The sequence below is a fragment of the Haliotis rufescens genome, unplaced genomic scaffold (assembly GCF_023055435.1).
Source record: "Haliotis rufescens isolate VD_foot unplaced genomic scaffold, xgHalRufe1.0.p SCAF_5, whole genome shotgun sequence".
NCBI lineage: Eukaryota > Metazoa > Mollusca > Gastropoda > Lepetellida > Haliotidae > Haliotis > Haliotis rufescens.
The window spans coordinates 18,214,332-18,358,510 of record NW_025964223.1 but is presented as its reverse complement, the minus strand read 5'-3'; the positions used below and the strand labels follow the sequence as shown (position 1 = coordinate 18,358,510).

The 144,179-nt window shown below is 40.3% G+C and overlaps 3 protein-coding genes across 3 annotated transcripts; 1 reads left to right on the top strand and 2 right to left on the bottom strand.

Annotated features, from left to right (window-relative positions):
- Positions 1 to 59: 59 nt before the first annotated feature.
- LOC124145167 (neuropeptide CCHamide-1 receptor-like) lies at positions 60 to 14,638 on the bottom strand. Its single transcript, XM_046514854.2, has 2 exons — positions 14,411 to 14,638; positions 60 to 1,343 (listed from the first exon to the last, which is right to left on the bottom strand). Exon 2 carries the CDS (start codon positions 1,307 to 1,309, stop codon positions 191 to 193), a length of 1,119 nt encoding a protein of 372 aa, XP_046370810.2. The 5' UTR covers positions 1,310 to 1,343; positions 14,411 to 14,638; the 3' UTR covers positions 60 to 190.
- Positions 14,639 to 48,068: 33,430 nt separating this feature from the next.
- Positions 48,069 to 114,099, top strand: LOC124145234. Its single transcript, XM_046514962.2, has 4 exons — positions 48,069 to 48,570; positions 80,918 to 80,959; positions 99,220 to 99,458; positions 112,400 to 114,099. Exons 1-4 carry the CDS (start codon positions 48,495 to 48,497, stop codon positions 112,442 to 112,444), a joined length of 402 nt encoding a protein of 133 aa, XP_046370918.1. The 5' UTR covers positions 48,069 to 48,494; the 3' UTR covers positions 112,445 to 114,099.
- Positions 114,100 to 132,179: 18,080 nt separating this feature from the next.
- Positions 132,180 to 141,414, bottom strand: LOC124145166. Its single transcript, XM_046514853.2, has 6 exons — positions 141,192 to 141,414; positions 136,326 to 136,407; positions 135,529 to 135,665; positions 134,657 to 134,732; positions 133,926 to 134,062; positions 132,180 to 132,706 (listed from the first exon to the last, which is right to left on the bottom strand). Exons 1-6 carry the CDS (start codon positions 141,220 to 141,222, stop codon positions 132,627 to 132,629), a joined length of 543 nt encoding a protein of 180 aa, XP_046370809.1. The 5' UTR covers positions 141,223 to 141,414; the 3' UTR covers positions 132,180 to 132,626.
- Positions 141,415 to 144,179: the final 2,765 nt, after the last annotated feature.

The following is a 144,179-nucleotide window of genomic DNA, read 5'->3' as shown; positions in this document are numbered from 1 at the left end:
ACAGACAGACACAGACAGACACAGACACACGCACACGCACACGCACACACACACACACACACACACACACACATATTGCGCCATATTTTTATCGTTTTTCGAGTAACAAGATTCTTTTGCGATAATATCTTTCAGAATGGTTCACATATTTAATGGAAGATTGCAGCTGTCAATATTTCATAATGTATGCCTACACGAAGTCAATCTGAGACACATTGCCACCTATATCAGCCATTACAATTGTCTGTTGCTCTTCCACCAAGGCTCGATCGTTTTTCAAAATACGAGATGTCGATCCTTTACAGGTGATAATGCGTTTTACAAATCGTTTATAGCGACTATCAAGCAGAAGGAAAATGAGAGGGTTGAGGGCAGAATTGGCAAAAACAAGACAGAATCCAATAATTTTGAAACCATGCCAAAATTCGTTGAAAAGGCCAGGATCAAAGTAATACCATATAAGGAATGTATGTCGAGGCAGCCAGCAGAGGATGAAAACCAAAACGAGGCAGAAGACAGTAATAGCAAATGATTTTCTCTTACGGAATTTTTTGTCCTCTTTTTCGACATTCAGTTGACGATTATCTCCCTTTAATGGTGTTGATGACGTAGGCTGGGTAAGGGTTGCCTTAGAGATGACACTACAGAATATGAGGACATAGAAAGGAAAAATTACAGCAAGTGGAACAACGAACAGCAAAACAAACCGCACTGCGGTGATGATCTTTGGGTAGACTTGCCCCCACGATGCTGTGTACGCGAGACAGTAGTACAGCTTGCCTGTATGAGACTTGGGTGATTCCACAACAGCTGAAATTAGGTCAGGAATCGAGATGTAGAGTGAAGTCATCCACACGAACGCCAGAATGACAGCGGGAGAGAAACGTCGCCTTGAGGACCGATGACGACCGGAAATGATGATGTACCTTTCAATGCTGAGAATTGTCAGTGTTAACACCGATACGGCTGTCCCAAGTGTTTCAGCAAAGTGACTGAGTTTACAAATCGCTTCACCATACGGCCACGAGAGAAGGTAGTACCAAGTAGCATTGAAAGGAAGTGACACGAACAAAATAACAAGGTCCCCAATCGCAAGGTTGATGACAAATACATTGTGAGGGGTGCCGAATGTCTTATGCTTTATGAAAGAACATAAGAGCAGAATGTTACCAAAGATACCAATGATAAAAATGAGGGTAAAAACAAGTGGGACTGCAACAGCTTCTGGTTGGAGTTCGTGATGATCGGAGTCGGAACAGTTGATGTTGCTGAGAGTCTTGTTGCATCCTTCCTCCACGCCGTCGTCCATCACAGCCTACATTCAGCAGCCTTGTCAGCACAACCTGAAATATTAAACACCATTTAACTTCAACTGATCATTGAAAGAGTTTCGGTCTGTACAATATTATAACAAAAGGATGGGAACGAGTGGCCAAGTCGTCTAAGGCGCCACAACTCTCTGTGCAGAAACCTATCATCGTGGCTGTAATGTTGTAAAGGCATTCATCACTTCGGGCATCACTGACACGCAGATATACAACTGCGATACTGTCATTCACTCACTCAAAGAAGGCAGCTGTGTGTGTGTGTGTGCGTGCGTGTGTGTGCGTGTGCGTGCGTGTGCGTGTGTGTGTCTGTGTGTGTGTGTCTGTATGTGTGTGTGTGTGCGTGCGTGTGCGTGTGCGTGCGTGTGTGTGTGTGTGTGTGTGTGTGTGTGTGTGTGTGTGTGTGTGTGTGTGTGTGTGTGTGTGTGTGTGTGATTACAGGTATATTTCCGTGCCCATGGTTCATCAAACCGGAAATTGTTACTCTGGTCTAATTCACTGGAAAGAGGCTGTCCTGTTACAACAGTTATCTCAAATATATTATATAGATCCATATAGTCATCAAAATAATGATCAAGAATTACAAATGTTTCAGACTGAAATGAGACTGACGATTCAATGGTTTGGTGTGTGTGTGTGTGTGTGTGTGTGTGTGTGTGTGTGTGTGTGTGTGTGTCTGTCTGTCTGTGTGTGCGTCTGTGTGTGTGTGTGCGTGCGTGTGTGCGTGTGTGTGTGATATATTACAGGTATATTTCCGTGCCCATGGTTCATCAAACCGGAAATTGTTACTCTGGTCTAATTCACTGGAAAGAGGCTGTCCTGTTACAACAGTTATCTCAAATATATTATATAGATCCATATAGTCATCAAAATAATGATCAAGAATTACAAATGTTTCAGACTGAAATGAGACTGACGATTCAATGGTTTGGTGTGTGTGTGTGTGTGTGTGTGTGTGTGTGTGTGTGTGTGTGTGTGTGTGTGTGTGTGTGTGTGTGTGTGTGTGTCTGTCTGTCCGTCTGTCTGTCTGTGTATGTCTGTCTGTGTTAGTGTGTGTCTGTGTCTGTCTGTGTGTGTTTGAGTGTGTGTGTGTATGTGTATCTTTGTGTGTGCTCTATACGACATGGTCGGCATACACACATTACTTGAGATAAATCTTTTCGTATAATTATCTCCAGCGGAATAACTTTACCAATGACTGCTGTTAATATTCTCGATTCCCTTTCGTCAGTATGTTTGTATCTGAGGTTTCCTTGAAATCATCTTCTTGTGAAAGGGATACACGATATTCCACAGATATTGGTGTGTTAATTAATTATCAACCACAAAACAGCAAACAAGTAATATCATTTAAGATATTTACTCGATCAGTAAACACATCGGGATTAAGATATACTGAACTCGTTCAGCTCATTTACACCTGAGGTAATTTAGAAGATAATGTTTAACTAAATTTAAATTAAATAACAAGACATGTATGAAACTGTCATGTGAAAATCGACAAAAAGAGGAAACATCTTGCAGGCAGATCTGCATATCCAACATTTTCAACGGCCAAAGAAGTTGAAAATGTCAACTCAGCGCAGTAAAGTTTCCAAGAAATATGATTATAGTTTCATTTGACTCAACTGTTTGTCTTTGTTTGTAGATTATCGATTGCCAGTTTTATTTGACAAAACACACTAACATATCTTATATCTGAACCTATTTAAAGCGTAGCGACCACCTGCCTTGCTATGTCTCACGTACTACACATCCTGTTATGGTGATGGCGGGGTAGCAGAGTTGTTACAGAGTTCGTTCGTCATGCGGAAGGCTTCGGTTCGATTCCCCGCATGGGTACAATGTGCCCTCCTCCATGATATTGCTTGAATATTGCAAAAAGCGGCGTAAAACCCATCTCACCTTTCTGACCCATGTAATGTGGTGTTAATTATATAGCACACGTAAATTGTTTCGAGCATCACCTCCTTTTGAGCCCCTAGACAATGCGTAACCATGCGCGTAGTGACGAAACCAAGGTAGGCGCTTCAAAGCTCACTGATGAGCGTCAAAGTGTTCGGCAAGTGTGAAAACATATCTCAAAACTTACTTTTTCACAAATGCACATTTTAATCAAACTTGATCTGATAATATTTTTTTCAGAACAATCGTATGCACCGATGATGTATCGGCCGCTCTTCGTAAACTTCATGTCTGTAATGTCATGTGTTTTATCATGTCGTGCAACCATTGAAACTTGACTGTAATAGAGTGCCTCGAAATCAGGTGACGGTAACAAGATGGCGCCTGATTTCTCGCCGCGCTTGGCGAGGCATTATGACGATCAAATTGACATGATGTTGGCATTTGACTATCCAATTGTAAACAGAAATAAATGTTCTAAAAGGTAAGGCTTTGTGTAATGTGATTGTTATTAGACGCGTAATGAGAAAAATACTTCTTAAGTACTCGAAACCACAGTACGCAAAGAGAGGCACTGAAACAAGAATACAAGTAGTGGTACTGACAACCTAGTACCCACTGCCTGAAGCTTCTGATCATCATTACAAGAGCGTACTAAAAAGATAAACCGTTCAGATGTTGGTTTTAATTCGAGATGCACGCAAATGTAACCATTTGCAGTCACCTGACTCCCAACCCTTACCCGGATTATAACCACGTGATCAGGACTCCAGGATTAGATGTTGTTGTTCATGCCTTAAGGGTTGATAGTTTTGAGATAAAAAAATCCATTTTAGTTCAATGGATCGGCGTTTAGCCGTGCTGTTGTCCGACTTAGGGTCCGTTTTGATTTGATAGTGTAGGTCTCTAGTTGAGTGTCCCATAGAGTTGAAATGTTTGGCGACGGGTTTGTCCCTTTGATGGTTGATGTGGGCAAAGTGGTTTTGAGTCTGACCAAAAGACGTTAAAAGATGGTCCTTGTTGTTACCCTGTCTGGCGCTCGGCTTTAAGGGGCTAAAACAAGGACTGGTCGGCTCGGAGTCAGTATACTGTGTCTGAGTGGGGTATTCATGTTAAACTGCGGCATGGTATCTCAGTGAGCTAGCACTATAAATCGGCATCAGTCCGGACTAGTACAAGCAGCCACACAAACACACACACACGTACATGCACGTCGCTATATAAGTGCAATAATCTTGGACGCGACGTTAAACCCCATTTCACCTCACCTCACCTCTTTGAGTCTGATGCAAAAGTGTCGTGTTGTTTCTCCTACAAGCTGTTTCCCACCATTTGGAGCAGTTTCGTAAGTAGATTATGTTTCTACTCTTACAGGTGAAGTGCATTTGGCATTTGGCCTATAAGTCTGTTGAGAGCCATTCAGCTCGAAACTAGTCACCAATACCAGAGGTTACTCTTGGGTTTTAGGCCAAAACATCTTCTTGAGACGTTCATACAGTTTGTCCCTACGTAGGTGCATACTCCAATGAACTCACACAAAGAGAAAGACAGTATCTGTACAACAAGCTGAACATACAAGATTAGAAATTCCTGTGTGGTGTGTTTGGAATATTTGTAAATCGAATGGAAGTGGGTGCTGCAATCTGACTGGTTGAGAACCGTTATTAAATGGAATTAAATTTGCACACATTTCATGTGTTGGTGCAGAGGTTGTAATGTATTGGGTATGATGTTACAGTGCATTCATGATTAGCAATGTTCGGTGGTGGGTTTGTGAGGCTTGTATGGCGATGCCGTTGTGGTGTTATCCATCAACCAGAATTTCAACAAAAACAGAAAGATTGAACTAGTGGCAAACAGCTTAATGTACCGGCAGAAATATTCCCGATCGAAATGGGATCACATGGAGAAAGCGATGGGATTTGTTACATAGCCTTTCATACTTCAAAGAATCCACAATCTGAACAGTAAAACGCATCAGCCATTGGTTCACGTCGACAAAAAGTCAATTGCAGAAGACATGGTTTAAAGTCACCTGCTGTCGGTATCTCAGACCTGTAATTGGATCAAAGACAGGCTGTTTGAGTGTAACAGATGAAAACAGATGGCTACTCATCCAATAACTGGAGATGCTTTACAAATTATTGCCAGATTATTTTAGGATAGTTTTATCTGATTTCACATTTCTTCCTTGGCACCATTGTATAGATTGTAAGTAGACTATTTTGTGTGAGGTTTCCATGTTAATCAAGTCATCTTAAGAGTGGAAGTTTGCAGGGGGGTTGGGGGGAGGGGGGTGGGGTTGGTGAGGTTGAGGTTGAGGTTGAGGTGAGGTTGGGGGTGAGGGTGGTGACGGATGTGTGGTTGTGCAGGATTGCTTAAATGTGCGTGACGGTGGTAGTGTAGTTGTGCATGTATTGCTGGAAGGAGTGTGACGGCGGTAGTGTAGTTGTGCATGTATTGCTGGAAGGAGTGTGACGGCGGTAGTGTAGTTGTGCAAGTATTGCTTGAAGGTGACTGGCGGGGGTAGTGTGGCTTTGCAGGTATTGCTTGAATGTGCGTGACGGTGGTAGTGTAGTTGTGCATGTATTGCTTGAAGGTGTGTGGCGACGGATGTGTGGTTGTGCAGGTATTGTGTGAATGTGTGTGATAGTGGTTGTGTTTGTGCAGGTATTGCTTGAAGGATTGTGGCAGCGGTAGTGTTGTTGTGCAGGTATTGCTTAAAGGTGGGTGGCGACGGATGTGTAGTTGTCTAGGTATTACTTAAAGGAGTGTGGCGACGGATGTGTGGTTGTGCAGGAATTCTTGAAGGTGTGTGACGGTGGTAGTGTCGTTATGCAGGTATTGTTTGAAGGAGTGTGGCAGTTGTAATGCGGCTGTGCAGGATTGCTTAAATGTGCGTGACGGTGGTAGTGTAGTTGTGCATGTATTGCTTGAAGGAGTGTGACGGCGGTAGTGTAGTTGGGCAGGTATTGCTTGAAGGTGTGTGACGGTGGTAGTGTAGTTGGGCAGGTATTGCTTGAAGGAGTGTGATGGCGGTAGTGTAGTTGTGCAAGTATTGCTTGAAGGTGACTGGCGGGGGTAGTGTGGCTTTGCAGGTATTGCTTGAATGTGCGTGACGGTAGTAGTGTAGTTGTGCATGTATTACTTGAAGGTGTGTGGCGACGGATGTGTGGTTGTGCAGGTATTGTGTGAATGTGTGTGATAGTGGTTGTGTTTGTGCAGGTATTGCTTGAAGGATTGTGGCAGCGGTAGTGTTGTTGTGCAGGTATTGCTTGAAGGTGGGTGGCGACGGATGTGTAGTTGTCTAGGTATTACTTAAAGGAGTGTGGCGACGGATGTGTGGTTGTGCACGAATTCTTGAAGGTGGGTGACGGTGGTAGTGTCGTTATGCAGGTATTGTTTAAAAGTAGTGTGGCAGTTGTAATGCGGCTGTGCAGGATTGCTTAAATGTGCGTGACGGTGGTAGTGTAGTTGTGCATGTATTGCTTGAAGGAGTGTGACGGCGGTAGTGTAGTTGTACAGGTATTGCTTGAAGGTGACTGGCGGGGGTAGTGTGGCTTTGCAGGTATTGCTTGAATGTGCGTGACGGTGGTAGTGTAGTTGTGCATGTATTGCCTGAAAGAGTGTGACGGCGGTAGTGTAGTTGTGCATGTATTGCTTGAAGGAGTGTGACGGCGGTAGTGTAGTTGTGCATGTATTGCCTGAAAGAGTGTGACGGCGGTAGTGTAGTTGTGCATGTATTGCTTGAAGGAGTGTGACGGCGGTAGTGTAGTTGTGCAGGTATTGCTTAAGGGTGTGTGGCGGCGGATGTGTAGTTTTGCAGGTATTGCGTGAATGTGTGTGCGATAGTGTTTGTGCAGGTATTGCTTGAAGGATTGTGGCAGCGGTAGTGTAGTTGTGCAGATATTACTTAAAGGAGTGTGGCGACGGATGTGTGGTCGTGCAGGTATTACTTGAAGGTGTGTGACGACGGTAGTGTTGGTGTGCAGGTATTGTTTGAAGGTGTGTGACGGTGGTAGTGTGGTTGTGCGGGTATTGCTTAAAGGTGTGTGGCGACGGATGTGCGGTCTTTCGGGTATTGCGTGAATGTGTGTGACAGCGGTAGTGTTTGTGCAGGTATTACTTAAAGGTGTGTGGCGACGGATGTATGGCTGTATAGGTATTGCTTGAAGCTGTGTGACAGCGGTAGTGTGGTTGTGCAGATGTTACTTGAAGGTGTGTGACGGTGGTAGTGTGATTGTGCAGGTATTGGATGAAGGTGTGTCTCTGTGTGTGTGCGTGTGTATGCGTGTGTATGCGTGTGTGTGACAGCGGAGGTTCGGACACATATTGTACGGATCCGTGGGTGAGCAGATCAACGACTTGCATGTTTATTTGGGTACAGTATTGCGGTTGGGTATTAGGGTACAGTATGTACATTTGGAAAGTACTGATCTATAGGTATACATGTCGGGATGTTAGAGGTGTTGTTCTACAGGTATGTTGGTCAGGTGCGCTTGTCACTGAAACAACATCTGATCAAATGCTTGACTTCCTCATTGATAACATACATGTACAATCCGGGTGGTAAGACATTTAGGTAAAAAGTAGGCATTCCCATGGGCACCAATAGTGTTCCCCTTCTTGCTGATCTGTTATGCATAGGAATGGGAATTTCTGCTCTGCTGGCAAAGTGCAACAAGGGAATTTGGCCCGGAAGTTTTACTAAAGCTTCAGGTATTAATGATATGTTATTCTTCAATAACCATCAAAACGCCAATTCCCTTCCACTGATTTTCCCACCTTAACTAGAAATAAAAGAGACCAGTCTGCCCACCTCGACTGGTTCATATTTGGATCTATGCATAAAGATTCAGCGTGACAATCAACTCTCCACAAGACACGAGGGATTACTTCAACTTTCCAGCAGTCGACTTTCCCTTTATGTCGAGCAAGATCCAGCAGCTCCACCCTTCGGTAAATCTACTTTTCACAACTTTTGAGGTACAAAAGAGCATGCTCTTTCTACAAAGATTTCAATACTCATACGACTACTGCTCATAAGTTGTTCAATCAAGGTTACAACATTCAAGGCATCAGTAAAGCTTTCAAAACGTTTTATGGTAGACATTGGGAGGATATTTCCAAATTTGACGCATCAGTGTCAAAGATGATGTCCCTATTTTGACATGCACCAAATGTTACCATTTGGAAAGATGGAATGCTTGTTGCAGAGAAATAATGAAGATCCATGACTTTGTACTTTGCTAATTACTGAATGTCAATCAAAACTTATTTATATAATTTCAACCAATCATACATCGCACGATGTCTACAGACTACAATATCTAAACCTATGCGAATGTGCCTCGATATAAGTCAGGTACACTCACCGACATGTCATAAAAGATAAAAAAATCGAAGTTTTTCATCGGGAAATGATGCCTGGCATTGTGGTAAGGATGTTGTATGTTTCTGAAGCGGTTGTCAGATTTGGACAACATGCTTTCAGATCGATCTGAGAGTTAAATTAACTATCAAATACGCATTAATGTCGCACTGGCTGAAGCGTCACCGTCTATTGTGATGAGACACTTTATGATTGACTTATCTTAATCCATTGTATTGACATCATGTGTCTGTTCGACCTTCGAACAAAAATAAACGACCAGTCCAGAAACTAGAAGAAGGTTAATGACGCATTATATCGCGTTCGGCTCATCCCTTAACACATTGTGTCAATTTCGTGACACTTTGGTACAAGGAATTGGATATTTTTGTTCGAAGTTCGTTTTCAAAAATAAGTATTTGACAGCTTCATTGTCACAGAAACGAGATGTTTATATAAAAAACAAAGTTACATCTCTATCCAAAGTCTATTCATCCATCGTTAATTGTAGTTTTCTGAGAGTGACCTAAATGTGTGCTCTTTGATGCATTTATTCTGAATATTTCCTTGGTAGGACATAAATATATCGACAAAACCCTTTCCATTTTCAATAGAAATATTTGGATAAGCAGGCTGAGTCGTTTGTACGATTCCGACTATATCATAAACATGTGTTTATGAATCACCATCACATAGTAATGATACAGGGGTTTGCGAAAAGGTGAGCATATCCTGCCTTACCAGTGGCACAAACACATGCAAAGCCAAATCAATTGTTCAACTGAAAAAAAACACGGGAACATATGGTACAAGTCAAAAATAGGGAATTGTATCGGATGTCGTTTTTGTCACTGATGTGTCAAATTTGGAAATGTCCTCCACATGTCTACCATAAAACGTTTTGAAAGCTTTGCTGAGGCCTTGAATGTTGTAACCTTGATCAAGCAAATTCTGAGCAAGAGTCGAATGAAGCTCTTTGAAATCTTGATAGAAAGAGCATGCTCGATTGTATCTCAAAAGTTGTGAAATGTGTTTTGTAACTCAATTTAATAAAAGCGAGTTTGGTTCACAAAATTATTGACAAAATGAATGACGTCATTTTACAAAGTCTTTAAGATAAGAAAAAGTGCGTATATACACACTTCCGTATATATACACCTCCGTATATACATACTTCCGTATATATACACTTCCCGTATAAACAGTATCCCTAATACCAATGAAAGTTTTGTGCGACATGACTGCCAAATATTTGTCACAAGTTTGACGCATTTAAATAACTTCTCTAGTTGTACATGTGTACTGGCTTTGACTCCGGAAACTTTGATCTGAATTAAAAATTGGCGCGGTGGACAAACAGTAATACAATTGCGCACCATATTTGAGAAGAATACAACTGTGTTGAATTTTTAAGTGCCCCCGACAGAAATTTTTTTTTTTTTTTACTACGAGCCTTCCACCCTCAACGGTCATAATGAATTATCAGTCCACTGTCCAGTCCCTCTGACATGCGTTAAGCATATAACGTAGAACTTAAAGTTTAAGTATTTGTATTATTCTATTCTATTATTTAGTTTATTACTGTTCAGTACCTTCACCATCAGGACATATTTGTCGTAACAAGTTTGGCTTCATCAAGTAACGACTGTGGTATAAAAGAGCTCCTAAATAAGCAAACTTCAACATTTGAACGCAACGTTGTTTTGGCATTAACTGTACCGCTACAATATTATTTTACTTTCAATAAAACTCCAAAGTAAAAATACAGGAGATTATATAAAATGGATATCCTGTTAACTAAGTGTTTTCTTAAGGCTGTAGCATGCTGACAATGGCACATGCGTTCGTGCTCCTGAAATAAATGATATCTTCATCCTTTTATTTACTAGAACTAACGTAACACGAGTCTAACCAAACCGAGTATATGATCTCCTCAGCCCACGATATGACAGACATTTCCACCAGCCATCTAGTGTGTCTAATGGCGTGTATGGTGACTGGTGAGGCGTTGGCTTACACGGTAAACCTGGAAGTGTCAGGGGCACACAGACACACGCACGCACGCACGCACACATACACGCACATACATACACGCACATACATACATACATACATACATACATACATACATACATACATACATACATACATACATACATACGTACGTACGTACGTACGTACATACACATAAACTATGTTTATAACGAACACGCTTATAACGAACTAACGGATAAAACGAACTGCTTTTTGTTCCCGTCCATTTGTTGTGTATATCCTTTCACGAACCACGGTTATAACGAACTAAAATTAAAGAAAAATAAAAAAAGATAATATATTAAACACGAATTGTTCTCCTACATGTTTAAGCATAATCTCCCTGAAGAAGCTGAAAAATGAAGACCGATCTGTGTCGTTTCATTATCTTTGCGAAATTCAATACAAATGTGCTATTGTACACTGGTCAATCTCACAAATATATATATTTACTGTGTCATGTAGGGGATTGTGGGAATCATCCAGACATATCTGATCTATATGATCATGTCTGCTGGGGTGAAGCCGATGAGGTGAAGTGAAATGGGGTTCAACGTGTGTGTGTGTGTGTGTGTGTGTGTGTGTGTGTGTGTTTGTCCGTGTGTGTGTGTGTGTGTGTGTGTGTGTGTGTGTGTGTGTGTGTGTGTGTGTGTGCTTGTACTTGTCCGGACTGATGCCGATTTATAGTGCCAGCCCACTGAGATACCATGCTGCAGGTTAACATGAATTCCCCACGCAGACATTGTATACTGACTCCGAGCCGACCAGTCCTTGTTTTAGCCCCTTTATGCCGAGCGCCAGACAGGGTAACAACAAGTACCATCTGTTAACGTGTTTTGGTATGACGTGGCCGGGGATCGAACCCCGGACCTTCCGCTCTCCGGGCGGACGCTCTACCACTTAACCACGGAGGCGGCTCGGGTGTAGCCGGTTGGATTATATGGTTCAAACAGTTGCTGTGATGGTGAGATGGTGACGTACTAGGCCGTTAAAGAAGTATGTTGGCCAGACATGCACGAATTCTTCGAGGCATGCTTCTCATGAGTCGACCAATGTCAGCTCGACTCATGTTGTTCCACTCATGAGTGAGAGCAACACCGGTGCATTGAAAGTTGTGGGTGGATTTTGACGTTGACGTACACGCCTGCCAATGACGTCCCACACGTGATCATTGCGGGAAAGGTCAGGACTGAGTGCTGGCCATGGCATGACATGGATGATTTGCTGTTGGAAGAATCGGGTCACAATCCTGGTACGTGGATTATCATCTTGAAAGATGAAACGTTTCCCAAATCGACGTGCAAATGAGACCACGAGTGGTGCCTTGATGTTGTCCCGATGGTTTTGGCCTGTGACTCTGTCATTTGGCGGTCGGGTAGCCTAGTGGTACGGTAAAAGCGTTTGCTCGTCACGCCGAAGACCCGGGTTCGATTCCCCACATGGGTAAATGTGTGAAGTGCATTTTCTGGTGTCCCCCGCCGTGATATTGCTGGAATATTGCTAAAAGCGGCGTTAAGCCATACTCACTCACTCACTCTTATTAAAACGCTTGTTCTGCCTGTCGCCTTTGTGCGCTGAAATAGTCATGCTTATTTTGTCACCCCAGGGAGGGGATCATTAACTCACAACGTGACAAGTACTGGCCACGTTACAGCGTCTCTGGTAGGCGAGACGTGACCAAGACCCGGAGATGCAATCAGAGACAGAGATATAAAGTAGACAGTAAAACAATCAAATACAGAAGCACTGTCTATAAACAGTGAAAAAGTGTACGCACCGATTACCTGATATTTTCATATAAAATAGCCTTACATACAATCATATTTTTTAATTTTGTGCTGAAACCCCATTGTCTTTGCTTACAAAGGGACATACACGTATTGAAAAACAAACGATTTCTGTATCGTGTATCTAATGACTGTTTGTTGCTGCTCCATGATCAAAGTTATTTGTCTACTATTTCAAAGAGATTCCTGGCATCATATCATATGTCAGTGTAGCAAAAGGTAAATATAGTAAAAAGGTTAAAATACCTGTGTGGAAATCTATCACTATCAAAAGTCTATCACTTTTCTCGAATGTTTTAATGATAATGCCATTTAAACTTCATTATATGACAATATTTTATCAGTTGGAGGTTATTCTTGATAACCTAATGTTATTATTTCATGTTCATTAAAACATACATCATCCAATTTAAGAGTGTGCAAAAATATATTATGTCAAGAAAGAGATTTTATTAACATTTAGACATATCGTATGTTACATTTCGTGTTTTTTTCCATTTACAATCCCACACCAAGTGACTATCTCATGGAAGAATCACACTTTAATCACGTTAATATTTTCAATATTTACACTTGTTCGCTGTCTGCATATATGTTCATGGAAAGGGCGTTGAAAGTTATCTTTTGCCCAATCCACTAAAACTTTTAATGTCAATAACATTTGTTTTAAGCTAATAAAAACTACCTTCTAGAAAGTTATAAAAAGTTATAAGATTCATGTAAAAAGTTCAGCAACTATTTATTCCAAAAGGATGCGTGTAAGTTCGGCACATGGTGTTTCGAGAGTGTGACACTAAACTTAGATCATGTTGTATGCTCAGCTACACTGTAGATTTGGAAACCCACGCTGTGTCTAACAGGGACCAATACATTAAGATGAATTATTTTCCAGTCTTCGTTTTTATGAACAATCAATGATTCAGTCTAGTGTCTACCATATGAATCATCTAATTCAATTATATGTCAAGGAACATAGCCCAAGCAGTACGTATTGACCATAAATACACAACACTATACGCTCAGAAGTATAAAAAGCGGCTAAAGGTATTTAATTTATTCTTGAAGAAGGTAAATAAAACCGATAAATAATATAAGAAATATATGAATATGAGACTTTATCCTTTGAACATTTTAAAAGTATGTTTTGCTGAAATCCATATAATAAAAAGGAACATGCATTCATTGTGACGGCCTTTGAAACTATTTTATAAACATGACTATGAATGGGATTACCATACACTACAATTGCGCACTGGCAGAAAAATATATACAAAACCCCAAGAAGCTGTTTAAGAATAGCGTGTGAGCGAGTGAGTGAGTATTGCAGTGTATCGTATGGATAAATTCAAATACTGAAAACTTCGCAAGTTCCCACAATTGAAAGTAGGGGTCAAGTAAGGGAAGGAATCTTAGTCATTACATGTAAATATTCTTTGATGATTAATGCTAATATGTTGTTTCTTAATACATAATTTTATCAATATGGAGTTTGTAGTGAACTGGGAAACATGTCTATTGAATAAAATGTGTTAACATCTATATGTGATTTTGTGATGTTTGATGATTAATATGAATGATATAATATACATAATATATGATATAATGATAACCGACCATTTGTACATGGTTATATATCATCATCATTTAAATCTTTGGTTATGACACACCTGCCTCCATGTGTTTGTGTAGTTTGATATTTATGTGTCTGTTTCGCTGTGATACATGTTCATGTGTTAACGATATTTCACATACAGTTCAGCATATATCAGTTGACAGAAAAACATTCGAAAATTCGAGACTATTACATTCGAGGACGAGTTAAAAATTCTCTTATCATTTCAGATATACAATATCATAAAACTCTCCTAAAACGAATCTAATTGGTTCATCAGGCAGAATCAGAATACCCGTACTTGGATGCTAGCTGAATCTGTATAAAAAGTGATTCTGCAGCCCTGGGCGATAGGTAGAAAAATAGCGTCACTCACCTGGTGTTATGTGCAGCCTTGACACGTGTGTAACAGTTACAGATGGTGAAGTCGTTCTGTGACAGAGGCCGATTCAACAGGCGACGAGCTTCATCGCCATCCCCTTTGAAAACATACACGCTTTCCTAAAATGCTTTACTTTTTATAGACGACAGAAAAGGTGGCTTAGATGGAAGACTATCTCACGTTGCTGCCACCGGGCGGTGCAGGTATTGCTGTGGACGTGCTCCTCGCGAGAACGCCAGCGGTATGGGTCACTCACAGCTTTGCAGCGTACCGCAGTCCACTGCCGCTGCAATTCTGCATTCAATATTGATGGCAAAAACAATTGTCACAGATACAATTGAGTTAGTTGGAAGCTACGGTTAATGTCAAACGATTAGCTCCTTTTCTAGCTCTATTAAATGTCGCTTCATATTGTTAATTAGTGTCCATGAAAGCATGCCAGATGTACTGTGATTGTATAACGTAGGATGATATCGGCAGATTGGTTTCATTTCCAGAACATAATAGTTGGTGATGAGGAAGAATAATTAGTTATGGTGATGCTTGCTATTCTTGTTGACAGCGTCCCCTTAGGAAACAGACATCTCGTCAAGCTTTCAGCTCAGATCTCATGCATGGAAAAGCAAGACTTATTTAACTCGTTTTGTTTTATTTGTTTAATTGTTGCACTCAGCAATTTCCCAGCTATGACGGCTGTCTGTAAATAATCGAGTCTGGAGTCGCCTCTTAAGACAAGCATTGTCGCCTTTTACGGCAAACATGGATTACCGAAGCCCTATTCTACCTCGGTTCTTCACGGGTCTGTTCAACTAGTAGTATAAGCGTAACGCTATTTTTCAGGGCATTATCATTTGCAGAAGACCGAGGTCTTCCATCAACTGACCGACGAAGGAGGGCATTTGAAAAGACCGAGGGCTTCTGCAATTGATAATGCCCTGAAAAATAGCGTTACCGTTATTATAGCTAAAATGGATGGAATTTGTTATCAAATAAAAAGAAACAACAATATCGGTTTTGAAAAATTTACTGCAATCAACACGAATGTCACTGACCCACTTTTACAAATATGGAAACGTCATAGAACAAACCAGATGACGTCACTATTCAACGACAGAAGGACGACTGGTTGAAATGACGCAGAGAAAAACAATTGATTTAGTTTTACATATTGATTATGTCAAGTTACTAAGAACGTTTCACTGTGAAATGAGAGATGTTCTTTACACCTACGTCTTGCTAGCAAGTAAGTTATTCCCATCTTACGAAATTTCTGGTCAAAGATGTGGAACATGTTACAGATTATGAAATACGTAAAAGTTTCTTAAGAAAGCACCATATTTAGTCTTTGCTACATTGATCTACACACAAACACCTGTGACAGACATACGAAAGTGAAACTTGAGGGCTTGATCTATTTTGGTGAAATATTATAGATTGCCTTACTTGAAGCAAGCTTTTACTGGCGTTTTTGTTCTTACCACTTATCTGATTATTATATTTAAAATAACATGTGTTTCCCTTTGAATGCATGTGATTGGTGAGTAAAGTGATAATCCATGAAACGTCCAAACTCTTAATATCATATTCGCATGTGTTTCAGGCCGTGACCTTAAAACTCGAAAGGTTAAAACATCTTTAAGAAGGTAAGGGGATTAAACTCACCATTCCGCTCTCTGTATTTGTACTTAACCCCAAAATATCTTATGGGTTGTGCTTGATTCGTGAGGATATTAAAACTAAACTCAACAAGTTGATATTTTGAGCAGTTTTGGATGATAGGCTCTGTTGACGGTGAGTTTGTTTGTTTGTTTGTTGTGTGTGTGTGTGTGTGTGTGTGTGTGTGTGTGTGTGTGTGTGTGTGTGTGTGTGTGTGTGTGTGTGTGTGTGTGTGTGTGTGTGTGTGTGTGTGTGTGTGCCTGGGCCTGGTTGTACTAGTCAGGACAAATGCCGATTTTATAGTACTAGCCCACTGATACACCGTGCCGCAGTTTAACATGCACACTCAACCCAGACACACTTTACCGACTCTGAGCCGACCAATCTTTGTTTTAACCCCTTAATGCCGAGCACCAGACAGTGTAACAACCGGTACCATCTTTCAACGTCTTTTTCGGTATGCCGCTCTACCACTAGACCACGGAGGCGGTCGGTTCCGTTTAACATTACAGATGATATCTTTTCCCATCAGTTCATTCCGGTCATAAATACAAATGTTAAAGGAATTTAATTGAAAGCGCTTCTTAGTGCCATATTTCACATTATCATATTATTTTAAGATCTACAAGGGCGGGGGGATAGCCAAGTGGTTTAAGCCGAATCACGCCGAAGATCCGGGTTCGATTCCTCATAGGGGTACAATGTGTGAAGCCCATTTCTGGTGGTACAGACTATGATACGGCTGTAATATTGGTAAAAGCGGCCTCAAACCATATTCACTCACTTCATACGGACTTTCTGTACATATGTCCTAACTGGAAGATATGCAAATGCTGGATTTGTGAGGCACGGGAATTCCATTCTGACGTATTTTGTCACGTGGTACTTCAGGTCTTCCAGCCTTTGAATATCGCTCGATGGTGTGCTTTTAGGCTAATATAACAACTATTCCCCCAACGCATCATGCAAATTCTAAATGTAACGGTGCAGGTGGGACTCAAGCTGCATTGATAAAGACATAAAGCAAGAGTGTTGTACCGCTGTGCCCAGTCACCTGTGGACTAGTGATTCCGGCCAGGGTGAGTGAGTGAGTGAGTTGGGTTTAACGCCGCTTTTAACAGTATTCCAGTCATATCGCGGCGTGTCAGCTAAATGTGGGAGGAAAGCCCGAAGTGATGCAGGTTTTAGACGTTTATAATTACCACTTCGGCGAAACCAAGAGCACGGGTATGGTGCTGACAAACCTAGAAACATAATTGGGGCGAACCGGGATTCGAACCCACAATCATAGGTTTCTGGCGTGCCAAAGGGACGCAACTCTGCACAGCGAATCGTGGCGCCTTAGACGACTGGGCCACCCGTGCCCCACCGGGCCAGGGAGATTTATATAGTCTAGCTAGTTACTAAGCTACCGAGTGAGTCCGCTTCCCTCTGGAATGTCTCCAATATGTTTTTGTATTTTATGTTAAACCTTTATGTTACATAACGACCGCTTTTACGCGAATCTGACTTATTTCAGATATATTACAACCTTTGTTTCACAACATTGCTGACCGCCTCCGTGGTCTAGTGGTAGAGCGTCCGCCCGGTGAGCGGAAGGTCCGGGGTTCGATCCCCAGCCGCGTCATAGCAAAAGACGTTAAGAGGTGGTACTTGTTGTTACCCTGTCTGGCGCTCGGCATTAAGGGGCTAAAACAAGGACTGGTCGACTCGGAGTCAGTATACTGTGTCTCAGTGGGATATTCATGTTAAAACTGCGGCATGGTATCTCAGTGAGCTAGCACTATAAATCGGCATCAGTCCGGACTAGCACAAGCAGCCACACAAACACACACACGTACATGCACATCGCTATATAAGTGCAATAATCTTGGACGCGACGTTAAATCCCATTTTCACCTCACCTCACAACATTGCTTACATTTAAGAAACCGTACCTCTGTGAGAATGTGCGTCTAAATTAAACCATGTAGATTCTTCCTCAATGACCCATGCCATTGGTATTGTGCCGGATTGGAAGGGGGTTGAATAACGTCGTGGTTAAAGCGTCCACTCGTCACTCGTCACTCGTCACTCGTCACGCCCTAAGCAATATTCAAGCTGCATGGTGGCAGTCTGTAAATAATCGAGTCTGGACCAGACAATCCAGTAATTGACATCATGAGCATCGATCTACGCAATTGGGATACGATGACACGCATCTACAAAGTCAGCGAGCCTGACCACCCTGACCACGACAAGCATAGTCGCCTCTTACGACAAGCATAGTCGCCTTTTACGGCAAGCATGGGTTGCCGAAGACCTATTCTACCCCGGATATTCACGGGTACGTCACACTGAAGGCCCGGGTTCAATTTCCCACGTAGGTTCATTGTGTGAAGCCTATCTGGTGTCTTCAGATGTAATATTGCTGGGATTTGGGTAAAATCGGCGTAAAACACTTTAACACTTCTACTGTGTACAAAGAATGGAGGTTGTGAAGAGTACTTGTGATGATAGAGATTGAAGATTGAATATTTCAGCCCAAAGGAAATAAAGGAAATAAATTTAAACATCCTCATTGACGATATTGTTAGTTAAACACCACTTAGCAGGGATGGAGGGGAACTTCAACCCCCTTCCCCTGCCCCATCCCCGGGACACCCGAGTCGCCAAAAAAGAGGTGCGCGACTCACACAGTGTTCTCAAAGTTGTGCATAGTGTACTTGAATATCTTTTTAAATTCTGTTCTCAAAACAAGGTTGTTTACGCATTTTAGGTGCTAGGCTAGGGTTCTTAGAACCATGATCTAAATTGGTTAGATTTTTCCGGAGCTCCGAGCCTATGGGTTTTAACTGATCATTTCAAAGATTCAACATCGGATTAGCTGCAACTCATTCTATGTTATTTTTCACCTGTATTGTCTATATAATTTGCTATTTACTTGTTTCACGGAAGCGGTATTCAGCAGCTGTCAACAATGAGTGCAGAATGACCGCAAAACTTTATTAAAGTGTTATAAAACTTATAACAAGCTTAGTAAGTGACCTATTGCAGTTAGTAATTTATGAGAAGAGCATTCTTCGAAAGATGATTAGTAATCTCTACTAACTGATTAGTAAATTGTACTTGTCTACGATAAGCCACTTATACGTGTCTAATAAGCAATTTTATTCTCACTGGTTCGTAATATCTCCTAAAATGTGAGTGTCTTAGTGGACAGTGAAGTTCAAACTATTTCTGTCTGTGCTAGTTCAGTTCAACTTCCTCCTTTTCGGGCAGAAAATGGCAGACCTCGGGCTTCTGCAAATGATAAAACCCTTGAAAATCGCGTTACCTTTATGCCATGAACCTCCGGAAAGTCTACTATAAAGAACAACATTATTTTTCACGAGCGATCGTAAGTTGAGCTATCTGTCAGGACTAACCTTATCAATCTTCCTTCTCCTCTCCGTCTGACAGATAGACAAACCAATGCAATAAGATCAACACTAACAGGCAAAGGTTATCGTCGCAACCAGAGGTTGTGTGCCCCAAGCGGATCATTACAAAACTACCGGAGGATATTGATGTAATAAATCGACGATATCAAGTGCAGGGTTATTCCCCCTAGGCCCGGAAATCTCCTGATTTGATAAGTGAAAGAAATGCCAATCACGCCATCTTTGATTCTCGAAGTTCCGTTATGAATTAGATTAACTACGACACCCGGTCATGGGTTCTGAAGAAGGGCATTGAAGAGAGTGCATCTGGCGAATATATATTACATTTACTGTCCCTAGGTCAGTCGTATAGTACAGCAACACTATAATATGAAACTACACTAGACAGTTGGATTAGATGGTCCGGTTTCAAGGAGAGTCCTACCGGACATGTGTCATCAATAGTATCAAGTTGTCCTGCCTTTGTCACGGTGTGCACTCAACTGAAACTTACTGATTAATAACTTAATCCACTTTATGAGATTTGCGGGTTCGAATACCTGAAGCCAGATTGTTATTTATGGTATCTTTTATTTTCATATCGAATTTGATATATTTGACAGACACACTTTCTTTGATTTGTTGGTGGAAGAACTTTGAAAGAGATTGCAATAAAATATTTTCATGTGGACCAATGTTGGTTTGGTAAGGGCTTTTCAGACAAATACTCTCTCGTGTGAGTGAGATTAGTATGGTTGCAATTGTACGCCGCTTGTAGTAATATTCCAGCACTATCACGGCGGGGAACACCAGAAATGGGCTTCACACATTGTACTCATATGGGGAATCGAACCCGGGTCTTCGGCATTGCGAGTGATCGCTTCAACCCCTAAGTTATCCCAATGCCCCTCAAGTCCTCTCTAAGCTGATTATTTATGATGTATTATGTATCAAAATCAACTTTGTATTCTCACAGGTAGAAATTCTAAATGGATATTCCTTAAATCATTTTCACTGCACTCAGTTTGCGAAGACAGTTTTGGTTTTGTTTAAAAACAACTGAACAGTTTATCATTTTTCAATCATTGCGCCAAATTGTTAATAGCCAGTGTGCTAATAGTATGTTGGTCTATATTTTACACACTAATATTTTCACACGTATACGTAGACAACAGTAAAAGACTCAAGTTTTTCCGCCCCGATTATGTTTCTAGGTTTGTCAGTACCATACCCGTGCTCGTGGGTTTTACCGAAGTGGTAAACGTCTAAGACCTGCATCATTTCGAGCTTTCCTCCCACATTAAGCTGACACGCCGTGATATGACTGGAATACTGTTAAAAGCGGCGTTAAACACAACTCACTCACTCCAGTTTTTCGTGGGGTCGTAAGAGCCGATTAAAATGACTGGTGCCTACAGAGTCAGATAATACATCTGCACCCCCGACGACCGCAGAACATTCAACATCACGCGGTTGATAGCGTTGATAATGATCAACGTCATGATGACAAATATTCAGCCAGATCACACAAAGCAACCAAACGATCTTAAGCTTTTACGACATGCCTACGTTTAGGATACAGGACTTCTTCGCGACTGTACTTGTCGTGAGAGGCGACTAACGGGATCGGTTGGTCAGGCTGGCTGACTTGATATATATGCATGTCATCGTATTCCAATTGCGTAGAACGATGCTCATAATGTCAATCACTGGACTGCCTGGTCGTGAATCGATTTTTTACAGACCGCCGTCAAAAGGCTGGGATAATGCCCAGTGCCGCGTTCAACGACAAAAAACAACAAAAAAAAACAAACAAACAAACATGACTTCTATAATAGAATACTCACGGGAAGTGAAGAAGTAAGACTTTGTTCATCGTAGTGATCACAGGACAATGTTTCTTAAGCTACAGTCACACAGACAATGCCAACACGATGCAACCTCTTGGCGACTAATTTCCTTTGCGACCGACTGGCGATCGCTGAGACCGGTGTAACTACTGGTTTGGTAAGGGCTTTTCAGACAAATACTCTCTCGTGTGAGTGAGATTAGTATGGTTGCAATTGTACGCCGCTTGTAGTAATATTCCAGCACTATCACGGCGGGGAACACCAGAAATGGGCTTCACACATTGTACTCATATGGGGAATCGAACCCGGGTCTTCGGCATTGCGAGTGATCGCTTCAACCCCTAAGTTATCCCAATGCCCCTCAAGTACTCTCTAAGCTGATTATTTATGATGTATTATGTATCAAAATCAACTTTGTATTCTCACAGGTAGAAATTCTAAATGGATATTCCTTAAATCATTTTCACTGCACTCAGTTTGCGAAGACAGTTTTGCAACTGAACGGGGACTGATGGGTGACAAGTTGTCGATCGATCACCGATAAAAACATAATGCATATAAAAAGGGAGCTTTTCTGAATCAAATAATTTCTTTGCAAGTTGTCAAGATGTTAACAGCAGAACAGTTGCATTTGCTCCGCCTGCAAAGAATAAATAAAAATGTTGCAGTTGCTGCCATGATTGTGTACAGAGGAATGAGAAGGATAAGGCGAAAGCAGTATTGTCTGATACCTTGGATCGCAAGAATGTCACAGCTAGGAGTCATGAGAATCTGATGGCAGAATGGTGATTTCGTGGGCTACCTCAGAATGGAGCCTGTCACGTTTCACGAACCCGTACAAAGACTCACATCGAGATTGACCAAAGAAGACTCTAATTGGAGAAGACCTTTGAGTCCCGGGCTGAAGCTTTCTGTCACCCTTCGGTTCCTGGCAACTGGAAACAGTTATCACAGCTTGGCCTTCTCATTCAGAGTGGCACACAGCACAATAGCAGTATTTGTTCGTGAAGTTTGTGAAACCATCATCGAAGAGTATGTTGATGAGGTAGTGAAGACACCCTCAACACCTGCAGAGTGGCTCCAATTGAGTGACAAATTCAAGTTAAGATGGAACTTTCCACATGCAGTTGGGGCCACAGATGTCGCCACTAGAGCACCCAGTAAATCTGGCTCCCTCTACTCTTCCTTTGTTGAGATGTTGTTGGCTCTGGCTCAATTGAAGCAGACCTGTGCACCACAGCAGCTGTCTCTATTGTATCTTCTGCAATTTCTGGTTATTTAATTTTCCTGCCTTTAGGGACCATAGTGATGAATGGTAATTATTGATGTGAACTCTCTGAGTACTTATGACCAAATGATGCTGTAACGCACAGACAGGTCTTTTTATGGACGGTGACATGTTGCAAACCCAACGGCGAATGATCGAAACCGATCGAAAACCAGTCACTGATGACGCGCCGGTCGATCACCGCCACATCACCGATCAATCACCGATAGGTCGCCAAAAGGTTGCAAAAGAGTCAACACCCTTGTGTAGACGAAACCGATCGCCACACAGTGGAAACCGATCCGCGATTAAAATAACACCACTTGGGGACCTCTAGGAGACCAGTGAAACCTCCGAGCGACCAAATCGGTCGCAGCCAGTCTTTTGTGCATGTTCAAAAGACTGATTGCCACCGAATGGGTTTTGCAACCGCTCTGAAACCTTGTAGCGACCTCAGTGAAACCCTTCAGAGACCCCTGAAACCTTATTGCGATTGTCAAATAGTTTGGTTGCCAGGAGGTTGCATCGCGGTCGCATTGTCTGTGTGACTGAGGCTTTGACGAGACAAGCAGTCACTACATGGACATCGTTTACGAAGGTAGTGTCCGTCGACATTCGAGCAGGTACATGCTCAGTCCCTGCCACTGAAAGCTCACATCAAAGGAAAGCGATGCCGAAGTAGATGTGGTACACCCTTCTGCTTAAACGATGCATGTCTACAAAAATTCCATGTCAATAATCAAGAATATTAAAATGGATGGATGTACTCACAGACGTCCTATAAATATTCCGATTTGCGTGACCTTATGAAAAAACAAATATACACTTTTTGTTAAAATGTTGAAATGTTTTAATGGTAAGGTGTTGAGGAAAGATGACGAGCAGGTACAAGGTCACAGTGATAGATCTATAGTTTTACTGGGCCGATTGTCAGAAGGTGAAGAGATGGAAGTTTTTCTTGACAGTGGGTTATTGCAAAGACTTTAGAGTCACTTGCCATTGTATGTGTTTGGGACGGGTGCCACCGGTGGGGCAGGATACGCGTACCATTCAGCGAACTCCTGGTATCATCACTATATGATAGTGATTCATAAATACGTGCTCATTAAATAGTGAGAATCGTACAACCGACTCTGCTTTGGCAGATATTTCTAAACAATATGGAAAGTATTTTGACGCTTTTATTTAAATGTACGTGTAGCAAAGTGAGTGTTGTTTTTACATGTAAAACGAGGGGCCTATATGTGCATGTAGCACAAAATGAGTTTTATGTACGTGAGTGAGTTTGTTTTTACGCCTCTTTTAGCAATATTACAGCAATATCACGGTGGGGGACACCAGAAATTGACTTCACACATTGTACCCATGTGGGAGAATCGAGCCCGGGTATTCGGCGTGATCACGCGAACGCTTTAACATCTAGACCTGCTATATGTTCGTGTAACACAGAGGGATATATGTACATGTAGCACAAAGGGGGTTATATGTACGTGTAGCACAAAGAGGGTTGTATGTACGTGTAGCACAAAGAGGGTTGTATGTACGTGTAACACCGAGTGATATATGTACATGTAGCACAAAGACTGTTGTATGTACGTGTAGCACAAAGGGGGTTGTATGTACATGTAGCACAAAGGGGGTTGTATGTACGTGTAGCACAAAGATGGTTATATGTACGTGTAGCACAAAGAGGGTTGTATGTACGTGTAGCACAAAGGGGGTTGTATGTACGTGTAGCACAAAGAGGGTTGTATGTACGTGTAGCACAAAGAGGGTTGTATGTACGTGTAGCACAAAGATCGTTATATGTTCATGTAGCATAAAGGGGGTTGTATGTACGTGTAGCACAAAGAGGGTTGTATGTACGTGTAGCACAAAGAGGGTTGTATGTACATGTAGCACAAAGATCGTTATATGTTCGTGTAGCATAAAGGGGGTTATATGTACGTGTAGCACAAAGAGGGTTGTATGTACGTGTAGCAGAAAGATCGTTATATGTACGTGTAGCACAAAGAGGGTTGTATGTACGTGTACCACAAAGATCGTTATATGTTTGTGTAGCATAAAGGGGGTTATATGTACGTGTAGCACAAAGAGGGTTGTATGTACGTGTAGCACAAAGAGGGTTGTATGTACGTGTACCACAAAGATCGTTATATGTTCGTGTAGCATAAAGGGGGTTATATGTACGTGTAGCACAAAGAGGGTTGTATGTACGTGTAGCACAAAGATCGTTATATGTTCGTGTAGCATAAAGGGGGTTATATGTACGTGTAGCACAAAGAGGGTTGTATGTACGTGTAGCACAAAGAGGGTTGTATGTACGTGTAGCACAAAGAGGGTTGTATGTACGTGTAGCACAAAGAGGGTTGTATGTACGTGTAGCACAAATATCGTTATATGTTCGTGTAGCATAAAGGGGGTTGTATGTACGTGTAGCACAAAGAGGGTTGTATGTACATGTAGCACAAAGAGGGTTGTATGTACGTGTAGCACAAAGAGGGTTGTATGTACCTGTAGCACAAAGGGGGTTGTATGTACGTGTAGGACAAAGAGGGTTGTATGTACATGTAGCACAAAGAGGGTTGTATGTACGTGTAGCACAAAGAGGGTTGTATGTACGTGTAGCACAAAGAGGGTTGTATGTACGTGTAGCACAAAGAGGGTTGTATGTACATGTAGCACAAAGAGGGTTGTATGTACATGTAGCACAAAGGGGGTTGTATGTACATGTAGCACAAAGGGGGTTGTATGTACAATTGCACAAAGGGGGTTGTATGTACGTGTAGCACAAAGAGGGTTGTATGTACGTGTAACACAAAGAGGGTTGTATGTACATGTAGCACAAAAGGGGTTGTATGTACATGTAGCACAAAGAGGGTTGTATGTACGTGTAGCACAAAGAGGGTTGTATGTACATGTAGCACAAAGAGGGTTGTATGTACGTGTAGCACAAAGAGGGTTGTATGTACGTGTAGCACAAAGAGGGTTGTATGTACATGTAGCACAAAGAGGGTTGTATGTACATGTAGCACAAAGAGGGTTGTATGTACGTGTAGCACAAAGAGGGTTGTATGTACGTGTAGCACAAAGGGGGTTGTATGTACGTGTAGCACAAAGAGGGTTGTATGTACGTGTAGCACAAAGATGGTTGTATGTACATGTAGCACAAAGGGGGTTGTATGTACATGTAGCACAAAGGGGGTTGTATGTACATGTAGCACAAAGAGGGTTGTATGTACGTGTAGCACAAAGAGGGTTGTATGTACATGTAGCACAAAGGGGGTTGTATGTACATGTAGCACAAAGAGGGTTGTATGTACGTGTAGCACAAAGATGGTTGTATGTACGTGTAGCACAAAGAGGGATTTATGTACGTGTAGCACAAAGAGGGTTGTTTGTATCTGTAAAACAAAGAGGGTTGTATGTACGTGTAACACAAAGAGGGTTGTATGCACGTGTAGCACAAAGAGGGTTGTTTGTATCTGTAAAACAAAGAGGGTTGTTTGTTTCTGTAAAACAAAGAGGGTTGTATGTACGTGTAGCACAAACGGGGGTTATATGTACGTGTAGCACAAAGGGGGTTGTTTGTATCTGTAAAACAAAGAGGTTATATGTACGTGTAGCAGAAAGGGGGTTATTTGTACGTGTAGCACAAAGATGGTTATATGTACGTGTAGCACAAAGAGGGTTGTATGTACGTGTAGCACAAAGATGGTTGTATGTACGTGTAGCACAAAGAGGGTTGTATGTACGTGTATCACAAATAGGATTGTATGTACGTGTAGCACAAAGAGGGTTGTATGTACGTATAGCATAAAGGGGATTGTATGTACGTGTAGCACAAAGATGGTTGTATGTACATGTAGCATAAAGGGGATTATATGTACGTGTAGCACAACGAAGGTTATATGTACGTGTAGCACAAAGATCGTTATATGTACGTGTAGCACAAAGAGGGTTGTATTTATGGCAGCAGCGAATTCCCTGACATGTTTCGTCACATTCAAAGCACCAAAGTAGTGACTCTAATCCAGAGCTTGCGCTGATTGTTCGATTATGATATGAACCCAAGGGAGACAGAAAATTTATGTTTGATATAAACAGAACTGCCTCTAACTATTCATCTTCTTTACCCAAAGGCGACAAAAATGTGTGCGTAGCCCTGATGGAATCAATAAACACACCTGTAATTTAATGTGACAAGCCGCCATGTATGATATATTTCTCACGTTCCATCACGTATTTACTCTTCATATATCAAATGTCAACTAAATTTATCATTCAAAGCCCGGCGTCTAATTTCCTTACACAACAGAGGAAGCACACAGAGTAGAGACGTAAGCCTCTGTTACATCTCCAACGTCGCCTGTTTGATGAAACTAACAATCCCCAATGTAACTCCAACATGTAGAAAGTAGAGTGCTCCTTTGTATAATTGCAACTTTAGGCTCAGACGTCATTACGTGACTAATAGTTGTGGTTCTTATATTTGTATCTCAAACATACGTGGAAATCGATCGCGTAGTAGTCTAAACTTTCAAACAAACTCCGGAATAAAACCTATTGTCATTTTGAATCCATTGTCCTGAAAATATATCGGATGCTATGAATATTGTGATTAATTTAATGAAATACACGTTTTATGGCATATCGAGGATGATATAATACTCTTAAAACTGCATATCCAATCTAAAAAATCCAAAGGCCGGAAATTTGAATGTCCTCTCTACGAATAAGTTAAAAAAAATCAATTTAGCCAGAGCATAGATCGAAAGCGTCAATACCTCACTTTATAGGCTCAACAGAACATCTCTTTTGAGTTGATTACAACTGGGTCTCTGGAGGCCTGGCGCCGGGAATAAAGTCGTAGTTAGAAGCAACGCTTTATCTGTGGGTATAGCCGTGATAAAGGGCCGCTATCACTGAGGCCGATTAGGAGGGTTGTTGAGATAACACGCCTCATGCTGAGAACCACATTCACTATAGCTATCAGAACATATTGAGAAACAAAATGAACGTTTGTTTAACGAGTTTGGATAATTTTGTTTTTCTTAAGTGTAAACATATTTTCTGTCGTAAGGATTCAAATTGTTGGAAAAAATATGCCTTACGTGATGTGTCAAGCGAACAGGTTTTTGTTCAGAAAAATATATCTTCTTTCGCAAAACAAATGACTGCTTGACGATACTAGTCATCTTTTATACGAAAGCGGTTTATCTCTATTTTTTGTTTGCTTTCATTTCAATAGTAAATCTAACCAGAGATATCTTCTTGCAAATTATATGCGTACCATGTAGTCGTGGTGAAATGGGAAATACCATTTTCAGTCATAGCTATCAGTTCCATTTTTACACAAATCGTGAGATCTGATTGAAAAACGCAGTAATTTACTATTCCTTTGGTAATTCGTGGTGCATTGTGTAACAAATGAGTTGTTCATCATGCCGTGTGCAATAAATGAGTCGTCAATTAGTGCTTTATTGTATAATAAATGAGTTCACGGTGCCTTATGCAATAAATGAGTAGTTCATAGTGCCTCGTGCAATAAATGGGTATCTGACAGTGCCTCGTGTAACAAATTGGTAGCTCACGGTGCCTCGTGCAATAAATTGGTGGCTGACAGTGCCTTGTGCAATAAATGGTTGCTGACAGTGCCCCGTGCAATAGATTGGTAGCTCACAGTGCCTAGTGCAATAATGGGTAGCTGACAGTGCCTCGTACAATACATTGGTAGCTCACAGTGCCTAGTGCAATAAATGGGTAGCTCAGAGTTGCTTGTGCAATAAATGGTATCTGACAGTGCCCCGTGCAATAGATTGGTAGCTCACAGTGTCTAGTGCAATAATGGGTAGCTGACAGTGCCTCGTACAATACATTGGTAGCTCACAGTGCCTAGTGCAATAAATGGGTAGCTCAGAGTTCCTTGTCCAATAAATGGGTAGCTTGCAGTGTTTTGTATAATATAAATGACGTTCACATTAATACCTTATACAAAACATAATTCACACTTCTTGTAACATAAAGGGTCAATGAGACTGATTAGTTAAAAAACAAGTAGGAATGCAATAACAGTCATTAATGGTGGCATGTTCAACACATCAATATTGTTTATTCCGGCAAAATATTGTGTCATTTATACCTTTATCCATGGTAAATACAACTTAACCAATTCATCTAACGGCCCATGCATCTTTTGCATTGTGAACCGATTACACTGTTCATAGCAATTGTAGAGAGGAATACTTTTGTACCTACGTCAAAATATCACAAAACACATAATAGTGTTATCTATATGATAAATAGATATTTTCAGGAGCAAAGACTTGTTGACATACCAATTAAGGTTCGAATCCGTACTGCGTATTTCAAACCTTTATATAGCTGACCTTTTTAAATGAGTAAACAATGAACAAAACATGTTTTAAAATCCATCAATATCCCGTCTACATAAGAATGTCAGCGATAAATTCCTTTCTATAATCATAAGAAACCCCTGATATATCATAAGCATGCGTTTATGAATCGCTATGAAATATTGATGATGCCAGGTGTTCGCCAAAAGGCGAGCGTATCCTGCACCACAGGTGCCATCCGTAATTAATACATGCAATGGCAAGTCGTTATTTACAGTTAAGCCAACAAAAAATGTTTTGTGAGCGCCTGATAGCTGCACAATCATTGTATGCTGTTCGCATTAATAACCACATGTGCGATAATCCTGATCCCAACAGACACGCAAACATACAGCTTGTGTGCCGTGCTTTAACATGCACATGCAATTTGTGACTCACGCCTTTGAAGTCGGGGAGATGTCTTCAAGTGTATGCATGGAAAGGAGTCATTAACTAATTTCAGAATAACTTATTTTTATTGAATTTTATATGAAGCGCCGTTGCTAAAATCCGTAAGCGATCAGATGGGTCGCTCAACTGGTCCCTTTTATGTCGAGCTCAGGTGGGTAAATCAGTGGAAGGGAACTGGATATTTGACCAATATTGAACGATATCAGATCTTCGAAAAACATGAAGGTTAAGTTGAACACCGTGGCGATATTCCCTATTTATTTTTATGCTGCAAAATGTTAATGTCAATGCGAAAGACTCAATAGCATGACCGTTTAGTTTAGTAAGTAACAGTAAGTCATCTGCCCTTCTTTTAAGCGAACCACACGATTTGCCAAGCAGTGTTTCTTAATGAAGCCTTTTGTCGCTGGCCTAATGGTGACCCTCCACCAGTTCATCAAAGTCAATCGAAGTGTCTGTTCTACTAATTGCAAGTGTGTCCGCTGGGACGCCCATAGTCCTGTATTTCCGGCGATGTATTCATCTCCCCATGCACTCATAAAGAGGCGTATACAGTTTCAGCTTTCGTGTTGTTCAAGCTGCTTGGAAAACGCTTATGCCTCTGGACAATGAATGGAACGCACTGCACCATGTAACCTAGCATTTGCCTATTTGGATGGCACATATTTTCAATTTGGTCTACATTTGCCACGTTTCTTATATAAACATTAGTATCTTTGCTTAATGGGAGTTTTATTTTCAGACACATTTTGAAGGTTTGGCTGTTTTGAAACGCTCCAAGAGACAACATTTGTATTCATAAAGCGTAGATTAAACAGTACTTAATAATCCCGTTGCAGATGTAGTGGCCTGTGTGCTGTCACGGACGTAGCACACGACAGGATTAAATTCATCACTGTTGGCATTGGCAATCTGTTACCAGCTATCTTAGCACGTCCTCACGGAAATCACGGATGCTAGGGTATTATCAAACTGTTAATCGGTTGGCGAAAATTGGAAAATTGATACAGTCATAATAAAATCGACTCACATTCTTCATAAAGCATGATGTTTATGGTACTCGTTATGAACAGATATCTAAATTTCTCTAATATTCTTCTGAGGTTTATATCTATTTTAATATTCACAAATACAAGAAAAATGAAATGTAATATTTGCTGAAGTACCTTTTATTCAAGGGTTGTGTTTCACCACATACGTTAAAATGATCAACTATTAGATTAGAAGGTACAGTGGTATGTACTGTTTCTGAAAGGTATAAGTGTGAGGGGGCATGGGTGGCCCAGTCATCTAAGGCGCCGCAATTCGCTTTGCAGAGTTGCGACCCTTGGGCACGCCAGAAACCTATGATTAAGAGTTCGAATCCCGGTTCGCCCCGATTATGTTTCTAGGTTTGTCAGCACCATGCCCGTGCTCGTGGGTTTCACTGAAGTGGTAAACGTCTAAGGAGGGTTACTTCGGGCTTTCCTCCCACATTAAGCTGACACGCCGTGACATAACTGGAATACTGTTAAAAGCGACGTTAAACCCAACTCACTTACTCACTATACGTGTGAGTGAGTATGGTTTTACGCCTCATTTAGCAATATTCCAATAATATCACGGTGACACCAGAAATGGGCTTCACACATTGTACCTATGTCGGGAATCGGACCCGGGTTTTCGACGTAACGAACGAACGCTTTAACCACCGACCGAAAGATATGAAAAGGCTGAACAGAAAGTTAAATCTGTTTAATACATCACGAGTCTTCCAATGCACTGGTAACCTCATATGTCTTATAAGACAATAACTACTAACTTTTTATGCAAATTGTATGAATGGCGGGTGTTACCGGTAGGGCAGGACATGCTTACCCTTCTCGCTAACACCTGGTGTCATCAATGATTTGCCCTTTTCGCCAAGTGAAAGCTGTTTCGTTAGATGATCGAGACTGTCATTGACAGTCTACTTTTACTTTTACTGGATCGATGTTTCTGTTGGTGGACTGAAGTCCCCGCGTTTCATCATAAGCTCAGTTGCATTTATCCATGCTGAGTCAACTACAAAAAAATGTTTGGGCCGAGACTATAACCGCGCCCCACGTTGTTTGAAAACGAATATATATATATATATCTTAACGATTTTTTTTATTACTTATAAACAGCAAAATCTCTGCACTTGTACACAGCTGACGTGATTCAAAATGAACATACTTTTTTTCATTAGTAATGGTACTCTCGTTTCACTTGATTACGCTCTGTTTGTTAACATGCATGGTAGGAGCACTGCTGTGCTGCGATAAATACTTACTTTTTTTATGCAAATTGTATGAATGGTTGGTGCTACCGGTACGGCGAGGCATGCTTATCATAAACACCTGGTGTCATCAGCCGTCTATGTGTATGACAAAAGTCTTATCGCCGCCAGGCTATATGTATGTTAGCTGTTCATTACCAATCTATACGCATGATATTTGTCATATCACCCGTCTATATGTATGACATATTTCTTATCACCAGCCTATAAGTGATATATATCTTATTACCAGTCTGTAAGGCTGATATATGTCTGATCACCAGCCTAAATGTATGATATATGTCTTATTACAGGTGTGTATGGCTGATACATGTCATATCATCAGCCTATATATATATGATATATGTCTTATTACCAGTCTGTAAGGCTGATATATGTCTGATCACCAGCCTAAATGTATGATATATGTCTTATTACAGGTGTGTATGGCTGATACATGTCATATCATCAGCCTATATATATATGATATATGTCTTATTACCAGTCTGTAAGGCTGATATATGTCATATCACTAGTCTATAAATATGTTATATTTCTTATTACCAGTCTGCTCCACCCCACACCATGATGCTCGGACCGCATAACGAGTCTCTCTCAACAACACAAGCATACGAATAACGTTCCCCACGGCGTCGCCATACTCTCTCTCTGCCATCTGCTGTTGAGATACAGTAACGGCTCTCGTCTTAGAAGAGGACTCTTCTCCACTGCTGGTGGCGCCAATGCTGGTGCTGTGTTGCCCACTGAAGTGGCCTGTGACAGTGGAGGACAGTTTTATAGGGCAAAAAAATGGGGGGAACGCATGTGCATTTCAATTTGCGCGGAACTCACCTGCATCGGGTTACCATGGCCGTTGCCGTGATGCGTTTGGGCGATCGGTTTTATTGTGATCTGCCTTGTTTTTTATCACCAAATTTCTCTTTCCGGACAAGCTAATGTTAAATTTTAGAAACTTTGACAAAAATAACCCAGATATTTAAATGACAACTTTTCATACAATGCTACTTGGGGTGACGTTTCTTTTGCGGTTCAGTATATTGAACCGTCATAAAATACCAACCATAAAAATGTCATTATACCAACTCATATTTTCTGCAAAAGCTATTCGGGAAGCTAGACTGTGAGAGAGATGACTCAGAGATCTCTGTAGACAGCAGCTGGTGGGTATATGGTGATTATTCCGCACTATTTCACTTCTTGAGACATCTTTCCTGATAATACTACAGCTCACAGGTGGTGTATGCCCGGAACACGTAGTATCTAGTTACATGTGTACACTTTATCTCGCCTCCTTCTTTTCCCAAAGTACCCTACCCAAGCATCAACCCCCGCAACGCACACCCTCTTTCATACGCTCCTGGGACATACATTAACGGCATCGTGACAACATATTGTTCCAAAATATCCCACCATATGCAACATCAGCGCCATTAAAACCCACCCACGAGCCGACTTCTTCTATGTGAATGCTCCTGTCTCAGATCTCCCCCCCTTGCTGGGTGAGTGGGAGACTGGAGTTGGGTCAGTGGGAAGACGAGGGTTGGGTCAGTGGAATTAGTAGGGGCGAGTCAGTGGGAGGACTACGGGAGAGTCAGTGAAAGAAAAAGGGGTGGATCAGTGGGAGGACGAGGGGTGGATCAGTGGGAGGACCAGGGGTGGATCAGTGGGAGGACCAGGGGTGGATCAGTGGGAGGACTTGGGATGGGTCAGTGGGAGGACTTGGGATGGATCAGTGGGAGGACTTGGGATGGGTCAGTGGGAGGACTTGGGATGGGTCAGTGGGAGGACTAGGGATGGATCAGTGGGAGGACTTGGGATGGGTCAGTGGGAGGACTAGGGATGGGTCAGTGGGAGGACTAGGGATGGATCAGTTGGAGGACTTGGGATGGGTCAGTGGGAGGACTTGGGATGGGTCAGTGGGAGGACTTGGGATGGGTCAGTGGGAGGACTAGGGATGGATCAGTGGGAGGACTAGGGATGGATCAGTGGGAGGACTTGGGATGGGTCAGTGGGAGGACTAGGGATGGATCAGTGGGAGGACTTGGAATGGGTCAGTGGGAGGACTAGGGGTGGACCAGTGGGAGGACTTGGGATGGGTCAGTGGGAGGACTTGGGATGGGTCAGTGGGAGGACTTGGGATGGGTCAGTGGGAGGACTTGGAATGGGTCAGTGGGAGGACTAGGGATGGATCAGTGGGAGGACTTGGGATGGGTCAGTGGGAGGACTAGGGATGGATCAGTGGGAGGACTTGGAATGGGTCAGTGGGAGGACTAGGGGTGGACCAGTGGGAGGACTTGGGATGGGTCAGTGGGAGGACTTGGGATGGGTCAGTGGGAGGACTTGGGATGGGTCAGTGGGAGGACTTGGAATGGGTCAGTGGGAGGACTAGGGATGGATCAGTGGGAGGACTAGGGATGGGTTAGTGGGAGGAATAGGGATGGTCAGTGGGAAGACTTGGGATGGGTCAGTGGGAAGGCGAGGGGACGGTCAGTTGGAGGACTAGGGATAGTCAGTGAGAAGAATGAGGATGGGTCAGTGGGAGGCCTAGGGATGGGTCAGAGGGAGGACTAGGGATGGATCAGTGGGAGGCCTAGGGATGGGTCAGTGGGAGGACTAGGGATGGGTCAGTGGGAGGACTAGGGATGGTCAGAGGGAGGAATAGGGGTGTGTCAGTGGGAGGACTAGGTGTTGGTCCGTGCTCTGGAATATGGGGCGCTACAGCGACCAAGAACAATCAGACCTTTTCTCCTACTCTGAGTTATCGTAATTCCATTACGATTATTACTGAGTTAGGGCCCCATAAAACATCTTAATGGCATCTCTGCACTAACAGGCATACTTGGTTTTGCTTCATCGTGAGAACAATCTAAAGTTGTGGGCGATTGCTAAGATGGAAAACTTTAAGAAGTGGGAGTTTGGGATTATTTGTTAATGAGGCGTGTGTTAAGATGATATATATCATAACGTGTAAAGGACGTAGAAAATAAGTAAAGTACTTGTTTGTATACTTGTAATAGGATCAAAGATATATAGTACATCATGCTATGAATAACACACATGACATATACAAATAGTGGTACACACATTCACATAAACGGACACAGATACAGACACAGACACACATACCCAGATACATATTCAGATACGATACTGACACATGAATAGGTACAGGTTAACATAATTAAGAACAAGAAATCATAAGATATACAGACACAGACACAAACACAAAAGAAACACAGGCAGCTAATGCCAAGGCAATTACAAAACCAAAGACACACAAGTGTGCTACGTTTTTCATTCATCGGTGAAGATCCGTCTTACAACTGTCTGCATAACTGAAGGCCTACTGTCTGTTTACCTATCTTTCTGGCAATATATTTGTCTGCAAACCTTTTCTACTGTCTGCCTACCTGTTATTTGCCAAGATGTATGTTTACTATCCTTCTAAATGTTTATCTGCCTACCTGTCTGACGATATATACTGCAAATCTTCCTTGGAAAAGCTTTGCAAAGATTAAATTTTCCATAAATATTTTCTTATGCAGTTTATCGCCAGACATGATATCAAAAGATGCGTGTGATTTCGGCTCACTGGCAAAATCTGAACAAGAGCTTTCGTCAGCGTGCAGATCTAGAGTGATCTCGCAATTGTCATTTCCTTACTTCCGCAGCTCACAGACCGAGCCTGATCGGATACCTTTCTGGTTAATGTCTGTCGTCCAAGTGAGTAGCACAAGCAAAAGAGGCACACACGATTGAGGAAATTAGAGGATTACTCCTGCGCCGGTATCGTGTGACCCCGAACACCTTCAGATAATTGTCCACGTTTAACTTCCTTGGTCCTATGTTACTTCATGGTTAAGCCAACAATAGAGTTGACTGACAAATAATCGTTTTTTTAATTAAAACAATAAGGTAATGTTACTAGTTATATGAACGACAATCTAAATTATATTAATTTGCATATATTGATATATGTACTTGACACGAAAAGAAGCTGCACGTGTTGTGTCATAATTTTGTAACCGATCTTTTGAGGTCTGTGGGAACATCACAACCAATGAAAAGCCAATATGAAAACAAGTACAAATGCAAATGCACACCTTCACGCATGCTTCTGTAAGCCACGTGAACCATTAGAAACCTCAAGCCGTGAATGTCATGGCAGTCGACCATTAGACGTTGCTATTCGGCGTCAACAGTCTAATGACGTCATTGACCAACTACGTTCTGGACATACACATTGTACGTCGCTGCCCAACACCGTTGGATACGGCTGATTTGGCATAGACCATTGCAAATGATGGGCGGTTCCATACCATCACCGTCAGACGCCGTCACCCGCCGGTTGCGACATCACGCACCGGGTTCAACTTTACGGTGCAAAGACATCGGCGGCTACGTCTACAAATGTGTAATCACCTCATCCGCCATCCTCTGTGTTGTTGGAAGAACGTCTTGTTCACAGATGAATCCAGATTTCAGAGAACGGATGGTCATCAGCGCTTGTTTTAGACGTGTTCGTTGCATGGTTGTCTTACTCAGGCGCAGAACGGTGTGATTGCACATGCTGGACACGTACTCGCTATTGACGCTTGTGATTTCGACAAATGACCCCTAGGCCTGTGACTAGATGATGACGTTGCTGATTCATGAGTTGCACTTCATGATTGTAACCATCGCCTCATCTAAATAAGATGGGTTTATTTTAACTTTAATCTGATCTATCTTTCTGGTTTGGTTAGCACCATCTTTAGTGTGCCGCCAACTCATGCACAGTTTCTGTTGGTGCCAAGTATATATAATAATTTCTCCAGTGTCAGTTATAATGAAATATTAATGAATCAGGCCACAATACATCGCTTTTTGGTCTTCACGTACGTTCAGCTAAAACGGATATAATTATTTTGTTTCATTCTGAGTTGGCGTTGGCGCAGGTACCTAGTAAGCACTCCAGTCTACAAGTAAATAGCAATCAGACTGTTGTGAAATTGTTACGACCGACAGCTGTTGTTAACATGTGTACGAAATTAGAACAAGGCTACATGTACTGATACAGTGTGGGTGTTGGCATATGACTTGTGAAATAATTCTAAATAGGAGACACGTACATTGTGCGACACAGTGACGTAAGGCAACTGAACAAGATACCAAGACCCTTTACTTTGCAGGGAATCTAATCATTCGCTTCACAGGACACCATTCCACTACATTGATAATACGTGTATGTCATCACAATTGAGTAACACTTTATTAATAAATAATGTATACACAATTAAAATAAAACTTGAATTAAAAAATTAATTGAATACGTATATAAAACAGATGCTTTACATGTAAATTGGATCATAATGTGTTGTTGAAAAACATTACCGTTTCGTCTTTCCAATTTCATTGTATCGTAATCTAAACAGTGGCGGTTGGTTTTGTTATTGGTTAAAGTTAAAAAAACGTGATTATATTGCATCTATTTTTAATTCAGCTTATTAAACTTTGCTTTGTTAGGTCATTTGATAATATTGGTCATACGTTGTAAGGCTTGACTATTTCGAATGAATAATAGCTATAATTATTTATCACGAATACGAGGAGTTTTTGTCATGAAGAGACCGTATCAGGAGTGGCCGGACATTTAAAGTAACGAAGACAACAGTCCCCTGAAGCTCAATAGACACGCATGGGTTGCAGTAGAAGAAAGTCAATCGAAGATTTCACATGATTTTAGTTTAAGTGCCCCATGAAGGACTTGAAACGTGAAATGAAGACGCCAGATGAATGACAGGACGAGGATATTAAAGAGTCATACAGGAAAAGAAGTCCATTCAAACATGTGGTACACGTGTTGAGGCTGTCAGTCAGATGCACACAGGCCATAGGCAACAACGGTTAAAGCTGTTTAAGTAAAGGAGAACCAATGCAACAATTTAATATACTACAATAGACCGAGGAGGAAACTGTTTGTTTGTTGTTTAACGCCATATTCCTGCTATATGACGGTGGCATTTTAATAATCGAATCTGGAGGAGACAATCCATTGATTGCAGTCATAGACATCGATAAGCACCCATGTCGTTTGTTACAAGCAGGTGTTGCTGAAGACAAATTCTAACCCGGATCTACACAACTTAGGGGGATAGTGTACCAATGGCATGTACTACGGTAGCCCAAATACACAAAAGCGTTACTTTATATTAATATAACATAATATTGATTTGATAACTAAAACTTATGTTCCTGTCCAATGTACTATGATGTATATATGCAGTTGTTCCAACTATGTTTATATTACAACTAAAATATATAGGTTCTTTCGTAAATCCTTAGATAATGATACATATGTACATATAAAAATATATGATAAGTTTGGTTGCTGGTAGTTATTGGATCAAACTCAACAAATACCAGACTATTACCATAGCAACCATTCTGTTAACGTACCTGTACTTCGTGGGGACTCCAAGGTAGCAGTTCTCCCTGGTAACCTGAACTTATTGTAAGTATCGACTGTATGGATCGATGGGTCATGTTCGGTGACTTGGTTGATTGCTTGTCCTGAAGGCTTGGTCATTGATCTTGCCCACAATCACTTGTTTGTCTGGCCCAAACTTTATTTACAGGATGTCGTGCTATAGGTAGAATATTGCTGACTGCAGTGCTAATCAACATTCACTCACTGGCTCAATGTAACATTGGGAAATATTAATGTTGCAAAACAAACATAATACTTATGTCACGCCGAAGACCCGGGTTCGATTCCCGACATGGGTACAATGTGTGAAGCCCATTTCTGGTGTCCCCCAACCCCGCCGTGATATTGCTGGAATATTGCTAAAACCATACTTACTCACCTTTTACTTGTAAACAGCACTTGTGTGCTAATGACATAATTCGTAATCAACATATCGTTGTGAGGTTCCCCAACGGGGGAGGGAGGGGGGCACATAAACACGTCACCACGCGTGATGCTGGATGAGAAGTGTTCAAGAGAACTTGGACGAAGTACTGACATAACAACGTCGGGTAGGGTTACGTATCTCCAAGAACATAATTGCTTTCTGCACTCTACTTCAACCATTTGTTTGTTCAGTAAGATTCACAACTAAAAATAGTCCATATTCCAAACATAATCTTTATTCTTACATCCTTCGTGTGTAATCCTTTATTTCTAGATCACCATTTGACATATAAGAAATATCCCCAGTTTTCCCAAGTGCGTATCTATGTGTTGTGACAGCGGCAACGCGCGATGATTATCCAGCTAGAAATAGAATCAATCCTCGTAAACAAATCAGATATAATCGAATCAATGTCTTTGAAAGAGGGACCCAAATTGCCCCAAGTCGACCAGCAGGGCCTGATAGTATCTCTTGTGTAATTACAAAAAGGGCCACAAGTTTGCAAACTATCCAGAATATTGATTATCAATTTCATCGCACATCTCTTCTAAATATAACAGCGACTAAAACGCTGAAGATGGACCGATGGCGGCACTGTTTACTTATGTGACCTGAGCCGCGTCGAACAAGGGGTCACCAATCTTTATGTCGTTTCGCTAAATTGATCCAAACTTTTCGTCTTATTTCTGTGTTTGGTAGACACTTAGAAAGGGTGATGACTAGCATTTTCCTCCCCATTTGCGACGATGCCGTTATGTATGCTTAACCCCGGGTAAATAATGTTCTAGACATTTCATATGTATTTAGTTTCCTCGTAATGTTTTCCATCACGATTAAGTACCGTTTTCTGAGTCAATCAGTACTTCATCGTGTTTTTAAGCCAGCGAAGCAAGACGCTTCGGAATAAAAGGTCTTTGTTTCCCGTTTATGTTTTATCTGTAAAGTTATACGACACTTTAAAGACTGATGGCCATTATTATCAGATAATCTCTAGCCTGGGAGGCTTATAGTGATAATTTGAAAGTGAATTGTCAACTCGCCTCCTGATTCATGGCATGTTACTAATCAGTACAGACACAGAAGATCTCCATTCAAAAGAATATATGCCTTATGTGTCTGTTAATCTGACAGTCTCAGACTATACATTATAAGCACACAAAACTATTGTAAAAAGTCCAACGCATGCGTCAATCAAAACCTTAACGGATCCTAATAACAATATAATTGAAATCATAATATTTCAGGAGATCAGATGTCTGTGAAGAAAGTCGGAGAAGATCCCATTTACATGTATGTGATTTATTGGTCATGTAATCACAAATGATTCTCTATTGTTGACAATAACAACCCTCGTCACGTATTCAAATATGCATCAAATTATAACGAGCAGCCTCCTACCAATTGTTATCACAACTTTAAAACTATTTTGGCTGCTGTCGAATATTTTGGGCCAAATAGAAGAAGATGTTCAATGGCCTACGAAGGGGTTACGTCAGTGAGTGATGTTGTCAATGGTAGAATGCACCAACTGAAAAAGAGGAACCGCATTGGAATAAAACCATTATGTCCCAGCCAGCTGGCATCCAAAGTCTGGCTGACCTTAATGAAAAGTTGTATCTGTTCCCAGACAAGGCTTCAAGTAACATACCCATTAAATGTAAGCATCACTACGTTCATTGTATGATCAAAGAACTTCATACAAGTGACATCTACATCAATGCCGTATATCAGGACAAAGAAAGGAAGAAATCTGCCAAAACCACGCATCAGTACTTTGGACTTGACTCTAAAACGCGAAGACATACCACACAAAACAATATTCAAAGAGTCATCAGGGAAAAGTGGCTTTATTCGAAATGAAACTTTCTTGGTAAAGTACAAATTCTAGTACATTTTTGGGGTCCCATCCAGGATTCAAACCCGTACACTCAGAATGAGACTGACAACGGTATAAGGATCTATATCGAAACGTCGCTTTTTACAGTATTAAAGAAGCTGTTATCCATAAAATTGTGTCCTTACACCGTTGTCAGTCTTGCTTGACAACGGTATAAGGATCTATACCGAAACGTCGCTTTTCACAGTATTAAAGAAGTTGTTATCCATAAAATTGTGTCCTTACACCGTTGTCAGTCTTGCTTGACAACGGTATAAGGATCTATACCGAAACGTCGCTTTTCGCAGTATTAAAGAAGTTGTTATCCATAAAATTGTGTCCTTACACCGTTGTCAGTCTTGCTTGACAACGGTATAAGGATCTATACCGAAACGTCGCTTTTCGTAGTATTAAAGCAGTTGTAAACAACATATGCAAAACTTTTAATGACCTAAGAAAGAAAATCTGTCGTGCATGTTCGTGCTCAAAGTACTTGTGAAAATTGATATATGGTATTTACGTTAAAAGCAATGCTAACTCCAAAATATTAATTTGGAGAAGATAGTAGCTTATTAACGGTATTTGCATCTTCAATAGAGTTTTTTATCCGATCTGCAAATATATAAGAGCAATTTTTCTGGTATAATAATAATTAATTCAATCAATAATTGGCCAGAATTAGGAGTGTTGATTATGCTGTTTGCTTTAATTCAATAACAGGATTTACTCCAATCATGAACAAAGTGTTTATTTGACGTCTAGAAAAATATTTCTGTAAATAACTGTTTCACTTTTGACCATACATGATAAGAAAGACTTCATTTTTACATATGCCAGACAAATGATCTACATAAGTATGACAAACATCATATTCACCAAATAATCATCCTTTTTGTCTCTTCGACTCCATGCTTGGTGCTTATAGTAACTATGATTGAAACACTGTGGTTAACCCTATTGTTACAATAGTTTAATGTTCATGTTGATAGTAAAATAATAAATTTTATTTTGCGTTAAAGATATAGAACTTATTGCTGTTTAAGTGTGAAAATATCGACTTTCCAACTTGTACTGACCCATTGACCATCAACACACATACCTCTTGAACTGGCTAGCCATAATATGAGAACTGGACTTAATCTGGATTCTTCTCTAGTCTGGAACAATAATTGTTCATCACGAAAACTACAAGCAGAGGAGGGATATGTCTAGTGTAACAGATACCTACAAACATGCATCGTATTTCTATCAGTACTCATTGGACGTTGAATCCAATGAAACTGCATCAGAAAGTACTCAGTAAATATCATATATGCCTTACTATTGACAAAGCTATTCTCACAAATGGCAAATATTGACCTTCTTGGTTTGAAGTGAAATAGAATTTTCGCTTTCTGTTGAAATTGGTACCAGGATAGTTATTATAATGTTTTGAACAAAGAACTCAGAAAATAAACCCCCAAAATGATGACAAATGTTATTTTTGGTATAACGCTTTGTTTGTAAAGTACAGATTCTAGTACTTTTCGGGTTTTGGACTCGTACGAGAATCTGTACTGTACTGAGAAAGTGTTTGTTACATTTGACCACTTTGTGGCTTTGTGGACCGCCTCCGTGGTCTAGTGGTAGAGTGTCCGCCCGGAGAGCGGAAGGTCCGGGGTTCGATCCCCGACCGCGTCATACCAAAAGACGTTAAAAGCTGGTACTTGTTGTTATCCTGTCTGGCGCTCGGCATTAAGGGGCTAAAACAAGGACTGGTCGGCTCGGAGTCAGTATACTGTGTCTGAGTGGGGTATTCATGTTAAACTGCGGCATGGTATCTCAGTGAGCTAGCACTATAAATCGGCATCAGTCCGGACTAGTACAAGCAGCCACACAAACACACACACGTACATGCACGTCGCTATATAAGTGCAATAATCTTGGACGCGACGTTAAACCCCTTTTCACCTCACCTCTGGCTTTGTGTGTTCACAAAATGACGACACCGGGTGCTCACGTATATGATGAGCATACCTTCATAAATCTGCTGTCCCCTGTTTTCATATTGCTGGAATATTGCAATAAAAGGCCTAACATCCAAACCCCTTTTTTGTCTCTTGGTCCAGGACCCCTGAACCTTTGACGAAGGAGATGTAACGATATCTATAGTCACCACGTACAGTGGCAAATGCCTCATAGATCAAGGATGAAAGTTTTACGTAAGTTTGTCGTTGCGTATGTAAAAAGATATGTTTTGGCATAATTAAACTGTGTTCTTTTCTGAGACTTACAAACATTCAAGCAAATCGTTTGATTTTTTGAGAATCCGCATTGCCTCAAATTCCACTTGTCTCCAATTCTTTCTGTGACTATGTAGCAGGTAGTCGTTTCTTGGTTGTTTGAGACATAATTGGTTGGGTTGCAATGAGACCTGGGCGTAGAAGGCCTTAAAATACGACGCCTAGACAAGATCGTCTCATTACATTAATTGCATGACGCTATAGATACAGATCTGCTCCTGTTATCAACAGAGAGTTTCGTACAACAACAGGCAGGCGAATTTCAACATGTTTGCTTGTTTCTTTGTTGTTTAACGCGCACTCAGCAATATTCCAGCTATGAGGCGGTGGTCTATAAATAATCGAGACAAACCAGTGATTGACATCATGAGCATCGATCCACGCAATTGGAATACGATGACATGCATCAACCAAGTCAACAAGTCAGCGAGCTTGACCACCCGATTAGTCGCCTCTAACGACAAGCATAGTCGCCTTTTACGGCAAGAACGTTCAACATGTCCCGCTAAGAACCGTCTCTTCACAGCCCGCCTACGTGCAAGGCGTCCTGTGAAGGGTGTGACCCTAACAGCTTACGATAGGCGGCAAAGATTGGGTTGGGATAGGCAACTCTAGGGACGGGCTGTACGCAAATGGCGTTACACCAGGTTTGCAGCCGAATCAATGTTTTGTCTCCGATTCACAGATGGCAGAAAACGTTGTTGGCGACGTAGCGACGAGCGGTATGTCAGGGCAACGATTCTTGATCATGATCGGTATAGGGGCGGTAGTGTTGTAGTGTGGGGTGGTATTACACATGACAGGCGAACTGATTTGGTTATTGTGAAAGGGTACTTGACTGGCCAACGATATGCCGACGAAACTGTGCGTTCTGTCGTTGTTCCAATCGCCAGAATTAACGGCAGAATGTTTCAACTGCAAGATGATAATTTCAGACATTTCAAGAATGGCCAGATCGTCACCGTGTATCTCCGACGTGAAGGCATACGGGCGTTGGACTGGCCCGCTAAGTTCCGTGACATGTCCCCAATAGAGTGAGTGAGTGAGTTGGGTTCAACGCCGCTTTTAACAGTATTCCAGTTATATCGCGGCGTGTCAGCTTAATGTGGGAGGAAAGCCCGAAGTGATGTATGGTGCTGACAAACCTAGAAACATAATCGGGGTGAACCGGGATTTGAACCAACAATCATTGGTTACTGGCGTGCCCAAGGGACGCAACTCTGCACAGCGAATCGCGGCGCCTTAGACGACTGGGCCAGCCGTGCCCCCTTTTCCCCAATAGAGCAGCTGTGGGATGTTCTTGGCTGGAACCATACCCGTGCTCGTGGGTTTCACCGAAGTGGTAATAGATAATAGCTGATAAATATTTTAATCCCTTTACTTTTCGTTGTAATTCCACAAACGTGAAATGACAAAAAGTGTCTACAAAACAGCGTTTCAAATTGAAATCGATATGGTAAAGTTTAAATATAGAAAGGAGTTGTTGTTTTTTTATACCAATGTACTCTATTGAACCTTCGTGTGATCGCCCCCTCGAGGAGTCAGATTCTAATTCGTGGATGTCTTGGATTTAATACATGGTTTATGCTCACAATGGCTAAACTTTTTCCAGAAAGTCTAGACAATTTCGAAACAGCTTGTAAAATTAGTGTTCAGTTCTATTTAATTTGAACATTTGAAAAGTGGGTGATTAATGCCTTGTTAAGTTCCATGTGTTGCATTTAAATGTCAACCAAGTGACAAATGTGTTACCAGGTTTAGACACAACAGATTTGGCGTTAGAAATATCACGATCCGTTCCAATAAAGAGGCGACACGCGTTATGCGATCCTTTTTGAAGAAAGTCATTTGTGTTTCGATTTATTGCTCAATGACGATATTGATAGTAAAATCTTGCCTGGCATACGTTATAGATTGTGTCTGTATCATACAAAATATCTCTGTTGTAACAGACATTTAACTAACATGATGTAGCAAACTGGAAACGGTCACGGGTGTCCAAGTCATCTAAGGCGCCGCAATTCGCTGAGCAGAGTTGCGTCCCTTGGGCACGCCAGAAACCTATGATTGTTGGTTCGCATCCCGGTTCGCCCCGATTATGTTTCTAGGTTTGTCGGTGGTTTCACCGAAGTGGTAAATGTCTAAGACCTGAATCACTTAGGGCTTTCCTCCCACGTTAAGCTGAAGCGACGTGATATAACTCGAATACTGTTCAAAACGGCGTAAAAACAACTCACAAACACAGACTGGAAAAGTTTCCCCAATACAATAACAGTGAATCATATTTGTTCTATCACGCTTGACTCACGATCAAGCATAGATCGGGTCCACACAGAGACCACTCCTTTGCCTAAAGGGAATACTTCCTTCAAATGCCTTTAAAGCTACGATGATTAATGTAGGACTTTTCGGAAACGCAGTTTGATATTACGGATATGCAACATCAATTTAAGAAAAGTTTTTTTTTCAAAAGTAAAAGCTCAAGATGACATATCTGCAACATATTCAGTAATCACCCCATATATACCACAAACGGAATTACTTTCAGATAAACAAATCTTGCTCGTTGGGGGTGATTTCATTCAAAAGTGTTGTTCATCCAGCAGCAGATGAAAACCCGGTAAGGTGAGATGGAATTATGAATTCAGAACGATCCTAATAGGCAGCTTGGGTTTTATACCCCCCAGGGAGTTGAGAAAGGAACATGAACGTACAAATACTAGAATTCGTTAGCCAAGGTAATACCTGTACGCGCTATGATCATATGTCGTATGGAGTTCGTGCTATACATATGCACATATTGTTATGATGCCTTTTATATATATATATATATATATATATATATATATATATATATATATATATATATATATATATATATATATATATATATATATATATAAATATATATATATATGTCATACTTTTTCATAAAATATCTGCGATATCAAATGATGCGAGATGATTTGTAGAATGTTCATCTGAAAATATCCAACCACATTCTGGTTAAAAAATACATCCCAACGTTCGAATTTGAAACCTTCCAAAGGGAATCTCAAACCAAGTACGGTTAGGTTCAGAATGGTAACAAGTTCTGATAATGAAGGGCAAACTTTCGATACGTGGAGTAATGGTAATTCCTAAATGATATTGCTTGGGATTGCTCTGGATTATGTAGTGAGAGTTGTGTGGTATGGGTCAGTATTAAGTTGTAACCAGCAACGGGGAATGGAATTTTTGTTTGGAAATTACCTTTGCATATTAGCCTTGGATGCGTTGATGCTCCTTGATCCAGTGCTCTATGCGGCAGGGAATAGGAAAGGCACAGACGGGGAATTAGCAAGACAAAAGTGAGGAATAAGCAAGGAAAAATCTGAAAAGAACATAAAATGAACATAATATACATTTCTCTTCGTTTTTGTCATTTTTGAAAAGAAAAAAACTCATTTTTCACTTTGAGATTTAAGGGTACATTTCCCCTAAATTACCCTAAACCGGTTTCTTTGTGAGGAGGAGTGGGTTTGTGAAATACTACTACTACTACTACTACTACTACTACTACTACTACTACTACTACTACTACTACTACTACTACTAATAATAATAATGATAATCATCATCATCATCATCATCATCTTAGTTCATTTGTATGGCGCCAAACTCCATACCAGCTCGTGTGCTCATGGCGCTTACATTATTACCCCAGTCAATGGATCAATTAGAAGCAAGTCATGTCTATGAAGCCAGAATCAATTTCATGTGCTACATTTAAGAAGTAAAAACAATTGTCACGAAGATAACTGTTTTCCGTGTATTCTGAAAGCAATATGATAACCGTCTGATTGATTTTTGACCGTGTTGTGCGTGACTTACTAGTGATAACTTTTAGTCACTGGGTGTCACGTTTCAACATTATTACGTTACTATGTTTTCGCATTTTGTCAAAATATGTTTGTTACGAATTTGTCATGCACGTCTTTATATGTTTGTTAATACTCTTTAATATTGATAATGTTGTCTCCTTTTGATTCGAATTGAATTTCCGTTTATCGAACTTTACATGGGTACTCGGTAGTATGAAACTTGACACATGAAGACAAATTTCTCAGGCTCATAGTTAATATGCTGCCGAGGGAGTTGATCATGACAAAGCGAATTAAAGCTCATTGATCCGTTGACCGGAATAATAACATACCACAAGATTTGCGCATGCCTGAGTTGAGTTTAGAATCGATTAATTATTATTTATACTCATAAGACCTACGCTAGAATATGATTAGTAGAAAAAGCAATAATGATCGAAAAATTATACCCAAGAGTATTCTAACACGGACGGCCTCAACATTGTCCAGGTTAAATACCGATTTCACTAATGATCAATATTCTTGCTCAGAAGATTTGATTCGGGATGTACTATATTCTAAGGTCTTTTCAGTGTTATCAACAATGGATTCTATAACCGTGGGTGTGACCATCGATACATCTGAGTTGGTCAGACACTATATTATATATACAACATTATATATACCCTGTCGTAATGGACCTGTTCCCCTAAGCGTCATACATTCGCAAGTCAATGTAAATTTGAGGTGGCACCAGTCAGTATGTTCCGACAATATCCAATCCAGGTCTGGATTTTTAACTTTGCACCATGTGTACAATTAAGACATTTCCAGTGCACCTAGGGCAATAAGTAACTGACAGATTGATCATAAAAGACAGCAAGGTGGTGTTTGACAGATTGGAGTCAAACTTGCTGGGACCGCCAATTAGCTTGAACCCAGACCCCCTTTAAGGAACTGCGATAGGGGGGTAGTTAAAAATATACAAAACCAGAGGTTATTCTGTTCCATGGGATAGCTTGAGTCGAGGTAAGAATTTTGGGTCGTCAGTCAGAGTTCGATTCCCAGTATGGTACAATGGTCGCAATCCAGGCGTAACTGCAATATTGTAAGAAGAAGCTTAAAACCCTACAGTTTCACCTTCCGGCACCCGGGGTAGTCCCCCACTGTGTCCGTTAGTAAGCGTGGGGGACTGCACGATTGAAGTATCGATCTTGTGTTCGCGCTATCAGCCTTCAAGTAAGCCCCAGAACGACCACGAAGCATTACAACACGTAGTTGCACGATACAGATTGAGAAATGACAATTTGGTGACCTGAGTTAAACGTCAGACAGTAACAAAGTCCAATCAAGTAATCCCCCACAAAGTAAACACTTCAATATTGTACGGTAGAGGGCGGAATGCGAACACAGTACCTGTTTGAAAAGTAGTCGCTTTATTGAACAGTTTGATAAAACGTCATCATTAGGAAACATCGATAGATTCATGAGCGTGTGTTTGAGACGGGCGTTCGTCGTGACGCAACGCGGCGGCTGGACATTGCTGGGCGGCCAATAAGCTGTCTCTGAGTGGGAAGTGTGGGCTGGCCTAGTCTTAAAGGAAGGCACTCCAGCTTCCGAGAGTTGTGCTAAGCCTATACCGTGTAATGGACTTGCTCGCCCGCTCTTAACACTGCATCAATACTATCACATAGACCGGGGGCGGCCGTGCTAAACAACCCAGCTTGGGTGCCTTGCTCAGTGACGGAACGATAGGGCTTGAACGAACCTTGTAAGAGCTGGGCTGGCACAATTTATGAAATAAAGTTGGAAAAAAATTAAAGACGGTTTAGGCAGTTCTGTGATAGCGAACAAGGAGTTTAAGTGAAAAGACAGTAAAGATCAAAGAAACTTGATTACAGGTATGGATTCCCAGCATTCGTGGTGCATCTCCTTCACAGCATTGATCTACCTGGCGCTCCTACTTCAACCTGCAACAGGTAAGACATATTGTTTTTTGTAACTGGACAGACAATTTGATATATGTATCTGAGTATATTATAACTTTGGATACAAATCATGGCAAATATTATATGTATGTCCTGTATGTTTACCAATAGGGTTTCATAAATGTATGAATTCTTTTCTTCTAAACCTTGATTTATGTATTGGATAATAAATCAACTTTGATCGGCAATACAAATACTTTTTATATGCAAGGGAACGTACGAATATCATTCAGATAATTAAATATGAGTAAAAAATACACGTCTTCAATATCTGTTTGAAAAAAGTGGCTGGATATTTTGAATGAGCATAATATCACTCAGGGACATTGCAATTCCCTTGAGGAATGTCCTGTTTTTTAAGATTCCTAGTATCAAGAAGTGAGCGTAATACCCCCATGCCGTAGTAGTCACGTAACCTGGAGGGGATATTGGGGTGATGGTGTTAGAAGATTGGTTCTTTGTAAAGTCCCCATTGCAGACAATACAGATTACCCTATACGGATGTATTTGCTTTTATTCATTGATAAGCATCTAAACTCCCCGAAACGGATAGGTAAATTAGCATAAACACATCATTAAAATTCATTTCTATAAATTCTCATAAATACTGATGTTATAATGAAGATTGTCATGGCAGCACTTCAGTACCAAAACTAAGAAGCTTCTGATGAGTGTAGGCCGAAACATGATGCTGTGCAAGTATTAAGAGTCGTGACATTTGACAGATACACAAAACCAATGCCACGTCGTTTGCATGACCATTAAATGGTTTGTTCTCTGTAAGTAGAAGATACATTTGGGGCATTTCAGAGGCAATATAGTACCCGGCAGGACATCACGAGCTATATGGTGGCACTGCTATATAGTTGACAGTGCACACACCAATGCGATACTTTGTATATATCAGGGATGAACTTGTTATCATTTGCTGACGACAAATCGTTCAGAGTATAACAATATAAAAGACCCGAATGGTGATTTTGACGCTGAGTTTATTATTGATAAAACCCACATACATATATCCTTTTGGATGAACCCAAAGAAGAGCAATAAGGGAAGCTTTACTGTATCCCTACCAATTCTCAGACTGACCAAAGATGACTGATCAGTGTGGTGCATATCATTTCCCCGTGTAATAGTACGTTATAAAGTTACATAATTGCTATGGGATACATTTATTTTTTAATCGAGCAGTCACATAGAAGTTGTCGGGGATACAATGTGATAATTGTACGTTCTCTTTACAAAATCAGAGGCATTTGCTTGTCAATATCTTCTTCTGCTACATACTGTAAGAAACTTGCTGTTAACGCTTACGTCTATATCATTGGACAGAAGCATTCTTACCTGGAATGACCGAGGGACATAAAGAGAGTTTCAGATAGGGGACTGAAAGAGGTCAATACCAAACTGTTATTGTGCACAATAGGTCATGCAGTATTCGGTGAGATAACAAAAGTGAATTACTTGCTACCAACGCTTCACACCTCATTAACGTCGACAATAGTCCGAAATCGTGACTGTGAACATGTGCACACTATCGAGTGCATGCAAACCGAACACATTTATTAACGAGAAACAAACTTAAAGAAATGTATTTCATTCGACAATCTGCTGACAGAAATCAGTTTTTGATTAAGTTGATCCCTTATTGCCACTGCTATTACTGAGGTGTTAAGATTTAAACCTTCACTACCGTATTCCACTACGACCAGAATCCTCTCACAGCATTCGTATCATGGTATCAAAGATACGTGTGCATTTCGGTATTAGCAAAATTCCATTGGAGCTATAGCAATCTAGCCTCATTATAACTCTTTGTAAACTGGTCTGAGGTTTTGTTTGAAGAAACATTAGAACACATCATTTAATTATCAGATTATTGCCTGATGCTGATGTTGTTCTAAAACAACATTATTATGAAATCAACTGACATTATAAACACCTGTGAGAAAATGCTCTTCTGTTTCCAGGTTGCATTTAAAACGCCTCAATTGTTCTTCCTGTCAGGTAGTTTAAAGAGAGAATTGAAATATGGATATCAAAATAACAAAAAGATCACACTTTTTTCCCGAATTGTCTTGAAGTTAAAAACCTGATTCTGTAGTTGTATAATATAAACACAATATGTTCACGACTATCACTTATATCTTTCATTGTATTCTATGCATTCACATTCCATTCCATTGGGTGGCAGCGAAAACGAAATAGGGGTGAAAATGATATGAAAGGATCACTGAAAATCGCTTGACACCAGGTGTAACAATTGTACGGCTAAATATATATGTAAGCAAGGTCATTATACACAAGAATGTTATATTGAAATATATTTCCCACAATGAAGAGAAATCATGATTTGTGGAAAAAAGAAAACCAGCGCTATCTTGTTAAACGTCTTCACGACGAGATGGCGTAATGACATGTACAAGCCTTCACATTGAGATGGAGTAATGACATGTACACGCCTTCACATCGAGGTGGCGTTATGGCATGTACACACCTTCACGGCGAGATGGAGTAATGGCATGTACACGCCTTCACGGCGACATGGAGTAATGACATGTTCACGCCTTCACATCGAGACGGGGTAATGACATGTACGCGCCTTCACATCGAGATGGAGTAATGACATTTTAACGCCTTTACAGCGAGATGGAGTAATGACATGTATACGGCTTCACATCAAGTTGGAGCAATGACATGTACGCGCCTTCACATCGAGATGGAGTAATGACATGTACACGCCTTCACATCGAGATGGGGTAATGACATGTACACGGCTTCACATCGAGATGGAGTAATGACATGTACACGCCTTCACGACGAGATGAATTAATGACATGTACACGCCTTCACATCGAGATGGAGTAGTGACATGTACAGGCCTTCACGGCGAGATGGGGTAATGACATGTTCACGCCTTCACATCGAGATAGGGTAATGAAATGTACGCGCCTTCACATCGAGATGGAGTAATGGCATGTACACGCCTTCACATTGAGATGGAGTAATGACATGTACACGCCTTCACGACGAGATGGAGTAATGACATGTACACGCCTTCACATCGAGATGGAGTAATGACATGTACACGCCTGCACGACGAGATGGAGTAATGATATGTACACGCCTTCACATCGAGGTTGAGCAGTGACATGTACACGCCTTCACATCGAGATTGAGCAATGACATGTACACGGCTTCACATCGAGATGGCGTCATGACATGTACGCGCCTTCACATCGAGATGGGGTAATGACATGTACGCGCCTTCACATCGAGATGGAGTGGGGGCGGTCGGGTAGCCCAGTGGTTAAAGCGTTCGCTCTTCACGCCGAAGACCCGGGTTCGATTCCCGACATGGGTACAATGTGTGAAGCCCATTTCTGGTGTCCCCCGCCGTGATATTGCTGGAATATTGCTAAAAGCGGCGTAAAATCAAACTCACTCACTCACTCAAGATGGAGTAATGACATGTACACGCCTTCACAGTGTGATCGAGTAATGACATGTACACGGCTTCACATCAAGTTGGAGTAATGACATGTACACACCTTCACGGTTTAGATGGAGTAATGACATGTACACGCCTTCACAGCGAGATTGAGTAATGACATGTACACGCCTTCACATCGAGATTGAGTAATGACATGTACACGCCTTCACGGTGAGGTGGATTAATGACATGTACACAACTTCACATCGAGATTGAGTAATGAGATGTACACGCCTTCACAGCGAGATTGAGTAATGACATGTACACGCCGTCACAGCGAGATTGAGCAATGACATGTACACGGCTTCACATCGAGATGGAGTTTTGACATGTGCAAGCCTTCACATCGAGATGGAGAAATGACATGTACACGCGTTCACATCGAGATTGAGTAATGACATGTACACGCCGTCACAGCGAGATGGAGTAATGACATGTACACGCCTTCACATCGAGATTGAGCAATGACATGTACACGGCTTTACAGCGAGATCGAGTAATGACATGTACACGCCTTCATGGCGAGATTGAGCAATGACATGTACACGGCTTCACATCGAGATTGAGTAATGACATGTACACGCCTTCACATCGAGATGGAGTAAGGACATGTACACGGCTTTACATCGAGATGGAGTAACGACAAGTACACGGCTTCACATCGAGATGGAGTAAGGACATGTGCACGGCTTCACAGAGAGATGGAGTAATGACATGTACACGCCTTTACATCGAGATGGAGTAAAGACATGTTCACGCCTTCACATCGAGATGGAGCAATGACATGTACACGGCTTTACATCGAGATAGGGTAATGACATGTACGCGCCTTCACATCGAGATGGAGCAATGACATGTACACGCCTTCACATCGAGATGGAGTAACGACATGTTCACGCCTTCACATCGAGATGGAGAAATGACATGTACACGCCTTCACATAGAGATGGAGCAATGACATGTACACGCCTTCACATCGGGATGGAGTAATGACATGTTCACGCCTTCACATCGAGATGGAGTAACGACATGTTCACGCCTTCACATCGAGATGGAGAAATGACATCTACACGCCTTCACATCGGGATGGAGCAATGACATGTTCACGCCTTCACATCGAGATGGAGTAAGGACATGTACACGGCTTTACATCGAGATGGAGTAAGGACATGTACACGGCTTCACATCGAGATGGAGTAAGGACATGTGCACGGCTTCACAGAGAGATGGAGTAATGACATGTACACGCCTTCACATCGAGATGGAGTAAAGACATGTTCACGCCTTCACATCGAGATGGAGCAATGACATGTACACGGCTTTACATCGAGATAGGGTAATGACATGTACACGCCTTCACATCGGGATGGAGCAATGACATGTACACGCCTTCACATCGAGATGGAGTAATGACATGCACACGCCTTCACATCGGGATGGAGCAATGACATGTACACGCCTTCACATCGGGATGGAGTAATGACATGTTCACGCCTTCACATCGAGATGGAGTAACGACATGTTCACGCCTTCACATCGAGATGGAGAAATGACATCTACACGCCTTCACATCGGGATGGAGCAATGACATGTTCACGCCTTCACATCGAGATGGAGTAACTACATGTTCACGCCTTCACATCGAGATGGAGTAATGACATGTTCATGCCCTCACAACGAGATTGAGTAATGACATTTTAACGCCTTGACAGCGAGATTGAGTAATGACATGTTCATGCCTTCACAGCACGATGCAGTTATGACATGTACACGCCCTCACACCGAGACGCAGTGATGACCTATTCATGCCCTCACAACGAGATTGAGCAATGAGATGGAGACGTCTTCACGTCGAGACAAATCGATGACATCTTGACGTCTTCGCGACAATTGGGTTTAAGGACAGGGGGGCGGTCGGGTAGCCTAGTGGTTAAAGCGTTCGGTCGTCACGCCGAAGGCCCGGGTTCGATTCCCGACTAGGGTACAATGTGTGAAGCCCATTTCTGGTGTCCCCCGCCGTGATATTGCTGGAATATTGCTAAACGCGGCTTAAACCATACTCACTCACTCATGCCGAGATGGAAAATAGCATGTTCACATTTCATGATGAGTTGGAGTAATGACATGCAGACTTCTAATGTACATCGGTACAGTAACAAAACATGCAAAGGATCAGGTGCAGACATGCTATGTTCACTGAGGTCCACCAAGACAATTACCGACCTAATCTGTCACTGCAGTAATTAACACGACCACGTCTATGTTAGCAACTTGATATCATACCAATGGCCATTCCGCCTTTCTTGTATCTCATGACACGATCAAGACAGCAATGGTCACCCACTTGGTGAATATATATCAAAATATTGACATTAAAGACCTGTCGTAAATAAATCTCTTCATGCAAATGTGTTCCATATCATCTTGTTGCGCTGTTAAACGTATCAACAATAAATTACATTCTACAGGACATCCGTTTAATAACCAAAGACAAACAATTGCATTCCGGTTGTCTTTTTTGTCATTTGTGTGTGAAGATAACTGATAAAATTAGTTCTTTTTGTTGCATCTGATGATGCAACGATGAAAACAGGTCATGTCGGCACGGGAATGTTGATCTGGTCCAGTTAACACACCATAAGGCATTACCCGTTTAACACCTCGTTGAAAGCTACTTCATCAATGCTGAATTGATGGAGTTGGTATTTGTGCATGACGGCGTGGAGAAATACCAACCTCACTATGAGCACACCTACTTTCAGCACAACTAGTTCTATTCGAATGGAGACTTAAGGGCCTCACTTGTCTTCATAACATTTTAATTCGTATATCAGAAAATGCTGATATATGAAGAATAATAATGACTTGCGACAAATAAAATTCGTTTTGGAATGGGTTTGTTTCAATTAATATAACCGTATACTTGGAAATTATCATGATATTCGATGGGTACCTCGAAATTATACTCTCTCAGTGCATCAAATATGACATTATATTAAATGCGTTATAGTGTTACGTCAATATTGAAGCCCGAGTATAATTAGTGGCCTAATGATCCTACTCTACATTAGATATAATCAGAGCCCTCAACGTGTTGCAACTGTTGTAATATAGAAAAAAAACATTGGAAGTTCCAGTAGGCCAAGCTTACCGTTAGACCTCATTTTCATTGCTTAAAGTGTTCCTCGCCCTAGTTTCAGTTCCATGGTGACCATCTTCTACATTTCACGGGTGTCCAAGACAATTAAGTGGCCAGACATTTCTTCTGTTTGGTGAATCTCATGGCCAAGTCCCGATTCTTTCTCAGCGCCATACCTGTGCTCGTGTAACTTACCCAAGTGGTAAACGAAAGTATTTATAGGCATTTAGAAGGTAGGAATATTATGGATAACAGCTTCTTTAATTATACACGCACAACGTTTCAGAGCTTCGACTTGCCCGCTACATCAGGTGAATGGTGATGTCCACATTCCTCCTTGTCATGAAGTTGTAAACGTCTAAGACCATCATTACCGCGGTTTCTCTACTTTAAGCTGACATACTGCTACGACGTTAAACTGACTCACTCTACGGCGTTACATTTAGAGTGAGTGAGTATGGTTTTACACCGCTTTTTGTAATATTCCAGCAATATCACGGCAGGGACACCAGAAATGGGCTTCACACATTGTACCCGTGTCGGGAAACGAACCCGGGTCTTCGGCGTGACGAGCGAACGCTTTAACCACTAGGCTACCCGACCACCCCTGTTACATTAAGAGCTAAAACATAGGACAAAATATTCTGAGGACAATTGACACCAAGTGTCCCCGACATTTTACCAGCCCTACAGACCATGTCATGACCATGGTCATTGATTGTCTAATAGCTTTCTTAAAGCATGTGCGATACAAATTCGAAAGGTCAATGTCTATATCTTTAACAGAAACAGCCTGTTTGTAGGTTAATCACAAATTCCAATTACATCAATGAAGTGATAATCTGGACCATTTATCTCCCTATCATGTATGCGTTTAGTCCCCATGATAAGAAGTAATTCACATGCATTTGAGTCCATGCCTGTTTGGCAAACACAAGAAGAAATTGGTCTGCTAATCTATTATGCAGGCTAACATTTCACAGATTGTTGAACACGAGCATGGGAGCTCTGGTACGAGAGTTGTTGACATACTGATTGAATTCATGGTTTGCTTCCATCACTCCACTATTGTTCTACCGGGTATAACGCCATTCAGCCATGAAGTCTTTTCTTTTCCACGCCCATCAAGGTATTTCTATATTTGGAATAGAATAATGGCAATCAATATCCAATTTCCAGTATGAATACAACCCCTCCCCATTAGCTTGAGCCAATCCCGCTTGTCAAATACATGTACCCGTTTCAGACCCGACCCAGCCGGGGTAATGGGTGCATGGAGGCGTCAGTACTAGGAGTCATCACATTGAGGATCGGTCCAGTAAATTGCAATCGTCAAGTCAGCCTGTCTGTCCTGGGTGATAAGTCAACACATTGGTATTGCAAATCCATCCATATGTTCAACACATCGAATCTGAAAACTTGTCAAAAAGCTTGAATCATTAAACATTCCTTTCCCTTTAGCCCTTAAATTACCCTTCTTTCCAACAACCTGTCACCGCTTGCCTATTGAAACAGGAAGATGGAATGTGACATCGATATGGGATCATATTTGTAAATTATTTGATATGAAAATGTTGGTGATGAATATCATTACATTTGTAAAAAAACATATTTTAACAATGGTCATAAATTGTATATCCCATTTAAATATAGGAATGAACCAAATATGCTGAAATTCGTAGACTTGTTTAACTCCTAAAAAATATCTGTCCAGAAGAAACTTTCTCAATTAACTGATGTCATCACGAAAGCCGCTCAAGATCCACGCTAATCCTCTCTACGCCTCACTGTTTGTACCTCATATGCCGAGGACCGATGTTAGAGTTTAATTAAGTTTTGTTTTGGTTATATCAGTCTATACATGCACAATTTTCTGTTTTGTCTTCTCACAGCTGTCATATCGTGATATTACTGAAATATTGTTAAAGTTAAGTCGCGTTAACTACAGTAAAGAACCCGTAAGATTTATGTAACGTAACGTTCGTTCTTCATCGTCACTATCTACTATGTATCCGTCCGTCGTCACCGACACCACCTACCAAGTATCAATACATCGTCACGTCATTAATTACTAAGTACCCGTACGTAGACACGCCACTAGCTGCTAACTACCCTTACGTCGTCACGCTAATTATCTACTGAGTACTTGTACGTCTTCCCGTTATTATCTACGCGCTACCCGTACGTTGTCACGTCAGTTTCTAAAATGCAGCTGTACTTCGTCACAGCATTTTATCTACCGAATAGCCGTACATCGTCACCGACGTTGTCTACTAAATATTCTTACTTTTTCTTCATTATATATTAAGTATCAAAACGTCGTCACGTCATTATCTCCTAAGTATCAGTACGTCGTCACGTTATTATCTACTGAATATCCGAACGACGTTTACGTCATGATTTACTAACTATCAGTTCGTCGTCACGTCATTATGTACTTATAATCAGTACGTCGTCACGTCTTATCTCCTAAGTATCAGTACGTCGTCACGTTATTATGTACTGAATATCCGTACGACGTTTACGTCATGATCTACTAACTATCAGTATGTACAGTAACTAATTATCAGTACGTCGCCACGTCAATATGTGCTAAGTATCCGTACGTCGTCAGCTTCATCATCTACTAAAAATCCGTACGTCGTCAGCATCATCATCTACTAAATATCCGTGCGGCGTCTATCAATCCAGTATACGACATGACATTACCATCAGTCTAATAACAGTTCATCATCACTTCAGTCCTAAAGCACTAACAATGACAAATGCTTCTCTACCTTGAAGATAACTTCGTAAATGCAGTTACTTCGTTGCATTTTAGATAATCGATGTTAACTGTTCGATAGGAGGTAATCAACTGTGTTTCGCTATAATCAATCACAGGCGCATTGATGTAAGATTAGATATGTCAACAGATCTGCCTTGTGACAAGATGACAGGATCTCCAGACCTTGCAACGTTGCATAAGAGATTAGCGGTCTTTACGTGAGATTACTGACACAGTCAAATCCCGGCTGCATGCCTGTCTGATGAAATGTCGGCATCGCGAAGGGGCAACACTCTTTCAGAAGATTAAATACAATTTTGACGACATGTGAAACGCATTACCACATTTCTTATTCCATTTCATTTTACGCAAAGCCTGCTTCGAGCTCATCTTAAAGATAGTCCTCGAGTCATATTAAAAGGCCAGAACACTAGACTGACATTAAGTCCCAGAAATACAGTTATCTTATTTAAAAATACATATCTACAAAACAAAAAAGAATTAAATCTAAATGGAGCCCAGAACAATCCTTAATTTCAGAACTGACAAGAAAAACTGTTTGATACCAATGATGATCTTTCAACGTATCTGAAGTCTTTCATGGAGACACGGGGTTCGTCATGTTGACACGTCATGTGAGAATTCTCCTAAGTCGCCTACAGTGAGTTTCATTCGTTTAATCAGCACATGTTGATCAATGATAACTCAATCGAGTCTGCGTTTTTTTAAAATAATCACCAGTTGTTTGGTCTATATTTCTTTTCTTGTGAGAATGGGGGCGGTCGCATAGCTTATCGGTTAAAGCGTTCGCTCGTCACGCCGAAGACCCGGGTTCGATTCCCGACATGGGTACAATGTGTGAAGCCCATTTCTGGTGTCCCCCGCCGTGATATTGCTGGAATATTGCTAAAAGCGGCGTAAAACCATATCACTCACTTTTGTGAGTATGAATACCTCTACGACATTAACGTTTTACGTACGTGTTAAAAGATCATATATCCGTACACGATGCACTTTATATTATCACTTATGTCGACACCTTTTCTTTAACTGTAGTGATTCAAAGTTCCAAAATCCAAATTAAATCAAAATCAAAATCCGTGATTGATCACTGTATTAGGATACGACACATATTCTCTTTAATTTCTCTCCTTACTTTCACCCCTGACTAAAATCTTCATCCAGTAGTCTATGAATTGATGATTATTCTTGACCTGCATTATAACAAGAACAAATAAGCTCATTGTATATAATCATTAATATCTGATAGTTATTAGAAAGATGATACATTTTACATTCACATTCCTGCCAGCAATTATATTCTCCATCTATAAGTGCAATGCCATGAGGATAGGTACTTTATGTAATACATACAAATAAATTTTAACAGGTTTCCATTGTAATGAATATACAAATCAGTGCATTTCAGTATAGTTTTCACAGCTAGATTATCTGTCATGGAGGAGCAATGGACACTTCGGTCAGCAAATCAATGTCGCTTAACCTTATCTGGCGAGAAGCTGCTACAACGCATAGCATTATAACGAGATTCGTCTTCAGGCTCTCATTAACTCGTTACACAATTCCTGGGTTTCAAATTAAATTTAAGCATCAACGCACAAACTATAAACGTATCACATGATAACATATTTGGAGAAATCTTGAGGGAGAGATTTGTCTCCCTTTATTTCTTCCGTTGCATAAAACTAAGCTGGCAGCGGCCTGATATCGGATGAAATGCTCAAATTTGAGAGGTTATAACCCTTTATGTGTCGTGATCATCAAAAGTGGAGGTTTTCATTTTTTGTCAGTGAGGCGTTTCTTGGCTTTCATTTTATCTTTCACGTTTCTATCAATCTAATCTATCCGAAATTATAACCGGTCAACCAATAGAGAGGCTGTTTGATGGTAGGAGAGAACATTTGACACAATGAACAGCCCTCGCTGGCTTCAGTACTATCTTGTTCAATTACACATTTCTCAATTACGTGTTCATGATGACGAATGCTCCTAAAGTAGCATTTTGTTTGATGCTGATGTTTTATAACCAATAAATGAATATTTCATTTGTTGAATTGTCATGTGACGTTTATGTGTTAACCTTTCCATATACACAAGAAACCGCTGCCGAGTGGAGAGTACATTGTACGATTTCAACTAGACCATGAGCATGTATTTATGAATCACGATCAAATGGCGATGATACCAGTTTCGCGAAAACGTGGGACTATCCTGACTCACCGGTGACACCCTGCAAAAACGCATGCAAAGGGAAGTCAATTGTTCACCTGAAAAATAAATCTACTGGAACATAATTATGATTTCAGTGAATTGTAAAGGAGAACGTTCTTTACCAAACAACATTTTTGGTTGATGATGTGAATCGGTAATGATCGAAATAACACAGCATCCCGGAAACAATGTCTCTTTTAAACGAATGATTCAGATACTATGAAATACATTTAGGTGAAGACGTCAAAGCCCGACATCACTAACTATAGTGTCGATTACTAATGGGAACTAGATATAAAACAGATGGTTTTCTAATCTACAATCAACAGGTCGTACGTACTTGGTTCAACGCCATACATCTCGGATTTCATGCCTACATTACAGTTCTGTAATGTATAGTTATGTACCAAACGTCTGAACCCGGAAACCTATATTTATCCGATAATTACACAGACACTTAGCAATTAGTCCAATGTCCGCCATTTACTGTCTTCTTCCTGTGTGTTTAAACCAGTATTATCAGAACAGACGTTTATATAATCGCCTCAATAACTATAATAGTCACATATCTACGCCCGATAGCTGTGGTAGAAACATATGGTTGCTAATGGTTACGGAAAACCTATAATTGCCAACTATGATGACATGTGAGCCAAAAACGACACCGTCCCCAGCCATGTAAAATGACACCCTGTAAATCCGACACCGTCCCCAGCCGTGTAAAATGACACCCTGTAAATCCGGATGTAATATTTCCTGACGAACTGGCCCGAAATGCCAGATTTTCGGTACTTTGTTTGTTTTTTAACGCCGTTACATTCCAAGTATATGACTCCGATCGGTTAATAATTTCATCTACCCGAGACAATCCATTAATTGACGTCAAATACTTCAACCAAGTCATCGAGCCTGACCATGCAATCCCGTTAGTCGCTTCTTACGACATGCATGAGATGCTGAAGACCAATTCCGATATAAAATTTAATACAAGAGTGAGTGAGTGAGTGAGTATGGTTTTACGCCGCTTTTAGCAATATTCCAGCAATATCACGGCGGGGGACACCAGAAATGGGCTTCACACATTGTACCCTTGTCGGGAAACGAACCCGGGTCTTCGGCGTAACGAGCGAACGCTTTAACCACTAGGCTACCCCACCGCCCCATTAATACAAGAGAATAAACAGTCTTTTTTATCCGCTGAAACAGATTCCATTTGAGGTAGAGGGCCCCGACCTTCACTGGTGGATATTTGTATTTACAAAGTAGTTATAGTGACTTGTTTTCGATTGACGATATCATTGGTACTGAGTAAACTCCCTGTGTATGTGCGTGTGTACGTGTGTGTGTGTGTGTGTGTGTGTGTGTGTGTGTGTGAGGGGCGGTCGGGTAGCCCAGTGGTTAAAGCGTTCGCTCGTCACGCCGAAGACACGGGTTCGATTCCCGACATGGGTACAATGTGTGAAGCCCATTTCGCCGTGATATTGCTGGAATATTGCTAAAAGCGGCGTAAAACTATACTCACTCACTCACTCACTGTGTGCGTGTGTGTGTGCGCATGTATGCGTGCTTACGCACGTGCATGTGCGAGTGCGAGTGTGTTTATAGTATCATAATAATTGCTCATAATGATAGTCCTATGTTGGTCGCGGTCAAAAGTGAGGACTGTTCCCGATATGATAATTTTCATTCAGAAAATCTTTCTCTTATAAGTGGTCAGGAGAGTTTTAGACCATTCCCTTTTATGCACCTCTTTGCTCATCAGAAAGTAAGTGAACAGACCGTCTCGATGAGTCTGTAAATAGAACAGTAACATTCTTCGTTACAGTCAAATCATAAACTGCTTCCACGTCTGGCTCATCATTACAGTCTAAGGATTAAGCTAGGGTTTACAAAGTGATTATGGGTCTTGGGGCATAGATTTGTAATCACTGTCCATGTAACTACACATTTCTTGTTTTTTATGATAAGTTGATTATCTGAATAACAATAACCTTAGGGACCGGTCCTATATTACAGGGAGTGGGGGAAGGGGTGAGATTACGGCAGTGTGTGTGGAAAAATGACAGGGAAGGAGGGGGTCGCCAAAATGTATTGGGAGGGGCCATGAACAAATTGGGGGGGGGGGGGGGGGGGGGGGGTAGGGTTGGGGGATGGTGGTGCTCGGCAATGTATGATATAGTCCTAATACCAACCTCACCCTTCCCACCCTAATAAATTACCAGTCCCTTACCCTAATTACCATTGTAGAGCTTGTATGGCATACTGACGACTCCGCGCCGATCAGTCCTTGTTTAAGCCTCTTAATACCGAGCACCAGGCAGGTTAACGACAACTTCCATCTTTTAACGTCCTTTGGTTTGGTATGACGCGGCCGGGGATCGAACCCCCGACCTTCCGCATTCCGGGCAGACGCTCAACATTAGACCATGGAGGCGTATACAAGGCATATTACAGACTGTTTCTTCTGTATAACATGTTACAAAACACATAAGAGTCTACTTTCACCTCTATTTTGCCTTTCACACCCAATGGTTTCGTTGGATAATTGAGACTGATTATCTCTGACCTTGACTTCATACTCATTGAACGTCGCTATGTTACATGTGTCATTTTTTGAATTACCGCCAGTACCGTCCAGGTTGACCTTTCTGTATACACTTACCTGTATTTTAAAACTTTCTCGACATCGACATTTATTCTCATCGGGAACAAGAGCGGTGATAGAGGAGGCAGGGTAACTGGGAATTGATTTTCAGTGAGGTTTTGTTTTAGTGAGTAAATATTTCACTTAATGAGTGAATATTTAGATGTGAACTTAAGTTGTATTCGCCTGATATATCACTTGGAAGGACTAGTGAGTGCGTTGTAACGTTTTTACGCCGCTTGTAGCAATATTCCTTGAATCTCCCGGTTGGGGACAACAGGAATGGGCTTCACACGTTGTACCAATGTTGGAAAATCGAACCCGGGCCTTTGGAGTGACGAGCGAACGCTTTGTCCACTAGGCTACCTCATAGTCAACTGAAGGTGAGCGTAATTGCCCCTCCCCCTCCCCTTCCCCAACCCTACCCCATGGCACCCATCACAAACGTATGCAAGGGCAAGGCAATTGTCCACCTAAAACCACCACCACCACCAACGACAACATCATCAACAACAACAACAACAACAACAACAACAACAACAACAACAACAACACGGGAACATATAATGGTACAATGTGTGAAGCCCATTTCTGGTGTCCCCCGCCGTGATATTGCTGGAATATTGCTAAAAGCGGCGTAAAATCAAAGCCACTCACTCACGTATGGTACAAGTCAAAATAGTGAATTGCATCGGAAGTAATGTTTTTCAATGATGCGTCAAATTTGGAAATGTCCTCCACATGTCTTTCATAAAACCTTTTGAAAACTTTGCTGAGGCCATGAAGGTTGAAACCCTGATCAAACAAATTTTAGAATCGCGTGACGATTTTTGAAGTCTTCGTGGAAAGAGCATGCTCGATTGTACCTCAGAACTTATGAACTGTAGACACCAAATATAAAACGTCAACACCAGAGTCCATTACCTACCGAGAGTAGACTTCACTGGGCGTAAAAGGCAAATATGAACATTATATGAATACATCACTGAATATCAGTGAAGGCTGAAGCTGCTGGAACAGTGATGTACACAAAGGAAAAAGTTGAAGTCATCCCTCATGACAAACAATCTTGTGAGTTATTTTGTCACTTTATGCAAACAACTAACTATGGAACAGACGAGGCGGTTTTTTGTCTGTTTCAGGAGTGTAGATGAATGGAAGGTAATTGTCTATTTGGTAATTATTGAACGACATCAGTTCATCGCTGAGGCTTATGTTAAACTTTTGTCCAAATTCCCTTAGTTTGATTTTGTCAATCCGAGCAGAAATTATGTATATATATATATATATATATATATATATATATATATATATATATATATATATATATATATATATATATATAATTCAAGCAGAAATTCCGATTCATATATATAATTTCTGCTCGGATTGACAAAATCAAACTAACGGAATATATATATATATATATATGAAAGTTATGAATTGTGGTGATTTCTAGTAACATTACATCTTCAATCACGGAGAGTGTAAACGACAATATTACTTTCGTTTCAATTCAATTTTCACATAAAGTTGGCTCTTCAAAAGATCCAGTGTAAGATATTTGTTTTTTTATTAGGATATCAATCATGGAAATATAGAAAAGAGCTTACTAATTTATCCAAGGCTTACTTTTGATTACTTTGAAATGACCTTCAGCTCCAAAGGAGTCTAAAATGTCATGCAAAAATCAATTCTTGAGAAATGATGATGATACATATATGTGCAAGGAGAGCATGTTTACTTTAGTTACAAATGGTATTTGCACAGATATATCAAATCATTAATCATTGCTTTTATATCGTTCATAATGTAGAAATACCGATATTTCATCTTGTAAATGAGAACAGTTATTTATATTGGTTGAGAATTAATGTAACTGCAACAACTTACAATGTAGATATCAGACGCCAAGTTTTCGAACGGCGTTTGGAAGCGATACACAGAAGAGAGAGAATTTATGGATGTTAACATTTTTATCAGGAGGAACACAATTCAACGCGGATCCCTTGTTTAATTTCATCTTTTGTTATCATAATACTTTCGTTGTTTTATATGTATATATACGTGCTCTCTACATTCTAACATTCAACGAAGGAGTAAGCATATACTCCGAAACGTTTTGTTCCTCATAATAAAGAAGATGATATCCATAAATTCTCTCTCTTATCAGACGCCAAGTTATTAATATTTTAGAAGGACAAAATACGATGACCTATGATATTTGGTCAGTATTTTTGACTAAAAGATATGATTGCTTTTGAACCGTGAAGAACTCTACCAACAGCATTTTGTAATCTGCTCCTTTATAGAAACTGCATCGATCTGGTTGTACACACATCCTTTGCAAAGTGCGATACAAAACAATCAATGGTCAATTGATTGGTGCTAATCTGGACCTGGATCCTACCAGTGTTGCTTGAACAAACATATAATATCCCGCTGTTCCTGCTATGCATGTAGACAAAAGGAAATTAAGTTAAATAGTGCAAATGTGTATTTAAAAGGGAACTGAGACTACGAAAGAGAGACTTGGCGATTTCTGTAATGGATTGGTCTCGTATGAAAATATTGATAACGTTCCCTAATGGGAGCACTACTGTATCTCCATCAATATACAGCCAAGCTTAGATTTGACATTCCCTTCGTCTTTGATTAGCTATTAGGAACCTCTTACTTGGTGAATGACTTAATCCTATATTGAACATGGGTTTTGAGCAAAGATAACATGTTTTTGATTCCTCAGTCTCTGTTCGATGTTGGGTCAATTACCCATAGGTCGACAATATGAAGGTCATCAGGATAAATGAGTTACATTTGTGTCTAAAACCTACTGCTTTTAACGTTCGCAATGTATTGTCTTGATCACTTACTGCGAGATTTTATTGGTGAGAAGAATGAAAGCAAAAACAAAAGGTGAGGTGAGGTAAAATGGGGCTTTACGTCGCGTTGAAGAATATTGCACTTAAAAAGTCCACGCACGTATGTGTGTGTGTGCACGTGTGTGTGTGTGTGTGTGCGTGCGTGCGTGCGTGCGTGCGTGCGTGTGTGTGTGTGTGTGTGTGTGTGTGTGTGTGTGTGTGTGGTTGTTGTTGTTTGCTGCGTGTACTAGTCCAGACTAGTATGCTATTCCGGACCGAGAGCCAGCCAGGGTAACAACAAATACCATCTATTAACGTCTTTTGGTATGACGGCCTTCCTCAGCAAAAACAAAGGACATAAGTACCACCACGCTGCTTTGTTGAAGTAGATGCAGTCAGCGAGAGTAGATACTACCTACCTGTTTTAACCGTACAACCTAATTTCTAAAATTGATTTCCAGAGTAATCAGGTTAAAGAATCACGGAGCATCTGAAAAATGCCTCTTGTAATCAGATAGAGACGGTATTCAGTTGATAACTATTGCTCAGAAAAGGGATGACATGCCTTGTCACCTTCGTCTGATCTGAACGTTCATGATACTTAAGTACAGAAATACATTTAGTGTACCAGAGTACGCTGAGATGTCTCCCAGGGGATTCTGCCTTGACACACAGCTATTTATTGGCGAAGAAATAATTGGCCGTTTAAAGTGCTCATGTCATTGCCGAGAATGGGGAAGTACCATACCAGAGCAAACTGCCTTCAGGTAAATTAACTCGTGATTTCCTTTTTTGTATGATTACAAGTCTCCAGAGTATGTTTTTGACGTTGAACATGCACAATGTGTTTTTATTTCAATTGCGGAATCGAGTTTTAAAGTACGTGAGCTCTCAAATCTGTGTACCTTCTTGGTAATCAAATTACAAGAACACGTTTCTGTACATTATATACATCTTTAAAATTATAACCACAAACCTGTTTTCTGGTATAAAACCGGGGGAATGTTCATTCGGGACCAGAGGGAATCGATGAAGGGTCGTCCACACATGTCACAGTTACATAGGTGTGTGTGTGTGTGTGTGTGTGCGTGCGCGCGCGTGCGTGTGCGTGTGTGTGTGCGTGTGTGTTAGTGTTAGTGTGTGTTTTAGTGTTAGTATGTGTGTGTTAGTGTTAAGAGTGCGGTGTGTTTTAGTGTTAGTGTGTGTTAGTGTTAGTTTTAGTGTAAGTGTTAGTGTGTGTTTTAGTGTTAGTATGTGTGTGTTGGTGTTATTGTGTGTGTGTGTGGCTTTTTTTTGTGTTAGTGTGTGTGTTTTAGTGTTAGTGTGTTAGTGTGTATTTCACGATAGGTAGACCTTGACATGTTGATAACCCTTGTTATGCATGGCCAGTATTGTGACGTGGATATCTCGTGACATGTATTGCCAGGAAACGGTGACACGTGTAGCTCGTATCAGGCATGACAAGGTCTCAGTGCTCCGCGTATCGCGTGCCATGTGCACAAGTTCAACTGATTTTATCATACCTCCCCACCCCAGTTGCGTACAAATGTATTTCTCTGACACTCACGTTTCAAACTAATTACTCCACAACACGTCTGGCAATGTGTACTTCTGACACATCTAAAGCATTAACGTCAGTTTCACGTTCATGTGTGATCGTATCATTCTGTGAATAGATATTACTGAATACCATTAGTGCCATAACAATGCACTCTAGATTTCCTATCTTGCACAGAGCGAGGCTCCTGATCGGTTTTAATGTGCATGCTGCATTCGCTTCATAATTATAATCTCCCTAAAGACAAGTGTTTAACTTTTTGCAGAATTACGTTATACATTTGCATTCTAGTGTATGCAGTCGCATTGCTTCGTGTCTATAACACCGTTACTTGAAATGTTTGCCTGTCCATTTCTCGCTATTTCGAATGTCCGGATATCTCAAAGTTCAGACAGCGCTACGGTCTTCGTGGATCTTGTTTCCTTGTAACTTAGGAACCTAACAACCTCGACATTTGTTAGAGACATCTGAGAATCTGTATTTACATTTATTTTTAAACATTTTATGGTACTGTTTTTCATCAACACAATTCTAATATAGATGACTCTATCACTCCTGTGTCATTGTGTACTCTGTGCAATGTGTTATCTCTCGATTCAAACAAGACGCTCAGGAGTCTATCACTTTCCCATAGGGAAATATATTAGTTGACATATTCGAATTTATTACTTGCCCGTGAAGAGATCACCCGTTTAATAAACATACAGCTGTATTACACAATGTGTAATACCAACACGGGTGCTTATGTATTGTCGGAACAAGTTTCACGAACAAATATTTAAAGCTCTCAACATCCCTTGGCTTATTCAATGACATTACGCGTGGAGATGATAGATCACTGAGAGGAGCTTATGCACATCCGATGACCCCAGCAACCTTGTTGCTAGGCTGACGTCATATGACATTGTTTCGCCGATGGATCTTGCAACACAATTCCACAAATTACGTCATCGGGTATTGTGACGTGATTGTAAACTTTGTGGTGCAGGGCCACGTGCCACAAGGCGATCGCTCTGTAGCCGACGACTCTCGTAAGTCTATATTAAAGTATGTGAGTTACGATAACCTTAGCGCTACGATAACTTTGTGGAACGGACGCCTGAATTCTAAACGTGGACCGTTGTATGGTATTAAATTAATACGTTTCAACTTTTGGCGTGTTTGAAGTATTATTCTGTTAAACTAAATTGGATTATGCCGTGGATCGTGTAGCTGTCAGCCTATTCACACACGACAGTATAATTCTAAAAAAGTTATAAATGGCAAATAATAAATAAAATTAGAGAGAGAGAGAGAGAGAGAGAGAGGGAGAGAGAGAGAGAGAGAGAGAGAGAGAGGGGGAGAGGAAGAGAGAGAGAGAGAGAGAGAGAGAGAGAGAGAGAGAGAGAGAGAGAGAGAGAGAGAGAGACACACACACGTGCATGTAATATGAGTGCAATAATATTGGACGCGACGTTAAACCCATTTCACCTTACCTCACCGTATAGTGAGAATGGCCTCCGCCGCTTACATCAATAATCCACACAAAGTACCCGTGTAGAAGACATCAACAGATTAACAAGGCATACCCACCGCTCCCAGACAAAAGGATGCCATTTAGGACAAAGAGGAGTGGAGAATGTTGATATAGGGTAGTGTATGAATTAATATACTGTAATATAATGGCTTATTCTCTATGCATCATTTGTAAGTGATGTATTTCCACGTGGATGAACAATTAACGCTACATTATACTGAAGCTATATCTAGTAAATTAACAATTGTCATAGCTAGAGTATTTTCCTTTGTAACACTAAATAACATTTACAATATTAAGGGTTATGTTAGTACGAGGAATCCCTAATTTAGCACAACCCTGATAAAGGAATAAGACCATTAGTTACCTTTTATTTACATTTATTTGTACCTAATTATTGTTACGAGCATTTTACTTACAGTGAACGTTACGTAGTGCCTACGGTGGCACCAGAAATATATCGAGTTATCCATAGTTTGACACAAGGGATGTTTCAAAACGAAGCCATATTCTCGGCACCATACAGTTAGGTCGTCCTAAACGATATATCCAGTAAATTAAGTTCTTGTTGATGTGGTTATATTGCATGTTTTGGTATGGTCTTCCATGTTCTGGTTTTTCTGTATGCTTCAGTACATCATGGATCGCCCATGTTGTGGTTTTACTGTAGCTTTTAGACATCATGGATCTACCATGTTGATGTCGTTTTACTGTATGTTCAGTACGTCGTGGATCTACCATGTTCTTGTTGTTTTACTGTATATTTAGTACGTCGTGGATCTCGCATGTTGATGCTATTTTACGGTATGTTTTATTAAGTCCTGGATCTCACATAGTGTACCATTACACCTGAATTCACGTTGACGTTAGCATGTACAATAATCTCCCACACTGTTGCAAGTGTCAGAGTAATGATTGACAGGTATGTTTATTCACTGCTAGTCGTGATGAATAGCATGTTAATACTGTTTACATAATCACACCAGCCATCCCTGCTGATGATATAGGTAGATGGCGCCGAGGGCATTAAAACACTGTTTGGCTAAATAACACTTATGTAGTTCCCGTAATGACGAGGATAAAAGGATAACTGGTTGTGAAGTCCTTCATTTGGCATTGTTGGCAAGACAATCAGGGAAGGATCACATTTAATACACACGAAGTTGCTTGATAACTAGCACTTGATCTTCTTGCTTTCCACCACGACTACCAATAAATATGTCTGTTCTGCTATAATGCCCATACGTGTTGTGCAAGGAACGTGACATTCCGCTTACACAGTTGCTGAATATAAGTATATGTACCCTTTACAAGGTAAATACAGATGGATTATGTCGGTGTTCATGAATCCAGGACATTGTCCAGACACTGGACATAAGACTTTATCATCATGTCGTTCACACACATCGGCAGCTTTAACTTCGGTCCAAGTCTCATGATAATGCTGGTCGTTAATACCAATCTACACTGCAAGCGTAATGCATGAGTTAGATATCTGTGATCAGTGAGGCTGTAACTTTAGATAGGAAACAATAGATGTATAGATGCTGATTGATCCCCTAGGAGAGGTTTCAAGAAGCAATACACCTACAAAGCTCGAGAGATTGAAAAGTAAAATGTTTAAAGTGACGCTTATATTCTCGCCTGACGGCTTCATTACCATGGTAATCCATCACTCGACTCACTGCATTGCCACTACACAACACTGCTGTTAAACCTTCACAGAGGAACGTACAGCTGTTTTTGCACGTTCAATTGTTGCTTAATGTGTGGTTATTAATCACATTTAAAAAATGAAATATACGACAATAGGCTCACCGCCAAAGAGACTTGGATAATTAATATTCATGGTCAACCACTGCATATTATTCCCCTTAAGGGAATGAAGAATCCTGACATTATTAAGCCTTTATTCATCTTGGTTTATGACTGACGATTTGTTTATATGGAAAGACAAGTTTATAGGACCCGGTGCCTGTTATCGTTCTTGTTTAATGCATCAACTATTTTTGGTTGTTTAACGCCGCATTCAGGAATATTTCAGCTCTATGACGGCGTCCTATAAATAATTGAATCTGAAACAGACAAACCAATGATAGATATTATGGGCAACAAACCTTAAAATCGGGATATCAAGTCATCGACCCCGACGCCCTATACATTAAACAGCCTCGAAAAACAAGATAGGTTGTTAGGGGTAAATTCTAACCCGGAATTCCACCCATGACACATGAATACAATTTTTCAACATTAATATCAAAATGACACGGACTGTTACATGTCTTGGAATAGTGGTTATGGCACACTATTGTAGAAAGTGTTACAAATAACCACTTGGGGGAAGGCAATAAAAGCGTAATGCTGCAAAATCAAAGTTTCAATTTAATTTGTTCCTTTGTGAGTTCTATTTGTTATGGGCAACAAATTCCCAAATGGATTATTTTTTCCTGTGTCTTGTGCGAGAATATTGGGCATAAAGCCAAAGGGTAGTCTTAAACGGGCTGTTGGCTGGTAGGATCCATCGAAATATATGAAAAATATAGATTTCACTGTAGTGTTTAACACATTTTCACATACTGCTGGTGTATGAAGCTTGAAAGACACCTTTCCTATATTCGAAAGACGTCAAAAGCAGTGGCGTGTGTAAAAATAATGAATGTATGCCTGCTGATACTTTATTCAAACATAATTTGCAGTTGTGGTCGAATCCTTCACACGTACCTGATCTTGACCTTTTAAAGTTATGATGTACTACACATGTATATGTGCATGTGTGGCCTCTCGTGATCACTTTATCTCTGAAATAGACAAAACCAATGCCACGTGTAATACACAAATGATGATATATAGAAATGTCAAGCATGAGCGAATCATGATATATAGAAATGTCAAGCATGAACAAATCATGATATATAGAAATTTCAAGCATGAACAAATCATGATATGTAGAAGTGTCAAGCATTAACATATCATGATATATAGAAATGTCAAGCATGAACAAATCATGATATGTAGAAGTGTCAAGCATGAACAAAAGATGATATATAGAAATGTCAAGCATGAACAAATCATGATACATAGCAATTTCAAGCATGAACATGTGCCGTTAACCTCGCAGTATGCTTGTGCACGACTTCAATCACCAGAAGTATATACAGGGATATTATATTCTTAGCTTAGTGTAAAACTCAAAACACGAAAAACAATGTAAAGTTATCACGTTTAACCTTACTTGACGTCACGCCTTTCAATGCCGTGGTTGGTTGTTGTGGGGGAGTAGATATTATTTCTGACGGAATTATATACATCATGATGGGGGTGGGTATAAATAGTTGTAATATGATACTATTGATTGTCATTTGTTGTGATGTGCATTTGCTGAGTAAGCACGTTGTCATTGCCACATAGCATTGTTAGTTGTTATTGTGTGAGTATCACTGTGAGTTCTTTGTGCTTATTGAAAAGTAAGTACAAATGTTGCCTTGTAACGAGGGAAGAAAAGCTTATTTCCCGACATGGAAAGAAAATGGAATGAACAGTCGTTCCAAACTTTGTGAGTGATTACTTACTCCGAAATGTCCAACATTCGAATGACCCATTTCTAAATTGTATTGCTTCGGAATTCGTATGATTGTTCTTGATTGGTTTTGATTGTGTCGTCTAGAATATTTGGTATGATTTCTATGCATATATTAGTTTTTACACAAAATGGAAAGATTATGTTTTTGCTGTGTTTCATACGCTGGACGTTCTGTTCAGGCCAGTACAACACGAGGAGGCTTCTCTTGAGACATGTTAAAGAGATTAAGAATACCACTTTTCAAAATGACATTGACATTTGATACTATTACTTCTTGTTAAACCGTCACACTGATTTCAATATTTTTCATTAGCTGTATTGTTGTAGATGCCCAGTGCACATGTGTATTAGTATCACACTTAAATAGTGTCGAGCGATGTCAAACGTTAATGTCTGATAATCGTGTTTCTTCAGTTTTATAAACCCATCTTTCAGTAATGAACACCACATATATATAGAATGGGCTTTGTCTGACAGTGAATACGGTTAAGGGTTACACTGTCCATTATTGCGAAGAACAATAAATAAATTTTACATAGCGAAATATAAACTAGTATCTTGACAACTGCTTCTTCGAATCTCAGCTGGTCCGATATGAACTTTCATGGTGACTCGCCATCTCTCGAGTGTCATGTGTAGAGCTGACGGGATCGATACGCTGCTCCTGACGAAGATGAAAGTTCTCCCGTTACTGAGGCTTCTGTTTAGCTGGCGATATGTGCTGACAATCAAAGACATCATTAGGAACATGATAGTGATGGACAGACAATGCTACACTTCTACTGGACTTCATAGTGGAATCAAACTGGTTAATTTGAATTGTATAGTTCAAACCATGTCCCTGGTACCTGATCTGGGAGATTCGTCAGGTAAAAAATACGACATAATTCAGTTTGGCTAATGACACAGGACCTCAAAGTGATGATTTGGATACTAAAGGGTGATTTAAAAGGTTGCACGAAGAACTCGAAATAAGCATACTTATGCTATGATTGAAATTATCTGATACACGCATGGGTACATTAAAGATGTAAGTTCCTGTTTTAAGAAAATACTCTTCAGGAGATGCATATTGATGTCAGTGAGTGTACACATTCTTATTAGGGTAACAGTATTCCTTTCATCTGTATGGTATGTTTTATCTAGTGACCAATGTTGTAAAATCTCCCGCGTAACAAAATTGCTTGATAATGTTTTATCGGTGATGAAAAGTTCTTTTGCTGGCAATCTCTCTTTTCAACGGAGCCAAATTAAGATTTCCTCATATATCACGCACACTACATGCATATCGGTACATAACAAAATCGGACCAATTCGAAAATAATTGAAAAATTGTTTCTCTTTTCAACATGTATTGACCGTCGTCACGGCTGCAGTTTGTTCATAATTAAACCTGTTGACAGCTTAGTAATCTTTCTTAATGACGAACCTATTTTACCATCGGCGATTAAATGTATTGCACAAGAAAAAGGTAGGTGAATGAGTTTGGTTTAACGCCGTTTTTCAGTAAAATTGTCACGTCGAACAAAAGTAACAAACTGTAACTTCGTACAAACATTACACAGTATAACCTCGTGTAAAAATAACACAATGAACATCATACAGAAGTGACACAATGTAACGTCGTACAAAAGTAACACAATGTGACGTCACACAAAAGTAACTATGTAACGTCATAGAAAAGTAACACAATATAACGTCATATAAATATAACACAATGTAACGTCAAACAAAAGTAGCACAATGTTACATCATACAAAAGTGACACAATGTAACGTCGTACAAAATTAACACAATGTAACGCCATACAAATGTAACACAATGCAACGTCGTACAAAAGTAACACAATATAACGTCATGAAATGTAACACAATGTAACGTCAAAAAAAAGTTACACAATGCACCGTTGTACAAAAGTAACACAATGTAGCGTCATACAAATGTAACACAATGTAACGTTATACAAAAGTAACACAATATAACGGCGTACAAAAGTAACAAAGTGAAACGTCTAACAAAAGTAACACAGTGTAAAGTCTTAAAAAAGGTAACACAATAAATCGTCGTTCAAAAGTAACAAAATGTAACGTCATACAAAAGAAACAAACTGAAACATCGCACGAAAGTTACAATGTAACGCCGTACAAAAGTAACAAACTGTAACTGTACAAAGGTAACTTAATACAACAAAAGTAATACAAAGTAACGTCTTACAAAAGCAACAGTGTAACATGGTACAATACGTAAACGTAGTGTGACGTGATATTGCATAATGTGTGACATTGTTGAGTCGTCCAGCCAGGAATAGTGTGGACACTGCACACAGAGACTGAAGACCACGTTAACGGTGTGTAATTGTTACACATTCACATTATGTATCTGTCACAGAGACGATAGACCGGCAAACATCTGAGGACACCCGTGCTGGATTACAAGGCATCGTGGAGGAGTCAGGGTAGTTTTTCAAATTCTCATCCCGAAAGAAGCTGTTGCTGCGGCGACAATACGGTCGCTCAATACACGTCTCTTTATCCCTGGAGCTACAACGTGCAGCAGATCAGGCTAGTGGTAGCATATTCTTTATGCGCAAACATGACGAATTACTCAAGTACACACACGTGACTTAAATAATGAAATACTGAGGACAAGAAACGGTTGCCACTAACCTTGGCACAAGTTGCGTTTTTTGCTACCAATATTTTCAGTTCAGAAATCATGTTTAGCTTATTATCTGACAGTAAAAGAAAGGGAGGTTTTGTTCACTGCTATCCTTTTTATATTGCTGGAATTATTACGGTGTTTATATTACTAGTCGATGGTCAATACATAACAGTGCATCTGAATATATTGCTTTTAGTTATCACACGCCCACAGTACATTATCTTGATGCTGGGTAGGCTGCATCATCTTCCCCTCCCCTGCAACATCACAACACCACCTGAACAACTGTTCCTAGGGAAGTGCTCTGTGGGAAACAGTACGTGAGGAAATATGTTTCCATGCAACAAATACATCTCGAATTGTAGACTTGTATTTTGAAAAAAATCCTCCATTTATTTTCTTCATTGTTTTTTCAATTTGTCATTAAAGTAATTAATGAACATGTTGAACATTATTCTATTCTACACCTATTGCTCACTTTATATAGTTGGCTTCACACAGTGTACCCATGTCGGGAATCGAACTCGGGTCTTCGGCGTGACGAGCGAACGCTTTAACCACTAGGCTACCTGACCGCCCTTATATATACACATACACACACACACACGTGTGTGTGTGTGTGTGCGCGCGCGTGTGTGTGTGTGTGTGTGTGTGTGTGTGTGTGTGTGTGTGTGTGTGTGTGTGTAAATGATATGGAATATCATTAGTACTCCTAAAAGTTGAGTTTGTGACAAATACCAGAATAAAGTAGTACTCTTGCTGTGATATCAACTCTTTCTTTGAATATGGAAAGGTTTACGTCGCTTTTATGTATTTGAACAAATTACAAGACACCGTGGAAATGAGTCAACACATTAAATGACCTCTTGACGTCATTGATCATAGCGCGTGCAACATGGGACAAGGACATCTGTTATCGCGTTTCACGTCACTTGACTTGTCTCATATACTTTTACACGTGCCAGCTTTAGAAAGAAGCATTATTCCTCGATTAATCTTCGAGAGTAGTCAGAACTTCTGCCAGTTTGACTAACACCGTATGTGTTGGGGTCTTAGCCAGGCAACAAGACACTGCTTAATAACAGGTCTTAAAAAACAATTAATTTCAATGAAAATCTTGGCATGAATGATTATTACTTCTTCCACGATAATTCTGTAGCAATTTATTGTTGGATGACTCCACAGAGACGAAGGAATGTTGCTGTCACGAGAGGGCAAACCTGACGGGGACTTGAGGGCAATAAATTGCCTTCCCCTTGGTACAGAGTGCTTCTAATCACAAGGAAGTAAGCTGCTGCATCTCACTGATACCAACCCCGTGAAATAGGACATTCATGCTTAAGAGGGATATTGTATTTGATAAAAGTCGTTATAACTGATCACGTTGGTCGGTTTATTTGTGCCGAAAGCTCAAAATCGAGGCCAGCGTTTACGGCCTTTGTTGCTGCAACAAGCGATACTCAGTCTGCAGTCATATTAAATGGAATGCGTGCTTGTATGGAATACGTGTGCAGGGAGAGAAGTACGGATTTGTCAGGGGTATTCACCTTGTTCGGGCAGTACCAAGAACGAGATTTAACTCCAGACAAAGTCATCTTCAGTTTCATAGAAGTAAAATATTACTTATTATTAAACGATATGCCGAGTTTATAGTGCTAGCCCACTGAAATACCATGCCGAGGTTTAACATGAATACCCTACTCAGACACAGTATACTGACTCCGAGCGAACCAGTTCTTATTTTAGCCTCTTAACACCGAGCGCAAGGCAGGGTAACAACAAGTACCATCTTTTAACGTATTTTTGGTATAAAGCGGCCGCGGATCCAATCCCTGACCTCCCGCTCTCCAGGCAGACGCTCTACCACTAGACCACGGTGTCGGTCTCAGGTATTAGGACGTCGGTTATGACAAAGTCGATATAACGAGGTCAGATATAATGAAGTCAGAGAAAATCAAGACGATTGAAGAGAGTCTGATATAATGAAGTGGATATAACGAATCAAAATACTAGAGTCAGATACAGCGAAGTGGGATATCATTAAGTCAAATATGAGAAAGTGCGATACAGCGAAGTGAACATAACAAAATGAGGTATTATGAAGTCGGATATTACGAATAGTCAGTTATTGCAACCTCCATCTCCATTCCAGGATCGGTAACGGATGCTAATATTGACGTGTGTAGCGTCCTTCGAACATACCAGCTGATAAGTTTCTTCTCCGACAGTGATGCTATGTGTGTCATTCACTGTTCATTCAACTTACTGGTATATCTTAAGGTTGGTTTGGTTGGTTTGTTGTTTAACGCCGCACTCAGCAATATTCCAGCTATATGACGGCGGTCTGTGAATAATCGAGTCTGGACCAGACAATCCAGTGATTAATATCATGAGCATCGATCCCCGCAATTGGGACCGATGACATGTATCAACCAAGTCAGCGAGCCTGACCACCCGATCCCGTTAGTCGCCTTTTACGACAAGCATAGTCGCCTTTTACGGCAAGCATGGGTTGCTGAAGACCTATTCTACCCCGGAATCTTCACGGGTCGTATATCTTAAGGATTAATGTACAGCGATTCATCATTGCATTACAAGATCTTTATTCACATGAATGCTACAGCCCAAAGAGATACGTTGTACTGTGAATGAATGAGTGAGTGAGTGAGTATGGTTTTACACAGCTTTTAGCAATATTCTAGCAATATCAAGGTGGGGCACACCAGAAATGGGCTTAACACATTGTACCCATGTCAGGAATCGAACTCGAGTCTTCGGCATGACGAGCGAACGCTTTAACCACTAGTCTACCACACCGCCCAAAATGCGATTATATATAATCCACATTCACATATCATTCTGATCTTAAATGACCAACATGCTGCCATGTCTAACCCTTCAGGTGAAAGTTATCAGAATCCATTGATGTATATGTGCCCACGTTTGGCGCCATCGTCTATAAATCTGAGTTCCGTAGAATTCTGACATCTTCATTCATTTGCAATGCTTCTAAAACCTTCCGATGCATAAAGCTCAGATTATGTTAACGACTGGATGTTTTTCTTTTCAACTGGTGAATCATCGGGAATTTGCACCGTCAGCACAGTTTCGTAGACAATACGAAACTTTATGTTTTAATTCCAGGTGTCAGTTGCCATGTGCTATTTATCTGTTTGTATTCTATTTATATCTGCATGTATGTAACAGCTGATCTGTGAACTGTTTGAATTCCATTGAAACTTCAGCTGAAAAGTAATCTGATGAAGAATCGTTAAAACCCAGTTGTGATGTGTTCTTCTGATATTGGATCCTTGTGAATGCGAAGATCTCTTTGTCATATTTTCACAAACGTTAAATAGATCTCATAATGCAAATGAAACACGTAGATAAGGTAAAAAATAGACAATCCCACTCGACATGAAATGTTTATCACTCGACAAAGTGCACGAAATAGTCAATTAAAGCAAGTGTACTTTTACATTTACTGAGTGTGAAGGTTATATTTCATAATAACAACTTATTATAACAATGTTATTCGTGTTAATTTTATGATGTTAGAGAGAACAATTTCTACCAATGTATTTATATCTATCCCCAGATCCAGTAGTTGTGTGCGTTATTCAATTTGATAAATCCACGTCATATAACATATCTTGCAAAGTTACTTCTTAAGACTTAGTAAGGATAGACAATGCTTTAAATCACCTGTATTGTGGGTGTTGCATCTTCGTGAATCTTTAACATATCTGGTATGGTTGAGATATTGTACGTATCTCTATCACTATCTATAATGACGTATTAATACAACTGAATGTATAAAAATAATATAATTATGTAGAAAAGGGCTGTGGTTTCTGTGCTGAAATAATCATAAGCATGATAAATATGTAAGAATCTGCCAAATCATCACAGAATGACCCCCAATCAAGTTATGAGGTACTCGAGTGGGGGTTATCTATTTGATGTCCCCGTGTATTATACAGTTATATCACATTTACTTGATTTCTCCATGTATTATACAGTTATATCAAATTTACTTTCTGTCCCCGTGTATTATACAGTTATATCACATTTACTTGATGTCCCCCTGTATTATACAGTTATATCACATTTACTTGATGTCCCGTGTATTATACAGTTATATCACATTTACTTGATGTCCCCGTGTATTATACAGTTCTTTAAGATGTACTTCATGTCTCCGAGTATCATACAGTTATGTTTCATTTATTTGATGTCCGCATGTGTACTACAGTTTTATCTCATTTACTTGATGTCCCCGATGAGACTAATACATTTACATCCAGGAATCGTTAGTTCGAGACAAGCAGCATGATCATATAAGACCACAGAGTCAATAACGGCTCCCTTCTCATAGTGTGTGAGTATTGTTTTACGCCGCCTTTAGCAATATTCCAGCAATATCACGGCGGGGAGACGAGAAATGGGCTTCACACATTGAACCCATGTGGGGAATCGAACCCGGGTCTTCGGCGTGACGACCGAACGCTTTAACCACTAGGCTACCCCACCTCCCCTTGTTCACATGGAAGTGCATTGTCTCAAACTGCCGGACAAAAGAAAGTACCACAATACACCCTTGTTTGATTCTGGCTAAATGTAAAACAAACAAAAATGGGTTTTCGATGGTGATATATTTATACAAACTACTCTAGCATCCCAAGCCACCAAAGCAATTTTAGCCATTTACTCTTTTCAAAGGAAAATTGGTAATATCACTTGTACAGATCGGTTTAAGGTTTTTGACTCTATGGTCACCCCCATCTCTACCTATGGCTCTGAAATTTGGGGTACATGTACTTGCTATTGTAAAAAAAATCGAATCTGTCCAAATCGCCTCTTGTAAGCATTATTTAAAAGTAAACAAATCAACCTGCTCAAATATGGTTTTAAGGGAATGTGGGAGGTTTCATTTACAACTCACTTACATGACTAAAGTAATTAAATATTGGTGCAGGCTCTTACATCTTCAACCCCACAGATTACCTTCCTAATGCTATTTAATGCTCAAATCTTTAGATGATGTGGAGCGGGTAACTTGGGCAACTAAAGTTAGAAATATTTTATTCCAATTTGGGTTTGGTTTTGTATGGCTCAATCAAGAGGTGGGTGACTCTAAAGCTTTTATTCTCCATTTTAAGCAAAGGCTCAAAGATAATTTACAGCAATTCTGGAGTGCTTCTGTAAACTCTTCTCCAAAATGTGATCTTTATAAGCATTTTAAATCCATGTTAAATGTTGAAAGGTACTTGTCATGTCCACTCCCTACCCATTTAAGAATTGTTTTTACTAAATTCAGATGTTCAAATTTTAAAATAGCTTTAGAAACTGGCAGATATAGTAAAACAGACCGTTCACTCAGATTCTGTAACTATTGTAGTCGTAAGGGAGTTAATGTCATTGAGGATGAATTCCATGTACTCTTTAATTGTAATTTATATTCTGCCCTAAGACAAAAATACCTTGTTAATCTTCCTATGCCTACTCATTACAGTAATTCTCATGTAATAAATATTCTTAGTAATTATAATGAGCAAACATTATTTCTAATTTGTAAATTCTTATATTATGCTCACAAAATAATTAATGATAAATTTTGTGCCCTGTAAATGTCCTGCTCACATGTCTGTATTTTTGGCCATTGGCCTTTTACTGAATAAAAATGTCTGTCTGTCTGTAATTGTTTGGACAAACCTAAGTGTGTACGTTTTTTTCGCCCTGCAGTTTAGATTAATAAAGATGATAGAGCGTTGATGAACAAGAGAACCTTGTACCAAACTGAAATGTTTCCAAAGCTTCATCTTCTTACTATGAATTTCATGTCTTAAAATAACAATAAAATGCATTTCTTTTATCTTTCCAGGGAAATGCGTTGGAAAATGGGCGATACATTCATGTTTTGGAGGTGAGTACACACGTATTACACATATCAAACTACACACATAAGCATATCAACACATATCAACTTCTGTTGGAGATTGATCACAAATGATGCGGACGTATTACGTGTGAGAATAAGGCAAGGACATTTTCATTTGTTGTTTGAAGTCACAGTCAGCAAGATTCCAGCAATATCAAGGCAACAAATTAGTAGATGCAGCTGGAGGCCCCACGTGACCAAGCCTGACCACTCGATCCATTGAGTGCTGGGGACCTATTCGGGTCCCAACAGGCCATCGCCAAGGAAACACGCGGACTACAATCAGGTTTACAGAAACGTTTGCTTATTATAATGGTTATAAGACCAGGTAAAACGTCAGGACACGCACATGCAAAACGATACCTCATTTGTTTTGAAAACATATTTTGTTGCCCAAAATACTGGACCAAAATATATTTGCCCCAGGTACAGAAAAAGTTTGTAATTTGTTTAGCTCCCACTAAAATAAATATATGAATTATCATGAAGCAGCCCCCACCCCAAAAAAATAGAAATAGAAAAGAATCTCTCTTACGAATTCCCATCTCCTCCTACAGAAGATTACATAAACGGCCCCTAACTACTAACTAATTTGAATTACGTTTGACGGAGGGCATCTGATTTATTGAAGTTGGTGTTAACATTAAAGTTCCGGTTTTCATGTAACACTTTATAGATCATATTTTCATGGATCGTCCACGTATGATACTATTGCTATTGCGTTGCCCTTGTGCATAATGCGCTTTGAAATCATTGAAAGCATCTTTTGGGGCAGAATAAATTATCTACCCAATAGAATGTTAATTGATACAAGATCGTTGGCAACGTAACCCACTCAGTTGTTTCGTCTTCGAGGGTTGATAGATACGTTCTGAGCCTCACATAGAACGAATTGCGTCGTAGCGAAATCTGTGTTGTGGATATTGGATGATGGTATACCCGCAACGACTTGAAGGGTAGTGATCAAGTACTAGTACTTGCAGAAAGACGGCTTAACACCAAACGCCATCGATGAAGATATTGGTACAACACAAGGGACGGATGACCCTTCCTTTGCCACCATAAAGCGGTTGGCAGAAGAGTTTAAGCTTGGAAGGGAGAGCCTTGAAGACGATCCCTGTCCGCTGAGGCCTGTCACATCAGCAACGCCAGAAATGATCCGTAGAAGTCACGATATGGTGGTCACGACCGGCGAATGACCGAACGTCATATTGCCAGTTCATTATAGGCGTTTCCCAGTTGAGACTACATGCTGTTATCACAGAAACTATAAGCTTTTTAGGTTCCAATGCTTCTGCTAACTGATAAAATAACGCATCACGCACAACATGTCTCGTGATGATCAAGCACTGTTTGAAGCTGACCAAGAAAGCTTTATGCAACAATTTGTGACTATGGAAAGCATGAGTTCAACACTTCCAAACAAAAAACGAAACAGTGGAAGCACCAGGAAACAGACTGTCCCATCAGCTGGAAAGGATATGGCCTTTGGTGTTCTGAAGATGCCGAGCACCCTCACCATGGTGGATTATCTTCCAAGGCCAGACAATAACTGGATGATATTATGCTGCACTTTTGAGGCACCTACCTGATGAAAGTAGGACTATGAGAAGCGGAAAGCAAAGGAAAAGATGCGATCTTCCTTTGGGACAACGTGCCAGTGCCCAAGTCAGTTATTGCCATGGCAACATTCCACGAATGTGGCTTTGAACTCCTTCAGCATCCACCTTATTCTTCTGTTCTGAGTGGCGTTGTACAAAACAACCGTAGCGCAACGACTGTAGTAAGTCTATGCTAAGGTATGGGTGTTACGATCACCTTAGGGCACCTTTGTATAACGGCACCCTGGCTCAGTCAAGACTTTCTTCTGTTCCCAAACATTAAGAAAACTCTAGTCGGGACCCATTGCGACTTGAACGATGGCATCATATCAGCTATGGAGAACGTTTTGTTCGGCAAAGAGAAGGACTTCTACGAAACATCCCTCCAAACATCGCTGGCAAAATTTTATCAATGTGGAAGGGAATCATGTTGAAAAATATATAATGTCTTCAGTTCAAATCGTTCAATATAAGGCTCAGAACATACTAATCACCCTTCGTACATAGTCAGGCAATGCACACCAAGGGACAAATATGAATTAACATCTAAAACTGATCATTTTATGTATGAATGCAACAAGCGATGAAGCCTGAAGTGTGAAATGACAGAGAGTTTGATTAATCAATGTATCCGATCAAGTAACAGAGTCTTGTCACGTCCAGTGTGTGGTGACAGAGAAGCGTGATGATGACTGTTAGTGTCGCTGCTGATTGACGGCGATGTAGGCCGATTGCTTGACGCCAATTACATGCAAGCCTTGGTCCTCGTAGGCGTTAATTAGCGCGATTGAAATAGTGTTGTCCTACTACTAATCTCATGTCATCAGTTTGATACAGGACAGACAGTACGACTAACTATTTGGGAGCTATTAAGATTTCACTTTTAGATTTGATTGGGTACGCATAGCCGTATGGGATTAATGCCTTTCGTGATTGAATCTATCATTCCGTTAACCAGTATTACTCTTGTCTGATGTCGGATCATGTTACCTTTAGAGGTTTTGTTCACAAAAAGTTAATGATGAGTAGCATTAAAACCAAATGATATTGGAAACTGCTACGGGAAATATTACGACAAACCCCTTTACCATAACATAAGAAATTTCGGCAAAAATCAGTTCATTGTACGATTCCGACTATATCGTATGCATGTGTTTATGGATCACTATCAAATAGCAATGATGCCATGTGTTCGCTAAAAGGTGAGCGTCTCCTGTCCCATCAGTGGCACCCGTCACAAACACATGTAACGGCAGGTCAAGTTTTCACCTGAATAAACACGGAATCATTCGTATGGTACAAAATAGAGAACTGAAGGTGAGAATACCCTTACATAAATGATGACTATTTGGAAAATTGAAAACTTTCTCTACAACTTAATAATTATGAAAAACATATAACATATTTGAAATGCGTATATACATTTAATTTAAAATTATTAACTATATGAATGTATACTGTTTCTTATCCTATTTATTCTCCTAATTTAGAAGAAACGGAGAACTCAAATCAATGTTATAATATTGTAGTTAGATGGACAGCTTTATTTCTCTTCGACGTTCGCCACCGATGATTTAGTGAGTGAGTTTGGTTTAACACAGCTTTAAACAGAGTATCAGTTATATCATAGTTTGTCAGCTTGATGTGGGGAAAAGCCTGATGTGATGCAGTTCTTGAACAATTACCACTTTGTTCAAACCCACGAGTGTAGATATGATGGTGATGACCACCGGTGATTGAACGAACTACTGACAGAAACTTCTACAGACAGCATAATACCATATCATTAATGGCCACACAAGTTGCTACAATCGCGAATAATCGTAAACTTATAGTGATTGCACCAAGATATTGCATGGCGATAGATATTATACGTGGATTACCCGCCAGTATTACCAGTCTCCAGTGATGCAGACCTAATAAATGATCACATAATAGTTCCTTAAGAAATAGTTCTCAGTCAATTTGACAGTTATATCCTTGTGCAGTCTAATGTATTACCATTACTCAGAATCTAGCAATCTAATTGGCTATTCGCCGTCTTGTAAAAACACATACAAGTCGGCTAGTCGACATGTATGGATATCACGACGTCATCATGCTTGACTTAAAGCCACTTGTTTGTCACGTCACAACTGTCTCTGCTCTTAGTTTGAGTTCCCATTCTGAATGCCGCCCAGTCTCTTGGTACAGAAGACCAATGAGCTCGTAAAGAGCCAACATTCGTCATTAACACATGTATCCAACAGCGAGTTTTAAAACAATGCTTTGGCCAAGAGCGAAAAAAAATCATACCCAAAAGATCTTTCGTGAAACTGCATTCTTTAATGCCCAATACAATTCACTGATCAAAACTGAAAGGTATTACAAAGTGTTATGAACGGTGAGTAAATGGGATTCTATATAGGGTTAAGCAACTTCGGGGTATTTTCGGCATGACAGGTCTTCAGCAACCCATGCTTGCCGTAAAAGGTGGCTATGCTTGTAAGAGGCGACTAACGGCATCGGGTGGTCAGGCTCGCTGACTTGGTTGATGCATGTTATCGATCCCAATTGCGTGGATCAATGCTCATAATGTCAATCACTGGATTGTCTGGTCCAGATTCGATTATTTACAGGCCGCCGCCAAATAGCTGGAATATTGCTAGGCGCGGCGTTAAACAACAACAACAACAACAACGACAACGACAACGACATTGCACCAGCGCGTCCATAAAAAAAACTGTCTTTCCAATTCAGATGTTTGGAACTCCGATTCGATACCTGTAAATTTCAATTTTTCTTTCATCAGCAACATGATTGTCTGAGGAAGATTCGATACTGCAGAAAAAAATAGGCTGAATTGTCATGACAGAATATGACAAGACAAACGCTGAACATTGATATGTACTCATTTTTTAGAAAAATATCCTTACGTAAATGTCAAAGTATGTTCATACTTGTACAGTGTCAATTCTTCGGGTTCATTTGCAAGTACATTGACCACTATTCTTGGCGTTAATGTAACGTTCCATGACGATATAAATACAACGATTTTGACACCAATAATCTGTTCCCACGACCTTTCAATCACCAACGTAGGCTGAGCACACGATTGGCCTTGTAATTGACGTATGTTGAACTCCCAAGTTCCCTGGAGAGGCTTGTGTATTGTCAGCAAGGACATCCAGCACAAAGAAGCTTCAGAAAGTGCCATGTTGAAGTTACTTCCCGCTTGGCCATCTGAATAGCGCCGACAACCCTTCACAATAAGTGAATCAGTTCATGTTAGAGCTAACATGATCATATGTACATTTTACCTTCTTCATTGAGCCACGGTTGTGTGTAACTTTCTATTTTACTATTTTTAATGATTTACCCTTGATAAACAAATTAACCCATTTTTGCACACAATCAGATGAAATCATTTCCTTCTAATGAATCGTGGACAACTGTGCTACAGAAATGGATCACAGTCAACATTTGGTCTTACACAATGGTCTATTAGTTGTCAAGTGAAGTTTCAAATATAATCAATGAAGTAAACTAATGTCAAGCATCAAGCATAATCAGCGTTTAAGTGGTTTATAAGAAAGACTTAGACAGATGCAGTAAATAGTCCGTCTAAGTATCTCATAAGTTTCCTTTTGTTAAAAGAAATGATTTTCATGTGTTTTTCTTGCCAAGTCATCAGGAACGGCATCCGTATTGATCCAGGAAAGTCTATTGATTAAGTACCGTAGCGTCACTTCCTTCTAATGAATTTAAAGAACTAATTAATAACACGGATAAGATTTCAGAGCCACCGGCATCGTAACTGAGACCGGTAGACCAGGGGAATTAATTACCTCCGACAGAGATTTCCTGGATGGTTATTAGTAAGGGTATCGTGTCTGCGCCCTTTACATTGACCATTGTAACCGTACCCTGCTTCTTAATGTATTGAAGTTGTAGTGAACAGTAATTCACTTTATATCGTAAATAACAGACACCCTTCATTTTTTCGGGTGACTATTGTCCATCAGTTTTTAAGTTTTATGCTTTTTCGCGTATTGAAACTGAAACTGAGAATATTGTGTTTTATATCTGGTGCGGCGATACCTCTGTTGCAACTAGCTGCTGGAAATCGTGAATCACTGACAATGATGTCACCTCTCTTCTTGATCATAGCAAGCATTTCTGTCGTGAAGACATTATCGAACCATCTGTATGTCCATTGTTCATTATTAGTCAGCAAAAGTACTATATATCGTAATTTACCGGTTATGAATGGCAATACCTTTTTCAACTTTCTGGGACATACTGTTTGTTTAACAGTTTGTATAACACAAAACAGCAACATTTCAGCTATTTGACGGCGATTTGTACATAAGGGAGTCTCAACCAGACAATCCAGTAATTGACATCATGATCATCGGTCTACGCTATTGGCATACATTGATATGCATCAACCAAGTCAGCGAGACTGACCAACCGATCCCGTTAGTCGTCTTTTACGACAAGCTCGCCGCTAATGGCTGCAAAATTGCTGATGCGGCGTTAAGCAATATTCACTCACTTACGACAAGCATGGGTTGTTGGAGATCAATTCTAACCCGGATCTTCACGGGGTGGGTCACGTACTGATGTCCTAGTAGAATTAAGTTCGTGTAGGACTTCTCCTTATCACTACATGTGAAGGGGGCAAATTTTTTTGTAATATGACAACTATGCAATTCTAAATGATCCGGGGATGTTTTCCCTAAATCTTTGTGTGTGATGTGTCCTTGAAATGCATTGATGACTAAAATACTCAATCCTACCGTGAATTTAAAAATTATTCGATTCTGATTGGTCAATCAGAGGTATCAAATTACAACTACCTTTGATAGTAACAGCTGATTTGATGACCGCATCAACGCGGAGGCTAATATTTATAGAAATGTACTTCGATTTGTTTGTCGGTTGGCATGTTTAAACTATTATACGCACAATTATAGGTTAATATGCAAAGATGCAGATACTACAACATTAAACGTCTGTATGGCAATACAATTTGTGCAGAAAATGCAGTAGAAATCGACAAAGAGAATGTATTTCAAGTTTTAGAGACAACAGAGAACTTAAAGGTTAAAAGGCTATGGTCGGTGTTTCCATAATTTAGATCAACAACCAATTCAATACATCAGCCGCAAACCATGCTCACTCATTTTGTCTCTCTCACATCAACAAATTCGCGTTCAGTCGGAATCCTACAGTAGACACAGCTTTTAGTAGAAATTTCTAATGATTCTGGAAATGGTTTTGTCTCTCTTATTTGAAGCCATGCGCGTTCGCTTTCGAAATTCAATTTAGCGGGTTTAAATGTATAAGTATGTGTGTGTGAATTAAAGCTTTACGTCTCATCGGCAACATTTCAGCCATATCGTGACGAGAACACTTATAATACTGACATTAAAATAAAAAACCTGTCATCGACGGACAATATAACAACTACATGTAGCATATCACAGTTTAAAGTAAAACTAGTTAAGAACAATTAAAAGAATAACCTATTATTCAACAATACATTATAAAAACGGGCTAGAGATCGCCAGCAACCAAAGTTAAGCCATCTTACTGGGGACCGTGGGGACTTACAATACTTCTGCTATCTGCACGGCTCCCCAGCAGGATTTAAACCATCCCTTCAGCTGCTGGTGATGGTACGCAATTAAGCCATAATTAAAACAAAACAAATATACTACGTTTAAAAACAATGGTATGAATAAACGTACTTTCAGGATGTGGTCTTACATATCCTCTCAGGGGGACAATAATATTACACTCCTTCAAACCCCTTTGAGAATACAGCCATTAACCATCTAAGTTACTCATTAGACACTACCAATATTATAAAAAAATGTATAAGTAACCTAGCTCTACATTGAACACACACTAGTTTATCTCCTATATTATTCACTCATGAACACCATCTACGTTTGACAAATGCTATTATATGAGACCAGTATTGATCCCAAATATTAAATAAAGGCTGACATCGGTGAAAAAATGAAACACAATATCGAGTATTGGTACACGTTTGTGAAGATTAAAGGTCAATAATTGTTTATCCTCGTGTAAAATATTTTATCCGATTATGTTCGTACCGGCGTTGCCTAAACTTTTACAGTTTAGGATAAGAAAGTAATGTTTGTATTCCAAAAAATACCAAACACATTTAAAGTGTTCATTGCTTGATATAAAACCAGTTTTACAGTAAGTACTGACATGACTTTTGCTCGTACGAGTTAATAAGTCCTAATCACGAGTCCTGATCGTGATTCCTTGTATCAACTGGTGTTTTACACACACTGCACACAGCTGTTTCTAGTGAAGTCCAACACCGCCAGTGCTGGTTTTTCGACCCGGAGCCATGGGAGGATGCATCAGCACCGAGACAGCTCAAGGCACTAGCTTCATTTTTTGCACAATTTAATTCGCAAAAGCCAATAAAATGGACACCACACTCACCAGAAACTGTCTAATTACATCGCGATTCCTCGATAATGGTGTCTTTTTTACGCTTCCCGATCCTTTAGAAAAACGTTCTAGCATTTAAAATGGCATTGTGCAGCAGGGGGTATCGACAAAACATCCTGGAAATGACTTTTAACAGAATTCAAGATGATTAAATTGTGCTGGATATTACGATTTGGCTATGACAATCAGATGTCATTTTTTGCGAGACGGATAAACCATCCTCATAAAAAACATTGTCACATTCTAAGCCTGAAAAGATATTTTCAATTGAGATGAATATAGTTTAAGTTATTGAAGGATAAACATCTAAATAGGATGAGAGGAATTCCTTCGATGCTAACCGCAAACAAGTTTAGAAGAAGAAAGTCAGGTCATCAAAACCAAAGATGAATAAACGTTACAAGAAGAGGGAAAAACGTGATCCGATACAAGTAGTCTGCTTACTTAAACATCTGAGACAGCAATTAGTTAGCCTATGTAGAAAGAAGCATATTCACTCAATACTTGCAAGTTCGTTTATATTAGCCAACTCCAAATACATTTATTGGTGCTTGAACACGTTTGTATTTTGATATTACTCAATATTTCCACCTGTCTTCTTGTCGCTGAACACCTGTCTGTAAGAAAGGAAACACATGATCTGTTCCCAACTCTTGTAGTTGTCTGATACCGCATTGCGAAACCACAGCTGTGTATTCGTTTAGGGCCTAGGTTGTTCATAAACTATATATCTCGAAACAGTTGACTCAAGAGTCAAGATCCAGCTGAAGTTTGCAAGAATTACACAGGTGTTGTTATTGTTGACGCAAGTCTCCTGCATAAACTGTTATCGACTTCTGGGATCACGGGTGGCCAGATCGTCTAAAGCAGTTCTCTGTGCAGAGTTGTGTCCCTTTGGCACGATAGAAACCTATGATTAAGGGTTCGAATCTCGGTTCGCCCTGATTATGTTTCAAGGTTTGTTAGCACCATACCCGTACTCGTAAACATTGTTTAAGACCTTCATGTCTTCCCTTCAACATTAAGCTGAGACGCCGTCATATAACTAGAATAATGTTAAAAGCGGCGTTAAACCCAACTAAATAAAGATTTTGTCTTCTGGTAATCAGGTATGTGTTCATCATGGAATCCATTGTGGCATTCAATTCATGTCAGAATACGATCAGTGATATAGTTTACAGTCCTCTTCACCAACGCATAGATTGACAAAAATGAGTTTGATTTGCATCCGGTTATCTTAAACCAAGATGTTTCAATAGATACAGAAGTTGTCAATTGATAGGAATTAGATGTTCAAAACCATTTGTGGAGAGTGTTTCCCATGGGAAGTATTGATTGTGTGTGAGGGGGATGTTTCACGTGGGAAGTGTTGATTGCGTGCACGGTGACATGTGATTTCTTGTAACAAGGACGTGGCGATTTACCGTGTTAGTTCATGACATCACGTATCCAGAAATGGACGATTATACATAACGAAATGGACGACCTTTTTGCAGCTGATATTCAGCATTTATTGTTTTCAGATTTAAATGTCAAAGAGGTAAGAAAAGACAGGTGATGTCACAATTCATAAGGTTAATGTGTTTTTTAACGTCTCATAACTATCGTGAAGTTATAGCGTCAGAATTTCAAATTCTCCAGAGATAAAAACGATTGTCATTCGTTCCTAACGAATGAGAGACGCCATTTATTTTTGAATGGCAAAAGCATTTAGGTTGACGAGGATAGTGTTTAGTGTACATGGGGGCAGTCATACACAGTTAGTGCAGTTTCCTATTCGTTGCTTCTCAGCGGCCAGCTAATGAAATGACCTTTAGATACAAGGTGTCAGCATCAAGGAGGCACCTCCGGCAACTGGTCAGCTTTAGATGGCGACCGTTTAATTGGCGGCCTATGGCCAATTGTCATGCTTAGTCTCCTGTAGTTTTCTTTATTCGCAAAGTCCGAGAAACCCTAGAGCAGAGTGGTCAGCTTGGGAACACATACCAACCGAAGGCTGTTTGTAGCTTATTGAAACTAACAGGTCTGTATAGGATGGCCTCAAGGATACACACATGATGTGCTTGTGCTAACATGATACATTTATGTGTGAAGACATGAAACATTATAATAATTTATTATTGCTTTTAATCCTGGACGTACACGGTCCACAATAGCAATTACTCATACATCACACACAAAGTATAACGTGAGAGATGTTTTGTTCTCCTTTGTACAAGCATCCAGGCATTTGGTTGGATACAAACAATGGCTATTAGTCACAAGCCTACTCCACCACCCAACGAAGCTTAAAGACGATTATTGCAGAATGACATTGATTTTGAAATATAGTGATATAGCTTGTGAGTATATATCAGGTGAATGGGGAATAAGTATATACTTCGAAATGTTGTGTTCCTCATAATGAAGAAGTTCACATCCATACATTCTCTTCTTGATGTGTATCACTTCTCAATGGTTTTCAAAGACTTATATAAACTCCTTGTTGGTTAAGCATAATAATTATAGGTCGGGGATAAAGTAGACATGTTAGAGAAACTGTATCCTTATCTCATAAAGTGCATGATAAAAGATACACATGTTTTGTTTGATATTTTAAAAGTCCTTGGCTAACTCTCTTAGGCTTTCTCGACAATCACACTTTTAGATTTATCTTCTCTTGAAAAAATGGACAGCGATTTCTTACTCTTTAATTGTGTTAAATGTATGAACTTTAAATGTCAGACATATCCAGACAGCATTACACATAAAATAACATACGATATAATATTGTTTGTGCTTTCTGCAATGTATGTTTTAAAACCCAAAGGAAATGCTTTGTGAGTAAATTATTCTTTGATGTACAAAACAGGTTGCACAAAGCAGTAAACTAGTTTGCCCAATATGATGATTGTGGTTTTACCAACCTTTCATATACATTCTTAGGCAAAACATACAATCAACGTGTGTCCACAAATAAACATGTTCTCTTTCTCATTGAAGCTAATTAAGGTACAAGATGTACACTCACACACTTTCGTCTGGTTTCCTAACCATTCATTCAGACAGGAATCCACACAAGGTACATGGTGTTATATATAAATAAGTTATTTTCTATACCGGGAATTTGGTACATATAGTTTAGTTTAACCAGACACTGGTTAAAGTATTTTGGTGTACGGGAACTATCGGATTTAAGTGTATACTTATTAGTTTTATACCCTGAGGAAAAAAATAGAAATGACATAAAGGAACAAGAATTCATCAGACCAGTAATAAGCTAGATGGTACTTCAGATGAAGCTATTACTGCAGAATCTCTGAAAAAATCTCTGATATAATTTACCCTTTTGGGGATTAATCATTCGACGTGATTAATAAAATGATTTCAGACATATCAAAATTAGAACTAATTAAGACCAGCCTTGACATTGCAATCAATGCATCAAAGCCTTGCATATATTCATGCTTGTATCTCCACCACAACATAATTATGTTAAGTATGTATTAGTATTCTACTAATTACTGTTTTCACTCTGTCACAATGAATGACACAGATTCCGAACTATCACATATAACTTAGTTTAAAAGGAAAGAGAAGAACAACACGAATAATAAAGTAAACCAAAGCAAAAGTATATTATCATTTGGATGGCCTTTATGTCGTTTATTTTCGACCCACTCATGACGTTATTTTCCAGTTCTGGGCCCACTTGCACAAAGCGATCTTAGCGCTAAGATGATCGTAGCTCCCATACTTTAACATAGGCTTACAATAGTCTTAGCGCTAAGATCGCTTTGTGCAAGTGGGCCCTGGTCTTCATCCTACACAATTCCACTTCTGAAAATGTATTTGTTATAACAACGCTGGTATAAATAAGCTTATATTGCTCTACTATTTAAATATTCAAGGTTGGTGCTACCGATATATCTCCCAAATCATGTATACACAAACCTATTTAGTTTTCAAACTTTTCTGCGGCGTTAAGCAATAACACCACCCACGGTCAAACCACTATAAGCAGTAAGGAGGTATCGATTCTTCATAGAATTCAACAAGGAGTCGTAAGCGTTAGGACGTTACAACGGTAATTACCCCAGCATACACACTTCCCGACCAAAACCTTTCTCACCATGATCAGTCTATTCACCAAGACATGCTTTACTCAGAACGCTTGCTCAACGAAGGGTTACAGAGATGCAACTAATATATACGTCGGAAAACTATTTTGTCTGAAATCGATACTTGCATTATTTGTCAAGTCTAACAACCTTTGTAGATTCTAAGAGATGTTACCCATTACACAGCAGAAATCAACGTTGTAAGAACCCCATTGATTTCATATTGGCATATATCGTGAATCAATCATTGTGGAAGAACCTGTAAAGGCGTCACAACTCTCTCACAGCATGAAGTAATTGCAGTTGCAAGAAATGGAGATATGAGGGGAGACGACCTACACACTGCTAGTTGCCCCGTATGTCAACGGTAAAGATCGTTTACTCCTATATTAAGGGGAAATTATCCCTTTTATTGAGCTGGAGTCATGGTGCGAAGAATTCATCAAGCGTCTAACGTAGGGCAGGCCATCAGAGAAGCTTGGAAGTAGAACATTGTCATACAAGTGGGAGGGTGCTCGTGTCATTTCAGCATGATATTAAGTCTCATTCATGTCGTATTGGTCGGTCTTCAGGGGGCCTTAATGCTGCTCTTAAATCTGAGACAAGGAATTGGCTGATTACCGTCGTGTGAATATGCGTCACTTTAGACTATACGTCTTACATCTTGGCCAGACTGATGGGAAGTTGATAGGAATATCTCTATATGTCCCGTACATGCCAATAAACTCGGAGTAGCGACATATAGATGGGTAGATCATTGATTGCTATACTGTCAAGAGTTATAATCAGTGTCAGGCTGGCTTGTGTGCAGTCATCAAGCGACGTGGATCAGTGTTTCATGTGGGTCTTGTTATATCACCGCGCAAGCTTTATTTCGAAGGAAACACTAACGTTACGGAAGGAAACACTAACGTCACGTAAGGCAGGTCTAATGTAACGTACGGAAACCCGGACGTAAAGCAAGGGAACGCTAACGTAAGGAAACTAAAACGTAACGCATGGAAACACTAACGTAACGCAAGAAAAGTTTAACGTAACGTAAGGAAACACTAACGTTAAGTAATAAAGGTTAGATTTACAACTTCCGAGAACCAACGACAACAGGTATGCTGGTAACAAGCCAAGGTGAACCTGGGATTCGAACTCATTATTAGCACATCCTTTCGCAGACTCAACTCTTCAACGCCTTAAACCAGAGAGACGCTCGTGCACTTCGATTTCAGTGATAAACAGGTATTCTTTTGATATTGATGCAAACATAATGTAAAGCAATATCAAAACATATGCTATGCAACTCTTCATACGATCACCTCTTTCAGCTTAAGACCACAGGAGGTAGTCTGACTGGAACCCTCTTAACGTTGCACATCAACCATTGCTCTAGCAAATGTGTTTGAGAAAAACATTCATTATCAGCGATGAATATGTACTCTCTATTCCGTCGGGTAGTCCTCTCTTTAACTCGCCCCTTTGGGAATGACAGCGGTGGGCATTACCCCTCTTTCTCACTCTTAACTGAGGATGTTATCCTAAATACATGACGTAATGTAGGCTTGTATTGAAATTATGTGCGTGGCAGTTCAAAACATAAACTGGAATCACTGACGGAAAACAAGGCAGTGTTCGGCGAGTAAAGTGAACACTACGTGTTGGGTCGATCTCCACATTCAGCTGATGTCGGCTCTTATGGCTTGTTCAGCATCAGCACTTTGTCACTGTGTTGTAAGCAGCTAACGTTCAGCTCCTTTAAGAAGAAATCACATTTGTGCAGTAAGGGTCTGGGCCCATAGATCATGGTTTCATTTGGACAAAATGTTGAAAATGGTGATGTCCGTGTCAATATATTTAAGTAATTAGTTTGGTTGTATCGGATCCGTCTGGGGCTTGTATTTCAGGCATCTTTGTCTGTCTGATCGGCAGCCCCTACACACAGACGAGGGGGTTGATTGCTGGCTGTAACGGTACATGACACGGCTATTAAGAGTAACACTGCGAAGAAAATAAATTGAAACTATTTTACTTTCTCTCCTCTGTGTTTGTGTCGGTGCCAGCGGTGGGGCAGGATACGCTCACCTTTTCGCGAAGACCTGGTATCATTACAATTTGATAGTTATTCTTAAAAACATGCTTATGATATAGTCGGAATCAGACAATGAATCTTGCGATTATGGAAAGGACTTTGTCGCTGTTATTTACAAAGAAATGTCTGTATGGTGGTATATAGAGGTATAAATCTGCAGGATATTAGAAATTTCCCCGATAAAGAGTTGATCTTTTGAAAGAATAACAACACTATGTTTTGAGGGAAAAGATGAGATCTTCATTTGGTGCTGAGAGTGAGTGAGTGATTTGGGTGTAAACGCCGCTTTGAACAGTATTCCATTTTTTTTATAACGGCGTACACGCTTAATGGTGGAGGGAAGCCCGAAGTGATGCAGGTCTAAGACATGTACTATTTTGGTGAAACCAACGATCATGGGTATGGTGCTTACAAACCTAGAAACATAATCAGGTGGAACCGGGATTCGACCCCACGACCATAAGTGTCTGGCTCGTCCAAGAGGCGCAAATCGACACAGCGAATTGCGGCGCCTTAGACGAGTTGGCCACCCGTGTCCCCCTTGTTGTTTAGAGGACTACATCATTTATGAATTTCAGAATATATAATTATGTTGTACACATCATTAAAGTGATTTGTGAACGTAAATTTCCCATTGATTACGTCATATACGACAAATAAAAGTCTTGGTCAGTTTTTATTCATATCATTGAAATAAACGACGATTAAAATAATCACTGTGACCTGCCTCGCTTTGGGCTTTCTTCCAACATGAAGCGGACGCGCCGAAATATCACTATTAAAAAAAAGGCGTTAAGCCAAACTCCCACCCCCACTCCCACTTATAGGTAAACCGCGCCGGATAAAGACAGACTGTTCGTTTGTGCACAGCAGACAGTCCTACATCCCGCTGTGTTAACTTAGTTCAAACTTGTCTCTATGTGAACTATTTTTACCCATCGTTAAGCAATCTACTACATCATAGTCAAGCACAGAACGTTCTTTAAGTGACTAACAGTACTCATTGGACATTGTGTCGATCAGAGTAATTGAAGAATACGGTTGCGCCTCTGAATAGCAAGTCTTCCAAATATTTTCTTCTTCTGAACTTGGTAGTTAGGCTGGGGCATGAACCCCTCTTTCGTCCCACACATCTTGTGATGAAGATTACACACATTAACCTTCTGACGATGGCTTGGCGGCGGTTGGCACATTAACGACACGGGCTTCATAAACTGGGGCTTATTATAGTGGCTGCGATTCGTAAATATCTCCCGAAATGATTGCAGTGCGTTTGTGAGGAGGGAAATCGGTTCAGGATTGAAAAGATGTTTATTACAAAACTTTCCCTTGAGGATTTGATTGTGTAATGTCACGGAATAAGACAAATCGTCGTCACGACTGAAGTAGCGTCTGTGCGCACAATGTAACGGGCGTCAGCTGAACTGATTAGTGGCCTGACAACCGTTCCATTTAACATTTGCTTTCAACTGTACACTAAAAACAGAGAGTGTTTTCCAGATTTAGGGTTACGCTTCATTACAGCTCAATTTACACAAATATACCTAATTCTTTCTGAATTACTTTCCTAACTACAATTATTAAAATTCATTATATGACAAAACATTACATATTCATTTTATATTATTTTTGCATTTTTACATATTTAGTTTGTTGATTAAGATATTTTATATTTTGCTACACATTTGTTAAAGTATAAATGATCATGTGAATTAGGGCGGTCGGATAGCCTAGTGGTTAAAACGTTCGCTCGTCACGCCGAAAACTCGGGTTCTCATCCCGACAAGGGTACAATGTGTGAAGCCCATTTCTGGTGTCCCCCTCCGTGATATTGCTGGAATATTGCTTAAAGCGGCGTAAAACCATACTCACTCACTCATGTGAATTACTAAAGTCGTAAGTTAAAAACTAGTGCCATTGTATATAATTTTCTTTTTTGCAAATGTGGAGGGAAATGTAAAGTGACACTGGTGATTATCTCGTTGGCATCGTCGTTGGAATGAAAGGATGCCTCGTTTTAGAATGTAAAAAAACCAAGGTATCATTTGCATAACAGCATTATGAAATAATGTCACTTAGCTCTCACGTTAGCTGCTTTTATCTCACTGGTTATATGATTTTTGTTTCAAATATCACCATGAAGTATCCCCTAGAGGAAAAAAATATGATAATTTCTTTTCTTCAAGGAAAAACAGGTTATTCCTTCGTTAAACTTTCTGAGCCGATGTCGTTTACATTAAAATATTGTCCTTCTTTCACATTTTTTCAATTTCTTTTGAAGAAAAAAGACTGCAGTCGACCAAGAATGATATTAGTCTTGTCACGAACTCGATCCAAGGCATTTTCTTTGAAAATTGAAATTGCTTTTCCCATACCTTTCACTTGTCCAATTTAAACTGTTTAATGCCGCGCTCGGAACAAAATCCTTGCTGTCAATTGGATTAAAACGACAGATTGTTTAGGTATTAGAGGGCTTTTGCAAACAGCATTTGCAAGTTTCCAATTACAAACATATACCTTGGAAAATGACAGTCTTATAATATGTCAATTGACCTTTGTGGTGATCCACTTAACTTTCTATTTAATTACACTTGGAGAAGATCAGAGAATTGTACTCCTACACCAGCGTCCACCAGGCTGTCCTGAGAGGGTTCTATTGGACTAGAGTGTGGGAGCTTGCCAGAATCTTATTGAAGAAGGCCTTCCTATAACGCGTTCAGTCCTCCATTGACTTTAGTGGGGAAATGACATTGACATGAAACTCTCGACTGGTATTTACTATGCCCTAGCGAAACTAGGAGGGCACTTAATATTAGCCAAAAGATCGAAACGGGGAATAAAATGCTTAAAAATGGAAATTAAGATGTTAAGGAGAATAAGAAAAACATCCTGCGATTTCCCATTAGTTGAGAGACTATATTGTCATCCTTGTGTTCCAAGTTCCCGCACTTCATTTCTTTTCCGGCATTCTATAGAGGATTCCGATTTGAAAGCCTTCGGCGAGCATAAGTGAAGCTTTTAGGGCATAATTACTTCAACATTATTAGTTTCTTGCTCAAATGGTCCAGGACACGTTTAGCAAACATTGGCAATGCGAGTTTAAACTTCGTAGATGCGTTTTCCCCATTTAAACATATCCTTTTGAGCATTTAGTAATGTCATTTCGGTACAGTAATATTACAACAAAGGTCATTGCTCTTCGAGGTATGGTTATCTTTATTCAGCCACATCCTATCGCCAATTACATCAACTTGACCGTTCCTCAAGGAACGTGTCCTTTGTTCAGGTAAATTGATGCCCTGATGCCTCATATCCCTGTATCGAACCAATGAGATATGTACCACGCATTTAACACCATTTATGATTAGTATGCAGAACACATAGAGCAATTTGTTTCATGGTATATAATAATACATGTAAACTAAGGTATACAAAAATAATTCATTATGGACGCCGGGGGTAACCTAACCATTATATTGATATTGAGATTCGTTTACACCTATGTATTTTCGGTTTCCTTGTAACAGGTGCCTTGTCGGTTGCCATACAGCTACCACCTGGTGCCCTTTGAAGTTCTTGTGTTTTGCCATTTTGCCTTTTACGCGTAATGGAATCTTTTTCGACAGATATTCGAGACTCATTGTTATCTGGCTTTGATGTTTTATATTTCTACTTTTGTAGTTTACATTTCTGCGGGGCTTGAAATTTGTCAGATATATAGATTACAAAAGTTAAATATGCATTGGGTTTCACATTTTCGTCACATTTATCCATATATTAATAAGGCAATTTACAGCAAAAACGTCTTTAATTATTCTAAAAGCATTATTAGAAGGAACAAGTTGTTTTTCAACTTCACCCAAATATGCAGCTGTTATGCTTTCAAAGGAATCTTCCCATTACTAAAGCATTCTGACGGGCAAAACCTACAACCTTTACCGTTAGTTGAACTGTGTTAGTTCACCCTTTCTCGTTTTGTTTCAGGCAATGGAAAAAGGTCGGACCCAAGCATCGCCCAGACAATAGATACCCAGAAACAGAGCAACTTGTTAAGGCAGCTTCTTTTACGTGAACGGTTTCCTCCCTCCGTTGGATTAGATATGAACGAAGAACAGGATCGAGATGAGTCCGACTTAAACAGTTTTCAGGATGACTTACCACAGAGACCCTCCGCGGAGAGACAGAGCGATATTGATAGACTTAACATCATGTTGAGGACTTTGGTAGGTGTTTGATAGTCTGAACCTGGTTCACACATGTATACATGTATTGGTGTCACAGGTTGTGGTTTGTACTCCGACGTTTGGATGGAATACCTATATAGGTGATTCTATGAGGTTTGTAGGTGTTGTATACATGTAGATGAAGTCGGACTCGTAAAGAGACGACCCAACTATTGATTATTTATCTCCTTGTTTTAGGTTGAACAATATTTCCTTTTGGTTTCGTCTACTTTTTTGCACCGTGTCAGTTCTATTTTTGTGATATAGTGAGTGAATATTGCTTTGAGCCGCAGTCAGCAATACGCAAGTAATAGCATGGCGACCTGTGAGTAACCGGGTCTGGAATTGATATACCAGTGGTTGATAGCATGAACAACGACCCTCACCGCCGTGGCACGATGGTACATGGTATTTTTTTATTCAAGGTATCCGGTCCATTACGTGCCGTACACATATACCGGATAAATATCATGCATGCAATGCCCCATTAGTATTTGCAACATCAAGCTTATTTTCACAAAAAAAAGTTATTAAATCGAAGGATTTTTGAAACTTTATATAGAAATAGGCACAGAAAGAGTTATGCAGTTAGTGGACATAAGAGATATAAACTCCTCAACTTCAGAGTTTACATAGACATTGTTTTTTATTTTGTGTATTTATCATACACCATTAACACGTTATTTTCCTCTATAAGGTTCAAATTTTTGGCAGGACGGGCATTAAATAGTCTACTATTGGAGCCCGGAATCCCAAAGAGGGCCCCACCTTCTGGACCCCGTTCTATTTTTTCAATTTAAACGTGCTGGTTATGACGAACCGTTTTCAGGCAAATTGATACGGGGATCGGGAAAACACTACACGACATAATTATCATGCATTATATTAAACCTTAAAAAATATTGATTTGTTATATCAGGAGGAGCGTACCGTTGATCATTTGTACTAAAGTGTTCCGATTATAAGCCTTGGTTAACAGTACCGTTGGGTTTTCAAGTTGTAAAGGTCTAAGACGAAACACCTGGTATTATGAGTTTCGGGGTTCCATGCATCTAATTTTGACCACGAGTTTGCCTTTTACGCTCAATGACTCTGTTTCGGCAGGTTGTAGAGACTAATTATTCTCTGACTTTGACGTTATATATTCCTCTCCAATTATGCTGACACGCCATGATATAAGTGAAATACTGCTCGTTGGAGTGTGAAGTAATGACGTGTAAATTAGTCAAGATGGTGACAATGTCTTCATGGCGTGGGTTGACCCGTTGACTTGCTCCTTGAGGTATAATATCGGTCGTGTGACACATTTTATCTGGTGTCGACTCATTTGGGTGTCGTTGAGGCTGAGTAGGTAGTTAATGTCCCCGAATGGACCGTCTCCTAATGTTTACAAACATGTTAATAAGTCTAATGTTGACAGTCAGAGTCATGTATGGTTTTATATTATGTGACGTGAACACAGCTCGAGGAACAACAGGAGTTATTTCGTGACCAACATTCTGTTGGTGTTAACGGATGTTAGATTACCTAATTATAGCCGGTCTTCGAGAAAACAGATGAAATCTTTTCGCAAAGAGGCTATTGTTGAATGAGTGTTAATTTGATTCAATCGATTGTGGCTGAAAATTGTCAAAACCTGCACTTGTAATAGCATTCCAATCGGTGGTGTTTGCATCTGTCGAGTTCAGTGTTTACAGTATGCACTTGCGTGCTTCCATGGCAAACACAAGAACATATTGCTGTTCATTATGAAGGATTGTGTTCCAGAAGGGTTTGTTTTAGCAGAATACACTCTGGGCTACAGTAGAACCCCTTTAACAGCGGCATGGCGTGTGTATTATTATTATCATTATTATTATTATTATAACATTTTTAAAAAAATTATAACATTCGGATGTCTGAATTTGAACTCATTAACACCCGTACCTCTGTACCATTCCGACGAAACATTCTATCCATATGGTACTTAGCTTAATTCTGCTTTAAACAAATGTATGACAGACAGTGTTATTTGGTACTGACATCACCTCTCTGCAATGAAAACGCATCCAAGTATGTCATCATCACAAACGAATATATGTATTTGCAATAAAAGAGACAAAACTATGTCCACATTAAATACGAACTTAAATGCTGATTCAGACAGGATCACGAGCATGTGATTGTGAACCACTATCAAAATAGTGACGATACCAGGTGTTTGCGAAAAGGTGAGGGTATCCTGCCCGACCGGACGCACCGGTCACTAACACATGCAAAGGCAAGTCAATAGTTCACCCGAAAAATCATAATGGTATACGTCAAAATAGAGAATTGCATCGGACATAATTTTTGTCACTGATGCGTCAAACTTGGAAATGTACTCCACATGTCTACCTAAAACCTTTACCTACCAAGAGTCGTATGACGTTCGTTGACCTCTTGGTAAAAAGAGCATGCGCGATACGGTACCATGTGAGGCCAGTCATGTTACCAACACGGTACCCTGTGACCCCAGTCATGTTACCAATACGGTACCCTGTGACCCCAGTCACGTTACCAACACGGTACCCTGTGACCCCAGTCATGTTACCAATACGGTACCCTGTGACCCCAGTCACGTTACCAACACGGTACCCTGTGACCCCAGTCATGTTACCAACACGGTACCCTGTGACCCCAGTCATGTTACCAACACGGTACCCTGTGACCCCAGTCATGTTACCAACACGGTACCTTGTGACCCCAGTCATGTTACCAATACAGTACCCTGTGACCCCAATCATGTTACCAATACAGTACCCTGTGACCCCAGTCATGTTATTAACACGGTACCTTGTGACTCCAGTCATGTTACCAATACAGTACCCTGTGACCCCAGTCATGTTACCAATACAGTACCCTGTGACGCCAGTCATGTTACCAACACGGTACCCTGTGACCCCAGTCATGTTACCAATACAGTACCCTGTGACCCCAGTCATGTTACCAACACGGTACCCTGTGACCCCAGTCATGTTACCAACACGGTACCTTGTGACCCCAGTCATGTTACCAATACAGTACCCTGTGACCCCAGTCATGTTACCAATACAGTACCCTGTGACCCCAGTCATGTTATTAACACGGTACCTTGTAACTCCAGTCATGTTACCAATACAGTACCCTGTGACCCCAGTCATGTTACCAATACAGTACCCTGTGACGCCAGTCATGTTACCAACACGGTACCCTGTGACCCAAGTCATGTTACCAACACGGTACCCTGTGACGCCAAGTCATGTTACCAACACGGTACCCTGTGACCCAAGTCATGTTATCAATACAGTACTGCGTGAGCTCAGGTGTTAAGCCCCAAAATATTTTCAAATGTTACATTTCTTGAATGAAGTTGGATTATGTTACTTTGGACGCGACAGAATGGCGATAACCGACTTGAATAATTGTATGCTAATTGAAATGTGCTTACACATGTGTAATAGCCAGTAGCCATCACGCCATGCACCCATTTGCTAATTATTGTGGTAAAATGTTTGACTCTCACGACTGAAATTATACACTCACTGGAGACAATGCAGTAACTCATAAGAAATAATAAAAATATATATATGTGTCTCTGTACTGATACTTGAACTCATTCTATTAACAACATAACCTATGCTGGGTTAAAAAGACCTTAAGTCCATTGTGCGATTCCAATTATATCATAAGCATATGTTTATGAATCACTGTCATTTATTGATAATACTACAGTAAACTACGGTTACAACGAACACAAAGGGACCACTATATATATATTATATTTATACCCCACCCCTTATACCCAAACCACGAGCTCAAAAAAATTCTATCAATTTGAATTCGTTTTAATTCTCTTGCAATGTCATATTAAGACATGTCGGTAAGATAAATTCGTTGTAGCAGGGGCTTTCTAATATTCGCAAGGGTCACCCAAGCGCCGTCTTTGCAATAATTCAGATCTTGTACTTTTTTTTCGTGTGGGCAACGAGTGAACTTCGTATAACATTATTCCACTCATATTACAGCAAGGGACACAGGTACTGGGCATAAGGCATACTACCCATTGGGGGAAAAGAACTCGGGAACTTCGTGTGACGAGAGAACTCTCTTCCAACTAATCTACCCCAAGGCGCCGTGATTGTCTTGATAGCAGTTGGAAGTCATATGGTCAATAGATAGTTCACCGTCAACAACCCTGAGATGCCAATATCCTCTGTTATGTGTTTGTTAAACAGTATGGCCAGTCGATATTCGGTTTTAAGCGTCTATGTTTCATAAACTGACTACATTAGTGGTCTAAAACGTTCCTGTTTATCCAGCTAATGATCTGAATGCAATGGAAACTAAACAAACATGGCAGGATGTAGTGGGATTGTCTATACTCTGCCATATCTGTAAATCAAAGCTTAAAGAAAACCTTCCTGTAGAATTACAAAAGCAATTTCTCCTATTTTGGGATTTTGAAAGTGATTATTGAGTATCTTTGAAAGGCCAAGTTTATTAAGATCCAAACGGAAGTATGATTTTAATCTACAGCATAACAGTTCAAAGAAGTCACTTGTTGTTATAAGAAGGATCTATTTACTTCGCACAAAATGTCTTCTATATTGCATTGATTTGAAGATACAAAACACACACTGCAATGCTATCTTAGACATAATGTCAACAGTGTTATGTTTATAGGGTTACACGTTCTAAACGCTTTCGTCTAAATGTCAGTCAAAGCTTTACAGAGTAGATACCTAAGGGTGAGGCGTATTATGAAGACACAATAGAAAGTCGCTGTGGATTACACCGTTTTTACAAATACGAATAGGTTTTACAGATGTGGGGAATCGAACCCGGACCACCAGGCGTGACGAGTCAACGCTTAAATCATTAGACCAAAGTTGACTCAAGACAAGATACAAATGTTTAGACTGACCATACATACTGGTAAATCAGAGCTAATCGAGAAGATAGTGGAGAGAAAGCTTGGATTTATGGCAAAACACGTAGCTTATGATTGTGATTCATAAACACATGCTCATTATATAGTCGGAGTTGAACAATCGACTCTATTTTGTTTGCAGAGATTTCGTATGAATATAGAACGGGTTTTGTCGCTTTCATTGTAAGGTGGCTTATCGGGTAGATAGTAGAGAGTGTTTGTTTGTTGTTTAACACCACACTCAGCAATATTCCCGCTCTAATAAGACGGCGGTCTGTAAGTTAGCGAGTTTGGACCAGACAATCCAGTGATTGACAGATTGAGCATCGATCAACGCAATTGGGATCGATGACATACATCAACCAAGTCAGCGAGCCTGACCACCCGATCCCATTAGAAGCCTCTTACGACAAGCGTAGTCGCATTCTACGGCAGAGTAGAGAGTGAGTTTGGGTCACTGATATACAACGTGGTTTACCATATGGGTAGTAGACAATGAGCTGGGATCACTGGTATTGAACGTGGTTTACCATATAGGTAGTACACAGTTAGCTGGGATCAATGGTATTGAACGTGGTTTACCTTGTGGGTAGGAGACAGTGAGATAGGATCACTGGTATAGAACGTGGTTTACCATATAGGTAGTACACAGTGAGCTGGGATCAATGGTATTGAACGTGGTTTACCTTGTGGGTAGGAGACAGTGAGCTGAGATTGCTGGTATAGAACGTGGCTTACGATATGGATTGCAGACAGTGAGCTGGGACCGCTGGTGTAGAACGTGGTTTACAATATGGATAGTAGACAGTGAGCTGTGATCGCTTTCATAGAACGTGGCTTACCATACGGATTGTAGACAGTGAGCTAGGATCACTGGTACAGAACGTGGCTAACCATATGGGAAGTAGACAGTGAGCTGGGGTCGCTGGTATTGAACGTGGTTTGCTATATGGATTGTAGACAGTGAGCTGGGATCGCTGGAATAGAACGTGGTTTACCATACGGATTGTAGACAGTGAGCTAGGATCACTGGTATAGAACGTGGCTTACCATATGGATTGTAGACAGTGAGCTGGGATCACTTTTTTAGAACGTGGTTTACCACATGGATTGTAGACAGTGATCGGGGATTGCTGGTATAGAACGTGGTTTACCATATGGGTAGTAGACAGTGAGCTAGGATCACTGGTATAGAACGTGGTTTACGATATGGGTAGTAGACAGTGAGCTAGGATCACTGGTAAAGAACGTGGTTTTCCATGTTGATTGTAGACAGTGAGCTGGGATCGCTGGTATAGAACATGGTTTACCACATGGATTGTAGGCAGTAAGTTGGGATCGCTAGTGTAGAACGTGGTTTACCATAAGGATTATAGACATTTAGCTGAGATCGCTGGCATAGAACGTGGTTTTCCATGTGGATAGTAGACAGTGAACTGGGATCGCTGGTATAGAACGTGGCTTACCATACGGATAGAAGACAGTGAGCTAGGATCACTGGTATAGATCGTGGTTTTCCATGTTGATTGTAGACAGTGAGCTGGGATCGCTGGTATAGAACGTGGTTTTCCATGTTGATTGTAGACAGTGAGCTGGGATCGCTGGTATAGAACGTGGTTTACCACATGGATAGTAGGCAGTAATTTGGGATCGCTAGTGTAGAACGTGGTTTACCATAAGGATTATAGACATTTAGCTGAGATCGCTGGCATAGAACGTGGTTTTCCATGTTGATTGTAGACAGTGAGCTGGGATCGCTGGCATAGAACGTGGTTTACAATATGGGTAGTAGACAGTGAGCTGGGATATCTGGTATAGAACGTGGTTTACCATACGGATAGTAGACGGTGAGCTATGATCACTGGTATAGAACGTGGTTTACAATATGAATAGTAGACAGTGAGCTAAGATCACTGGTATAGAACGTGGTTTTCCATGTTGATTGTAGACAGTGAGCTGGGATCGCTGGGATCGCTGGGATCGCTGGTGTAGAACGTGGCTTACCACATGGATAGTAGACAGTGAGCTGAGATTGCTGGTATAGAACGTGGCTTACGATATGGATTGTAGACAGTGAGCTGGGATCGCTGGTATAGAACGTGGCTTACCACATGGATAGTAGACAGTGAGCTGGGACCGCTGATGTAGAACGTGGTTTACCATATGGATTATAGACAGTGAGCTGAGATTGCTGGTATAGAACGTGGCTTACGATATTGATTGTAGACAGTGAGCTGGGACCGCTGGTGTAGAACGTGGTTTACAATATGGATAGTAGAAAGTGAGCTGTGATCGCTTTCATAGAACGTGGTTTACCATATGGGTAGTAGACTGTGAGCTGTGATCGCTTTCATAGAACGTGGTTTACCATTTGGATTGTAGACAGTGAGCTGGGATCGCTGGTGTTGAACATGGTTTACCATGTGGATAGTAGACAGTGAACTGGGATCGCTGGTATAGAACGTGGTTTACCATGTGGATTGTTGACAGTGAGCTGGGATCACTGGCATTGAACGTGGTTTACCATGTGGATAGTAGACTGTGAGCTGGGATCACTGGTATAGAACGTGGTTTACCATACGGATTGTAGACAGTGAGCTTGGACCGCTGGTATAGAACGTGGTTTACAATATGGACAGTGATCTGGAATCGCTGGTATAGAACGTGGTTTTCCATGTTGATTGTAGACAGTGAGCTGGGACCGCTGGTATAGAACGTGGTTTACAATATGGACAGTGATCTGGAATCGCTGGTATAGAACGTGGTTTTCCATGTTGATTGTAGACAGTGAGCTGGGACCGCTGGTATAGAACGTGGTTTACCATATGGATTGTAGACAGTGAGCTGGGATTGCTGGTATAGAACGTGATTTACTTTATTGATTGTAGACAGAGAGCTGGGATCGCTAGTATAGAACGTAGTTTACCACATTGAATGTAGACAGTGAGCTGGGATCGCTGGTACTACGTTCCGCATGTTTTAGATGATATATGTCACGAACCATGACCTTGTTGTTGAAAAGTCACATCGGAGCACAAAAATACAATTCACAAGCTTCACTTAATATTTATTACATATCATCACACGTGGCTATCTTCACTGAAGTAAGTTGACGTCAAACGTGTTTATGACGTCAAAACACAATTGTATCCTATCACCCTTAAAGCGGCATTCACACTTGCGTTAGTAGCTGTAGTTATCCTTAGGGATATTGACGTAGCCAATATAACACTAACGTGTCGAAATATGTAAAAAAAAGCTTGACTACGTCGAACAACGTTTCTATATCAAAGTGTTACTAGGGAAACGTCCGTCAAATTACAGACAAGTATGTATGTTGTACTAGAGTGATTAACATTAAAGTACGAAAAGTGTGCTACACATTATCTACGTTTTCCTACGTTAAGCTACTTTAGACTGTACAAATACTTAGTTCACTGTATTGAAACGTTCTTTAATGTAAATAAGGTAAATGTAGTGTAGTGTAGTATAACCGGGTCATGTGAAGTTAAACGAAGTTAGACGGACTTATGCCCCTACTAAGATGTAGTTTATCGTAGTTGTTCGTAGATATTTTATGCCTTGATAACTACGATGTTCGTTACGTTTGGCTACAGTAGACTATGGTTATAACTACCGCAGACTACATCTAACCAGATTAAACTCAGTTACTCCTACGTTAACAAAAATGTCAGCTTACGTGGCTCTCTGTTGTGCATGCACAACAGATAAATCCCTAAGATTTTTTTTCTCACGTTAATGGCTACGTTATGAACACAGATAACCACTGACAGCTAAGATGAACCACGTAGGGATACGTTGCACTACGTAAGACTTTTTTTCGCTTAAGTACGTTATTTAACGCAAGTGTGACTTAGGCTTTAAGGTCCCTCCTGGTTGGTCAAACATGTTGATCTTAGGGCCAGTGATACACAACGTGGTCTACCAGGTAGATAGTTAAACTGATCACATAGAAAGTAAGAGAAGATTATTTTATGAGACATTACCAACAAAGACACATCTGATATCTTAAACATTGCTATAACTATGCTGACTTTGACTTGCACACGAATAGGGAACGTTGCCACTTTAACGTAGTTGAACCGAGGTACTTAAGATATATATATATAGGATACAATCAACAGGGCAGTCTTTACGGTGGGAAAACAAAGAGCCTTTTATAATCCTTGAAACTTGCCTCAAGTAATGGAGATCTCCACGACTTGTAATGTGGACAGCTCACCTCGTTATTGTGAAACATAGCAGCCATAATGGGTGATTCAGATTTTTTTAACTCCTTAGTGAATGTAACACGTAAGAAGGGTTTGGATTTGCAACGTGGCAACGATGCATCTACATGGTAGGCTTTAGTAGACCATTTTAGACTGCTTAGACTTTTGGTTCCAAGTTCCAAATGTGCCATCAGGAGCAATAAGATTAAGTTTGACGTTATGACAACGAGGGTGTCAGTGTAGAATTTGACGTTTTCGGTGTACATATCTCTCTTCTTTATTGGCGCTACGACTATTAAAGTTAAAAGCATAACTACGAGAATTTCAAATGACCCAGACTCACCTTTGGCATATATCAATCCCAGTTTTTTTCTGCGTGCATTTAAACATTATACGCTGTTGACGTTAGCAGTTAGACCAAACCAGCACTCAGACCAAAATCAATTTTATGCCCTGGTCTCCCCTCGGCTAATAATTGATCTCCCATCAAATAATATGGAATACCAACCTTACTCATATTAGTTTTTCCTTGCGATAATGCGCGTTTGTCAAACACAACATTGAGCAAGTTCTACACCGTCATCAATCATGTGTATACTCACTGATGGCTTAAGCTGTTTATTAAGTCTCAAAGACACACAGCTTAGGGCTTAATCTTGTTTGCGTTTCGGACCAAGGTTCGAGCGGATTAGTAACATTTCATAATTACATATCAATTTTTGCCCAGGGATCCTTATCTGTGATTCCCACCTAAACTGATGTTGTTAGTGACGAAGTGTCTTGTTTGATTCCCTGTTGGGAAGGCATCGCTGCTTCGTCTGCTTCTACACTATGAATCCATAGTGCATGGCGGATTCTAATAGGGTATTTATTTGATGTGCTAAGATGATTACTTGGGATAATACTACAGATGCCTTTGTTGGCAGGGGCTGTTCTTTTTAAAGATCACGTTGTCTTGATGGGGAGTTCTTAGGGAAGGAAGAAAGACTTTTTGGCTTGTGTGTTTAGGTTGTTGCTATGGTATAAATGAAGATTTCTTTTGTTGCATCATTTAATTAAATGGATGTTTGAGTAGGAAACATTTCGATATGATCTACAGAATTATGGTCTATGAACTACAGATCATAATTGAAAACAGCAACGAACGTATTTGAGTGAGTAATCTGGGATAGCTTTGATCGGTATTTCAGATATAAAACGGCTTAAAGTGGGAGGATAACATGTAGTGGTGAAGGTTTTAGACGTTAACAAATATGCAATAGAATTTGTTAACAGATCAAGAATCATAATCGGGGCGAATCTGGAATTCGAGACCAAAACCGGCGAATCCTATCATTGTTAAAGGACTCAATTCTGTACAGCGAATAGTGGTCCGTTAGTCCACTGAAACACCTTTATCCCATAACTCGTGTACACATTTCCTGATACCGTACACACCACCTAATACCGAACACACCTCCTGATACCGTAAACACACCTCCTGATACCGAACACACCTCCTGGTACCGTACACACCACCTAATACCGAACACACCTCCTGATACCGTATACACACCTCCTGATACCGTACACACCACCTAATGCCGAACACACCTCCTGATACCGTACACACCACCTAATACCGAACACACCTCCTGATACCGTATACACACCTCCTGATACCGAACACACCTCCTGATACCGTATACACACCTCCTGATACCGAACACACCTCATGATACCGTACACACCACCTAATACCGAACACACCTCCTGATACCGTATACACACCTCCTGATACCTAACACACCTCCTGATACCGTATACACACCTCCTGATACCGTAAACACACCTCCTGATACCGTACACACCACCTAATACCGAACACACCTCCTGATACTGTAAACACACCTCCTGATACCGTATACACCACCTAATACCGAACACACCTCCTGATACCGTACACACCACCTAAAACCGAACACACCTCCTGATACCGTAAACACACCTCCTGATACCGTACACACCACCTAATACCGAACACACCTCCTGATACCGTACACACCACCTAAAACCGAACACACCTCCTGATACCGTAAACACACCTCCTGATACCTAACACACCTCCTGATACCGTATACACACCTCCTGATACCGTAAACACACCTCCTGATACCGTTCACACCACCTTATACCGAACACACCTCCTGATACCGTAAACACACCTCCTGATACCGTACACACCACCTAATACCGAACACACCCCCTGATACCGTACACACCACCTAATACCGAACACACCTCCTGATACCGTAAACACATCTCCTGATACCGTACACACCACCTAATACCGAACACACCTCCTGATACCGTACACACCACCTAAAACCGAACACACCTCCTGATACCGTAAACACACCTCCTGATACCGAACACACCTCCTGATACCGTAAACACACCTCCTGATACCGTAAACACACCTCCTGATACCGTATACACACCTCCTGATACCGTAAACACACCTCCTGATACCGTAAACACACCTCCTGATACCGTAAACACACCTCCTGATACCGTACACACCACCTAATACCGAACACACCTCCTGATACCGTATACACACCTCCTGATACCGATCACACCTCCTGATACCGTAAACACACCTCCTGATACCGAACACACCTCCTGATACCGTACACACCACCTAATACCGAACACACCTCCTGATACCGTATACACACCTCCTGATACCGAACACACCTCCTGGTACCGTACACACCACCTAATACCGAACACACCTCCTGATACCGTACACACCTCCTAATACCGAACACATCTCCTGATACCGTACGTTTGATTCCCTTGCCTTTCATTTCATGGATAGTTGTCTTTTCTCATGGTATTTATTTACAAAAAACATTCATGTTTTATTTTTCCAATTCATTAGCAACTGAGTTTGTGATTGAGCATAAACAAGCCACGGTTCATTAACGCCGTTTCATGTTGTCTTTGTGTATATGTGGGATATCAATCCACATCAAAGGCAACGCACTCAAGGTCAGCTGCCATCGAGAATGATAGCCCCGGCGGAAATGTCCTATTTGTGACCATATCTGTGGAACCGTTCACGTCAGCGCTCAAACTGTCTCCCCTCAGCCCGGAGGATTCAGCTCACATGTCAGAAATATTGGCGCATCCCCCAAACCTCAGACAGAAGCTTGAAAGCTACCTTGTATGAAATACTATGTGTATGCCATAGGAGGAGAACAATTGGATTCTACTTGGTACAGGCTGTTGTGGAGATGTATGTTCTATGTATGTAGAGCAGCCAATTAATAATGCCTTCGGTAGGACCGGACAAGTGCAACCGTTGTGGTGTTCAAATAGCTGTGTTATTTGACTTGTGTACAATATACCAATATGTATTCAATTACTTAGCAACTTTATGTTATAATGAATTTAAACTGAGCAGTTGTATTTAAACTCCGTTCATTGAGTGAGCATGGGTTCGCTTTCATGTGCTATGCACAGTATTTCATTTCTATCAAAACGTTTTAACAACAGAGGCCGGGGACGTTTACCGCTTTTATGTAAGAGCTGTTCAAGGTGGCGTTACACCCAACTGACGGACATACTCATCGCGATAATAACGAGTGTGTATGTCCTACTCGTTCACACATGAAAGATTGTGCCAGAGTTTTATGATGTTTAATGCTATTAATTTCAGTTAAGATTACATAGGAAAAACTAGTTGTCCTACACAGATATATTAAACCAATTTTTGTATGTTTTTTTAATAGATGCTTCAAAGAAAGCTACGACTGGCCGCTGAGAGGCTTGCCTAGGGCCAGAATCTCGCCAACCAAGAGCACAGCGTCACGAAATCTCGGTCCGTTTCAAAAGCAAGTGCACTTTTTGAAAGAAAACGATGATGCCTATTAACAGCTGAAGTCGAACGGATTTGAAAATCAATACTCCATTTCATTATAACTACTCACCAGTAACAACCTGACAAGCCGAATCTTACAAACTTTAAAAGTCAGATTTGAACAATATTCCGTGACTGATTTTCGAACTCGACCATCATGCGAACTTTCAGAAAGGTTCATCAAGGGAAATTAGAATGTGCGTTTGATTTAATCATCAATTATTACAATATGAAGAGTCTCTAACATAGCTACACGTGTTCTCGCTGGGTATTCAAATGAGCGATCAAAGGATTCTCCAAGGAAGCGCCATTGACAAGACAGGATGAGTATGGCTAATGCCGGATATGAGGACACAATTACAACACGAAGCGGGGGCCACCTATTTGATGTTGCAACATTCGTCATGTCATTTACCTTCACAGAAAGATTTATGAACTATTTTCAGGTCGTTTCTTGACGTTATTACCTCTAGAGGTGGACATTTTGAACAAAACGGAACTGATACACAGGAAGATTGGTAATTCTGAACAACGTTTCCAGAAGGATACATTTGATTCGAAATCTTTTTCTTTAAAAGTTTTTATTCCCAAATCAGGGATCTGCATGTAAAAGCAAGTCATTACAATATTGTTTTCCGTTTCTAATTTTAATAATCGAAGAAAAGATTGCATTGATAACAGAAGAATGGAAATATTGTAGTAATGCTGTTGTAGGTTGACACGATGTTATACTGCTTATATTCCATATAAAATATGAAACATTACATAGGTGTATGTGCATATTGTATAAAAATGGATTTTATTCATTGATCCAAAAGTTTGGAAGAGAAAGGAAATCTCAAGAAGCTGCTAACCCAACGGAGACATGAGAGGAGAAGAAAGAATGTGCCTCCTCTCTTACATAAACTTTATTCATACTTAAAGGAATTCAGACACTACCTGCATTGCTCTCTTTGGTACAATGTTCCATTCCGATTCCAAAGCTGTTAATTCCTACAGGTTCCTACTTAAAGGAATTCAGACACTACCTGCATGGCTCTCTTTGGTACAATGTTCCATTCCGATTCCAGAACTATTAATTCCTACAGGTTCCTACTTAAAGGAATTCAGACACTACCTTCATGGCTCTCTTTGGTACAATGTTCCATTCCGATTCCAAAGCTATTAATTCCTACAGGTTCCTACTTAAAGGAATTCAGACACTACCTGCATTGCTCTCTTTGGTACCATGTTCCATTCCGATTCCAAAACTATTAATTCCTACCAGTTTGTATGGCGTGCTGTGAGGTTTTTCTATTGCCTTTGTTTCAAATGGTCACATGTGACAGCATGTTCTGTATTCTCGCCTGTAAACATGTATTCAAGTGACGATATCAGGGTAGAAGAAGTGGCTATTTTATATGTCATTATACCCACGCTGTTCTTTGTGTAAAGGCTGCAATGATGTGATATAGGTTTAACTGTCACTTGAATGACTGTTTATACATGTCCTTGTGGCAGATCGTGTATGGATAACGTTGAAAGATGAAATAAACAGTTCATCTATGAGACGGATCGAGCCATGTGACGTCATCTCTTGCATTTGTTTTTTTTGGTCTGATTGGAGAACGTGAATGTTATGACCGTGACTGTTTAGTTACAGTCGTCATATTACTACGGTTGATTTTGTGACACATATGCCTTAGTCAAAGATTGGGGCGCCGCGATTCGCTGTGCAGAGTTGCGTCCATTGGGCACGCCAGAACCCTATGATTGTGGGTTCGAATCCCGGTTCGCCCCGATTATGTTTCTAGGTTTGTCAGCACCATACCCGTGCTCGTGGGTTTCACCGAAGTGATAAACGTCTGAGACCTGCATCACTTCGGGCTTTCCTCCCACATTAAGCTGACACGCCGCGATATAACTGGAATACTGTTAAAAGCGGCGTTAAACCCAACTCACTCACTCACTCACTCACCTTAGTCAAAGCCATGTGGAAGCCGGGAAATGAGTTCAGCGCTCCGACAATAGGTTACATAACAGCATACCAGCTTAATTCGGGATACTTCACTCGAGTGAAACCGACGAGCTTGGCTTTGGTTGGTTGGTTTTTTTAACGCCGCATTCAGCAATATTCCAGCTATATGACGGCGGTCTGTAAATAATCGAGTCTAGACCAGACAATCCAGTGATTGACATCATGAGCCTCGATCCACGCAATTAGGATCGATGATATGCATCAACCAAGTCAGGGAGCCGCACCACCCGAATCCGTTAGTCTCCTCTAGATCTTACAACAAGCATAGTCGCCTTTTACAGGAAGAATGGGTTACTGAATAATTATTCTACCCTGGATCTTCACTGGTCGCTTGGCTTTGGAGCTGACAGAACAAGTGTATACGGAATTCGAACCCACAAACAGGTTTACCAGATAAAACCAGCAGAGAACAACAAAACTATAGAATATAATATTTTAAATAGAAATAACCACGAAATTACAACAACAACAATTACAAAACAATACACAATCCCCATAGAGCAATGATTAAAACCCGCAACTTTGTCATTGGAAACCGCGTTCAAACCGAGTGTGTGGCAATTTGGTTTGTTGCAGTCTGCGTGACTGTCAGTGTTTGGTTCCGGTGAAAATGTGGCTGGTTTTAATCAACAGTCGTAGCAACAAACGAGAAAAACGTCTAATCCCGTACACAAGCACACGCAGACATTCTCGTAATACCACTGGCGGTGTACGGCATTAGCGAGATGGGATAAACATGCCGTTCCCTACCGGTCAACGGTTAAGTGAATATTGATCACAAAACACTCTTTCCTTTCAGGAGTGTTTGATCCTTGGTCCACCTTAAGTGGTGTGCAGTGTAGGTGAAACAACTAGTTGTTTAGGGGCTCCCTTAGTTAGGATACGGTGATTATGGGTTTGAATCCCAGATTCGCCCTGATAATTATAATCCTTGCTTTCCTTGGTCATACAGGTGTTCGTACCAGTGTCAACGGATGCTACTTGTACAAATGTTGGAATTGCTTCATATCAAGGTGACACTACGTGATATAACTGAGACAATGTTCAAAGCGGCGATAAAATAAACTCACTCACTAACCCATCCATTACTGTTAAAAGCTTCATATTCAACGTTCTTCATCGCTCGTGACCATCGTTATTATAATCGAGGCGGTATGGTAGCGTGATGTTTGAAGCTCTTTCTCGTCACATCTATTCACCGGTTCGATTCCTCTCATGGGTACACATGTGAAGCTCGTTCGTATGAACCCCGCCTTAATATTGCTTGAAAAAACGGTACAAGCGTCATCCACCGACCCACCTTTACAGCCACTGTCATCTTCCCCGTGCCTTTCACCACCACTCTACACCTCTCCAATCGAAAGTATGGAATCCAGGAAGCGACATTGTCGCCCTCACAAAAACAAGCAAAAAGTGTTAAAATTAACCAAAGCGCGACAATGCGACAACGCGACATTTTGGCCATGTGTCGCATTGTCGCGCCTGGAATAATATTTCTTTTATTTTACCAAAAGGTGACAGTGCGACAACGGTCAAACTATGTCGCGCTTTGGCTAATTTTGACACTTTTCGCTTGTATTTGTAATGGCGACAATGCGAGAACACGACAATGTCCATTCATTCCAGGTTTCCATATGAAAGTGAACACTATCTATGCAGACAGTTAGACATTTGTGCTGATATCAGTGTGTGTGTGTGTGTGTGTGTGTGTGTGTGTGTGTGTGTGTGTGTGTGTGTGTGTGTGTGTTGTTTAACGACCACACAGCAATATTCCAGTTAAGCGACGACGGCATGTAAATATTCGTAAAAAAACTGGACCAGACAGGCCAGTGATTGATATTGTGAGTAACAATCTACGTCGTCAGGGTGCTATAACACAAACTCAACCCAGCTACAACCAGCACAGAATGAACAATTCTAACCCTATAGTATGACGACACATATGCTGATATGTTAGTTTTTTAGTTCTTGGACACCACACTCAACAATATTAATATTACTGCTATATCACGGCCGCCTTATATAATCGAATCTGGACCAGTCAATCTAGTGGTCGATATTATTAGCAAGTCCCTGAGTCCCACCACTCACATGCGTCTCCTATCATGTGCCAGCTTCTGGCTCTCGTCGTACGATGCGAATACATGTACAGTAAACTACGGTTATAACGAACACGCTTTTAACGAACTGACGGATATAACGAACTTACTTTTTTGGTCCCGACTATTTGCTGTAGTTATGCTGTAAATATGCTTATAACGAACAACGGTTATAACGAATTAAAATTAGTAGTCCCTTTGAGTACGTCATTATCGTAGTTTACTGTACATGTATTCGCATCGTACGACGAGAGCCAGAAGCTGGCGCATGATAGGAGGCGCATGACAGTATTTAATCAGGAATACCTAATGGGTAATTATGATGTGATAAAGGCTTTTAATGTCAGTTGCGATAATAAGCTTAGCAACTGTGAGGTTAACGTCATGATCATGTAGCACGAGGGTGTATAACATCGTGATGGCATGCGAGTAAGAAGAGTAATATACCCATGTTGGTTATAAACTGTGTAGCCGAATGTGATTGCTATCAGGGCAATGCAGAACATGTATAAAATCACTGTCACGGACACATGTAGGCGATAGTAGGTAATAAGCTATTTATAATGCGCATATTTCCACACAACTCAGGGGCATGCTCAAAGTGAGTGAGTTGGGTTTAACGCCGCTTTTAACAGAATTCCAGTTATATTACGGCGTGTCAGCTTAATGTGGGAGGAAAGCCCGAAGTGATGCAGGTCTCAGACGTTTTCCATTTCGGTGAAACCAAAGAGCAAGGGAATGGTGCTGACAAACCTAGAAACATAATCGGGGTGAACCGGGATTCGAACCCACAACCATAGGTTTCTGGCGTTCCCAAGAGACGCAAATCTGCACAGCGAATCGCGGCGCCTTAGACGACTGCCCCCCCCCCCCCCCCCCCCCCCCCATGTTCAAAGTGCCATCATTACCACGGTCACTGGATCAGTGCACAATCAAGAATCATTCTCATCACCCTGTAGAGTATACAACCCAAGCTGCCTGCTAGGCGAAATGGTCAACAACAACATTGTCATCTCATCCTACCGGGTACCCATTCACTGCTGGGTGAACAGAGGCACATTTAAAACAAAGTCGCTTACCAAAGCAGACACCACATGTGTTGCATGTGTTTCAGTGTGGGGCAGGACCGAAGCCCTAGACCTCTCAGGAGCCAAGCTGCCGAAGCGCGGTCACCTGTCCAAGGTCTCACCTCCACCTGATTTGTGACCTGTGCGCTTTGCACAGGACCACGTGCCACCACACATGGCATAACATAAATATTTAATTATACTTACATATTTAATTATACATAGGCACATTTTAGTATAGAGTAGTGTGGTCGCATATGAGTATAAAGTCACTTGATGATATGTCAATATAGACATATGGAGGAAAATGCGGATGTAGGGTATTTAGGCTCATGTTAGTATTGTTTGTTTGTTGTTTAACGTCGCACCCAGGAATATTACAGCTATATGACGGCTGTCTGTAAATAATCAGTCTAGACCAGACAATCCAGTGATTGACATCATGAGCATCGATCAACGCTATTGGGACACGATAACTTGCATCAACCAAGTCAGCGAGCCTGACCACCCGATCCCGTTAGTCGCCTCTTACGACAAACATAATCGCATTTTACGGCAAGCATAGGTTGCGGAAAAAGTATTCTACCTCGGATTTTCACGGGTCTGTTTGTATCGGGTCATGTAGGCACAGCCCATGTGAGTATAGTTGAGATATATGGGCACATGTTAGTACAGAATGCTAGTATAGAGTCATGTTGGCATCCGTGAGTTGAGAGATATGTAAGCAAATATTTGCATAGTATCGTGTAGAACCCAATTCACTCACAATAGAGTCATTTCGGCACAGTGCGACATAACAATGTTTTAGACACATGCAAGCCAAAAGTCACGTAGACACACGTAAGTTAAGCATGTGGAGGTATAGATGTCAAAGAGCCACAGTAGGTTTGTTATTATTCATACATGATAGTATACAATTTTATACGAGAAGGCAACCATTCGCTTCTTGGTCGACAAAGGGATTCTACCAGTCTCACCATACAACATGTATGATGAAGTACTTTTCTTAAATGGAGTATATACCATAGAAACATTTTACGTTATAGGTCCTATCATATGGTCAAAAGCTATAAATAAACATTCTATTGGAATTGTTGGATAGGCATTACTAGGAAACTTAGTCCACATGCGCCGCCACCAGCCATCAATCAACAGAGATCATACTTTATGGAGCGCCTTGCTTTAAACGTGAGAGCTGTTCAGTGCCGGCGCTGTTACGAAACAGTCCAAGGGGAGTACAATAGGTTTAGTGTCTAAGGCACATATGCTTCAATGGTCTTTAGCAGTTTTCGAAAGTGGTCAGTTGTCTCAGCTGTGTTTTAATGGAGACAGAGAAGGATCTATCGCCCAGTTTTTTTCTGGTCTCTGGAACCTTTAGATCCATCTGATCGGCTGAACGTCGAGTGCGGCACAGCTTGTGTTCTGACAGTAGGCTCTTGATGTAGTTTGATAGTCTTGATGTAGTTTGATTAGCTCGTTTTGTGATTTGTACGTGATGGTCAGGAGTTTGAATTTTGGACGTTGTTTGATAGGATGACAATGGAGACTCCGCAGAAGTGGTGTGATGTGATCAGGTGACTTAGGCCTGGTGATGATGCGTGCATTACTGTTCTGCACGCGTTGCAGGTGACTGATTGACCATTGCAATAGTCTAGTCTTGACAACACGTAACTGAGCATAAGCAGTTTTTTGGTCGCATTGTCTAAACATCCACGGGTTTTCTTTATGCAGAGATTTCTATTGGATTTGGAAAGGTTTTGTCGCTTTACTTAGATGCAAGTATTGCAGATCTACCAGCTGAAAGGTGTTGTTGTTAGGATGACATTGTCGTCTCGAAGACCCCGCCGAGATTTCGAATTTGATGTGTAGGCAGAATATAAGTCCTACCGACGTCAATCGATGTAGCTGGAACATTCAGCAGCTGTTGGCGTGTATCAAATATTAGGAATTCCGTCTTGTCGTAATTCAGCTTTAAGACATTATTTGACACCCAACCACGGATATCGTAGATGCAGCTCTCCAGATTGAACTTGCAATGTTGTAGTTTGTCTGCCTTCATTCCAAGATATAGTCGATTGCCATGAGTACATCCGTGGAAGTTGAAGTTGTTTCCTTATTATGCTGCCAACCAATTGAATGTATAATGAAAACAAAGAAGGTCCCAAAACTGAACCTTGTATGACTCCACAGGTAAGATGACATGAAATGGATTTGATTCCATCAACCTGGATTTGCATTGTATGTCCCGTCAGATAATACGTAAGCCACGTCAATGGGATGCCATGAATTCCAGCTGCATGTTTTAGGCGAGTCAGAAGAATTTGATGATCGACAGTGTCGATCCCTGCTTACAGATCTGGCATTACCAAACGCACTTGGCTAGTACCCAGATACCTACCCTGATTGATTGACGATGGAAAGCTTGTCATATATATATATTGTTTCCCTCAACTTCGTTTTTTAACATCAACCTAGCGATTGTAAGCACCCTGGCTGCCTATTGTGTGAGATCACCAGACCTTTAACATGTTTCCCAGCAGTCGAGCTGCCTTGTTTTTATACCCCTCGGAAGTGATTTGTTTGATAGGCATTTCTAAGAGGTTGACGGAGGGCAAAGTAGACAAAAGTTTATGGATAACAACTTCTGTATTGTATTGTAATAGCAACGTTTCGGTATAGATCATTTTACGGTCGTCAATCCGTTGTCAAGTTGTTATCCGAAAACTTTTGTCCACCTCTCAGATGTCTACTTCGTGGGAACTAACCATCACGGCGGACTGTAAATAATCGCGTCTGGGTTAGTCAAACCAGTCATTGATGTCGTTAGCAACGTCCCATAGCGACGGGGTACGGTGGCACGCAATCAAACAGGCTACTGGGCCTGTCCCACCTGATCCGCAAGCCTAGGTTAGCCTAGGTAGGCATTTCTATCCTGGAATCCGCACGGGTTCGTTACGTTGGGCTAACAATAACGTATTCATTCTCTGATACATATACACCACTCTCACGGTTATGCAGATAATACCATGAACATGAACAGTTATAAAGAGAATGGCATACATTTTCTCAGTATACATAAAAGAACTTGCATTAGCCGGTAGCCTGGAAGACCCTTATGCATATGTACCGTTATGCGTACAATGCCCCAACTCCAAACACATGCATTGTAACAAACACATGCATTGTTATATCAAAACAACACATCAATTACCGATACATTTGCGTACAATGACACGTCCACAGGCAGGTATATGACATACACAGTCAATGGTATGTGTGCATAAAATGACATATACCGGTACACATAAATCGAAACACACATGCACCGTTATACATAACATCATATATACATGTATCAGTACACAAATAATCACATAAACTGGCAAAAGATAGAATACACTTGAAAATTGGATTTGACCAAACAATTACAAACGTTAGCAAAACGTTACTTGGCTGAAAACAGTCGCCGAAACAATGAAAACCTAAGGTCCAAAACACAACCCGTGGGTTTGGAAGATCAACGTGCAGCAGTGAAAAGTCGATAAGCACCTTTTTTCGGGGACCCATAAGTGCTTGTGGAGAAATTGTATAAAATACAATGGATCGTTGATAAAGCATCACAGGTAATACAAAACCACAAACAATACATAAAACGTCAATGCCAGAACAGAACAACCGGTCCCGATCATCCCCAGAAACAGATCCCACGAGTAGCAAAAGGCAAAATAAAGTAAATAAGTAAATGAATAGATCGCTGAAACCAATGATGACGAATAAACATTTCTTGTTTGTTTCAATATTAGTCACTATCAAACAAGGGTGTATACTTTATTTTGTCCGGGAGTTAATAAATGTCATATATCCGTTGACACAACGCAGCCACAGAATATAACGGTATGACAGCTACTTGTTGTCCAGAGATTACATACGTGATGATAATATCGTTAAAATGAATTAGAAATTCTATGACCTTGGGCCTCGTTTCGCAGTGCGATCCTGACTCTACGAGTATGTTACACTGAGTCAATGTATGGGAGTAACGACAGCCGTAGTGTTACGATCGCATTGGGATGCGGTTCCTTGGTCTTCAAATTGTCCTGATAGATATCCTCGTAGACTCAGTTGGCACTTACACACGCGGTACTAAAGACATACGAGACGTCCAGTACAGCTGATCATGTTGATAATGCAATGTTCAATCTGCTCGGATCTGGATGAGACAAATTTGGCAACTATTTATGATCCTATAGTACCAGACGTAGTGTTATATGTAATGTAATTAGTGTATGTCAAGATGTCTGGCAACTATACATCTACGTTCATGTAAGGAACAGATTTACATAATAATTTAGTACAGCAGGTCAAAGTACAATTTCAGATCAGAAATAGTGTTAGCTCTTATTCCATATCAGCAAGCAAAGAAGCAACTTTTAGACCAGGAATAGGTTTAAAATCATATTCTGGTATAGCAAGTCAAGGCACAATATCAGATCAGGAATATTGTCAGATCGTATTCCATTATAGCAAGTAAATTAACCACTTTCACATGTGAAACTCGGGTGGATCATAAACGATCAGAAAGTCATTTCATTCAGACAAGGAACAATGTCAGATCTTATTTTGGTATAGTAAATCAAGAGCCTATTTCAGGCAGGGAATTATGTTAGATCTTTCTCTGGTATATATAGCATGTCAAGCTGCTTCTTTCAGGCTAGGAATTGTGTCAGGTCGTACAGCAAGTTAAGATGCCCTTTTCAGGTATATATAGCATGTCAAGCTGCTTCTTTCAGGCTAGGAATTGTGTCAGGTCGTACAGCAAGTTAAGATGCCCTTTTCAGGCCAGGAAAAGTGTTAGATCTTTTCTTGATATAGCATGTCAAGCTGCTTCTTTCAGGCTAGGAATAGTGTCAGGTCGTATAGCAAGTCAAGATGCCTTTTTGTCAGGCCAAGAATAGTGTTAGATCGTATTCTGTTACAGCAAGTCAAGATGCCTCTTTCATGCCAGGAATAATGTTAGATCTTTTTCTGATATAGCATGTCAAGATGCCTCCTTCAGGCTAGGAATAGTGATAGATCTTATATCAAGATTCTCTTTCAGACCAGGAATGGTGTTGGGTCACATTCTGATACAGACAGGCAAGATGCTTCTTTCAGACAAGGAATAGTGTTTGGTCATATTCTGGAATAGTGAGTCGCGATATCACTTTTTGATTACGAGCGGTGATAGATCTCCTTCTAATAGTCTGTGTGAATACATTTGGAAAGTTAAGGATGTTGGTGAGATTAATTTACGGGGGACAGATACTCAGTAATTCCCCGTGATGATATATAGTATGTCAAGGTACTAAGTAACTATAGTATAAATTTCAGATCAGGAACAGTGTAATATCTCGTGATGACATAGTTGGGGCCAGGGGTGGCCCAGTCGTCTAAGCCCTGTAATTCGCTGTGCAGAGTTGCGTCCCTTGGGCACGCCAGAAACCTATGAATGTGGGTTCGAATTCCGGTTCGCCCCGATTATTTTTCTAGGTTTGTTAGAATGATACCAGTGGTCGCGGGTTTCACCAAAGTGGTAAACGTCTGTGACCTGCATCACTTCGGGCTTTCCTCTCACATTAAGCTGATACGCCGTGATATAACGGGAATGCTGTTCAAACTGTTAAACCCAACTCACTCACTGAATACATAGTATTTCAAGACACCACGTAACTACACTCTTACCTTCAGACCAGGAGCAGTGTTATATCTTATGATTGTAGAATGTCAAGATACCACGTAACAATAGTTTAACTTTCAGATCAGGAATAATGTTATCTATCCATCAAAATATCTACTAAATACGAATGTCGTGTTATGCTATACTTGAGACTGTTTGATGATAAGGGTAGTTAGACTTCAGCTTTGTTATTATAGCCCTGGGACTGCGGTGTAACTGAAGGTGACGTGTTAACTGATACTAAAAAACCCATCACTTCTACAATTTGATAGGTGTTTCCTCGGATTTCTGGTTTAGGGTTGAAGTGCCTGTGGGCCAAATGAGCTGTGTGCATCTCGAGGAACTTGTGAAGGAACTCTGAAGACGAAAAAGCGTCCTTGAAGTTCCACCTCACGTAATATAATTTGTTCGCTGGCGCTGTATGTCAACTCAGCCTCGTGCTTTGGCATAAAGCTAACTGTGTTGATGTTCTCGAACAGGGATGCTCGAAATGTTCTACACTTAAACTCAATAAAATTAAAGTGTTGCTTAAATTTCACAAATTTAGATTTAACCTTCTGGTTTTGTTTTTGATTGAAAGTCATCGAAACGTTTCATTCGATGTGTTAATACCTAACTAAAGTAACTGTTCATACCTCAATAACGGAATTATATTTAAACAGGGGATTTCGGCTTAAGATTGGAATTGGTCCCCATCAACCAATGCTTGGAGTACGACCAGGCGGCACTTAATGGATTGGGTGGTCAGGCGCGGCCACTTGGTTGATTGGGTGTTATCGTACCGGCGTGGTTCGTTGTTCAGAATATCAATAACTGGCTTGTTTGGGCCAAACTCGATTATTCCTCTTCACTTAAAGCATACAGAAAATCACGTAGTGTGGAGACTGGCTCCCCTCCAAATGCTTGTTGACAAAGCTGTTTGCCCGTTCTGTCTCTTAGAGTGACAAGAGTTGCCTCCCTTGTACCGATAAACTCCACGCAACACGACTGTATTTTTTTGATCAAAATGTCACAGCCGTATTTAAGGATGTCCGTTAATCGGATTTTGGAGTATTTAATTTTTTTTTATGTAAAATATGCATTTGTAAAATCTTTGTTATTTAATCTATCTGTCAAGAAACCACTGGTAAGTGTGCATTTTACTGTAAATTACACATTTTGCCATGTCAATAGTTTCACATAACCGCACAATTAATCATATTTAACGAAACTTTAACTTAACGTTAATATGAATCAACCTTCATCGATAAGAAGGCATAATAATTTCTCTTGTTAAGTGTGCACGTTTAGTGCAAATCTATAAAAAAGGTGCGCATATACGTATCTCCCGCAATTTCTAAGGTGCACCGACATTCCAATGATGACCTCATACAGTGCTGTGACGTCACGCAAAAATGTTTTAATGCAGTGACGTCATAGTTTAAGTTAGTAATTAAGTTTGCCCCAACCCAATGTGTTGTGTAAGAAAGAATAGTTTTGCCTTGCACAATTATAGTTAAAGTGTAACGGAAGTTTACACGCTACACTCGCCACAACCGGAACAGGAAGTTACCTTGGTTCATACGGGTGTTTCGAACATCCGGGTTTTTGGAAAGGGATATTTAAGCTCGTGCGTGCCGCACGAGCTTCAGTCAGCGTCTGGCTCCGTGGACAGGCTTGCCGGAATCTGTGCACACGTGCGTTCGGTATGATAAGATAATTGTATTAGTAGTAGTTTGTTCTTTTTATTTGCCCAGTCACACCATTTTTTCTTTATGAGTAGGTTATCATGTTTGTTATAATGGGATAGATTTAGCACGTAGCTTTGTAATATTTTCTGCTGGAAATTGTGTGCCAGTGTTGGTTAGGCTAAAGAAGTTTCAAAACTTTGGACCCGGTGTGTCAACCGAGAGTGTATTAGATATGTTCGAGGACTGTGAATAGTGAAAGCGTTTGACGCCTCTGTGTCTATCGTTCGACCGAGTGTGTTCGATATGTTCGAGAACTGTGAATAGTGAAAGCGGTTGACGCCTATGTGTCTATCGTTCGATATTGAGAATACTTCGATTGGTTTGTAACAACCAGTTTGTGTCTGAACATGTAACACATGTATACTGGTCGAGAATACTTCCATTGAGTTGTAAACCAGTTTGTGTATAATACTTCGGTTATACTTCCATTGGTGTGTAAACCGTTGTCTGAACATGTAACACATGTATACTGGTCGATAATACGTCCATTGGTTTGTAAACCAGTTTGTGTAGGAATTTGTAACACATGTAAACTAGTCGGTAATACTTCCATTGGTGTTTAAACCGTTGTCTGAACATGTAACACATGTATACTGGTCGAGAATACTTCCATTGAGTTGTAAACCAGTTTGTGTAGGAATTTGTAACACATGTATACTGGTCGATAATACGTCCATTGGTTTGTAAACCAGTTTGTGTAGGAATTTGTAACACATGTAAACTAGTCGGTAATACTTCCATTGGTGTGTAAACCGTGTCTGAACATGTAATGCATGTATACTGGTCGGTAATACTTCCGTGGTTTTATATTTAGTGGGTTCTGAACTGGAAATTCTTGTATATCATTTACAAAACACTTGAAAATGGTAATAAATCAGTATGTGGAATAATATTGTAGTTTGTCCCTTTGTTTAGGATTTAAGCTTTACTCTATCACTCAGAGTGCCACCCAAACTGGGAGAACCTCGTTTGAATATTTGTAAGCGTAACAAGAGTTTATGCAAACTCTTGAGGCGGGAAATGAGTCTTTGAAAGTAAATCGCTTACAAAAGCACGAGGACGCTTGCGTTATGATAGTTCAGTGACAAACTAAATTTGATTTAAGAAATAAACGATGAATTGAGTTGTTTATTATGTAATAAAACACTGCAGGAAGAATCGCCCCTCATGATTTTTTTCTCCCTACTATACAGTGTTTTATTGTATTGTAAACAACGACCACGAGTTGTTTATTTTTTATAAGAGATATCAACATTATTTACAGCTTTTTTAAGGATGTTGATAAAATGTACAAGCTTTAAAAATATTTACCCAAATTATAGTAATAATGACTCCATTTTACGAACAGGTGGGTTGGGTTTGGTTTTTCCGTGATATTCTCACAATCCTCACGTCGATTATCTGTACCTATTCTCCTAATACCCATTGTCATAGCTCTCCCCTTTTGAATGCGAACGTTCGTCCATCGCGTAGCCCATCTACTTCTATGGGGAAAAACTCACTAGACAGTTCCCTCTAAAAAATAACGTCAGTCGAAATATGACTTCATCACGTTGCCAGCGTATATTCGAATCGCCAGAAATGACGTAGATACGTGCACACACTATATAAGATAACTGAAGAACAATGAAGAACCAATTGGTCTCTCATGACGTTATTTCTCAGGATACTAACATGCGCTCGCGACTTGATGAATTCGTCAATTGGACGGCGGTTTTTTTCGAGGGAAATGTTAAGTGAGTTGTTCCCCGTAGGAGGGGGCACGGGTGGCCCAGTCGTCTAAGGCGCCGCGATTCGCTGTGCAGAGTTGCGTCCCTTGGGCACGCCAGAAACCTATGATTGTGGGTTCGAATCCAGGTTCGCCCCGATTATGTTTCTAGGTTTGTCAGCACCATACCCGTGCTCGTGGGTTTCACCGAAGTGGTAAACGTCTTAGACCTACGTCACTTCGGGCTTCCTCCCACATTAAGCTGACACGCCGTAATATAACTGGAATAATGTTTAAAGCGGCGTTAAACCCAACTCACTCACTGTTCCCCGTAGGTGGGCAAGGTAGATATACGCAAAGGCCGAACGATCGCACCCAGCAGTGGGAGAGACATGACAATCGGTATAGGGAAAAAAGTTGCAGATATCAGACGTGGAAATTGTGAGAATATCAGGGAAATACCATGTTTAACCCACCTGTTCATAAAATGGACTTGGCCGACATTGCCGGGATCGGATTGTATACAGGGAGTCATCATTATTTAAATATGGGTAAATATTTTTAAAGCTTGTACATTATATTTACATCCAAATAGAGGCTTACATAATTTTTGATATCTCATATAAGAAATAGACTACTCGTGTTCATAGTTTATCGAACAACAAAACACTGCAGAGGGAAATAAACCGTTCATTGCCGGGATCGTATTGTAAACAGGGAGTCGTCATTATCTCAATATGGGTAAATATTTCTAAAAGTTTGACCATTTTATGTACATCCTAATAGAGGCTGAACATAATTTTGATATCTCATATGAGAAATAGACGACTCGTGGTCATTGTTTGTCGAACAACAAAACACTGCAGGGATAAATAAACCACCCATTGCCGAGATCGGATTGTATACAGGGAGTCATCATGATCATTATTTTATTATAGGTAAATATTTTTAAAGCTTGTACATTTTATGTACATCCTAATAGAGGGTGTACATAATTTTGATATCTCATATAAGAAATAGACGAGTCGTGGTCATTGTTTATCGAACAACAAAACACTGCAGGGATAAATAAACCACTCGGGACTGCGCCCCTTATGGTTTATTCTCCCTGCAGTGTTTTATTGTACGATACACAACTCCCACGTGTCGTTTATTTCTTAAACACATGGAGTAGAGCAACCTTTATTACGTTTTCTAAGATGCCGAATATAAGACTAACCTTGTGTTTTATTGGAGCTGAGCGTAAATCAATTTTGTAATCACCTGTGACGTAAATTGAAAATCCTCGAACAGGGCTAATTGACGGGCTCTTCCAGCAAATCGCCTGTACCTTTATGTTAAGAGACATATTTTATACATGATACATCTCGAAATGGGTACTTTATTGTTTGAAAAGGTCACATTTCATTACGCGTTCATTGTGTGGTTAGGGGGCACGGGTGGCCCAGTCGTCTAACGTGCGTCCCTTTGACACACCAGAAACCTATGATTGTGGGTTCGAATCCCGGTTATCCCCGATTATGTTTCTAGGTTTGTCAGCACCACACCCGTGCTCGTGGGTTTCACCAAAGCGGCAAACATCTGAGACCTGCATCACTTCGGGCTTTCCTCCCAAATTTATCTGACACGCTGTGATATAACTGGAATAATGTTAAAAGCGGCGTTAAACCCAACTCACTCACTCATTGTGTGGTTATCCAGTAGGAGTTAAATTTAAGTTTATATCTGAATTTTCTTCAATTTAATAAATATTTCACAACTGCATTGTGGGGCCGAGCTAACACAGCTAAACATAGACGATGTTCGGTGTCGCTGGTTGAGTTGAGGTGTTTTCTGTTGTACAAGTTACCACACTTTGTTTTAACCACCAAAGTTAGCAGACTGCAGCAACTGCAAGCCATGACAAATGTTTCTCATCGAGTTGGTTGCGCGACATGAAACCCTAGCCGTCGCAAACTGACGACCTGGGTACGTTGTACAAAACAACCTTAGCTCTACGACTGTCGTAAGTATATGTTTAGGTATGGGAGTTACGATCATCTTACTGCTAAGATCGCTTTGTACTACGGAACCCTGGGCCTGATATTGGTAGGACGAACATGGTGTAGGAAGAGCAACCAGCGGCTATTTTGTTTGACTGCAGGATATTGCTTACTGCCATACGCTGAGCAACAGGTACACATGTGGTTATGAAACGTTTCAAGGACTGCTGATGCCTGTGTCCAGAGACATAGGCCAATTCCCACTACACAAGTTAACGCCCGTCTCGGACAGCTCTGTGACTGCTGTGGCTCGAAAACAGTGGTTTGAATATGTGTGGGTAGAGCCTTCAGCATGAGAGTTGGTTGACATCGTCGCCATATTTCTTCCCTCGTAATAATATGGAGTGAGTGAGTATGGTTTTACGCCGCTTTTAGCAATATTCCAGCAATATCACGGCGGGGGACACCAGAAATGGGCATCGCACATTGTACCCATGTCGGGAATGGAACCCGGGTTTTCGGCGTGACGATCGAACGCTTTAACCACTAGGGTACCCGACCGCCCCTAATAATATGGAAGTTTTCGACAGGTTTGAATAAACTATTTCCTAAAAATTTGATGTGGATGCGCAATCTTGCTTGGAAGTCATGAAAGAACGATGTTACCAAGGATACGTTAGATCAAGAGGGAGCTAATTTAAACAACGTCGTGACGTCACTCTATTATGACGTAATTCAAAAAGTGTACGTTATCGCAGGATAAAGTGTTCGGTGCCTTCGATCTTTTAGCAAAGAATCTTAGAGTTGATGCGCTACTCCAGTTCACTTCTGCCGTCAGCAATATGGGATCTGATTAACTTTTATTTACGGCATATGGCGATTTGTGTCTTTGTCTTTACGTGCGTTTGTTTATTAAACTTTGTCTACTAAGGTTACCGCAGTAAAGGCAACCAACTTAACCTCAGATCACCAGTGTTCATTAAGAATAACTTAGAACAGTACCCAAAATAGAACGGCGTGTACCTTTTCAATTTAATGCATATGAAATGAGAAGAAAGTTATAACTGGTATAATGTCAAATTAAGATGCAAAATCATCATCAAAGTTGCATTATATCTAAATTATTTATATCAACAATCGAAATATACCCAGTCCCCCGTGCACGTATCAGAATACACCATACTTTCAATGCCGAGTTAAATATATCCAGTGCTTTTATTCATGGTTAGATAGTATATTGAAACCAATACCGTCAACGATGACGTCACTTAGAGGCTCTTGACCAGAGTACAGCATCCCAAACAATTTCTTAATTTAATACAATGTAGGTATGTAGTGATAAAGAACGTAACACGTTCCAGTCTTGGCGCTGTATAGATGAAGATGAAGATGAAGATAAGGAAACGATGTTGTTATCAGACCAGTCGTAGATCATAGATCGAGTATTTGTATTCCATATTTTTTTGTTTTTTTTGACATTTTTTATTCCTTTCAAAGGGTTGTACATCAGGTTCAGAGGTTACACAGTAGGTTTAGTCAATTGTAGTGAAAATACGTTACATGGATGTACATTTCTTGTGATATTTGTATTCCATATTGGGCAAGGTAGATGCATGATACTTTCTGGTTTAAGCTGTTTCTTCAGTAGATATTTGTTACCGCCAACTGGGTGAGGTGAGGTGAGGTGAGGTGAGGTGAGGTTAGGTGAGGTGAGGTGAGGTGAGGTGAAATTGCGTTTAACGTCACGTCCAAGATTATTGCACTTATAACGACGTGCATGCACGTGTGTGTGTGTGGCTTGTACTAGTTCGCTTTATAGTTCTAGCTCACTGAGATACCATGCCTCAGTCTGTAGTCTGTTTAACATGAATACCCCACTCAGACACAGTATACAGACTCCTTGTTTTAGCCCCTTAATGCCGAGCGCCAGACAGGGTTACAAGTACCATCTTTTAACGTCTTTTGGTATGACGCGGGATCGAACCCCGGACCTTCCGCTCTCCGGGCGGACGCTCTACCACTAGACAACGGAGGCGTTCCCCGCCAACTGGGTGTAACGTCATTAGAGTAAAAATGCATGGTGGTTTTTTAAGATGTTTGTGATGAAAACGGGGCCTTCTTCCGTTTGTGTAACTATTTGTGAATACACCCAGTCACAGTATATTACTTAAGCAGCCAAGACAGATGTCGATTGTGATATCTCTGCCCAGTTGTATTAGATTATTATTATTTGTTTATCATATTATAATTACCATGGTGCCAAACAACACAAATATCACTGAAAAAGGATGTACAGTACTACAATCATGCTAGCATCTTTGGAGATGGTAATTGAGAATTGTTCATCTAAAATATTGAATGTGTGTGGCGAAAATGAGCTTTTCCACCGACGGATGTCTTCATAGACCTCTAAGAACACTTCAGCGAATGTTGTCCATAAAAGAATCCGAAACCTGCTGTTTTGACTGTCACATATAAATAGATGATACCGGGTTCGCTACCCACTATGCGCTTGACAATATGTCAGTAACCCGTGTCACCTTCTAGTTGTCTTTGCAGGTGGTATAACTCTTTCTCCATTACTATGACATTCAAAGTAAGACGCTGATTTTTCGCTTTGACAAAGCCCGCACCAATCAGTTTAGTTCACGAATTCAGCATACTGTATTCAAATTTATGTTTTCCAATTTCACATTGTCTTGGAGACATTACGGTAGCGACTGCAGGACCATTGACTCACTGCCGCACACAGCGTATACGGTTCTAGGCTATTATCTATTGTTTGCCCTCGCTATTTCTTATGTAAAGACCCGTACACAAAACACCAAGTTTCAAGTTGTGTTTTTCGCATTTGTCTAGCAAAGCTGGTATCATATTGCTTCTCTGAATGTAAGAAGTGTGTTAGATTGAATGATACGTTTTAGATCGGAGACGCTATCCACATGGACAATCGCCTTAAGGTCTGACGTAACCCTCGGCAATAAGCGAGTTGTGTAGCGTGCGTCAGTCACAACAGAGAAATGCAGCTAACAACAGACATAATCCAACGAAAATGGCTGACTATTTCAAAACCCACTTAAAACAACAAAACAGAGTAGATTGGTAAAATGATTATTTTTTATCAGAAAAAACATTCAACGAGCAACCTGTGAGTATGGATTTACGATGCTTATTGCAGATGTTCCAGCAATATAACAGGGCCATTCCAAATGAACTTCATACACTTTGCACGTCAGGGCTACACACAGCCAAGTCAGTAAAGATGATACGCAGGGACTCCTTGTATGTAGACAGTGTAAAATAAAACCCACTAAAAATAACAAAACAGAGAAAATTGGTAAAATGATCTTTTTATTATGAGAAAAAACCATTACAAAAACAACCCATGAGCATGTGTTTACGATCCTTATAGCAGATGTTCCAGCAGTATAGCAACAAGGGCATCCCAAATGAACTTCATACACTTTGCAAGACAAAAGTCAAACGTCGTGAGGAGCGAACACTATGACCACTAGGTTACACACAGCCAAGTCAGTAAAGATGATACGCAGGGACTCCTTGTATGTAGACAGTGTAAAATAAAACAGAACCCCAAACAACCTCACGTAAAATCATTCCCACACTCTTTGAAGAGTGATAACAACTAAACTTGATACATCTAAACACCTTCTGAGATCTTCTGACAGTGATATCGTAGGATGAAAAAAGCTAATATAAACGTATTCGATATAAGACGATAACAGACTGAGAAAGACATCCCTTGAGGGCAGCATCCCTGATTTAAAAGTGAGTTTTCACCAGCGTTGCCACGACGGACAGGATGAGCGCAATGCCGGAGACGGATGTGAAGCTCGCACCGCCTAAACAGAGACAAAGCTATATTGCAAAAGTCTGTGTATATAGCGTCAAAATAATGTTAATTTCCAATTGTATAACACAAATTCACGAACATTGAAACAGCGTGACTGTGCGTGTGAAGGATATCTCATGATCAAGGACAAGGATGTCTCACAGGAGAAGAACATTTAACTGGACAAGGATATGGCATGGGCAACTAATATGACCATGATATATTACGGGACAAGGTGCGCATGAGAAGGATATATCACAGGACATGATGTCTCACATCTTGCGGGACAATAGCATTGCACTGCAATAGGACATTGCACGGACAAATTGAGTGAGTGAGTGGGTGAGTTGGGTTTAACACCGCTTTTAACATTATTCCAGTTATATCACGGCGTGTCAGCTTAATGTGGGAGGAAAGCCCGAAGTGATGCAGGTCTCAGACGTTTACCACTTCGGTGAAACCCACGAGCACGGGTATGGTGCTGACAAACCTAGAAACATAATCGGGGCGAACCGGAGTTCGAACCAACAATCATAGGTTTCTGGCTTGCCCAAGGGACGCAACTCTGCACAGCGAATTGCGGCGCCTTAGACGACTGGGCCACCCGTGCCCCCTTTGAGAGAATTAGTTCTTTATGCAGCAACTACATAATCTGCCTCAATGACGTGTTTTCACACTAAAACTGACACATACAATAAACAGAATAGTTGGGTTGTCTCGCGTGACTAAACATTCTCCGTCGAGGCTCCACCACTCATGCAGTTATCAACATATACAGGTGGCTCGATGGGAAAATGTTTTTGTGTAATTTGAAATGTCAAATCCTGCATTTGTTAATAAATACTGACCTTTTAGCGTGACAGAGTTAATTTCATTCTAAATTGACGCTGCTCATTGGCAAGTTCTGGATACATAAAGTGTATTGTCCAGGGAGACGAAGATGTGGGATCGGTACCAGGATATCACAAGCTTATTTCGAATATATTCACCATAAAGGGTGGTTTTAGTATCTGGGTATCCGTTAATGGACAGATCCGTTGCAGATTCTTCCTAGAGAAGTGTCCAGGTAGGTAAATGTGTTCAGTGACGGTATAACATGGACCGAAATATACCCACTAACGGATAGAAAATTGGTATGAATAGCAATTCGTTTCAATCCGCTTTCTTGGAGACGTTATTAAAGTACAATCATGAAACAAATGATCCAAAATGGTATCATCGGTACTTACTGCAGCCCAAAGCGTTTCTCAAGATGTTGTTGGACGTGATGGCAGCGTCGATGAGTGGTTTAGTAAATACGTCTGTGCCACTGCTGGTGCAGCTGCTGGACTGGGTGGACAGACATGAGATGTAGGTTTGGTAGTTCCTGTGTACAGATGAAACAACATATTACACACCGGGCCCCAGCGGTATTGTCGCAAATGACAAGTTATATTGTTGTTCTTATTTCAAATTGTAAAACTAATGAGATTATGAATCGCAATGTGAGTGGTCAAAAAGCCGTTCTTCTGAAATATCGAACACTTAAAACATCCGCAAATCTGAACACACATACATTTCTATTTCCGAAATAAACAATTGTTAATAGACAAGGTATCGTTTACTCATACCATATTGACTTAACAGATGACAAAATCTAAAATTGATTATTTGAGTACAATACGTTAAGCCCGATTTCCTCTGCCGTGATATTGCCAGATCATTGCTAAAAGCGGCCTAAAAAACAAATATTTCAAATGTCATTGTCTATTAGAATTAATCACAATGAATGTGTTATTAACAAAGAAAAAAACAATTAGAATAAGAAGGTTATTTCAATCGAGCACAAGTTCTGTTCAAGATGGTGCGAAACGAGTAACAGAAACGCATAAGAAAAAATAACTTCGCTCGATATCGATGTATGGCCATAATCGAAATATCTTCGCTTGGGATCCATATAATATCTAAACATGTTACATACGTGCATCCAGTCGTCCCTGTAAGAGCACCGGTCAGGGAGCAGGATCCTATGCTGCAGGAAGCTCCTGCTCCTGTACCTGAAGTAAAAGCAATTTTCCATAAGGTATTCACTGAAACTTATTCCTGACTCCGTTGAGTAACATTACTCACTGTCCATTGTTCGGTTATTTGGTAACTTGTTAATCTAGATGTTTTTAAGGATATGGCGGGACGAAGGTATCGCGTGGCATATGGAGATGTCTCGGCATGGGCAACAAACAGGGCAATGGCATATTACAGGAAAAGGTGCACAAAAGAAGGATAAATCACAAGACAAGACGTCTCACATATTGTGGGACAATTGCATCACGCGGTAATAGTACATCGCCGGTAACAAGGGCATCACACGGGTCAAGGGCATTACAGGATTAGAACATCTGGGTGATACTTCTCTCAGTACACGAACATCTCGGGTGATAAGGGCATCTTGCAGGACAGTGACATCTCGGGTAATAAGGACGTAGCTCTCCTGTCACCATACTGATTGTCTTATTAAATAACGAGTATATTCTTGTTTTGTTTAGGTTATGTTTACGTTGCGTCGGGGAAGGTTGAAATTCAATAGCATTACATACAATCACAGAGTGAACGAAAGAGTTTATGATGAATGAAGCTGCTGTGACCAATATTCCACCTGTATCACGTGGGTCTGTGTATTAATCAAGTAATAAACCACGCAAAGCAGTGACTGGAAACATGTCTCAGCTATCAGGACACCCGACATATCCCCCAAGTCACACAGAGGTATGAAAATCAATTCTTTTCAATCCGCTTTTTTGGGGACGTTAAAATACAATCACAAATAATTCAAATATTTATGTCATCGGTACTTACTGCAGCTCAAAGCGGCTCTCAAGGCGTTGTTGGCCGTGATGGCAGCGTCGATGATTTGTTTAGCAATTACGTCTGTGCTACTGCTGGTGCAGCTGCTGGACTGGGTGGACAGACATGAGATGTAGGTTTGGTAGTTCCTGTGTACAGATGAGACAACATATTACACACCGGCCCCGTGCGGTATTGTCGCTAATGTCCAGTTATATTTTAATTATTATTTCAAAAATTGTAAAACTAGTCTTATTATGAATCGGAATCTGAGTGGTCGAAAAGCCGTTCATCTGAAATCTTCCGATATGGAATACATACCCTCCCCCCATTTGAATCTTTTATTTCCGATATAAACAATTGTTAATGGACAAAGTATCGTTTACGCATACCATAATGACTTTAACACAATGTTGACAATATCTAAAATTAATTATTGGAGTACAATGCGTGAGGCCCAATTTCCCCCGCCGTGATATTGCCGGACGATTGCTAAAAGCCGCGTAAAAACAATTATTTGAGAATGCATCACAGTATTACATATCTCAGATTTTGAATTATAATCCCTAGTATATAAAGGAAATTCAAACAAGATTTTTGAAATATTGTCATTGTCTATTAGAATGAAACACAACGAACGAATTATTAATATAGAAAAAAACAATTAGAATAAGAAGGTTATTTCAATCGGACACAAGTTACATTCAAGATGATGCGAAACGAGTAATAGAAACGCATTAAAAATATCTACGCTCGATATTGATTTATCTTGGCTTGGGATCCATGTAATATCTAAGCATGTTACATACGTGCATCCAGCCGTCCCTGTAAGAGTACCGGTTAGTGTGCATGATGCCAAGCTGCAGGCAGCTCCTGTTCCAAGAAGGGCACCTGCAGAAAAAAACAATTTTTCCATAAGGAATTCACTGAAACTTATTCCAGAACCCGTTAGGCATCATTACTCAGTGCCAATCGTTCGGTTATTTGGCAACTTGTTAATCCTAACGGTTTCTTAGAGCGTCCGTGCTTTCGAGGTTTCACTGGACATGTACAATGTATGTTGAAATGAAGTAACTCTTTGACTTGTTATTGAAATATCAATCGCGAATGAACAATTTATTGATATTTTCTTATTTCGCCCTAAAGATTACTGTCTGAGATTTTTGTTTTACAAATATGACATAATTTTAATTTCGACCATCGATCAATTGATTCAGACACGGCAAACCCAGCCATAAAGAAGGTATGGGTGATCAAGGGCCTTCCCAGGCATTGTTCTAAATCCATAATGACAATGAATAATAATAGAACACTGCGTTTGGTCTCGTGTAGTGGTAGCGAAGGGTTGTTGTGTTATTTTAGGTCAGGGATCAATACGTACTGAGTGTGAAAATGGTGCACAATGCCTATAAATGATGCCTGTGATTCGTTCGTGAAGTGTGTCAGAACTGAGATGATGTCAAAGTTACCCACAAGACAAGTGCGTGTATATGACAGTGGTAAAAGAAGAAAGCGAAAGTGTAGAAAACCATGGTGGACTGATAATCTTACGTCATTGTTGAATGACATGTGCAGAGCAGAGAGAAAATTGAATAAGTAAAAGGGTCCAAGGAAGCGGCTGTATAAGCATGTGTGTGAGAAGAAAAGAAAGTGCTTTGACAGATGTGTGACGAAAGCGAAAAGACAACGCACACGGAAGGCAGAAGAAGATATTGAAAGACTATATGTGATACAGAACAAGGGGAGTTTTGGAAGAAGATAGGGAAGATAGGTGTCGATAACAACAGGAATAGGAGAATACCTTTTGAAGTCCAGTTAAAAGATGGAACAATATCCAGTGACCGAAGAACAGTTTTAGAAGCTTGGAAGAATGCATATTCAAGCCTGTTAAAATGTAACATTAGTACAACATAACCCTGTGATCCAGATGAAGACGGACTTAGTGAGACTGCTCTGGACACTGTGATATCAAGACACGAGGTACAACAGGCTATTATGCAGGCGAAAAATGGAAAATCACCGGGAAGTGACGATATACCAGCTGAAGTTTTCAAAAATAAAAATTGTTTAAATTTCTTATATAATCTGTTTAACTTATGTTTCCGTGCTGGTCAAGTACCCTCACTATGGGCAAAGGGGATAATCAATCCTATTCGGTAGAGTTCTACAGCAGACCCAAGAGATCCACTCGCCTACAGAGGTATCACTCTAGCAAATTCAACATTCAAGATTTATTGTGGACTCCTGAATAATCGACTTTCTAAGCATGCTGAACTCAAAGATTTATTGTCTGATAATCAAAATGGATTTAGAAAAGGTCGATCAACGGTGGAACATGTGTCAACATTAACATCTATAATTGAAACGAGGAAAAGTCTCAAGAAATAAACTTTCGTCAGTTTTATTGACTTGACGAAGGCTTATGATTGCATAGACAGAAGTATTCTCTGGAATAAATTACGTTATATGGGCATTCAGGGACAATTTTTAAATGCTCTCGTGTCGCTGTATAGAGACGTTAAATGCTGTGTACGACTAAATGGACAATACACTCCATGGTTTGAAGTGAAATGTGGCCTCAAACAAGGTTGTCTTTTATCACCGCTTTTATTTAACCTCTATGTGAACGATCTGATTGACAAGGTCAATGCCACGTCTCTAGGCGTTGAAGTCGACGGCGAAAACATCAGTATCCTCGCCTATGCAGATGACATCATACTCATTACAAAAAATGATAAGAATATGAATCTGTTGTTGGACGTTCTACATAAGTGGTGCGTTGAAAATAAAATGAACATAAATGCAGGAAAGTCCAAGTTAATCCACTTCAGGAATCCATCGGTATGTCAAACTACACAGCGTTTCGAGTGTGGGACGAATGTTATTGAAATTGTCGACAGTTATAATTATCTGGGCTTACTCCTCTCTGAACACTTGGACTATAGGAGAATGGGACAAGCTATAGCAAGTTCGGCTAACAGAGCTTAAGGGCTGCTGATATCAAAATTCAAGGTTCTCGGATGGATGCAGTACAATACATACACTAAGCTTTATGACTCCATGGTGTGGGCGACAATGCAGTATGGATCAGCTATCTGGGGAACATACAATTTCAGCTGTATCAACGCAGTCCACAACAAGGCTATGCGATTTTCATGGGATTGAGAAAGTTTGCTCCGAATAATGCTGTATCTGGAGACATAGGGTGGATTCCCCCAATAGTAAGACAATGGGAAACTATCTCAAAGTTATACAAACGTTGCAGCTCCCTTCTACAACATAGATTAACAAGAAAAGTATTTGTGTGGGCCAATAAACACGCACTAAACAACAAGAGGAACTGGAACTTCAGAGTACACACGAAGTATAAACCATTAGGTCTATCTGTTTTTACCTCCACAAATAACACGTATCACTATCGTCAAATTGGAGGTAAAGTGAGAGATACTGTATTTCAACGCTTCAAGGAGGAATGGAAAATTTCAGTGAGTCAAGTGAACAGCCGAAGCGGTAACGGAGGCAACAAGCTACGACTATATAATCAGCTGAAGAACGAACATAATGTTGCTTATTTTAATCAGATTCCTATGTCAAAGCCTATCAGACGCTCTCTAGCTGTATTCAGATGTGGTGTAGCCCCAATACGAGTCGAGACTGGGCGATATACAAACCTACTTATCAACGAGAGAGTGTGCTTTTATTGTGATACGTGTGTGGAAGACGAAGTCCATGTTCTATTGCGCTGCCCAACTTATAATGATGTTCGACAGGTTTTATTAGATAAATGTAATGAAGTGTGGTGTGGTTTTAAAGATGAATGTGATATTGTGAAAGTTTGTTTTATCCTGGCCAGTACCAGTGTTGTAACGCTTAGTACCAAAACCTGCAAGGCAATTTTACAGCTGCGTAGTAATATTTTATATAAAGCCTAATATATTTTTTAATTTGCATATATGTTGTACAGAATTTTATCTTCGATAATGTTTTTAAACTATGCTTATACTACTTCTAGTAGTTTGTCTCTCAAACTCAAATAGGAGTGGCTTATTTTATTTTATTTTATGTTATTTTCATAGCATTTTATATGTAAATTGAGGCGAGACATAAATAAACTATCTGTCTGTCTGTCTGTCTGTAAGTGTACAATAGTACGAAAGAAGGGTTAGATGGTCACACACCACTGATTATCTCTTAGCCATCACTTGAGAGAAAAAACATCAATCACAATACGAAGATGGCGTGTCCCGATATAAAGGTTTCGTTTTGAGAGCCTGGTGTGTAGGGTAGGGACAGACAGACAGACAGACATTAACGTCTCACTACATTTACACCATTATCATACACAGAGATTGGGGTTGTGGGTTGGGGTGGCCACGAGTACAATCTGCCTCGGTGAGACCTAGTTCATTGCAGAAAGACAAAAGAAACAAATCAAATTAATTCTCCATTTGGACAGACAAGCTGGATTAAAACTATATAAGTCGATATAGAATATTTTTTTGAATAAATTATAGACTAGGATTGAGAAAAATTAAAAATATTACATAAAGCTAAAAGTTCATCTCCTACTATGAACAGCTGAATTGTGAAATGTGTATCTATTGTAAAATTAGTAAACCTGCATTTCCCTGGAGAATCAAAGGTATTTTATACATTGGTGTATACTTCGGTGGTCAATGGAACATGACTTCCACACGTTTTAAACATTCACGCTGAAGGAGAATGTAAGGTGAATCAAATGGAGGTCAGAACGCGTGCATCTTTGTTCAAACAATAGAATTCCTACATTCAGTAATATTGCTCTATTAAATTTGATATTGAGAATGTTAAAAGTCTATAGGTATATTCTTCCCTGGAAGAAAATACCTTAGTCTATACAAGCAACAAGAGCTATTCGTTTGCTCAAACAGTCTTGATAACCCGATCGTAAATGGTAACGTGTGTTATACTTTTGTCTGAGGAGGGAACAGTTAAAATCATGTTAAAACCATCTCTCTCTCTCTCTCTCTCTCTCTCTCTCTCTCTCTCTCTCTCTCTCTCTCTCTCTCTCTCTCTCTCTCTCTCTCTCTCTCTCTCTCTCTCTCTCTCATCTATAGTGTTGTATGCATATATATTGAATTTGATTTTTTTGTAAATACCAGGGAGAGGGCAATCTAAGTTGGAAGAACTTGTCCCCCAATCCCGTTCACTGCTTGTGAATAAATATGTTTAAATCAAAATCATGTAGTATTAAAAAAATATATCAGAACGAGTAACATGTGCTATACCATTGACTAAGGGGGGAACAGTTAACAGCATGTGGCATTAAAACAACATCTTGGAACGAATAACATTTACTATACCTTTGACTAAAGAAAGAGCAGTTAAAATCCTGTTACAGTAGTATTAAAAAGAAATCTCATAACGGGTAGCACATGATTGTCCTTGAATCTAGAACAACGATTCTTAAGTAACTTTCCTCCTTTTTCGAATACTAGTCTCAGAACGAGTTATTATTCCTTTGTCAAATAAGGGAAAAGTTGAAATTTTATATTAATAATATTAATATTGTACCGAGCAACATATGCTTTTCCTTTAATCACGAAAAACAGTAAGTATCATGCATACCATCTCATTCTAAAGATGTAAAATCAATAGCGTAAAACGTTTTAGTTCCTGTAAAAGTTCATACTTACCAAGCAAGAGGATTACTGTCGTAAATTTCATGGTCGCCGGTTACTTGTTTGACTGAAAGCGTACCAGCGACTGGACGAGTTGTAGTTGTGACGATAGATGAAGTGTTTCCCAAGCACTGGCGCCATATGTTTTATATTTGTGTACGTGTCGTCATGGTGATGCTCGCCATCGTGAATGTAAGTTCATCCATAAAACAAAACCCAGTTCATCTTTGTGAGGATGTAGGACATCCATTGATTTATTTCATAAGAATACCCCCACCCGCCGACCTTCACCTCCCCTCTCTCACACTCACTTCACCCCCCCCCCCCCCCCCTCTCTCTCCCCCCGCTGCTGACCTGCAAAGCTTAAGTATTTGCTTATCACTATGGTTTAAACAGAAAATAACCAATCGAAAAATGGTTTGTCCGACTTCAAAAGATGAAGAAGACACGGGTTGGCATGACAGACCATAAACAAAATAACATGACGATATTGCTGTGTAAAGCACAATCTCATGGTCATAGTATATATGGCACTATGTATAGTAATTAAACGTATACACACTGTTAAAGCTTTAATTATTTCAAAGAAAATTTTATATCATATAATGGGTAGGTTTCTCGGCAGGATAAAGCCAACGGATAAAAAACGATATCCGTTGGGGTCATATGCTGATAGAGATGCAAATATCAAAGGTCAGATAGGGACTACTTTCAGTGTTTACAAACAAACATGGCGTCGCCCTTGTCATTCGGCAATCGAGTCAGAATTAACCATCGGGAATCTGGATAAACTAAAGGAATAATTGCTATCATTATCAAAAGAACAGTCTAATATACTGAAAATCAGTGTCTAACTGTGATGTAGCTAAGGCATTTTATAACTTTTGGCAACTTTGGAGATATAAATTTCGAACAAAGGCTCGCTAAATAGAAGGTTTATTCCTAATGCAGGATATTTACCATCCCCAAACACACTCGCGTGATAACGTCTATATATCAGAGACATATCATACAGTTTTAGGGTCTATACGTCTTCAGGAGCAACGCTTGTTCCAACTACAATCATGATTGATAAGGATTATTATGTTTGACAATTTTGCCAAGACGTTTACCCGTAGAGGGTACATATGAACCCAAGGGACCCCAGGTTAAAACATGTTAAATAAGATCCTCACTAAAATCTTGCATTTATTACAATAAAATAAAAACCAAAATTTTGAAAAGTGTAATATATTTGGAATGGAGGATATTCTAAAGACGTGATTAGGAACACTGATCATTGCATATTCTTGGGAAGGAGGCGGGTGGGGCGTGTGTGTGTGTGTTTGTGTGTGTGTGTGTTGTGTGTGTGTGTGTGTGTGTGTGTGTGTGTGTGTGTGTGTGTGTGTGTGTGTGTGTGTGTGTGTGTGTGTGTGTGTGTGTGTGTGCAAAAACAAATGTTCAAAAATATATAACAATTAAATTATTTTGCTTCGGGTTTAATACTGAAAATAAACTGTTAATAGCGCATGCTAGAGCTCCTGAAAAACGTGTGCTGTGCAAAACGTGTTCGGTTCCTGATCTCAGAGTAAAAGATAATATCTTCTATCAAACATCATTTCAATATAGAAAAATATTTATTTGGAGTAAGAGACCTTAAATTTTGTAGCATTTGGTCAAATATTCTCCCCCCATAGGAGTAAAATGTGTATTTAATTTCTTCATTTTGTCTCTAGCTGCTGCTTATAAATATGAAATATATAAGGGTATCTCTCCCATTGGTAGCTATTATTCACCCTTTATTTTCTCTCTCTCTTTCGTTTTGTTTGTCTTCCTTTGTAGCTTTTCATCTATGCATTTTATTCCACATTCCTTCTCTGCACTCTTTCATTTATTTTGTTGTACAATTATTCCTAAATATATATGTGAAAATGAAAATGTCGCCCCAGCAACGCGTTTTTCGCCCACATCATGATGTAAATTCGTTTCTCTGTACTTTTAATTAAAAACCTTAGGTCTGTGTAGATTTATATTAAACATAATCCTCAACACGTTTCGAACTAAAAATATTGAGCGTCTGTTTAACACCTGAATACAACAGAATCAGTAAAGGCGCCATCGTGTCGCTGGATAGTTTGTCTCGTCCATCACTTGATTGTCTGGTCAAGAGTCGATTGTTTACAAGACGCCGTTGTTTGGCAGGAGAATTGCTGTACGGCATCAGCCAAAAAAACCTTACTTTTCTATGCAAATTGTGTGAGTGGCGGGTGCTGCCAGTAGGGGCCACCTTTTCGTGAACACCTGGTGTCATCACTTATTTCCCTTATCTATTCATCCCCACACCCTACATAATGTCACATACCAAGCACCCTTTCAAATTACAGCTTCACTGACGTCAAAGTGGACGTGTCATCTTCAGCCTTCACTATCCATTCATATACCTCATTATCGATTATTGGAAAGTGCATCCTGGTGCTAATTATGACTATGTGAAACTCATATTGATGTGATGGTTGTGGCATGAGAAGGATAAATATATGAATAATACACGATTCTGATAAAATTAAACATGCAATGTCAAGAGTTTAAACTGAGACATGTTTCAATTATAGCATAAAATTTCAGCATGTTTTTTTACCATTCGGCGTAATTCAACTGTGGGAGAACATTTATCTGACACAAAGGGACTGACCTTTTAACATCAACAGTTGTGATTTGGTTCGGGACAGTTTATTTAGTCAGTCTGCGCTCAAGGGAGACATTTATATCTCTAAAATGACCCCCAAACTTCTTTTAAGGACATCCAAAGTGTCCAATGTAAAACCCGAGGACATATTATGGTTACCTCATCATTTTCTTGTACAGATTCAAAAATAAAAACAATCCCAGACACTCACCCCCAGCCCACTACAGTATGTACTCCAGACACTTACCCTCAACCCGCTACAGTATGTATTCCAGACACTTACCCTCAACCCGCTACAGTATGTATTCCAGACACTTACCCCAACCCACTACAGTATG

Bases quoted from the DNA above. Each gene is read 5' to 3' on its own strand.
- LOC124145167 (XM_046514854.2), bottom strand. From the start codon at position 1,309: ATGGACGACGGCGTGGAGGAAGGATGCAACAAGACTCTCAGCAACATC.
- LOC124145234 (XM_046514962.2), top strand. From the start codon at position 48,495: ATGGATTCCCAGCATTCGTGGTGCATCTCCTTCACAGCATTGATCTAC. The intron at 80,960-99,219 runs GTGAGTACACAC...GTTTTGTTTCAG, and splicing joins GATACATTCATGTTTTGGAG to GCAATGGAAAAAGGTCGGAC. The intron at 99,459-112,399 runs GTAGGTGTTTGA...TTTTTTTAATAG, and splicing joins ACATCATGTTGAGGACTTTG to ATGCTTCAAAGAAAGCTACG.
- LOC124145166 (XM_046514853.2), bottom strand. From the start codon at position 141,222: ATGAAATTTACGACAGTAATCCTCTTGCTTG. The intron at 135,666-136,325 runs GTATGTAACATG...ATCTGTACACAG, and splicing joins ACAGGGACGGCTGGATGCAC to GAACTACCAAACCTACATCT. The intron at 134,733-135,528 runs GTAAGTACCGAT...CTTTTACTTCAG, and splicing joins GAGAGCCGCTTTGAGCTGCA to GTACAGGAGCAGGAGCTTCC.